Here is a 144,179-nt window from a genome sequence, read left to right as displayed (position 1 = left end):
TGTGTAGCATAACCACGCCCACTCAATTCTACACAGCTATCTCATCCTAAGTAGCTGCTGGTCTGTTCCTTCTCACTGCTGACAAGAGCAGAAAATTCATCCAGAGTGAACCACAGCCCTCTGTAGTAGTAGCTTTTGCCTCTCTCTGTCCTCCTGATCTCCTCCACTATTCCCTGACACTGTCATAAATCCCTCTCTAAGGCCTCATGTCCACGGGAAAATTAACAATTTAAATCCGCAGCGTTTTTCCTGCACGCGGATCCGCGCCCCATAGGGATGCATTAGACACTCGCAGGTAGTTAAAGGGGTTGTCCCGAGGCAGCAAGTGGGTCTATACACTTCTGCATGGCCATAATAATGCACTTTGTAATGTACATTGTGCATTAATTATGAGCCATGCAGAAGTTATAAAAAATTTAATACTTACCTGCTCCGTTGCTGGCGTCCTTCTTTTCTGAATGGGGCTCCGTGTAGCTCCGTGTAGCTCCGCCCCGTCACGTGCCGATTCCAGCCAATCAGGAGGCTGGAATCGGCAATGGACCGCACAGAAGCCCTGCGGTCCATGAAGACAGAGGATCCCGGCGGCCATCTTCAGCAGGTGAGTATGAAGACGCCGGACCGCCGGGATTCAGGTAAGCGCTGTGCGGGTGGTTTTTTTAACCCCTGCATCGGGGTTGTCTCGCGCCGAACGGGGGGGGGGTTTAAAAAAAAAAAAACCCGTTTCGGCGCGGGACAACCCCTTTAAATACCTGCGGATGTCATTTTTCCCAGCAGGCGCGGGTCCCGCGTGCAGGAAAAAATCCGGACATGCTCCATTTAGGTGCGGGTCTCCCGCAGGGACGGCTCCCGCATGCTTCTATTAAAGCCTATGGAAGCCGTCGAGATCCGCAGGAGACCCGCGCCTGAATTAAACTCACCTGCTCCGGGCGATGCAGGTCTTCCTTCCTTCGCGGCCGGAAACTTCTTTCTTCGGCCCGGCGGATGTGCCCGGTGCATGCGCGCGACACGCAGCCGACGTGCCGAAGAAAGAAGATCCGGCCACGACGGAGAGAAGATCAGGCCGCGAAGAAGGGAAGATCCGGAGCGTGCGGAGAGGTGAGTAATTCTTATTTTCAGCCCTCATGTCTGCGGGGCAGGAGGGACCCGCTACGCCTGATTTTCCCCGTGGACATGAGGCCTAATAGCCTAGGGGAAAGGCAGTGAATGCATGTTCACAACAGGGAAGCAGGCTACGGGAGGAGCTGTCAGTTTACACTGACTGACAGAATTGGCTTCGATTTCAGTCCTACAGTCCGCAGTGCCTTGGAAAACAATACAAGCAGAGAAATCAAACAATAGGAAGTTTTTAATGAAAAGCAGTTACATTAAGCAATTACAAAAGCGCACTGATTAAAAAGACTGCGCAGCAATTAATAGGTGGAGTGTGTTATTCTTTATAAGCCTTCCAAATGTATCTATGACAAAAAATGGTATTATCCTTCATTTTTCAGCATCCATTCTAGCATTTTTTTTTCACTTCGTTTTACTCAAAAATATTGGAAAAATTGGTACAAGAAGCATAATTATGCATAGTTTGTACAGAAATTTCTTTTTCTTATGTAAAAGAAGAACAATTTCAAAGAAAACCAGAGAAGTGAAAAAAGGATTTTCTCCCCCCTTTCTGTAAACAAGAGTTAAACAAAGTTTCTTAATAGAGATGAGCGAGCACGCTCGGATAAGTCAGTTACTCGAGTGAGCCTCGCTCTTCTCGAGTAACTGCATTCTTGTCCGAGCAGGCTCGGAAGGGCGGCGGGGGTGAGCGAGGGGTAGAGAGAGAAGATCTCTCTCACCCGCTACTCCCCGCTATCCCCAGCCGCCCCCCGAGCACACTCGGACAAGAATGCAGTTACTTGAGAAGTGCGAGGCTCACTCGAGTAACTGACTTATCCGAGCGTGCTCGCTTATCTCTATTTGTTAACATATATTGAAATAAACATATTGGCTTACATGCATTTTACCTCTTCGGTCTGTAGAACATAATGTATCTGTTTCATGTATCGGTTTCCATTACAACATTTCGGACAGTGCGGATAGTAACATTTACATCTTCTCCAATCCAGAACACTGGGAATACCTTCTCAACGAGAATGCAGGAGAAAGAGTGCAGCCGCTGCAGGTAGCCATCCTGCACCCCATAGAAAGTCAGACTGCCAGCTGTCAAGTCAAGATGAATGCCAATCTCCGTGAACATTGGAAACTGAAGTTTAGTTTCTTTGTCATTATGCCAAACTGAATGGCGCATGCTACGCAACTGGAGGCTCCATGAAGAAGTGTTCCGTCCAATAATATTTGCTTGCTCCTTACTACGGTTCAAGGATTCATAGGCTACTCCTAATTCCACAAAATTCTTAGACACACCGACCTCCCAGTAGTGACTTCCTTCAGAAAACCCTTCAGTACACATCACCTGCGTGCTCTTAAATCGCTTTGGAGAGTCAGGCACATCATTCTTCCGGTATTTGTGTGTGGCTTTACAGTTCTCCTCTGATATCTCTATATATTGGTTGGCAGTCTCAGGGTCGAATTTCAGGTTACGATAATCTGGGGATCAAGTCAAATATGTGTCATGTTTTATAAATCCAAGTTTTGTAGATCACTTTTAACTAGTAAAAAGTGGCTGCTTGAATTACAGATTAATTAAAGCAATTCTCTGGTTGTGGGACAAAATTCTGTCCCGGGACATTTGGGTGGTTTATTACCAGCAGTTGTTTTTCTCTGCTGAACCCCGAAACAGCTGTCTGTGTATGGGTTCTGCTCTAAAGACCTGTATAAATTGTCAAGCATTAATTTGAAGGAATGCTACCATCCAATAGGTGGCGCTGCAGAGGTATTGTACCATCTCCCTTATCTGGTAATAGAAGCACACTATTTTTCCAAGCAGATCTAGATAATGTTACATTACCTTTATAGAGTTGTGCTCTGAGGGTGCAGATTCTTGCAGGTGCCGCATGTAGGCATGGGTTCTGTTCAATCAAAGTTATTCTTGGGGTGTCATTTACACTAATATCAGACACAATTCCCGAGGACTCTGTAGAAGAGAGCAAGAATCATGTGTTATGTGATACCAAACTATGCACATAGTTTCCAGTATCCTGACCCTGACACTAACCTCTTGGGTTCTCGGGGTGTAACAAATTAGGAAGTTCCAGCTGGAGTAGTCTGGTGACTTCAGGTAGGATCTTAGTCACTGCTTCCGTTTGCAAATTTCCACACTGCTGAACATTTGGGGATTCGGGAGCGACCAAAACTGGCATAACTTGAGGGAGACTCTGAAAAAGTTAAATGGCGAGTTCAATACATAATGCTTCGCATACAATGATCGTTCGCAGTGCACAAATGTAGTGTTGGATACCATTATACTCCTTAGGTGCTCTCCGCTTTCTCCACGGAGCTCTAATGGACAGCTGTAGCGTCTAACCAGGGGCCCACTACAGCTGTCAATCAGAGCAGCGGAGAGAGGAGTGAGAACATTGGGTAGAGGGCCCACCTCCAGGACACTTGCGGCATCAGTAAGCGGTCAAATAAAAGTTCGTTTTCTCAACAAAAAAAAAAAAAGTTCATTTTCCCAGTGGCGATGATAAAACAATCATTGACAAAGTTATGTTTTTCTCGCTCCACAGAGTGCAGCCAGGCATTCTGCATGGTCCAAACAAAATCTCAAAAGCATGAAGTAGATACCAGGATAAGGCCATTAGAGGAGAGCTGGACAGGATCGTAGAAGAGCATCACGACCGGTATATGCCGCCATTGCCAGAGCCCACAGGACTAGTATCTGCATGTTTCTTACCCGTGTTCACAGCCAGGCACAATGCAGCTTGATTGGCATTCGACCAAAAACACCAGGATTCGCAGGTCCACCATTGGTGTCCTGTAACCTTCAGATGACAGCAGGCTCACATTGAGCACGTCTTTCAGTCATTGAGGTCCAATGTGCGACCTAAGATTTCTCTTTATTTTTGTGAGCCGTTGTCATCACAGTTGAGAGCAGGTTCATGCTGATCACATGTTACAGATGTACAAGAGAAGTCGTGGTGGACATTATGTTGCCTGCAACATCATCCAGCATGGCCAGTTTGATGGTGGGTCAGTGATGGTCTGGGAAGGCGTATCCTTGGAAGGTCACACAAACCTCTACGGCAGGGGTGCACAACTAAAGGGAGCCCAACAAGTCTTGTTTTCTGCATTTCCTGTGTACAGGGGAAGGAGACAACAGGTGAGGGTTGAAAGTGCTCATCTTGAAGTGGCAGCAGGGTTACTGTAGGTTGTAGGGTTGTCTGTAGAGGAGGTTCCTTCTGAAGGTTTCCCAGGTGGTGGAGAGTCTAATGGGTTGGGGTAACAAGTTCCAGAGTTGGAGACGATTATGTGAAGGGCACCTTGTAGATGAGAATGGAAGCAGGTCAACACCTCCGAGAACTTTGCTTGCGCACATCAGGTTTCGAACTTATCACATATGTGTGTAATTGTAAGGAGCGTTGGTGGTTCTGTTTAAAATTCACATTGTCGAACTTCACACTTTCTCAAATTTCAAATAACCCTTAAAAATGGCCTTGCGTTGCTAGAAAGTCAAGCATGCCACCGCCCTTTTATTTGATTCTCTTGATGGCCACATGGTGACTTTAGCAATCGTATGTATCTTTAGAGACACATAATCGTACATATTTTCCATAATTTAATTGGATTTTAAAAAAGGACATAGATAGCCACTATTGAAGTTTGTACACATTTTTTAGACCACCCTATAGTTTCATGGGGAAAGATTCACTAGGATGTGTATGTTATTCTGTCTGGGCTTCGGAGTCCAGTGGGTGGTCCTATCAGTGATTGACAGCTATCTCTATATACACACACTAACGTAGGGAAGCTGTCAACCACTGATAACACCCCCGATGGACTCCCAACCACTAATAACACCCCCGATGGACTCCCAACCACTGATAACACCCCCGATGGACTCCCAACCACTGATAACACCCCCGATGGACTCCCAACCACTGATAACACCCCCGATGGACTCCGAAGCCAAGAATAAAATACGAGTCCCACCTAATCCTTTCCCACAAAACTACGTCAACATGACGGGTTCCCTTTAAATAAATTAGTGTGAAACACAACATAAATGACCATTTTTCAACCCCAAATTTCAAGGCCCGTGGCCTCAACAAATCACTCACCTCGAGAAATGCAACCCCATTATTGTTTAGCAGCATTTCTACCTCCTTCTGATGCTCCTTTAGGTCCTGATGATGGCGCTGTAGCTGCAAAACATGTTCTTCTACTTGCGTCAGCGCTGCATTCTTTTCACAGTTCACAGACTCTACGACGAGGATCTGACATTCTTCCAGTGACTTTTGCACTTGCTCAAATTTAGCGATTATTCCAGACACCATCTTTTCATGAAAATCCTAGAGTCATTGGATTAAAATATATATATATATATATCTTGTGAGAATGTGTAGAGACATTAACAGGCTATTAGAGCTTTACCACTATCGTTTTATAGACGTAACAACCATTCCAGCATATCTCCGGCACTTTACCAGACAAAATTCCCAGTCATTGGTACAAGGCTTGCATAAAGAGTCTAACATTGACTTGCAGGAAAGCTGCCTTCCAACAGGTGGCGCTGCAGAGGTATTATTCCATCTCCCTTATTTGCATATTTCCCAGAGAAGCATGAATGACCTTACAAGTCTTTTCACTCACCTTCTAGGTGCTCTCCCTATGGAGAAAAGATAGCGTTCCTGACCCGACAAAATGGTACACCATGCTGTGCTACTGTGTCTGGCAGTTTTCTGATGGATCTGCGCCAGCAGCCGAGATGGGAACATAACCTAAGTTTGCTTATGCACCAGAATTCTGATGTGTAATCTTCTTTGATTCTCACTAATGCACTAAGATGATATGTAAAGTGATCTATCAATATCATAATAGGGATTCGCCCTCGATGAGCCAGAGTAGACACCAGCTACATGTCAGCCGCTCTAGCTTTGAAGGACTGCTGCGCTTGAGTATACAGTCTACACAGGCGGAGTGCGAGGTTTTCTTTCATTGCTGTACCCTACAGCAAGTTTGAGCCCCTTCATGTCCCAGGATAAGTTTATGTCCTGGCTGGGAAAGGGTTTCACATACACCTTAGGTTCCTTTTACACGGAGCAAGAAATCGTTCACGTGAGCGAATGAGCAAACAAAGACTCTTCCGTCGGCAGACACTTTCCGCAGATAAATGGCTGAAATCTGTTCGCTAGATGGTTCAGTCATTCACTGTACTAGGGAATACTCATGTTCTCCCTGGGTCAGGAAGGGTATCACTGCTCCTTAAGGAGAGCACCTAGAAGGTGTGAGAAGACTTATGAGGCCATCCATGCTCCTCTGGGAAATATGCAAATGAGAAGATGGAACAATACCTCTGCAGCACCACCTATTGGAAGGCAGCATTCCTGCAAGCCAATGCCAGGCCTTTAAACAAACCTTGTAACAATGACTTGGAATTGTGAGCCAAAGCCAGAATCTTCTTCAGAAGAAGATAACCATACACAGACAGCTGTTTCGGGGTGTTTGCCCCTCATCAGTGTGCAGCTGGTTTCTGGCTTGGCTGGTGAGAGGCCTATAGTTGAGGGTCAGGAAGGGTATCATTTCTCCTTAAGGAGAGCACCTAGAAGATGTGAGAAGACTTATGAGGCCATCCATGCTCCTCTGGGTAATATGCAAATGAGAAGATGGAACAATACGTCTGCAGCGCCACCTATTGGAAGGCAGCATTCCTGCAAGTCAATGCCAGGCCTTTAAACAAGCCTTGTAACAATGACTTGGAATTGTGAGCCAAAACCAGAATATTCTTCAGAAGAAGATAACTATACACAGACAGCTGTTTCGGGGTGTTTGCCCTTCATCAGTGTGCAGCTAGTTTCTGGCTTGGCTGGTGAGAGGCCTATAGTTGAGGGTCAGGAAGGGTATCATTTCTCCTTAAGGAGAGCACCTAGAAGATGTGAGAAGACTTATGAGGCCATCCATGCTCCTCTGGGTAATATGCAAATGAGAAGATGGAACAATACGTCTGCAGCGCCACCTATTGGAAGGCAGCATTCCTGCAAGTCAATGCCAGGCCTTTAAACAAGCCTTGTAACAATGACTTGGAATTGTGAGCCAAAACTAGAATATTCTTCAGAAGAATATAACTATACACAGACAGCTGTTTCCGGGTGTTTGCCCCTCATCAGTGTGCAGCTAGTTTCTGGCTTGGCTGGTGAGAGGCCTATAGTTGAGGGTCAGGAAAGGTATCTTTTCTCCTTAAGGAGAGCACCTAGAAGATGTGAGGAGACTTATTATTGTCATCCCCTTCCCTAACACATGCATGTTCTGGATAGGGAATGGAGAATAAGCTATAGCTAGTCCCATCGGGTGGTGGCTAAACTTGTGTGAGAAGATCTGCCATCAGGGGAGAGCTGGAACATCCCAGACACATTAGATGGACAGCGCATCCTACTGAAGTTGGCAGGTTCAGCCAACATCCCCGCTCATGTGCATGGCCAACTTCAAACAGATAGCCACTATGAACAAATGTTTTCTAATAGGTCATACAGGAGACAATGGGATAACTGTTTGTGAGCACAGACCCCCACAGATTCCCAAAGCAAAAGCTGCTGAGTCTACAAAGCCCTGACCCCCTACTCAGACAACTTTATGCATACATTACCTTAATGTTCTTGATTTTACTCTTCCACTCTTCGATCTTTTCTTCCGCTTGCTTCTGTTGACATTCGCTGGCTAACAAGTCAGCCGAGAGTTTCTTCTGTTGTATGGAAAGAAGAAGAAGTAAAGAATAAGGTTTATAAAGGAAGTGCACATTATTATGGACAGCGAGAGATCGGAGAATCCATTATTTGTAATACGTCTAGCAGTAGTCTGCAATATTCTTTATCAGATTGGAGATCCCCTAAAAAACAAACCATACAACCTCTTTAACCCCTTCAGGACCAGATTTTTGTTTTTCGTATCCACCATAAAAGAGCCTTAACTTAACTTAACATCACTGGTCTTCTGAAATGTAATCATGGAGGGCTAGTTACATGTGTATTTGCTGCGTACGCATGTAAAAAAATACGAGTGGAATAGGCAGGCTAAATACACTCGTCTGAGTAAGGCCTCAGTCTGTCTGGTACTCCCCAGTAGTAGTAGGCTACATTATTCCATCCCTCTGACTCCTGGAAAAAATGTATCAGTAAAGTCTACGAGTGACTAATGAATCTACACAGGCTGCAGCTATACAGAGACTTGTTATAGTGTGACTTTCCAATTTTAAAGGGATCCTCTGGGCCTGGAGGAACAGAGATGGCCGAAACGCCTCTCTGACTCCCCAATGCACACTGTGTACTAGTATGTGTTAGTAGTCTTAGACATACACGTGGCTCTGACTGGTCAGCACTGCTCACGTTGACCGCACTGGTCAAACAGGTGTAGTGTATGAGAGTTAGGCTGCATACTGATACACAGTGTACATCCGGTAGTCAGAGAAGCCGGTGTGGCCATCTTTGATTCTCTAGGCCCGGAGGGTCGCTTTAACTATCAAGCAACAGCTGCAGTCCCAAGGAATAATCTGAGTTGCATACAACTGAGTGCTGTCTTCAGAAGTGCAGCTGTTGTTCTCTGACGTCATTGGCCCTCCGCCATGTATTCAATAAAGGCCGATGGGTTGCCATAGCATGTTCATTTTGCCTCCCAAAAGATGCAATAAAAGTGATAAAAAAGCCACAGGTACTCCAAAATTGTACCAATAAAAAACTACAGCTTGTCACACAGGACATACAGTTAAGCCTTTCCAATCCAATTATTTTTTCTCAGCCATTCTCCCCGGGGGGGGGGGGGGGGGGGCTGCTTACCTGTCCGGCGTCTTCCGCATTCTCCCTTCTGCCTCCCGGCTCGGCGATCATGTGACCGCTGGGGTCAGGTGGCACCCAGCGGTCACATGATCGCTGAGTCGGGAGACAGAAGGGAGAATGCAGAAAACGCCGGAAAGGTAAGCAGCCCCCCCCCCCCCCCACGGTGCAGGCTCCCGACTCGGCGTTCATGTGACCGCTGGGGGTCAGGTGACACCGGCGGTCACATGATCGCCGGCCGGAATCTCCTGCATTACATAGCGCTAATTGAGCGCTATGTTATGTGTAAAGGAGAAGGCAGAAAGGGTTAAAAACCCTTTCTGCCTTCTCCTCAGGGCTCCTCAATGAGGACCAGTGCAGGAGTGCATCTGCACCCGATGTGTCTGATGATTGGGTGCAGATGCACTCCTGCACTGCAGTGTTGGGCCTGCCCCGACATCGAAGCTGTGGAGGGAAATTATGATGTCGGGGCAGGCCCGACATTGGACTGGAAAGGGTTAAGACCTGTGTGTTCGTGGTTTGTATGGAGGAGGATCGGGAGCGAATCCCGTACCATACAATGCGGGTGTCGGCTGTTTCTAAAATGCCCTCCACCGCTGCCATAGCCCACTGTCTATCACGCCATGCCTGTCAGATCAAGGTATAATGTTATACTATGGCATTACATTATACTGCAGGAGCCATCAAACAATCGCAAGTTCAAGTCCCCTATGGAGACTAAAAAAGAAAGCATGGGGAAAAAAAAGTTTTTATTAATTATTAGAAAAAATAGATGATAATAAAAGTAAAAAAAACAAACCGTTTCTCATATTAAAAATAAAAAATCATTCAGTATTGTTGCGTCCATAAAAGTCAGATCTATCGAAGTACCACATCATTTATCCCGCATGTTGACCGTTGCCTGGGAAAAAAAAACATTACGCCAGAACTGCGCTTTTTTGGTTACTCCAAAACAAAAATTAATAAAAAGCGGCCAAATAATTGTATGCGCTCTGAAATAGTACTACAGGACGTCCCGCAAAAAGAACGAGCCCTCGCACAACGAGGACGATAAAAAATAAAGATATGGCTGTTGGAAGATGGGGGCAGAAAATAATTTTGTTTTTCCGAAGATGTATATTTTTTTAAAAATAGTACAGAAACAAACAAAAAAAATCTATAAACATTTCGTATTGTCGTAATCGTACCGGCCCATGGAATTAAGTTATCGTTACATATCTGCTGCAGAGTATATCCCATAAAAAAAGGATTCCTCCCCCTTTCCCAGAATTTTGTGGGTTTTTTCCCCCATTTCACTCCACTTCGAAATTGTAAAAGTTTTCAAAGTTTTGCAAAACATTATATGTTAATTGAAAAATACAAAAAACAAGCTGTCAGGCTGCTGGATAAATAAGAGAGTTGTCAATTGTCATGTTTTGAAAGTGAGGAGAAGAAAGAAAAAAAAAAGGAGGGGGGGGAGTAAAAGTAGTTGTGCTTTCTACAAACTTTTGATATGTCAAAAGTTTTGAGTTATGGAGGGTCCTGGTTGCTGAGACCCCACTTGATCTCTAGCGGACCAGCCTATATAGATGGGCTACACTGGCATCTAACAGGTGAGTAAGCTCAGGGCAGGTAAGGTATTGTGGCCAGGCATGTTTACCAGAGGGTCCTAGAGCTAGGATCCGCTCTCACCTTCTCCTGCTGGCTCAGCTCCTCCATGTCCTGCCAGTCATGGTCCCGGCAGCCGTTCTGCAGGCACTTGTAGCAGATGCAGCGGCTGTCGGTGCAGCAGTAGAAGGACAGTGCTCGGTGATGGCGCTGGCACAGAGTGGGCGCAGTACTGTGGGCACCGGCGTCTGCCTGCACAGGGGGCAGCGGAGCTCGGCTCTTCTTCATCTCCTGCACCATCTTTTCCAGGCTCACGTTCTTCTTGGGCTCCGGCCGCTTGTCGAAGCGAGCCCGGCAATCGGGGCAGGAGAAGGAGGTCGCGGCTTCCTCCTGGTCCCAGTGCCGACGGATGCAGTCCTGGCAGAAGCTGTGGCCGCACTCCAACGTCAGGGGGTTCTTGAACACCTCCAGGCAGATGCTGCATTCCATGCTGCGGCCTGCGGGTGCTGGACGAGCCGGCTGCGGAAGAGAAGTGCCCTGCCTGCAGCTGGGGAGGAGGAGGACACTGGGAGCGCAGCTCTTTTTTATCTTCCACTTTCGTTTTTTCCTCCCCCCCTTTAAAAAATGGTAACTCCTTAATTTATCCATCGCCATCGCTGTCTGCGGGCTTGTTTTTTCAGGACGATGTGTATTTTTCAATGGTACTATGTCATGTACCGTATAATGTACTGAAAAACTTTAAAAAAATTCTAAGTGGAGCGAAATGGAAAAAAAAAAGAATTCCGCCATCTTTCGGTGCGTCTTGTTCCTACGGCACGTAAACTGCAACAAAACCGACATGATAAGTTTATTGTATGGGTCAGTACGATTACTACGATAGCAAACTTTATAAGTTTTTGTTTTTTTTTTGCTGTACTACTTTTATTTTTTTTCAGATATTTCATTTTTCAAAATTACTTTCCGCCGCCATCTTCTGACAACTATAACTCTTTTTATTTTTCCGTCGACATGGTTGTGCCAAATCTTATTTTGTGCGGGACGTCCTGTAGTTTCTGTTGGTACCATTCTGAAATACGTACGACTTTTTGATAGCTTTTTATTACTTTTTTTCTTGGAGACGGGGTGACCAAAAAAAAAGCGCAGTTTTGGTGTTCTTTATTTATTTTTCTGACGATGTTCATCGTGCGGGGTAAATAATGCGCTACTTTGATAGATCAGACTTTAACGGACGCAGCGATACCAAATATGTATTTTTGTTTTATGATTTTATTATAAATAGGTCAAGTGTGTTTTTTTAAATTTTTATTATCTTTTTATTTTTTTAATAATTAGTAAATCTTTTTTACTCTTCTTTTTGGTCTAATGCTTTGATCGCTCCTACAGTATAATGTAATACCATAGCATTACATTATATCGTGACCTCAAAGGCATTCTATCAAGCCATGGCTTGATAGGCATTCTGTTATGACAGCTCTGGGGTCTTTCAGAAGGCCCCTGGCTGCCATGACAGCCACAAGGCAAACCCGTGATCTCAACGTGGGGGGCCATATGGGATCCCGAAACATCGGCCAGGGGATTTAAAAGGTTAACAGCTCCGATGAGCCACGCGGCTTATCGAAGCCGTTGCGGGCGGGAGCTGGCTGTAAAGAACAGCCGGCGCATGTGTTTGTATGAAAAGAGATCGCCCCGCGATCTCTCTTCATACATAGCTTGACGCTGCAGGACATAACTGGATGTCCCATGGCGTTAAGGGGTTAATGGCTAACAAAAATTCATGATGTTATAGCAAGCTTTTAAACCTACGCAGGGTTCTTCCTCAGGCTTAAATGAACCCATCCGAAAAAATGTGTGTGTATATATATATATATGAAAAGGCACAGACATGATGTGATTAATTTGCACTTAAAACAAGACGAGAACAGGATGAGTGGAGGAGTAAATACTTAATTTGTACACTGATAAGAGATGTTAAAGTTCTATGGTCTCTAAAATGGTGTAAGGGTCACCAGGCATGTGTGTTATTCTCCACTGATGCACAAAGCCCCCTCCGAGGTTCATTCCATTTTTGAGAGTATCAAAATGGTTATAAACTTGTGCTCCAAAATTCTTCTATGACGTTGAGACTTAAAATTGCCTTTTAGCATGGTAACTTTCATATCTTGTATGTTGTGTCCGTGACTAGAGAAATGCTCGACCACATGTAATTCCGTCTTTCTCTCCTTAATTGTGTGGCGATGAGACCTCATTCTCGCTTTCAGTTTTTGTCCTGTTTCACCAACATAAAGGCCCCCAACAGGACATTTACTACAGCATCGGACGTGGAACACATGAATGTCCCCGAGATCTTATAGTCCTGCTGTGTGTTGGGGATTTGTATCCTGTCTGCGGTCCGTATATGTCAGCAGGTCTTACAGCTCCTTACCTTACAGGGATAAGTTCCTTTTTGTGTGTCAGAGGGCAATGCACTCCTGATTATAAGGTTCCTCAAATTTGGAGGTTGCCTGTAACACAGAAGGGGAGGGTCTGTGAATATGGTTTTCAGATGGTCATCCTTGTGTATGATGGAGTTTCTTTGCGGTTTTCCTTTCTTCTGAGGTATGTGGGCCGATCAATAGGATTTTGCTACAGGAATGTCTGTCGAATGCATTGAATCTCTCATGGAATCTTATCAGTGCTCGTTCGGTGTTGGTCCAGATGATTATGATGTCATCAATGTAGCGGAAGTAGGCCAATGGTTTGTTGGGGCAGGAGGCTAGAAAGTCACTCTCCGGTTTTACCATGAAAAGGTTGGCATATTGCGGTGCCATTTTACTGCCCATGGTGAGTTGCAGGAATATCTTTTTGCCAAAGGAGAAGTAATTGTGTGTGAGGATGAATCTTGTGAGTTGTAACACCGATTCAGAGGCAATCCCATTGGCCTCAAGGTGTGTCTTTATCAGTGGACTAATTAGGTATTTACTCCTCTACTCATCCTGTTCTGGTATTTTTTAAGTGCAAATTAATCACATCATGTCTGTGCCTTTTCATATATATTTGTATGTCTCTTCGGATCTATTTCATTTAAGCCTGAGGAAGAACCCTGAGTAGGTTCGAATGCTTGCTATAACATCATGTATTTTGTTGACCATCTACAAGTTTACTTGGTTTCTCTTGCTGAGAACAATCATATTGAGGAGAATGCCACACACAGGAAGCTCATGCATCACCCACCCAGACCATCACCCCAGCAGGGGGCAGCAGAATGCAGCATATTACATTGCATATGGTTTGCGGGTATATGCATCATATGAAAATCTAAACAAAACAAAAAAGATGTACTGCGCATGACCGCCTGCATGTGTACGCGGTCATGCGTAGTACAATTTTGCCGCCATACGCAGTGTCACGGCCGATTTCACAGCTGTAAAACGCTGTGGAAGCTCCTCAGCGATGGCCATATTAACCCGCCCTAATAGTCTGCTCAGAACAGCCAGGTGATGAGCAATTTGTCGATACGATCATGCGGCTTCTCGCATTCCAATAATGCTCCCCTCTCAGACTCTGGTAACGGGGCAAAATCTCTTCTCTGCGTCGTAGAGGCGTCTAGTGGTCAACAAGCTCTACACAAGCGGAAGAAGAGGTCACTACACACAAGGAGCCTCTGAGAGCCTTATTGTAGGCCAAGGGGGGAACCACTTTTCAGGGCCTCAGGTGGCAAGACTGTTCATCTAATCACCCCACAACTCTTATCATTTGTATATCATGTATCAGCTTGAGATGGAACTGCATGCTGAGTTTTGCAGCAAAACAAAAAATCTTTCTAAGGCCTCTTTCCCACGAGTGTATATCGGCCCGCCGTTTTCACGGTCGGCTGATATACGCTGTGTTCTGAGGCATTGAATTCAAATGCATGAGATCACATAGCCGTATTCCCGTGACGTAAAAGCGCCCAGCCGGCCAATATAGCGCCAGGCGTTTTTATGTCGGGCCCAAAAAAATAGTCCTGGAACTATCTTTTGGTCTGTAATACGTCGGCCGCTGCATGGGCTCCTATGGGAGCCATTGACAGCGGCCGGAGGTGGGAGGGAGTTTAGCAGCGTGACTGCTAAACTCCCTCCCTCTTCTCTCCTCCCCTCCATCTGATTGCAATGGGAGGGGGCGGAGCTAAGTGGCATCCGTCCCGCCCTCTCCCATTGCTGGCTGTAGGTAAGGGATGGGGGCGGAGCTAAGCTCCTGCCTCTTATCCGCAGCCAACAATAGGAAGAGACAGGGCGGCGCTTAGCTCTGCCACCGTCCCAACCCTCCCATTGCAATCAGCTGGAGGAGGGGGGGGGCAATGGCATGACAGCCTCGGCGTATATGCACCGTGCCCCATGCCATCTGAACGGGCACACAAACATTAGATTTGTGCGCCCGTCCACGAGCTTTTACGCCACAGATGGTAGCGTAAAACGGCAGCCTATATATGCTCGTGGGAATAAAGCCTTAGGGAAACATTTTTTTGATAAAGATTGTATATCACATTTTCTCAAAAACTCCTTTTTGGTTTTTTTTGTTATCCTAGGTTTTCAAGAGCTACAACTTTATTTTTCCGTCGACATGACCGTAGGATGGCTTGTTTTTTTGCAGGATGTTCTGTATTTTTAATAGTACTATTTAATATACCATATAATGTATTGAAAAAATGTTAAACATTTTTAAGTGAGTGCAAATAGGAAAAAAATCACAATTGCTCCATTGTTTTTTGGGTTTTGTTTTTAGTGTCCACAGTGCAGCAGAAATTACATGTTAAAGGAGTATTCCAGCTATTGGATGAAATTACAAGTTCTCACCCATCAAGTGAAGTGGGGGTGAGAACAGCAAGGACCCCACTGATTTAGACACAGGGGGACCTGTTCCCTCCCCCCACCCAATCTCGCGATGTAGGATCACTTCTTTCTATTTCCTTAGTGTAACTGCAAATAGGCCACAAGCTTAACATCCCCAGATCCTTTAACCGTTCCTCATAGGACATGATTTGCAGACCGCTCACAATCTTGGTAACTCTTCTCTGAACTTGCTCCAGTTTGTCTTTTTTTCAAATTGGGGTGCCCAGAACTGGACACAGTATTCCAGATGAGGTCTGACTAAGGAAGAGTAGAGATGGGATAATTACTCACCTGATCTAGAAAACAGACTCTATCCTTCTCTTAATAAACCCTAATATTGTGTTTGCCTTTTTTGGTGCTGCATCACACTGTAGACTCATGTTCAGTCTGTGATCTATTAGTATACCCAAGTCTTTCTCACATGTGCTGCTTAGCCCAATTCCTCCCATTCTGTATGTGCTTTTTTCATTTTTCTTGCCCAGCTGATGACTAGCTGATAGCAAAGGTGTGGCCTGAAATTCCCCAGTAAACAGCATAAAAAAAGTTACTGAAGAAGATGGCAAAAACTCTTTCAGGACACATTTAGCTAGTGCAAGACCTTTTTGTATATATGTAAAGCTAATATATGGTATACCAACAACTTCAAAAATAGCTTGTCTGTTTATATTCACTTTTTTGTCTAGAAAAAGGCCACGCACGGCCGAAATGTCACATCACGGTATTTTCAGAAGTTAATAAATGCTAATATTTTAATACAACTGCTGCCTCTGACTTTTGGCATATTGGAAATATTTACCAACTCGATGGAAGGTTGTACCAAGGAAAGCATGGCAGCATAGTTGGTGCACGCATCACTATGTATAAATTGTAATAGGCAACCAAAGTTTAAAGCATACATGGAAGCAGTTACATGACCATATTTATAGCCAGAATGTGCAGTACAAGGGTCCTTTCGCTCATCCATATGTAGTTTTGCATGTATATGTGCGTGTTTAATGCATAGTTGTTGCCTATGCATTTTTTTTGCTTATCCACCGTTTTTCAAGCGCAAAAAAAACAACAGCCACGATAAGGACCAAGTGATGTCACTTTTTTTTACATTGTCTCCTGGCTTCATGTATAAAAACATAGTGAATGCACATTTAACATACATATTCACTCCCATAGACTTCAATGGGTGTTTTTGGTCCATAATACGGACCAAAACCTGGCATGCTCCAATTTTTCTCACCCGTGTAAAACCCAATACACCAGTGGAAACCAATGGAGTTCTGTGCTGCCCATATTATGCTCATAAAAAATACCATTGCAGTACAGATGCAAAATACGTCCATGTGAATGAGCCCTTAGAAAAACATGACTGTTTTCTTCCTTGCTGCTTAAGATTTGGTTTTGGCCTCTTGTCTCGTAACACATGACATGGTTTATATTTAGAGATGAACGAACGTACTCGTTTAGGACAATTACTCGATCAAGCATCGCTTTTTTCAAGTAACTTCCTACTCGGGCGAAAAGATTCGGGGGGCGCCGGGGTGGAGCGGGGGGGTAGCAGGGGGAGCTCTCTCTCTCCCTCCATCTCCCCCCACTCCCCACAGCAACCCCCCGCCCACCCCCGGCGCCCCCCGAATCTTTTCCCCCGATTAGGCAGTTACTCGAAAAAAAGCGATGCTCGATCGAGTAATTGTCCTAAACGAGCACGTTCGCTCATCTCTATTTATATTCTATTTTGTGCTACTATTGCACCTTTTGTTCATTGTTTGTTTAGTGTTGATTTTAGTTTAGAAAAGAGCGTAAAAACAATTGATGGCGGCGAGCTTCCCGGAATCTGCAAGTGACATTCGCGGCACATGATTTAGTCTCATTGAGTTTCTTTTCTTCTGATCGGCTATGTTTCAGTTCTCCACAATCATTTCGTAACCACTTAATTTCCTCTTTTAGCATGGAATACTGTTTGTTTGCATTCAGAAAGCAGCATTGTAGCTGTAGGCAGTGTGTGATCAGCTGAGCAAAACCACTGCTTCCTTATTCCACCACCATGAGAAGAAGCCGGTCAAGAGGGGTGTCGTCTCTACTTAAGGAGAACACTCAAAAAGTGTGTGGAGACACCTAGGGGGTGCAGGGTTCGGGCGATGGCATTGTCTCTCCCCAAGGAGATCACCCAGAAGGGGTATGAGAAGACATCTGAAAAGAGAGTGAGGAGACTTATAAGTCCATGCATGCTCCTCTGGGTTATTTATGCAAATAAGGAGGATGGAACAATACCTCTGCAGCACCACCTATTGGATGGCAGCATTCCTTCAAATCAATGTACAACTCTTTTACAAGTCTGTAAAACAATTCCTATTCCCAATCATTGTTTTACAGACTTGTTAAAAAGTCGTACATTGATTTGCAGGAATGCTGCCATCCAATAGGTGGCGCTGCAGAGGTATTGTTCCATCTTCCTTATTTGCATGAGAAGTTCCCTGAAAATAAGACACTGCTGAGTTGCAGGAGTGATGCAGCAGGCTGCAGTGTCCTCGGCGTTCACACAGAACTCTCCTTCTGGTAATGGGGCTTTGAATAGCCCGCCTCCAGCAAGCAAGTGCTGTGATTGGCTCATGAGCGCCGTGGCTCAGCCAATCAGAGCTGGCGCTCGATGAGCCAATCACAGCCATTCAGTGATGTCATTCACTGAATGGCTGTGAATGATTGAGCGCTGGCTCTGATTGGCTGGCACTCGATTCAATCGCTGCATTCTCTTGCTGGACGCGGGGTATTCAAAGCCCCGTCACCAGGAGGAGAGTTCTGTGTCAGTGCAGAGGACACGGCAGCCTGCTGCAGCACCGGGGACCAGTGTGAGAGACTCAGACGCCACCGGCTAGGTGAGTATTGATCTTTTGGGGGTTTTTTTCAATTTGCTAGGGCTTATTTTTGGGGGAGGACTTATATTTCAACTCCCCACTCCACCAAAAATAGGGATAGTTCTTATTTTTTAGGGGAATTGGTAGCAGCACATGCATGGAAGGAAAGCTTGGTAGTCTATATATGTCCTGTAATTTCATTCCATAGTTAGCAGTGATCTTCTCTCTTCTGTGCTATCTAGGCTTCACTTGAACTCCCTCTATCTAAGGGCTTAGTCAGACGGGCGTTTTTTGCCGCGATTTGCGCATGCGCATGCGTCCGGCGATTTTTTTAAAACCATTGCTTCGCAATGGTATCGGACACATGAGCGCTTTTTATGCGCTCGTCCGAAAAATTATAGAACAAAAAATCGCAGATCGCACCTATCTGCGATCTGCGATTCCTGTTTGCTTCTGTATATGCGCTCAATGGGGCCAGCGGCAGCAGCGCCGACCCCATTGAGAACATATAGAAGACAAATCATTCTTCTCTGCCACAGCTGTAACAGCTGTGGCAGAGAAGAACGATGTTTGCCCATTGAATTCAATGGAGCGGCAATACAGCCGCTCCATTGAAAGCAATGGGCTGCCGGCGTGCGCGGGGTTAATTGTCGGGAAGGGGTTAAATATATAAACCCTTCCCTGCAATTCATGCTAAAATGTGTTAAAATAAAATAAAATTGTATACTCACCTTTCCGCTGCAGCCGGAGTCCAGCCGCGGCTGCTGTCAGTTCTCCTGAACTGCTTCTCGGCACTATTCAGCCGGCGGGGCTTTAAAATCCCCGCCTGCTGAATGATCTGCTCTGATTGGTCACAGCCTGACCAATCAGAGGCCGGTTTCACTCACACACCCAGAACATATAATACAATTCAGGGCAGCACTACTCCACTCAACCCACAGGGTGGGACCAACCTTGTGCACGCCACAAAAGGGATCCGGATCCTGAGACCCCAAAGTAGTGCAAGCAGAAGAGAAGAATTTGTGGCAGCAAGCAGCGATGCAGTAAAAAACTTCTTCCTTTATTACTCCATACACATACGACGTTTCGATCAACACAGTGATCTTTGACAAAGATCACTGTGTTGATCGAAACGTCGTATGTGTATGGAGTAATAAAGGAAGAAGTTTTTTACTGCATCGCTGCTTGCTGCCACAAATTCTTCTCTTCTGCTCACTCACACACCCATTCATGAATTCATGAATGGGTGAGTGACTGCTGCCTCTCAGCGCTGAGCCAATCAGGGGCAGGTCTGACTCACATCCATTCATGAATTCATGAATGGGTGTGAGTGAGGCATGCCTCTGATTGGCTCAGCGCTGAGCCAATCAGGGGGCAGGTCTGACTCACACCCCCTTCACACCCACTGCAGGACGGCTGCCCGGAGCTGCAGGCAGAAGGTGAGAATGCAATTTTTTTTTATTTTAACACATTTTAGGATGAATTGCAGGGAAGGGCTTATATATTTAAGCCCTTACCGACAATTCATCCCACACTCGCCCGCAGCGCATTGCTTTCAATGGAGACGGCTGTATTGCCGTCTCCATTGAATGCAATGCGCTGGACAGCTCCGGCCCGTTTCTAATGAAACGCGGCTAGGAGCAGATTTTTGGGCGATTTGCGGGCGACTTGCGCGCACCGGTCACGCGATTTGCGGATGCGCATCCGTCATGCGATCCGCAAATCGCGGCAAAAAACGCCCGTCTGACTAAGGCCTAAGGCCCTTTTACATGGAACGATTGTAGTTCAAAAATATGTTTTTAAACGAGCGGAAAAGAACGATAACCGTTCAGTGTGAATGCAGCCAACGATGAGCAATAATTTGTTTTCCTTATCGTTCATTTCATGCAAGCTTAAAAACCTTCGTTAGCTCATTCGCTAATTGTTCTGTTTAAACGCCGATCATTCAGTCGTTCTCATTCACTTGTACAGTCACTTGAACGATCCTGTTAAAAAAAAACAAAAAAAACCTTTTTATCTTTGTGTCTAAACTGACTGCCTGAGTGAATGAGCAAAATGTAATATAGTTCGCTCGGGTGAACGATAATCATTCCATGTCAAAGTACCCTAATGTTACTTTTTTCAGTTGGTGAATCTTGGAGATCATAAACCAGAGGAACTCAGCAAAAACCAAAATCAGCGCCATTGTGCTGTTTTACCGGAAATCGGTGCTTTTTTGGAAGGCTTGTCTATGTCTAGGTTTTTTTAGGTTTTTGCCTGGAAGAAAAACTCATTGACATAAACAGCTTTTCAAAATCCATGTCCTTTATTGTTAAACAGAGACGTGAATATTCATACATGTAAGTATTTGACAGAATGCAGACCCTTCTTTTCATTCATACAATATTATATTTGGAAATGTGATAGTAAGAAGTCTGAAGAAGGCTCAGCTGTTCATGACGTCACTAGTGGAGCACTGTGACATCACAGCTGGCTGTAGTGTTCTGCTTATAGGCTGATGTTCAGCTCCAACTGTTCGGTAAATGGAGGAAGGAGCATGGAGGCAATCCGTCTGTCTGACCTGGCCGATTTGGCCCTCGGGACCCCAGTGGTCGGAACAGTGAACTTCTCTGCTCTGCACACTCTTCTTCATGCCATCATCCAACACTTAAACATCCAGGATGTCAGCGTAGTGCTGCTGGGAGATACCCAATCATGCCCACCATCAAGAAGTATCGTGATGAAGGAAGAGGTAGATGGTCAGGAGGACAGGATGGAGCCCAGGATCCTGCACATAGAGAAGCAGCTGGAGGTGCTCAACAACATTCCCTCTAGATTAGATATCCTTGAAAAGGCCAAAGTTGGAGAGCAGGCAGACAGCAGCAGTGCTATGGAAGACATGCAGGAGATGATGCAGCTATCGGAGAAACTGGAGGTGACTGAGGAAGGAGTCTGTAAGGTAATGATCAGTCACTGTCACCCTACCGATCAGGGCCTGGGGATTCTATGGGGAGATGACAAGTGACAATACAGTACATCTCCATGGAGTCACCAGTGCCTCCATCACTATAATAGACCACATGTCACTCATCTCAGAGTTTAGTCAGGCAGGTCTGTTTGTGTAATGCTGAAAAATGCTACAATCTATAACAAAACCGATGAGAATGGGACATGCCACAATTAGTTTTCACAAAGACCAACTACAACTATGCATAGTCTTTTTTGTTTTGCTCCTTTTTTCATTAATAAAACCTTGTATAAAAGAAAAAAAAGTTTGTTTGTTTTTTCCATAAAACCACTTCTGTGTCACGGTCAGCATTGACTGCAGCGTCTGAGTGGTTAAACAGCTGGGTTGTAGAGTCAATAAAGAGCTTTATAGAGATGGAGTGATGAGGTAAGGGCTAGAGATGAGCGAGCGTACTCGGCCACGCCCCTTTTTCACTCGAGTACCGCGATTTTCGAGTACTTCCGTACTCGGGCGAAAAGATTCGGGGGGCGCCGTGGGTGAGTGGGGGGTTGCAGCGGGGAGTGGGGGGGGGAGGGAGAGAGAGAGGGCTCCCCCCTGTTCCCCGCTGCTACCCCCCGCGCCGCCACGCCTCCCCCCACCCCCCGGCGCCCCCCGAATCTTTTCACCCGAGTACTGAAGTACTCGAAAATCGCGGTGCTCGATCGAGTAATTACTTGAAACGAGTATATTCACTCATCTCTAGTAAGGGCCCATTTACACAAGGCGACTATCAGGTGCTAAAGGGCCAGACAGTCATCCCAGCGATAATTGCTCAGCGAATGGAGGCGGTGCAGGATGGAGATAGCTGCGACTGTCCGCCTCTATTCACAGTAAACAGTCATTCATAGATGAACAACAGCCTGTTTACATGGGCAGATTGTCATTTGATTTTTATGCTTGCTAAAGCTGAATGACAAATGATACGTGAAGGAATTAACGTTTATCGTTCATTCACAGGCAGTGTTTACACTGAACAGTTATTGTTAAGATTCCTGTGATCCAACAAAAATCTGAATGTTAATTGTTTAGTGTAAAAGGGCTCATCTAATCACTAATTTTCTGGAAAAAATTAAACCCCCATATGTGATTATCAGAAAGCAAATATACTTCTGGATTGATTGGGGGTGATAATATGGTCGAAAGTCCATGTTACCTAAAGAGTAACTTTACTTTCTGCCAACTTTTGACGTCATAAAGACATGTCAAAAGTTTTCATCACTGGGGATCTCACTGCTGAGACCCCCGCTAAACTCCAAAATGGGGGGCTACAGTGCTCACTTGAGTGCTGTGTTTCCCCCGGCTGAACATAGTATGTTAGGCTGAATGAAGACAATGTCCATCTAGGTCAGCCTGCTACTGTTAGGACCGTCAGCTCTCGGGGTCTCCGCACCACCGGTCCTATCACCCGCGCTGATCGGGTGCGGCGCAGGGGAGCTCCGGTCTTGGTGACCTCCCCGGGCCGTCAGGGTCCCGGACACTGGCTCCGGGCGCGTGCTCCTGGGTTCAGGGAGCGGCGCCTGGGTGGTCAGTTGCTGGAGATATGGCGATGCAGTCCACGTTGCCATGACATCCTGACTAGCAGCATCTGCACTTGCTGCTGGATGTCTGGGATCTGCACTCGCTGCCTTTTGCCTGGGTCTGGCTGCTGGCAGGCTCCCCGCCCCAATCAGCTGCTGGGGCGGGAGTTCTGACAGCATTTAAACGTGCCTGTTTCTCTCCAGCATTGCCAATGTATGTTTGTCTCCAGGCTACACCTGCATTGTTCTCATCTGAGTTCCCGTTGTGACCCTCTGCTTTGGAACCTGACTTTGACCTCACCTGATCCCTGGTCCGCGTATTCTCCTGTTGCTGACCCGGACTTCCTGACTTGCCTCTCTGTCTGTTTGTCTCTGTATTTGTTTGTAAGTCTGACCCCCTGCCCCGCTTCCCTAGTGAGTATAGGGACCGTCGTCCAGTTGTCGCCCTGGGGCCTAGCCCAGGGGGGCAAGTGGGTGGGGACAGGGGTTGCGGGTAGCTTTTGGGGACTTCCAGTACCCGGACCCCAGTTCCCTGACAGTTACTGTAGCCTGGGACATTCAGCAGACTGGCAGTTGAAAATGGTGACTGATCCATTGGTTCAAGGAATATTGGCAAAGCTGCTTATATTCCCATATTTTAACTATGTCGCTGGTGGTGGTTCAGGATGGCGCAGCAGGTGACAGATGGAGAACAAGGACAGATTCATTAATAAAAATGAACTTTACTGAACTGTAAAACAATATTTTCACTCCATGCACTGTGTACTTTAATGTTAATCAGGTCCAACTGGACTTCCACAATAACAATATGTTACAATTTGGGTACGGCAGGGCACTTCCATTCCTCTAGTAACTGTCCGTCTTCATCAAAATACTGCAAACTTTATTTCCAGAGATTCGCAAGATTACACAATCATTCACCGTAGGTGCCAGAGTAATCAAATACAACCGCATTGAATGCAGTACACCAATTCCTTCTACCATGACTTCTCCTTAGCATGTCAAGCCTCTGTCAAGTGCCTTGCCACGCCGGTACATACATTTTACATCGCACTTAACTCTCCCATAACCAGTACAACATGGCAAGTAATAGACAGCCCCCACCTCTCAGTAATTAGAAGCCCCTCCCCCTGTAATAAGCAGCCCCCCCCAGTAATAGGCAGCCCCCCCCCCAAGTAATAGGCAGCGCCCCCCCAAGTAATAGGCAGCCCCCCCAGTAATAAACAGCCCCTTCCCCTGTAATAAGTACCCCCCCAGTAATAAGCAGGTCCCCCCAGTAATAGGCAGCTCCTTCCCCTGTAATAAGTAGCCCCCCCCCAGTAGTAAGTAGCCCCTTTCCCTGTAATAAGTAGCCCCCACCCCCCAGTAATAACCAGCTCCCCCCAGTAATAAGTAGCCCCCATCCCCCCAGTAATAAGCAGGTCCCCCCCTCAGTAATAAGCAGCCCCCCCCAGTAATAACCAGCCCCTCCCCCCAGTAATAGGCAGCCCCCCCCCAGTAATAGGCAGCCCCTTCCCCTGTAATAAGTAGCCCCCACCCCCCCAGTAATAGGCAGCCCCTTCCCCTGTAATAACCAGCCCCCCCATAATATGCAGCCCCCCCAGTAATAGGCAGTCCCCCAACCCATATACTTTCCTCCTCCCTGCTGTCGCTCTCTGTCTGCTTGCCCTGACGTCAGTGTGTAGCCCAGAACGCTTTCTCCCCGAGTCCTCTCCTGCGCAACTAATTAGCAGGGGACTCGGGGAGGGGGATCCTGGCTGCACACTGAAGTCAGTGTGCGCCGGGATCAGCGCGATTACCAGCGGGGAGCTGCGGCGCCCCCGCTGGTAATCGCTTCAGTGGTCAGCGGCGTCGGCACGCCGCGGGCCACATAGCACAAGGCAGCGGGCCGGATTCGGCCCGCGGGCCTTGTGTTTAGAGCAAAAGTTCCCGGCGGTGCCGCGGACCGTCGCTAAGCACCTAACGGCCCGGCCCTGGTCCGCGGCCCGGTGGTTGGGGACCCCTGGTATAGATAGTCAGTATTTAATGTTACGTTATGTTGTTTTGTTTAAGTGTTCTGTCTCTATAATAGGGAGCAGGAACGGGACTTTGAGTGGGATTTTGGCTAGAAGTCAAGTTGAGGAGCAGCAGTAATTGTCCTATGGACAAGGTCTCCTCTGTCCCCCTTCGCCTCCCTTCCAAAAAGCATCAGCTCGTTTGAAAACAATGACCACCCTCAGCAACCGGGTATGACTGTTGCTGACCCCAGCAAGCGTGTACGAACTTTAATTATCTCACCGCTAATGTGGAAAACCATAACTGCCTCTATTGATCGCATCTTACGTTATTCTGTATAAAAACCAAAGCTAACCCAAAATCTGGGACTCCGTTCATTCACTTGTTTGCAGTTTTATTAAAGTTTTTTGGTTGAAGTACTAATGACGGCTCCTGAGGCCTGAGTTAGTTTCCCGCAAAGCCTCCATGCTACAGCAGCCGAAAGGGCCTACTTCAAGTCTCAGCCCTCTCCCAAACCAGTATGGCCAGAACCAAGTCATGGGTCTCTGCTGTCCCAACTGCCTACGTGGGAGGACAAGGGGACCATGACTTTGCTTATGGAGATCTGCGTGACGCTCCCTGCTCCAGAGCTAAAGTCACTTGTCACCCGCCAAGCCAATACCTACCTGGACAACTGGGGGAACTCCGAGCTTGCCACCCAACCCCTTTTACACACAGCCTGAAATTCTGTAATATGGTGTTCCATAACATAATCCAACATACCAATTTAAACTTGTTTTCAGTCCTTGCTGTAAATTGACAAATTAAGGGATACTGGCCCGTGAATCATAAAAGCTAAGGGACATTTTCCTCTTTTGTCCTCCCTAGAATCCATGACTGGTAGAATGTAGGGCGCACGTCTAAATTATCTGCTTGTCTATGAGTAAATGTTCAGTTTGACTTTATTCTGATGTCTGTTCATAGGAGAACCTGCAGCAGCCGACTCAGGAGGAGCCAAAAGAGTTGGAATTGTTGAAGACTCGTGTGGTAAGTAGGCGATTGACACTCATATAACATACCTACCTACATACAGTAACGTCTGTACTGATTACTCATTAAACTCATTTACACATTGTATACTGTAATTAATGTGATGGGCAAATACTCCCAACCTACCTGAGACACTTATCTTCTTGGAAAGCCTTGTACCCGTTATGTAGCTACAGAGTCATGGGCCCAGGTGCAAAAATTTAGCTTGGGCCACCCCAACATCGCCCTTTCTGCAGCTACTTGATTTGAACCATGGTAGTAATAGAGCTTTTCCTGTGCCCCTACATCATGAAAGGGGTCCCCTGTGCAATAATAGAGACCCCTTGAGTAGTTTTAGAGCCCCCCATGCCCTCTTGTAGTAAAAGAGCCCTGCTTTGCAATTGATTCCCCCGTGCGCCTTTGCAGTAATAGCAGCACATACTGAACAGAAGGAGGGGAAGGAGTTGTTCTCCACTCTGGCAGCATAACAGGCAAGGTGAGCGCAGCGCTCCTGTGTGATGGAGCAGGAAGAAAGTGTTAATGTGCATAGGGTTCAGATGGGTGCGGTAAGTGGGACAAGCCCAGCAATGTCAGTCACTATGGGGGCCTGGTTGTAGATGTGACCCATATTGCTACACCATTGCAATTATGGTATGAACCCAGTAGTGCATAAAAATAAGCAGGATTAGTCAGTTATGCTGCTGAGCCACAGATTGGAACATCCAGAGAAAAGCCTGTGCTGCATATAATCACTATTGTAAAAAAATGCAATAATTAAGGAGCGCCTTAAGGCCCATTTAGACTGGACAAGTGTTGGACAAACGATGGCCGACACTCCTCTCCGCTCATGCTAGCTCCTGTGCACATGCAGGGGAGCTCGTATTGCTGGCTCACAGCAGGGAGGCTGCAGGAGATTTCTCTCCTCGCTGTCCCGCGCCCCTCTTCATTGACATAACCTAGCGGCCGTTCAGCACGGCTGCTATTTACACTCAGCGCATCGTCAATCGTTTAAGCTACTAGTGGGACCAAACTCAGAGTTTGAGAAGCACTGTTGTACACCATTCTTCAGGCCTCATGAGGCACTTACCCCGAGCCATGGGCTTCTCCTCCATCAGCAGTGCACCCACCCTTCCTTGCTAAACAGATGAATCGTTTACTCTCTTTAACCGAATTCTACTTTATCACAACCTTCTCACTGCTCTGTTTAAATATCTAAGCCCATTTTTCTCCAACCTTCTACTTAATTTAAGGATCCAGGCCTTTCTGATCAATGGAGTAGCATTATCTTAATTATTCTCAATTAAGATTGACTCCTTTGGGACTTTCTCCTACACAACAACCAAATATTGGAACCCTGGCTTTTACTTGACTTTGCTTGGACAGTGACTTCTTTTATTTGCTTTTTTACAACCTTTTCACAATATTTCACCCCTCCCACAAAGAATATTTAATCTTCTCTTCTGGCAAATGACTAACCTTAATAGGGCTCATTGATGGATGCATTTTTCCCCTTATGCAACTTTATCCTTTGTACCACTAGTTTGATCACTTCCCTTTTGTTTCTCACCGCTTTTGGTTTGTAAGGGTGACTACCCACTACAGTTTTTTTCACTGCGAAATTCGCAGCGGGTTTTTTTCTGCAGGGGTCTATGGGACTTGTAATGTTAAAATCGCGATCACGCAAAATCGCAATTTTGCGGTAAATTGCGATTTTGTGCAATCGCGATTTTAACATTACAAGTCCCATAGACCCCTGCAGGAAAAAAAAAAAAAACGCTGCGAATTTCACAGTGAAAAAAAACTGTAGTGGGTAGTCACCCTTACAGAGGAAATGAGTTTTATAGGTAAAACGTTTCTTTTTTCTTTGCATTTCACTGTAGAAAACTCTAGAAGACAAGATGGAAGTATTGTGTGAGACAAGTCGTCCAGAAACTCAGGTAACCAATCTAGATAGGAAAATGAACGCGCTGTTCTCTGTGACAGGGTGTATTGTAAAATAGTTGGCTTAGTTTACTGTAAATTTTGCACCAAAATTTTAGGGCAATTTTAGATGCATAATGCTGCATTTAGGCTTGTCCCCTTTTCATCCCATTATTTTAACCTGTGGTGAAAAAAGAACGAGAATGAAAATATCTAAAACTCGTCATAAATGTGGTGCAAAGAACGTAAGACAGTTTTCTGGCACAATTTTCACCCGAAAACTGTTGAATGTTCAATAGTAAATATGTCCCAGTGGATTTACTTGAGCATTTACTCAGATCCTCATCTATGATTTGACACTGGATTATATAACAGAGTTTGAAAAGTGGAGTCATTAAAGGGGTTGTCCCGCGGCAGCAAGTGGGTCTATACACTTCTGTATGGCCATATTAATGCACTTTGTAATGTACATTGTGCATTAATTATGAGCCATACAGAAGTTATCAAAAGTTTTATACTTACCTGCTCCGTTGCTAGCGTCCTCGTCTCCATGGTGCCGACTAATTTTCGGCCTCCGATGGCCAAATTAGCCACGCTTGCGCAGTCCGGGTCTTCTGCTGTCTTCAATGGGGCCGCTCGTGCAGAATGCCGGCTCCGTGTAGCTCCGCCCCGTCACGTGCCGATTCCAGCCAATCAGGAGGCTGGAATCGGCAATGGACTGCACAGAAGAGCTGCGGTCCACGGAGGGAGCAGACCCCGGCGGCCATCTTCAGCAGGTGAGTATGAAGACGCCGGACCGCCGGGATTCAGGTAAGCACTCTCTGGTTTGTTTTTTTAACCCCTGCATCGGGGTTGTCTCGCGCCGAACGGGGGGGGGGGGGGGGGGGGGGTTAAAAAAAAACAAAAAAAAACGTTTCGGCGCGGGACAACCCCTTTAACGTTAGAGTAGTCAGTCAAGAATTAGTTGTCTTCATATTGTCTAATTTGACCTTTACATTTTTTTTTTAAGTTAAAATCAATCCCCCTTGCTGCCCACCACAGCCTGATCTCATTGCTTTGAACTTTCCTTATGTCCACAGGAAGCCCAGACTACACATTCTTCAGAACCTAGTGACAGTGACACCAGTCGTATGTCTGGACCTACCCACGTTGCTGAGATCTTAGTTTCTGATGGACCCATATTGGACACTTCTCACACTTTACTGCCTCAGACACCAGGATCCAGTAAGGCTGAAGACTCTGCTCACCCTGTGGAGACCCCACATGTTACTGAGGATGGTTTAACAGCAAGTAGATTGACTATGACTGGCATGGGTACTACGGCTGCTCCTGGGTTGCCTGGAGTGACCTTTTCTCTTCCAACTGGAGTCACAGCTAAGGATCATTCAATGCTTTATACAAGAGTGGATGTACTGGAGAGAGACAAGGCGGACCGCTCAGAACTTGGACTTTTGCTGAAAAATACAGGTAATGCTTTGTGACATCTTAAAATAAAAAGTGAAGTGTTTGCTGAGTTTTTGCACAAAAAATGGTTTTGGGAGCTCTGGCAGAACTTCACCAGTTAAGTAGATTTTTTTCCGAATCACAGTTGTAGCACTTTAAGTATACCCTACTCATGTATACATCTGACATCCTTCCTTTTAGATGACCTACAGGAGAAACTTATCTCCATGAATAAAGAAATGCAAGATCTTAGAGAAGATAGAGATAAGGTGAGAGAGTGGGTAATTTAGGTGTTTTGAAACATAGCTGTTTTGTAGATTTTTGTTCTATGAGCGAGCATCACCGGGACAAGTGTCAGGTATCGTTTGCCCGACACTCGTCCCGTGTAAATGAATAGAGGTAGATTGATGGTTGAAAAAATGTTGAGTGAACAAATGTCTGGTGAACAGAAGTTGGTCAAACTGGACTTTTATGACATCGGGAGATGGAAAGATAATCTTTTTAAGCCCATACACATTCAACAATTGTCAGATGAATGACTGTTTTCCCCTGCTGCTCCATACACATGAATGTTCGGATCGGTCAAATGTTTTTGTGTTTAGGGAGGTAAACTAAAGCAGTCAGTTCTTGTGCTGGTTTATCTCATGGGGAACAAAAGGATCGTACTTTAAAAGTCAACATTCCCCACCCTTCCAACCCCAACATCATCTGCTGTGGGAAAGTTGAGCCAACAAAAGTCTAATGTGTATGGGGACCCTAAATCCAACGGTTGGATGAAAAAGTCAATCATCTTCTTTCCAGAGATTGACTGTCTGTAATTGGGCAACTGAAACTACAGAGCAAGAAGATAGAGAAACACCTACAAAACCTGATAGCTGTCAGCAAGGCAGCAATCCCAGAACCGCCGCAACAGTACCTTCCCTTTTAGAAGGGGCCCCAGGACCCTTAGGACCAGGTTGATTCAGATTCAGTCTGTAAAAATTTTTCACAAATCGATCTGCATGGAAATCTGCAGCTGGTACCCATGTCCTCTCCTCAAGACCATAACTATGTCAATGTATGAAATACTGTAGGGATCTCCTAACTTAACAAGAGTCCACTAAGCAACTTATCTCAAATTGAATATCTCCATCAATCAGAACCAGGGCTGGCAGAGATGAACCATTTCTTGAATCAACAAACTTCTTTAAAAAAAAATTTATGAAACACATTAGTTAATCTTATAGAAGTAGGAATCTCCAAACGAAATGATACAGGATTAATTTTTTCAAAGATTTTGAAAGGGCCGATAAACCATGGACCTAACTTGAAGGACATTTGCTTGAGTTTTATGTTCTTAGTTGACAATCACACCAAGTCTCCCACCAAGAAATCAGTCCCCTCAGAACGCCTATTCCGCCACCCACGTGAAATTTTAAACCGTCCTCTGAAGGTTCTTCTAAATAACCTCCCACACCGTGTTGATATTAGAGGAGAACTCATTCTCCTCTGGTACCTCCGACACCTTTTTGGAAAAGGGACCAAAGCATGGTTGGGACCCATAATTCCAAAAAAAAGGCAATGTCCTTGTAGATTCCAACAAGCTATTGTTAAAGGGGTTGTCCCGCGAAAGCAAGTGGGGGTATACACTTCTGTATGGCCATATTAATGCACTTTGTAATGTACATTGTGCATTAATTATGAGCCATACAGAAGTTATTCACTTACCTGTTCCGTTGCTAGCGTCCTCGTCTCCATGGAGCCGTCTAATTTCAGCATCTAATCGCCCGATTAGACGCGCTTGCGCAGTCCGGTCTTCTCCCTTCTGAATGGGGCCGCTCGTGCCGGAGAGCTGCTCTTCGTAGCTCCGCCCCGTCACGTGTGCCGTTCCAGCCAATCAGGAGGCTGGAATCGACAATGGAACGCACAGAGCCCACGGTGCACCATGGGAGAAGACCTGCGGTCCACCGTGGGTGAAGATCCCGGCGGCCATCTTCGCAAGGTAAGTAAGAAGTCACCGGAGTGCGGGGATTCGGGTAAGTACTATCCGTTTGTTTTTTTTAAACCCCTGCATCGGGTTTGTCTCGCGCCGAACGGGGGGGCTATTGAAAAAAAAAACAACCCGTTTCGGCGCGGGACAACCCCTTTAAGCGCAAATTTAGCTAAAGGCAAAAATCCCAACCAATCCTCCTGATTCTTTGAGACATAATACCGCAAGTATTGTTCCAGACTCTGGTTACTTCTCTCAATTTGTCCATTAGTCTCCAGATGATATGCCGAGGAAAAAGAGGGCTGAATAAACAACCAAGAGCAAACAAAACGTCAGAATCTGGAAGCAAACTGGACCCCACAATCAGAGACTATATTCGCTGGCAGAGAGGAGCGAGCATGTTCGGATAAGCCAGTTACTTGAGCGAGCCTCGCTCTTCTCGAGTAACTGCATTCTTGTCCCAGCATGCTCGGAGAAGGGGGTGGCAGGGGGGTTAGCGGGGGAGAGAGTGAAAGAGATCTCTCTCTCTGCCCCCGGCTACTCCCTGCCGCCCGCTGCTCACCCCCCCCCCCCCCCGAGCACGCTCGGACAAGAATGCAGTTACTTGAGAAGAGCGAGGCTCACTCCAGTAACTGGCTTATCCGAGCGTGCTCACTCATCCCTATTTGCTGGTAACTCATTTAATCTCACAATATGAGTAATGAATGATTTAGACAAGACTTTAGCATTGGGAAGACCGGGAAGAGACCCAAAATTACACATCTTGCTAAAACGATCAACCACAACCCAAATGAGAGTATTACCCTCAGAAAGCAGCAAATCCGAAATAAAGTCCATAGACAAATGAGTCCAAGGTTTTATGGGTATTGGCAAAGGCATCAACCTCCCGGCAGTGGCTTTATGAGGCGATTTTGTTCTGGCACAAATCTCACAAGCAAAAAAGAAACTGAATACATCTCATTGTAATGACGGCCACCGAAAAACTCTTGTGAGTAATTTTTGGGTATTTTTAATTCCTGGATGACCAGCTAACACAGAACTATATACTTCAGAAAGCACCTGCAGCCTCAAATGAACAGGGACTAAGAACTTTCCTGCCAGAAGGCTTGATGGGGCTAAATCCGTTGCCTTAAGGACCTGCTCTTCTTCTAAATCCAGTGAAATTTCTGACACCATAACCCCCTCAGAAAGAATGGGTGCAGCGGGTTTGTCCGAAATCACTGGGACAAAACTCCTGCAAAGAGCATCGGCCTTAACATTTTTACTGCCAGTAGGATATGTAACCATAAAGTCGAAATTTGAAAAAAATAGTGACCACCACGCCTGTCTTGGGTTATGTCTTTTGACTGACTTTAAGTAAATCAGGTTTTTGTGGTCCATAAAAACCATCACCTTATACCGAGCCCCTTTGAGGAGATGCCACTCCTCAAGCACCCATTTAATTACCAACTGCTCTCTGTCACCAATATCAAAATTTTGCTCAGCAGTAGAAAATTATATGAAATAAATGCACAAGGATGAAGATTTTGCTATGTAGTAGTTCCTTGAGAAAGCACTGCCCCAATCCCAACTTCTGAGGCCTCAACCTCCTCTACGAAAGGTCTGGAGGAGTCTGGTTGCAGTAGAACCAAAGCCGTCGCAAAACATCTCTTCAAGGCATGAAAAGATTGTAATGCCTTTGGGGACCATTTAAAAGGGAAGCCTTTCTTTGTCATATCTGTCAAAGGTTTGACCACCACAAAAAATCCCCTAATAAATTTCCGATAGTAATTGGTGAACCCCAAAAACCTTTGAAGCCCCTTCACATTTTCTGGTAGCACCCAGACCCACACCTTCTCCGGATCCATCTTAAAACCTTTTGGGGTAATAATGTGTCCCAGAAATGTGATCTCTTGTATGGAAAAAACATGCTTTTCATTTTTTTGAAAACTAATTCTTGGAGGACCTGACGAACATGAGAAATGTGTGAATTTTCCCTGTCCCATGTAGGGTAAACTAGTGTCTGAGGTACAGGTTCGTCCTTGTCAGGACAGGTTGCCTGCATTTAGGCAGGTCCTTTTTCAATGTTAGTTTATTTAGGGATAGTGTTTCCAATGTTTTGGTTCTGTATTGTTTTGATACAGAGGGCGTGGATTTGTGTGAGATCTGCAGGTAACAAACCCAGCATGTCCTGGGTGGACGAGACAGGAGTTTTTAGAAACCACTAACATATGTAAAAATAATTTTTTACATGTCAAAGGTTTCGATAGCTTTTAACTGCCCATCTTACGTGGGTACCATAAGATGCATCTACCCAATTTTATTGGCAGACTCTACTAACTGTGGGTGATACTTCAAGATGTATTATACACTTGGCACAGAATCATAAAACATTTATGGAATTCTGCAAACGAGGATAACTGGATTTTTAATAATGCAACTTGTCAAAAATTGTATTTTTACTAATAGGTAAATAGCAGGGCAGGATGACCATTTTGTCATATTCTTAAACTGTGTTTATCTGTTTCTTTTTACACAGTTCAACACGCTTCATGGGATACTGACAACTGCGGCATCTTCCTCAGCCACCCTTCCAGCCATGATAATCCCCAAACCATCTGACAGCTACAGCCCAGTATTAACTGGGGCAACAGAGACTGAACTACTAGCTCAGGATACTATGCAGACTAAGTCTCCTCTTACCACAACATCTAAGGACCATCTTACTAGTCCATCTTACACCACTGATGAAGGGAAGAAAGTGAGTGACGTAGTCAATCAGTATGAAGATCTGCAGAAAGTGGTGACAGATGGAGAGGCCGCCGGTAAAGATCTACAGGAAGGCAAGAAGACAACTGGCACTTACGTTCAGGTAACTAAGTGGTTGTCCCATTAGGACAATTCCTGTCCATATGTTCCGGTGGGGCATATAAATATCAATAGAGAGAGGGTCCTTGGCTGATATGCACAAAGGATATTTTTACTCACATAAAGTGGTATTATATCATCTCCATACATCTGGTTAGACCTTGCCGTTTTAAGGCACATGTCTTTCTTATATTCTCATAATACTTTTACCATTTCACTTTCTACTTATAGGACTCAGAAGTAACTGACTATATCAAGAACCCCATGGTCCAGGAGGAATGTGAGCACGTGAACAAGACCTGCACATCTCTAATTCAGAACCTTGATGAAAAACAGCAACACATTGATGTGAGAAAGTCTTGACGGCTCTTATGATTCCTCTAGATTTTCTTGCACTTTTCATTTATCCTCATCTTTTTATCTCACGGTCATCTTTCCACCTTCCTTTCTCTCCCCTACTGGTTTATTCTAATTTTTCTCCCATGTACAACCATTCTTTATGCTTGCCATTTTCTTACCATGCTGTTGTGGTTCTTCTGGCAGATCCTTTACCAGGCAGTTGGCCAACTAGAGGAGAAGACCGACAAAGAGCTGATTGGGCTGGATATTGATGTAGTGAGTTGGAAGTTGCTGTAACTCCAGATATTTACTTTTTTATACTCCATTATCTCCTGACAGTTTTTCAGACTTGAATTTTAATAAACCTTGCCCAAGATAATAGCTGAAAGTAATAGTCTTTTTCCATAGTCCGAGAAATGGACCCAAGATTTCTTGTGTAAAGGGACCAATGATCAGCCGATGAGCAACAAATGCACGTTTGCCAGCTTTTCGGCTCATGTATGGCCCTTTTACATGGACAAATAATCTACCTGTGCTGTTGACATAGGCAAAAAAATCTGCCCGTGCCAACAACCACTGACTGACAATGAGCATGACTGTCAGTGATCGTCCCCTTTATATGTACCCGGGCAGATTTTTTTGTCCATGTAAAAGGCCAACTGGGAAAAGTAATGGGGGACATTATTCTGGGTGCTATTAGACATCACACATCACTAAGAAGTTGGGATAAGTGGCCTGTTGGGTTCAGAGTATTTAAAATTATAGCTCTCGCTCACGACCTGAAGGTTGTGAGTTCAATACCCGCATGGTTCAGGTAGCCGGCTCAAGGTTGACCCAGCCTTCCATCCTTCGGAGGTCGGTAAAATGAGGACCCAGCTTGGTGGGGGGTAATTACCTGAAAGCACTGCGGAATAAGTTGGCGCTATACAAATAACAAGTCCCCTTTCCCTTACATTGAAAAACTGATGCTGCCCAAAACTGTCAACTAACAGGACATCTATAAATATGTATCCACTTCTCCTGTACCCGTACATGTAAAAGATGCAACTTTTCTCCTCTTCTACTTACGTCTTTTGGTCTCTAACTTTTTACTTTTATGTTGACAGAACAAGCGTATATTGGAAAGTAAAGTAAGCCGAACACATTTTGATGCCACCACAGAACACCTAAGTAGAATGGTACAAGAGCTGCTTGGCAAAGTGAATGCCCAGGAGCAAGACTGGCAAAGACTACTGGAGAAAATCAATGTGGAGATGCAGAACAAAGTGAGTACGTTTATATAAACATTAGATTCGTTCCAACGCGGTCCTCATCATCCCGATTCACTATTACTGTTTAGCATTGCAATATGGAGATGAGGAGGGGTATTCCAAATATTGCTATGTAGCCTCTAAATGAAGATTAAGACCAAGTCACTTTAATAGCTGTGACTCTTGTCTGTGACGCGTTTGCTATGTGGAATAGGCCAAAATGGTGAAATACATTCTTTATCCTGATTGGGTCTTTCCTTCATATGAAAGCACAAGGATTGGAGCTCAGGTCTGTAATACTGGAGTTTCTGATATGTTTCCACTCTACAGTCAGACCGAATGGAAGTTGATTCACTGAAGAACATCATGGAGAAGCTCTGGCAAGACCTTCGCCAAAAGCTACAAGAGCATCCATCGCAGCATGAAGCTGCTGGTATTCGCAAGTAAGTGATAGCCATAGGTGGAAGGGTAGTTCTGCAAATCAGCAGCAAAACCCGCATGTTCTATGCAGATTATGCTGTGAACTGACCACTGTTTTCCCCCTACTACCTTAAAAAAGGCAAAATCCACAACACAATGAGCATGCTGGGGATCTTAAAATCGCCCAAAAGCTTCTTTTTTATGCAAGAAAATGTCCTCAGTAATTGGATGATATTTGTTAAGCCTCATCCATTAGCTTTTTACTTTGTGCTGAAAAATCATTCTAAAGCGCTGGCCACTAGGGGTCTTATTTCCTTCTAATTGGCTATCCACTTTTGTTGTCAAGTTAAATCTGTTTCTAGCAACTGAGTTAACAAGACGGAACACAGAATGTGTAGGAAAGTGATGGCTGAACCTGCTTTTGAAGTATATAGAGAGCAGGGGGGAGGAGGGGGTAGTGGCTCACATGGACATGCTACCAGAGAGAACTTCAAATTAGATATACAGCCTGCAGAGAGGAATATTGAGGAAAATTTCAGGAAACAACTCTTAGAATTGCCAGAAATAGGGCTGCTCCTCATGTATATAGTTGGCAACTTTTTTTTGAAAAGTCATCGGAGGGTATGGGTACATGTTAATCTTTTTGAACTAGAACAAACTTTTATAGAGTTAACCCAGAGGCGTAACTTGAAGCTCCCGGGCCCCGATGCAAAACTTGCAACAGGGCCACCAACTATAATGCTTTACTCATAGTACTGGGTTCCCTATATGGAGAAGAGAAGGCTCCTGGGCCCGGGTGCAACCGCATCCCTTGCATCCTCTATAGTTACGCCCCTGAGTTAACAATTTGCAATCCAATTTTGGATTCAGGGTTTCCTAGGGGGCTTTCTCTTTCTGCGATTATACAATGGCGCCATCTGCTTGCTAGAGCCAGTACTGCGGTATGGAACATGCTGAAGAGGCCCCCTAACAACAGAGCGGCCAGTAATATACAGTAAGAATACCCTGCCGGACGTCTTCCTACATTGGAGCTGTACAGCCTTCAATCAGAGTGTCTTCAGATGTCAGACAGTGGATTGGAAAGGGTCAAAGCTCAAACACTGTAGGGTTGCAAAATTAAACTAAGTACTGTAGATGTTTCCTTGTACAATAGATGCTCCTATTACAGGGAGGCAGAATCATGATTATCTATAATTATCTTTGACATCCAGAAAGCTGACGAGATTTCGGTGTCTCTCCTGTGACCGTCCCGTGGATATGGCGGTGCCCGGCTCGTAAGTCTTTTTGTGTTTTTATGTATTTATTTTTCATAATTCACATAAATTACACTAAAAGGCGATTTTATTATTTATTTTATTGAATTTCATCCATTGTTTTTCTTTGTCAGGGAAATATTAACCATCCCAAAGTTTCCTGGGCTTCCAGCACATTATTCCAACCAGCCATACTCTGTGTTTGAACTCAATCAAGTCCGTGAGCAGAGCCGCAGGTGGGTGAGGCAGACTATGACATGGTCTGGCTTTAAACTCAGTTTCATCTTTGGCACCGCAGGACTTCACAGCCATTCTGTCCTTCCTGGTTGCTGCTGACCAGGACATGTGACTGCTGCAGCCAATCAATAACCACAGCAGTGACCTTCTATAACCAGTGATTGGCTGCAACAGTCACATGACCTGGTCAGGAACAATCAAGAAGGACAGAGTGTCTGGGCAGCAATTTTATGTCATGGGAAACCCCTTTAAGCATTACATGGCATGGGAGATGTTTTTTCCAACTGCTTTTCCAAATGAACGACTTGACATAAAATGATCTAAGAGAGCAGTGACCCACAAACTGGCTCTCTCAACTGTTTGGCAACTACAATTCCTAGCATGTGGCTGCCAGGACATGTTAGGATTTGTAGTTTTGCAACACCTGGAGAGCCATAGGTTTAAAGGGGTTTTGCAAGATTAAGATATCAATGATCTATCTTCAGGATCGGTTGGGTCTTGCTGCTTAAAATCCCTGCCAATCAACTGTGTAGAACCTTGTATCAATCCCATTCACTTAAATGGGACTGAGCTGTGTTAAAGCCATGAGACCAGTGAACATTACATCACATACCTGAGAAGAGGCTACAGCCTCTTCAAACAGCTGATCGTTAGGAGTCCCAAGCGGTAGACCCTCAGTATTTGATATTGATGACCTATCCTATGGATGTTGGTTAGTCGGTTAGTGCCAATTGGATAACTCCATGGGAGAAAGTTAGTGCTAGTGTAGAAAATATTGAGTTGTCATTTTCTGGGATAAGCACCAAGATTTTCATCCTTGGAGGTGAAAGCATCTGAGTGCAATTGAGTCACTTTATGACAACTTATGTTATAAAGGAGGTAGTCACTGGCTGTTAGTATAAGATTGTATAAAGTGAATGGACCCGACAGATCCTACATATGTCTCTTTTCATTAGCAATCACTTGCCAAAGCTTAGTAATGTTGAATATTTGTCCATCTCTTGCAGCTGTGGAGGAAGACACACATTGACCTTTTCACAGGGTAATTATGCAAAGTTACCGGCCAACAGCCCATGTTCTGTGCAGAAGAAAGATACTACTGGTGCTGGCAGAAAGGTAAGACAAAGAGGAATGTTACATAAATCAAGGGAGACCTGAACTACTGTAACTGTAGTCCTTTCTTAGATGCCTCAAGAATCATTCCAGTCTCTCCTAAACTATGGAATGCCAAGAGATGGTAATGGCAGATACTAGGACAACATTTAGGAAAGGACTAGATATTTAATTACAAATTACATTGACATTAATTAGAGAAATATTCAGAGGCAGCACTCCAGGGTAAGGAGAGATATTCAGGATAAACCATTATATGTGGTAGAGAGAATAAATTAATATTAACTCACCCTGACATACCCGGGTTTCCCTAGGGAATACCGGTACGTCGAAGATCCAGGTAGGCAGTGAATAATTCTGTATGTAGATACAATCTCTGGGGTGTTGGAGTATCCCTTGGGGACAGGGAGCGTGGATGCATCCAAAATAAGGTCTGGTGTGATGGACAATTCAGGGATCACCAGTTCTTAGGACATCCACATGAGGGAGAGCATCATTGAAGACTCCGAGTATACATATATATCGGATGGGGAAAGGATACAAAAGCATGAGCTGAAAAACCCCAGCGCTCCAGTGAACACAGATTTCCCCAGAAAAATAGTGAAAAGCTTACTTCACAGGGGTGCCTCTGATGAGCGCACCCATAATCCAAGTTAAGGTTGTAGATAGAGAAATGGGTGGATGATGGAAGAATGGAGGACCAGTCCTGATGGTGTCCTTAAAGTTAATTTATTAGATGTACAATGTGCAACGCGTTTCAGCTATTAACTAACCTTTCTCAAGCATAAGAGAATTACAAACAAATATATATATATATATATATATATATATATATATATATACACACACACACATCCCCAAAAAATGATTCTTACCCGCCACTTAACTCATAATGTCTCATGCCTGCTGATTACGCTAAGGGGCTGCTAAGAATCATTTTATGGGAGTCAAAGCCATCTATTACATTTTGAGCCCTGACCACCAATGCGGATGACCAGCCCCGTTACACTGACAGCAGACAGGAGGATCCCGAAAAAATAGACCTGACGGTACGTCTTTTTTACCCACACTGGAGGAATTTCGTTTTTAAAACATTGCATTGCCCCATAGTAAGCAGCAAATCCGCCAAATGCATACATACACTTACATTTTCTCTACTCTGCCTTCCAATCAGAAGGAAGAAGTATTCATATCAGGCAAGGATAGCCATCTATATCGTGGCAAGAGGGACAATCATTTACCAACATTTAAGCTTGAAGAAAGCAAGAGAGTACCTTCTAATCAGAGAGCAAGTGAATATAATCTGAAGGAGAAGGAAAACACTTCCGTCTTGTCTTCTGCAGCATCTTCAGATAATTATTCCGGTAAGAAAACAGCTAAGTTGTTCTTAAAGGAATTGGGCTGGGTGGTAGAGCTGACATTGGCTCTTAGGCTTTGAGTGCATGACAAGAGGTATGGGCGCGACTTGCATCGGACAGCACATAGACACCGGTCCATGTGTTGTCCGATTCACATGAACTCAGCGCATAGACATGTATTGTGTGATTGTTCTCAGTAAGAGAAACCAAGTAATGTTGTAGATATGATACCTTTTAATGGCTAACAAAAATACATCATGTTAATGCGAGCTTTCAGACCTCACAGGGTCCTTCATCAAAGCATAATAAAATGGATCCGAAGAGGCATGCATATATATATATATATATATATATATATATATATATATATATACATATATATATATATATATATATATACACACATACTAATGACAAGGCACAGACCTGGTGGGATTAATTTGCACTTAAAAGAATACCACAACCGAAATACAAACATAGATGTGAAGCTTTTATGGTCCCTGAATTAGTGTTAAGAGGTCATCAGGTCAGCAGTGTTCTCTGTGCTATAGGTTTCTCATAGTTCCCAGTCACACATGAATCCTTTTGAAGGATTTAACCATCTGTGTCAAAATTTATTATAAATTTGTATTTCCAAATTCTTCTATGGCTATGTGATTTGAAATTGCCTTTCAATATAATAACTTTCATGTCTTCCAAGTTATGTCCATGACTAGAGAAGTGCTCCGCCACAGGGAATTTGCAATTTAATCACGATTTTCCATTGGCAGAGGAGAAATCGCAGCATGCTCTACTTTTGCGCAGATTCCGCACGGACTGCTTCCATTGAAGTCAATGGAAGGCGTTCGACCCACGGCCCTTCCGCAATCGGCTAGCGATGACGCGGGAAAAGCAGGGGTTTTAAAAAAAATAATTGTATAGCGCATGTCTAATGGCAAGCTGTGCGGACCATACACAGTACAGAAGAGAAGAAGTAATGATAGGTATGTGCGGACGCCGGACGGACACACGGTTGGATTCCGCTGCAGCTTCAGTGTATTAACAAATTACAGGGTAAATAATAAGCAAACTTTTTTATTTGGGTCGCCACAAAAGCAATAATAATAATCACCTTTATTTAATGGCGCATACATATGACGTAGCACTTTACATCACTTGATATTATGGATTCTAACCCCACTGCAGCTCACAGTTTCTAATTTCATCTATTAGCATGTTTTTGGAGTGTTGGTGGAAACCGGCGTACACAGAGGAAACTCACACAATCACAGGGAGAACAAACAAACTCCATGCATATTATACAGGTTTTTATGGCTTTTTTTCTTTTAACATGGTAAGGCTAAAGTTGGGAGGATTTTTTGCAATTTTTATTACACTTTTTCACTTTTTACTTTAGTCCCACTAGGAGACTAGAACTTCATTAGAAACACTGAAGATGGCATTGTTAGGCCTCCGTGTACCATAGCCACCCATTGGCACCTCACAATCATGTCGCGTGTGGTCAGTGGGTCACAGAAGGAGTCCTTTCCCTTTTTCATCTGCTTGCATGCCATGGTCGCAGTCAGATAACTGAGCTCCTCCTAGAACGGGACACCCATGCTGGGCTTCCAGTACCGCTCTGTAAAAAGGCTCTTGTATCGGAAGGAGAACCGTTAGTTACAACTAGAGATGAGCGAGTATACTCGCTAAGGCACATTACTCGAGCGAGTAGTACCTTAGCCGAGTATCTCCCCGCTCGTCTCTAAAGATTCGGGGGCCGACAACGAGCGGGGAGGAACAGAGGGGGAGAGCGGGGAGGACCGGAGGAGAGATCTCTCTCTCTCCCTCTCTTCCCCCGCTCCCCGCCGCAACTTGCCTGTCACCGGCACCGCCCCCCGAATCTTTGTATACATATATATACAATGTGTTTTTTCATTTATAGTAAAATCTGTTTTCTTAAAGGAGTTTCCGGCTCCCATGTAAAATCTACTAATGGACCGGAACAGCCTTTGCCTTCCATTAAAGGTTCTACCACACCCACTTACTCTACCATTGAGAATTCTGCACAAAGAGCACCAGGTATCTTGTGGTATCCATACTCAAATGTTGTATATAGATGATTGTTTAATAAGTTGAGGTTAAAGTATTAACAGAAATCTTATTGATCTGAAGCCTAATTTGATACCACCGATATAAAGCCAGTGACGAAAGATTTTCCATTAGATGCAGATTGCCTGAACATATCAGTAATCCTGTGGGGAAACAACGCTCTTCTTTAGGCTCAGGACTGGGTTATGATTTATGGTCCTTTTAGACGGGAGGAGCCGTTGGGCAAACGATGCCCGACACTCGTCCCAGTGATGCTCCCTCCTGAGCTGTTACACAAAAGCGAGTATCGCTGGCATCACTCACAGTGCTGCCAGAATGAAGTTGTAGAGATGGTTGGGATCCAGAGAGTTCTGGGAACCATGGAGAACAGGGACCCTGACCCAGTGCTCTTAGGACATGGATACAATGGAATGACCAGGCACCTACTTGCAAGTGCAAAGGAGTCTTCGCTCTCTGTCTTGCCATTTATCGCTTTTCTGGTAATGCTAGTGGCGTGATTACATCATCATGCCCGCTATGTCCTTCCTCAGTAGCCATGCATGGCTGGAAGAGGCCAGACATCTCTAGGTGACAGTATGGGAATTGGGACAGGTGGATATCGTTTACTTGGGAAGGGGTATTCTCATTTTCAAGTAGTGTATAGACTTTTTTCTGTAAGGGGTTAAGACTATTTGACTAAGTTTGTACTGTCTAACTTTTAAACATTATTAGTAAATGAGCTCCACTGTATAGAATTAATTATTTCAGGGTGCTCAGTTTATAGAATTATTTATTTTAATGGGCGCAATGTCTGGTATTTTTTATTTCAGGGAGGACAGTCTGTAAAATTATTCATTTTAGGGGGCACAGTGTATAAAAATACCATATGCACTTTGATGATGTTTCTCTCTTCTACCTCTTTAGCACCAAGCTTTCTATCTTGGAGAGTGGCTATTGTGCCCGGGTAGGGCTATCAGAGCTGTGCCAACACCTGTGAGTTGCTGAACAGAGCAATGTAGAGGTGCGTGGCGGAGCTCAGAATCCAAGACGGCACGTTCTCCCTGTGCTTGGCACCGCTCCCTCTGCCAAGCGCTGGCTGTATGCCCCGGAAGAAAGTGGAGAGCCACTCCTTCTACGTCTCGACCTCGTTGCAGGCCACATAAAATGATGTGGAGGGCCGCAATTGACTCTAAGGCCTTGAATTTGGAGTAGATGATTATTCAGGGAGGCACAATGCAAAGAATTATTTACTTCAAGGGCACAGCGGATACAAATATTTATTTCAGGGGGAGCAGTGGATAAATATTTATTTCAGGGGCACAGTGTGTGGGACAATTTCTAGTGGCATTGTATTCAGGTGGCATAGTGTCTCACCATTCAGAGGCCACATTTTGCGGCAGTACCCTACGCAGAAGGGACAGTGTGCAGCACTTTTATTGTTGGAGGCACAGGTTGTGGCAACCTTGTTTTCAGGGGGCACAGTGTGTGGCAATACTCGAATCAGGGAGCACTGTGTGCAGGATGATGAAGACTTTGTCTTAGGAGAGAGGATTAAAAGCTGCTGCAGGAGTGGGCAGCCAAAGACATCTAGGTGGCAAACTGCAGAAGTAAGATGGAACTGGGCGAAGTTGTCATGGCGGTCTAGGGCCGAGTGGAGAAAACAAGGAAAGAGAATAACAAAAATCAGAGATGTCACTTGCGAGTTACTGAATGTAAATGGTTATTCCACCTCTAATTGAGTTGTGGATGCTCTTGTATGAACTGCAGCACGATGGTGGATGGCACCATTCTTGTTGTGCAACGACAGTTCCCAGCACACCATTGCTATTGTTCAGGTTGTACTGGGAGCAGTACTCTCATGCAGTCCAATGGGTTTACGTGATTTGGCAATTAGTTTATTTGACTTGAACTAGTTCTTCACAGCATACTACTCTGTGGGTGTCCAACATGCCAAGTGGGAAACCCGTTAACAATTTGTATTCACCCGTCTTATTTGATAAACATTGTAGATGTCTACATGCCCATTTTACAGATGTAAGGACTGGCGACGTGGCATATTGTTGTAGTCTGTGGGCTTATCTGCTATATGTAATGAATGAGTACAGGGTTGGCGGGACTAGCCCGAGAAGGGCTGCAGAGATGGCAAGTAATAGGTTTCCTGTAGCTGACTGCATTACAGTCATGCTTCTCCAGGCAAATAGATTAGTTGCATGTGATAAAACAAATGTGAAAAGTTAATTTTATATACTTTTTTTTTCAGCAAAGTGTTTGACTCTCATTACAGTATAAAATCCACTTGTTCTTCACTTTACTAAACATCCCAACATCTTCTTTTATCCCAGCACTGCCAAGAATATCTCAGGAGCTTCCATTCTCAGCTTCCGATGGAAATCTGCACCAACAGAGCGATTAACTGAACTACTGTCCAGAAGCTACAATAAACATAGGTTACTTGAAATGTCAAAATGTGGGACTTATCTATTGATGACCTCAATTGGGATCCCTGGTAAGCAGCTGCGTCTGCGGTCATGCAGATAGAGCAGGAAACAGACAGCTCCATCTGCACTGCAGTGACCCGGTTTAGTAATTGCAGGCACAGCTCCCATTCAATTTAGTACAGTGCCTACAATTTCCAAAGTGGGCTGCTACAATGCAGATAAAGCTGTCAGTTTCCAAGCAGCAGATTGATATGGAATGGTTGGTACTGACTGCACTGGAGAGTCACTGCAGTAAGCATTGTACACCGGACCCAGTGGAGGCAGACGTGATAAATGTCTGAAGTGGGGTGCAACATATCCTTAACTGCTAGTGTAATCTCTTCCCTGCTTCTTCCGGGTTCCGTGTGGTGGGCACCAGTGCTGCAGCTCTGGATGAGGGGCCGTCGGGATAAGTATTCAATTTTTCTTTAATTTTAAAGGCTGTATAACCTCTTTTTTAAGGTTCTTAGAAGACCCCTTTTACATAGACGTAAACCTCTTCTTTAAAATGTGTGCAATCCACATACAGCACTCTATTCCAGGTCTGTTCCATAAAGAGCAGGGTTGTCTGTCCATGGAAGGTCATTGACAGTATTATTACAACCATGTCCCCCCAATAGCAGGGGCTCACCATTCTAGGAACCCTGTCACCCGAATCTGAAAAAGCTTTCGACAGCATGCGCTTAGAGTTCCTGGAGGCGACTTCCAGAAAATTGGTCTAGGCCTAGGCCTACGTGTGCCGAAATGAATAATGGCCCTGTATACAGTCCCTACAGCGCAACTGAGAATTAATGGTTCTCCTTCTGAACCATTCAGCATCCATAACAGGACAAGACAGGGGTTCCCTCCGTCTCCATTCTTGTATGTCTTGGTTATCAAAGCCCTTAGCCAATAGCATTAGACAGAATAGTTGCGGTTGACTTATATGAGCACAGGATGTTTCTCTTTGAAGACGATTTACTATTATTTATCCTATGCCCCAGGTCAGTCTGACGATGATACTCTGCATTTGACCACTTTGGCAAGGTCAGTAACTTTATTGTTACTACCCAGAAAGCAGAGATCCTACATGTTACTTTTTCACAGGCTGAGATCTGCCATATGACAAGCATTTTGCCTTGTTGTTGGTGAGATTGCGCACTTAAGTATCTGGAAATACATATTCCGTTTTATGCTGCCAAAGCCTTCCCTCTTAACTATAAACCCCTTGGAAGCTAGTCTGAAGAGGCAACTGGAATCCCTTTAATCTCTCTAGAAAAAAGGCAGAATTAACATGATAAAAATGGACATGCTTCCCAAGTTCCTCCCCTGGTACTACATGAATCTTACTTACCACAGCTCCAAAAACTTGTGACTAAGTTTATTTGGGGGAGTAACCAGCACTGAATGAAATATTGCCTTCTCACTCATTCTAAGTTGTCTTGAGAAGTGGGACTTCCCAATTTTGCCTTGTACTACAAGATTACCATTTACAATTGTATCTTGGACCTGATGCATTACTGCTCCACAACACTGTGGGTGGAGATGGAACATGTCTGGGCACGGCGAGTGGAGCAGGCTTTGGCTTGGCTTCAGAGGGTGGGGTTGGGTTTCTCGCCCTTTCTCTCTCATCAAAGAAGTCTTGGATGGCTTTGCTACATGAGCAGATTTGGTATCTTCCCGTAGACCATTTACCCTGTTAGTGGATAACCACAGTTTTCTCTTCTGGGCGATCTCATTCCCTGTCTGCGGCGCTACCCCTACTGTCGTATTTTGTCTCTATTTTACATACAGATTATGAAAGTGTGTCCCGGCCTGCCCACAGGTCTGCTGACCTGAACTCCAAGTATCATAGCAGTGTATGACAGTTTGAGGTAGGGTCAGGATACCTGTGGGCAGGTTACAACACACTTACATTTTCTGTATGTAAAAAGAGTCAAAATAAGACAATGTGGTTACCTCCTCAGGGATGTTATGGCAGTTGAAACTAAAGCCCTTCAACGTTATAGTTGGAGACAAGAGTACTCCTGCAGGGTCCTGGGTACAATTATATGCAATTAAAACGTTTTGCTAAATTCTTGACAGCTTCGATGGACTCCTCCCTTCAGCTTACACCATTTGAGGAACTCTTTCTCAGCTAACCAGGCCCTATAACACACATTTGGTGGAATTGTCCTCTTGTCTTTTTTTTTTTTTTTTTAAATAAAAAGGTGTTATGCCCTTCTTTGTATTAACAGTGAGACAGACCATCCTTAGGTTATGGAAATCAAACGTTGCACCCTTCTAGATTAATGTGGGTTGAAGCACTTAAAAAATGTAATATGCTTTGCCACAGAGAAAAAAAACCTCTTTTTAAAAGGTAGGTCTTCCATGCCACACAGTAGCCGTGAATCTTTAGAGATCCATGCAATTGCTCTATTCTCATATTACATATGCAATATATTTGTTCTTCAGATGACTAATAGAATCTTTTTGAATATAAAATGACATTTCTCTGTTAGATCACAGAACTTTTCAATTATTTTCCTCTGGCAGTTTAGTTGCTTGTAGTTTATGCTAATTCTGTCCCCCTACAATACATATCAGCCAGTCTATACAGAGTACTTGTGGGTAACCTAACTAAAGGACCATTTAGACACAACTACTATCGCTCAAAAATCACTCAAAGCAGTCTTTTGAGCGATAATCGTTGTGTCTAACTACACTGACCATGCAGTTTTAGTTAAGCCGTTGCTCGTTGTCTTTCAGCATGCTGAAAGACAACGATGAGCCTTATCAGGGATTCACAGTGGGATACAGCTGATACTATTGTTTCAGCTGTATCCTGCTCGCTGATGACAGGTGGCGTATGAAGAACGCAGCTGTCCAGCTGTTCTCCGGAGGGCTCGGCTATTTAACAGCCAGGGGTGCCCCGTGCAGAAAACAGCTGGCTGCAGAAAACAAGCAGGGCCACCCTGCTTATCTTCTGCATCCTCCACTTAGAGCAGGGGTCCCTAACTCCAGTCCTCAGGGACCACCAACAGGTCATGTTTTCAGGATATCCTATGGTAAGAACACCTGTGGCAATGTCTGAGGCACCAACAATAATTACATCTCCTGTGCAACACTGAGAAAATCCTGAAAACATGACCTGCTGGCAGTCCCTGAGGACTGGAGTTGGGGGAACACTGGCTTCGAGCACTCAGCTGTACAAGAGCCGGGCATAGCTGAATGCAGAGACCACGCGGCTCCTCTACATCATCCGCTTGGAGCGCTCAGCTGTATGATAGCTGGGCGCTCCCAGTGGGGAACAGCTGGATGCAGAAGTGACCCCTCTTGTCCTCTGCATCCTCCACTGGGAGCGCTCGGCTGTATGACAGCCAGGCACTCCCAGTGGGGAACAGCTGGATACAGAGAACAAACGGCCCTCCGCTTGTTCTCTGCATCCTCCCCAGCGCAAGGTGATCGCTCAACATTTGAGCGATCATCTTGCGATGTAAATGATAATCACTCAAAAGATGTGTCTAAACGGGCCTTAAGAGGCTGCCACTATTCCTAGTGCAAATTTGTGCACTTTTTTTTTTTTTAAACTTTTCTCCGCATTTCAACACGCGTAGAAGTAATTTTTTTTCCCTGTTAGAAAGATCAAAATGCACTAAAGTTTATTAAGAGGCATATCTTTTAATTTAACCTCTCCACTTTGACTGGTATAAAATTCACCAGCCTTAGTAAGAGTCAGCAAATGTCTTTGGAATTCTTACCTCTTAATAATGATTTCCTCATAAGATACAGTCGAGCGCTCAGCCACCCATCCAATGCAATAAAGAGACCAGACAAATAAGAAATTAAATCTCTTGTTACAGTAGGTACATTATATTAATTACATGTTTCTTATATCACTTGTTTCCAATCCGGTGAGCTGACAAGCTTCTCCTTTATTAGCCCTGCTGCTTATCTGTACTGCCTGTTAATATTACAGGAATTAGTATTGGTCTAGAACATTCGACAATATTTTACAGTTCACGGAAAGGGAAACTGTATTAAAATATACATTATGTCCAGATGATGGAGGCTTCATAAGCTCTGGCTGGCATCATGGAATGTGATGGGGAATGTTAAAATCAGGTACATTTTAGACAAGATATAGGTAGGTCATTGTGATTCAGAAGTTAATAGTGACAACCGGCGGAGGACTCAGTACTGGCCAATGAAGGACAGCTGAAAACGGAAAATGGTGCTAGGAATGCAAGCAAGAAATTACAGAAAACTGCTGTTCCTATAGATGAACCCCTCATACCGAACACTATCTGGAAATCAATGGGAGAAGAGAACTTTGCATTGTTTTTCTTTACAAACTTTCATTGCAATGAGTCGTGCTGGTCCCGTTTCCACTCTTTAAGTAGAAGACGAATTACAACTTGGACTGAAGAGGTTTCAGATATTTGTAGAAGGATTCATGAACCTTCAAAAAAAGGCAAAAAAAAATTAATTACTCCTATTATTAAGCTTATTAATAAATAACTATTGTTCCGTAACAAACTCTTTGTAAGGCAGATTTCACATCTGTGCTGGAACAAGTGACCAGAGGTTCAGTTAAGGTCTAGCTGGAAGACAGTTACTTACCTGCGTCTTATTCAGAGGCGATTTCTTTGCCCATTCAAACATATTTTCATACACGTTCCCATCAAATCTGCCGAGAACCGAGCCCAGATGAGTGTCTGTATAATCAAATGCGTCCACCAGGGCTACTGCATTAGGCCGGATTACCCCCAACAGATCTTTAATCCGCTGGTCTACCTGCTCCAACTGAGAAGTGGCCAGGAGGCCGGCCTTAGAGGAAGAAAAATGCTATTAAACACCTATTATCTGGTATGCCATTTCATAGGCACGCATGATACTTAGAAAGAAAGAAGGGTCTTAGAAGCCATGTACACTTCTGCAAACATATTTCTCCAAGACAATCAAAAAAAGAAAAAGAAAAAAAGTAAGCAACTTTGCAAATAGTCTTGATTTTTTTAAATCCTACAATTGTGTGTTCAGCACTACAGATGAGCGAGTACCGCCTTAGCCGAGTATCTCCCCGCTCGTCTCTAAAGATTCAGGGAGCGGCGGGGGAGAGCAGAGAGGAACGGAGGGGAGATCTCCCTCTCCCGCTCCCCCCCGCAACTCGCCTGTCACTAGCGCCGGCCCCCAAATCTTTAGAGACGAGCGGGGAGATGCTCGGCTAAGGCACTACTCGCTTGAGTAATATGCCTAAGGGTGCATTCACACGAATGTATATCGGCTTGGTTTTCACGCCAAGCCGATATACGTTGTCTCTCTGCAGGGGGGGGGGGGATCATGAAAGATTTACACTTTTTCACTATTAGGGCATCTGAAATTGGAGTTTTCTAAACCAGACAACCCCTTTAACACTTTGCTATCCAATTTTGGATTCAGGGTTTCCTAGGGGGCTTTCCCTTTCTGCCATTATACAATGGCGCCATCTGCTGGCTAGAGCCAGTACTGTGGTATCGGACACGCTGGAGAGGCCCCTGACAACAGAGCGGCCTGTAATCTACAGTAAGAATACCCTGCCGGATGTCTTCCGACATCAGAGCTATACAGTCTTCAATCAGAATGTCTTTAGACGTCAGACAGTGGATTGGAAAGGGTTAAATGCATAGTGCACATATAGAATGAATGCCAGCCCTGAACTGGAAGTTCTCCCACAACCCACATCCCCGACTGATCTGCCAGAGTATTTTCTTATACACATACCTGAAGAAAGTCTCCAGTATTTCTGCTGATTCCATGCAGAGCGTAAAGGAGACAAAGCGAGCTTAAAATACGGTGAGCGGCCATATCCAGGAGCTCCGATAGCTTGTCCACAAAAAGCCTGACTACCACATAGTGACAATGTGCCTACAAATCGGAAGAAAGTAGATTACTATATGGAGAAAACCAATCACGGCTTTAGAATAGTTAACTATTCTAGTCCTGGTCTTACATCGCTGGCCCGGACCAAATCAATTGAGTTTTTGTTCCAAGCATCCTCTTTTCGTTTTCCACGCTTCAGATCAGCTTGGACATTTCTGGATGCAGCCACGACTAGCCTAGAATACAGGCAAAGAAATGACTGACCACTCATAACAGGTAACAGTCTGATAGAAGAGACTTTTAACCCTAAATGCATTGTCCGAAAACAGCTAAGAATACACGGCACTTCTCATCCTTGATGAGAGCTAAAGTCCGAAGTACTAGGACGACGGGGAGGGAGGCGCTCCGAGCGGGGAACAGCTGGATGCAGAAGACAAGCAGCTCCGCTTGTCTTCTGCATCCCCTGCTTGGAGGGCAAAGTGATCGCTCAACGTTTGAGCGATCACCTTGCCCTGTAAAGGCACCCAATGATTATCACTCAAAAGACATCATGTTAGCTAGTAAATGCGTGGACCTTCTCCGTAGTAAAGCAATACAGGTCATCTCCCATCTTACATACCAAGCTGCCCGTTGTTTATAGGCTTCCACTAGACTTCCCAGGTCATTGATGTCGGTCACCACAGACCGGCCAGCCAGGGGCCGAGCCTGCACACGCTGCAAGGCTACATCGTTGAGGTAGGAGACCATTCCTTCAAGGCGCTCTCCAGACATAACGGCAGTATAACTTTTGAACAGGAACCTGCATAGGAAACAGAGACATAAGATGGGGAAGCAAGTTTGACAACTCCTATATGAACAAAATTTGGAATTGCCGTTGCAACATTCGGAACCCGAAGACAAGTGCCTATCATCTACCTTGCGGTCTGCAGCATCATCACAGTGTTCTCCCCTTCATAGGTACAAGCTGGAGTAAACGTCACATAGATGTCAGGGATTCCACTGCTGCAAGAGTATCCATGCCCGCCACATGCCATCCTGCACTCTTCTATGCCACTGCTTGCAACCCATGTAGTAAAGGCTTTCAAGCCGGCAGAGAGGGCATGGAGCTGTGAAAAGATATTACAAGTAATGGGATATTGGTTCTACATTATACATGTCATGTGCAGGACAGAATGCGACACTTGTGCAGCAGCCATAAATCACCTCCGGAAGTTCACTCAGGTTGCCTTGGTGGATGTCTCCTGTTATTCTATGGTAGGTTTGGTTCATGTAGGACCCCACAAACTGGAATGCATATGCTGTGGCCAACAGCGGGAACAGCTTGTATTGCTGGGTCTGGAACTCCAGGATCTGAGGCTCAGGCTCCCTGCAGGAAGAAAGGGCGTATATGGCGGAAACTAGGTCAGTTGTGTGATCAGTGTATTCATAGAATTTAGTACAGAAAATAAATCTTGATCAATGAAGAATATAGAATTTAACCCTCAAAATGTTGACCGGTTTTATTGGAAGTCTACCTGCTGATGCCTTCAGAAAAAAAAATACAGGGGATGATCTGGGACTACTCATGACCCACTATAGTCAGGGGCTTTCATGAAACTCAGGAGCCCTGTAGCAAAATGGGGAATTGGGCCAGCCAAAAATGGATAACACACACACTATAATATATTAGTGTGTATATATCTGTTACACAGCTTGTATAACACGGTGGCTTAGATGCAGCAGCTCAACCTTAGTATACCTGAAAAGAATACAGTCACTATCTACTAGGTTTCCCTGAAAATAAGCCCTAGCCCGATTTTTCTGGATTTTCAGGGATACTTGAAATATAAGACCCAGCCCCAAAAATAAGCTCTAGCTGCATTGCATTAAAAAAAAAAACCAAAAAACAAACAACCCACCACAATAGCTGTGATTGGCTGAGCAGTGCCTAAAGAACAAATGCGGCCATCACATGGGTTCATCAAGCGCTGCTTTGTTTGGCTGAGCAGCACCCGAAGAACCAATCACAGCCATTGCTTCGTGGAGGTGGGATTTATGAATCCTGTAACCAGAAAGTGATTCTTTAGGAGTGTCAGAGGATTGCAGGAATCGCGGTGGATCTCTGAAGAGCAGCGGGAGGGGACATAAATAAGTCCTAGTACATCTTTTGGGGCAAAAATTAATATAAGACAGTATCTTTTATTTTTTATTTTTTTTAAGAGAAACCCTGTAATAGTCAGATTCCAGTTCTACATAGTGATTACTCTGCAGTTACCTCTAATGATCACATATCTCATGTCTGCAACATTAGTTTTCACTTGTCTTCTCTATCTGGGTCTATGAAGACTTCTTCCAGCTACGACTCCATCCTGCCACTACCCCTAATTAACTTCTCAGTAACCCCCTCCCCACCACCCCCATAGTACTAGTGCTTCCCTCTAGTGTAATCATTTTTTAATAGGTCTCCCCTTTGGTACCAAAGAATGAGCATTTTCTTTCTCCGCATAAATGATTTGATCAGGTGACAAGCGACTAAATGCTCGCTGGCATATTCACACGGGTTGGTGATCGGACAAACAAATGTTGATACGAATGTTCCTGACCAATGTAAAAAAAAATGGGTTTTTGCCCTTTATTCAACTAATGAGCCCTTCTCTAGATAGGTAATCGGTAGCTGATAGACAGGGGTCTGCCGCTCAGGATTCCCTATGCATCAGCTGATTGTCCAGCCCGCTGTCCAGTATAGTGGGGCTGGACGATGTTAGCAGCAAACAGAGATGGAAGTGGGAGCGCCGGCTTCACTCCCATTGAAATCAGTGGGAGCGCTGCTATTCCACTTCCTGCCCAGGAAAGGCTGTAAGTGACAGGAGCAGGAAGTGTAATAGCAGTGCGGCACTCCCGGTGATTTCAATGGGAGTGCCGCTGGTGCTCCCACTTCCTCCTCTGTCCGCTAACTACGATGTCTAGCCTGCTACAGCAACTACAGGCCGGAAGATCATTTGATCGATGGGGATCCCGTGCAGCGGACTCTGTCCAACTACTGACGACTGATAGGCCATCAGTTGAAGAAAAAAAAAAAAGGAAGGAGAGCAGAAAACCCTTTTAAAGGCTTTTGGAAAACATTTTAATGTCTCTCTTACACAGGTCAATGATCAGACATGAATGTTCATATACCCAATCAGAGGCCCGTGTGAATATGACCCCAATCAGCCGACAAATGCTCAATTATCATTATCATCTTCACTTTTCTGGCTTCCTGCAAGGCAGCTTTTCCCTTCCATCTAAAAGCCAGGCAGCTGAGCAGAAACCAAATGGACATTATAGTCAATGGGGTCCGTCCGGCGCGGTTTGATTCCATCCTAAGATGGAACCATCCCGCCACGAGAATTCCCTCTTTCACGCTCCCCGAACGGAGCAGGCCAGCGGAATCCAACGCACACCTTACAATGCTAGATATGTCATCTCTTATTTGTGCACCATTACCTAGACAGATACTTTTTGAAGGTATTTCAGTAGATTTTGTACAAATCCGTTTACCTACCCAACGATGAGGGATACACAATGTTTGATAGAATATAGGGCGCAGCTCAGCGCAGCTAATTACGCATAACAATAAGCAAGAATTTGTGCTATCCTAGTCATAGCCGGTTAACACTCACCCGGGTCTGATCTCGGATTGATGTCGGACAGCGCTGTAGCGAACGGCGATAGTGCAAGCCCTAGAAAGACTGTGTGCAGCTTCCCCCACAATCATGGAGCGGATAAATACCATGGTGCCATAGGTCAGCTTATCACTAAGTGGCTTTACGTATGTTCCATCTGGTTCCACCTGAAGAGAAATATGGATGTATGTAAAAAAAAAAAATAAAATAAAAAACACAAAAAAACGGAAGGCGATATTTAAAAATGAAGATTCGCTGAAACATTAAAGCCAGCATCCAACCAGCGAGGGAAGGAGAATTTCATAAGCATGTACATTCCTAGTGATCACAGGCAGGCTGTGCGTTAACGATTAGTTATGCAAAAGTTAGGAGAAGTTAATCATAGAACTTATCTTACACTGTAAACACAAACACTTTAGTGTCATTTTGCGAGCTACATTATTGTTTACACCGTATAACATGGCGTAACACCTTCCCACCATGCGCTGTACATCACAGCGAGCAGCCTGCTTACCCCGAACTGCCATCCTACTACAGCCTAGTGGTGGCGCAGGCACAGGATTAGTGTAAAGCTGTAATAAATAGACACCATGTGCCAACTCTTAGGCCTCCCTCACACAGGGTGTTTTATACAGCGTTTAGCGCTGCCTTTTCAGCCCAGCGCTAAACGCTGTACAACATTCCCATTCATTTCAATGGGGCTGCTCACACAGGGCTGAAAACGCAGCGCCTCCCAACGCTGCGCTTTGACAGCAATGCATGCTCTATTTTTGGCCGTTTTCAGCCCTGCGTCGCCCATCGAAATGAATGGGCAGCGGTTTTAGCACTGCTAAAAACACGGCAACACTTGGCGTTAACCGCTCGCCGATTTTCGGGGTGAGGGCTTGCAATAGAAGCCCTACCCTGAAAAACAGTCCCAGCGGGCTAGGTAGAAAAAAAGAAAGTAATACTCACCTAGCCACTGCAGTCCGGGTCGCGGCCGCTGATCTCTGCCACTGATCCGGGCTTCCTCGGCACTCCCAAGTCTATTGCCGGAGGCCAGGTTTGGGATCCCCGCCTCCGGCAATAGAGTGCTGTGATTGGTTATCGGCACGCTCGATGCCCAATCACAGCCCTTCATTGACTGTCTCAGCCAATTAACGCCGGAAAGCACTGATTGGCTGAAACAGTCAATGAAGGGCTGTGATTGGGCATCGAGCAAGCACCGACAACCAATCACAGCACTCTATTGCCGGAGCCGGGGTTCTCAAACCTGGCCTCCGGCAATAGACTTAGGAGTGCCGAGGAAGCCCGGATCAGCGGCAGGGACCAGCGGCAGCAACCCGGACTGCAGCAGCTAGGTGAGTATTACTTTTTTTTTTTTTCTTTTCAGCATTCTTGGCTGCGTTTTCAGCCGAGCTGAAAACGCAGCCAAAACGCTGGCATAAAGAATGCCAGCGCTGCTGAAACGGGGCGGAATCTGCAGTAACGCAGCGTTGAAAAACGTTGCGTTTCTGAAAATGCCCTGTGTGAGGGAGGCCTGATCCTGGTCATTTAACCCCTTAGATACCATGGTACAATGTGACAACAGTACCTGAATGGTTTTACAGAGGGTGGGGGCTCCCTCTGTAAGCCCACTGGATCATTCCAGGACAAATCACCCAAGGAGTAACACATGACCATTTTGGACTTTTATGAATCTTTGCACATTTATTCATCACTAAAAGGTATATAAAAATCTTGAAGTTTCAGACCCATCGGGTCATGGAGGTCAAGGAAAACAGTGGGATCAATTTTCTAAAGGTCACTTAGAATCATACTTTTTCATAATTCTTATCTCAGATACTATTGGGTCTAGAATGATGGGCCAGTTGGCATTTTCTTCATAATAATATGTAGATTTATAACATATGAAAGTAAATTGGAACACAAATTTCCAAATTTTTTTGGGAATTAAGCCACTCCAGAGCTGGTTGACCACTAGACGCCTCTACGACGTGGCACCATCGTTACACTGTGTCTGCTGGAACCATTTTTGCTTCGATTGGTTCAAGGACTTTGGGTCTCATAGCGCCCATTACATGTACGGCCTTTGACAGACACCCACAGTTAACTCCATTTGCAGTGGTGTCATGAACAATAAAACTGGACCCTTAGGCCTCCTGTCCACGGGGAAAATCAGGCCCGTCGCAGATTCTCCATGCAGAATCCCGCAGCGGGTCCCTCCTTTCCCACGGACATGAGGCCTAAAAAGAAGATTTTACTTACCTATCCAGATGCTGCAGATCTTCCCTCCGTCGCGGCCGGATCTTCTTTCTTCGGCCCGGCGGATGTGCTCGGCACTCCGGCAGCGCGCATGCGCCGGGCACTCCATTTTTTTTTTTTTTTAAACTTCTGCTCTCCCGCGCTGGAGAGCAGAAATTCAGGTGCGGGTGTGCCGCGGATCTGGACGGCTTCCATAGAAGCCTGCGGTAGTAGTCCGCGCGGGAGACCTGCACTTAAAATGCAGCATGCTGCGGGTGTTTTCCCGCACACGCAGTCCACGCCTCAGGGGAAAATGACATTCGCAGTACCTGCGGGTGTCCAATGCATTCCTATGAGGCACGGAACACGCGTGCGGGACACCCGCTGTGGATCTGTCCCCGTTGACATGAGGCCTTACAGGGTGGAACCAGGTTGTCTTCAGTGTCCATGGTATGTGTGGCATGCCGAACAAATGACACTGCGCACAAACACTCCATGTTGGAGAAGAAGAAAGAAAAGGAAGAGTTTCTTACTTGTGCATATTTCATCAGCATGTTCTCCCGTGGGATGCGGACTTTGTCGAGTTTCAAGAATCCATTGTCTGTTTCATCAAATCCAAACTTGGGCCCGATATCTCCAACTATAACACCTGTAGTGATAAGAGAAAAAGTCATGAGAAAACACATAAGACCAGTAACATTTCTTTAAGTGTCTTGCAAAATACTTTTAGTGAAACCTACCTGGCAAAGGCTCATGCGTACCCATTCGACGAATAGGAACAATGAACGCATGTAGACCCTTGCATTCCCCTTGAGTGTAGAGTTGTGCCAGTACTACAGCATGGTTTGAGGTCTTTCCCACTGCGTATAAGAGATACACAGTTATTATTTCCACATAATACTCACTCATCAACGGTGTTCTCCAGGACTACGGGGACTTATATTCTTAGGAAAGGTGATCAAAATTGATCACTGGAGTTTTGTCCTCCAAGGCCTAGCGGATTAGCCGAACGAAGAGGCAGTGACTTCACAGCCCCTTCATTGTCCTAATCTGCAGAATCTCCCAGAGGTCAGACCCTCACCGATTAAACATGGATAGCTTATCGCTAACAGACCATTAATTTTTAAGTCCTAGAAAACCTCTAATGGCCTTCAATGCTTCAGTTACAACAGACAAACCCACAATCTCCAACCCAATAAGGTCTTACACCCTCCAGGCCACCACTTGATGGAAGACACAGTGGGGCTGTTCAGAATAAACTCCTGCGTAGATGGGTCATAGGTGGCTGTTGTCTCCAACCCTCTCAGATGAGTTCCTGCAATGAAGAAATGATAGGGGGTATTAAACCAAATTCAGATGAAACATCCTATAGTACCTCCCAAATAAATGATAAAAGGGCATGGTGGCAGTGTTAACCCTCCCCGAGAAACCTGCAGAATATCTAAATTACATACTTAAAATCTAATGGGAAACCTAATTGTTACGATAAACCCATGATGAGGCCAATAGTGGCAAAAGTTTTCGTTACCATGTCCCATTTCAGTCTGAGCGTATGTTCCAATGATCTCCAGGTTCCAGGCAGCCATGAAGAAGCGATCCTGCTGCTCGGGAGTAGCCTGGTTCAGCAGAGTGGGCAAGAACATGCCTAAGTGCAGGTCAAGGGGCTCAGGACGGCCCCGGTGTACAAAGCTGCAGAGGAACGAGGATGGAGTAGGAAGGGTTGGGAAAGTTGGGCAATCAACAGATAGAAGGAACAAATAAGATGCGTGTAGAAATGTGAAAATGGAATAGTGAATTGATTTTACAAGAAAGTGCAGAAAGAAGAGAGGGAGAGAGAGAATAATATGGTAAGTGAATTGATTTCTGTGGAGAAACTGAAGACTAAAATTGGTGTGCAACCCCAATCATTTACCCCGTGGCCAGATGTCATCCATAAAAGACAAGATGGGCCACTTACCCAATATCAATGATAGGAGGAGGATGGACGCTTATTACCAACAAGAAATATACACATTTGCAAGAAAATAAGGGAATCCTTTGGAATTCCCTAGAGGTTTGCATTGATTACTAATAAAATGTGCTCAGATTGAGTTGGTCTATAAATCGTGGCTTAGAAAACAAATCTAACTAAATTAATGTTATTGTACCGGCCAGGTCTTTTACTAAAAACATTGAGAAAATCTCCACATAGCAGAAAAAAAGTTAACCTTTGCATTAACATCTCCAAAAGCTAATCAATAAAGGTGTTCAAATTAAGCAGATGAGGTTGGAAGCATGGCTTTCCAATGTGCTTTGCCCATTAAATGAAAGCACACAAATCCTGGTTACTGACCGATGTGTTTCTTTTGCAGCAACATTAGTCAGTGTGGATCATGCCTTGATGCAAACATTTTTTAGAAGGCTGACAAGACTTGTTAGAGAGACACAAGAGGCTTAAAAAATGCTACAAAAGCATTGCTGAAAACAGTAATTCATAGACAAATTATCTACAAAGTAGAGAAAATTCAAAATGGTTATAACTCGCCATAGGACTGGGTGTCCTGGAAGAGGTAAGAAAGTACCCACGGGTAATAGCAAGAAACCTACAGAGGACTTAATAAAAATTGGAAAAAAACATTTATCTGTTTAGATGTCCACCATTATTAAACAAAAAAACAAAAAAAACACTGAGCAAAAATGGTTTTAATGGAAGGACACCACAAAAGGAAGCTATTGCCATCTAAAGAATATTACACTGAATTTTGCCCAAGATCACCTGGAAGTTCCACAATGCTTCTGGGGAAATGTTTTATGGGATGAGACAAAAATATAACTTTTTATCACAAATGCACAACACTATGTTTGGAGGAAATAGAATAGTGCACAATAGCACCAAAACCTCATCCCAACTGTGAAGCATGGTGGAGGGAGCACCACTATTTGGAGCTGCTTTGCTGCCTTGGGAACAATGAAATCTAAAAGGTGGACCAAAAGATTTTACAAGGAAAAATAAGGGTAGCAGCCCTTGACCTGTAGCTGAAGAGACAATGGATGACAAGACAAGAGAATGACCCAAAGCACACAAGTAATTCAACTAACAAATGGTGGAAAAAGTCAAAGTCCTAATGTTAACCCTACTGCAATGCTGTGCATACAAGGCATCCCAGAAATATTGATGAACTGAAACACATTTGCATGGAGGCATGGTCTAAAATCCCCCCTCAAAATTGAGTCCATGCTATTTGCAGCTACAGGAAATATTTGGTGGAGGAGACTGCTGCTAAAGGGACAATCTACAGTCTAATAATTTGCAGGACTCACTTCACTGTGGAGGTTTACTTCAATGCACCCAGTAAAAGACATGATCGATAAAACAGTTTGTATGTTGTAGGCCCAATGTCCACGGAGAGATTCCACCATTGCACGCCATTAGTTTATGCAATCCTATGCTGACTGCCAGGATTTGACTGCGTGAAAACTGGTGCGGTATTAAAAATCGCAGCATGTTCCATTTCTGTGCGGGCCTCGCAGAAGCTCACACAGAAACATCACGGTCGACGTGCCGGCTCTGCGCATGCGCCGCTGTGCGCCAGCCAGCACATCACTGAGAGAAGACACTGGACAGGTAAGCAGGAGGTCAATGCTGGGGCATAGGTCGCATCCCACTGCGTGAATCTTGCAGTCGGACCTGGCCGTGGGCATGAGGCCTTAAAGGGGTTGTCTCGCGGCAGCAAGTGGGGTTATACACTTCTGTATGGCCATATTAATGCACTTTGTAATGTACATCGTGCATTAACTATGAGCCATACAGAAGTTATTCACTTACCTGCTCCGTTGCTAGCGTCCCCGTCGCCATGGTGCCGTCTAATCTTCAGCGTCTAATCTGATGTCTTCTGGCGTTTTTAGACGCGCTTGCGCTGTGCGGTCTTCTGCTTCGTTTGGCCCGGGCACGAGCGGCGTTCTGGCTCCGCCCCCCTCTACGCGTCATGGTGTAGCTCCACCCCGTCACGTTTGCCGATTCCAGCCAATCAGGAGGCTGGAATTGGCAATGGAACGCACAGAGCCCATGGTGCACCATGGGAGAAGACCCGCAGTGCACCATGGGAGAAAACCGCAGTGCATCCCCGGGAAAGAACCGGCGGCCATCTTAGGGAGAAGATTTTTTAAAGTCCTTATTTCGTCGGATCGGCGAGTAGCAAGCGGTTTAAAAACCGCTTTAAATTGCTATTTTAGGCCAGGGGGGTGACAGGGGGAATGGGGTAATGTAAAATTTTGAGGTTTGCCGCGAGACAACCCCTTTAAGTGGAGGTAAGTTGTGTTTGTCTAGAATTGTGATTTTGATAATAATCAGACCACATTCTATTAGTAATCAGTGCAGAAATCCAGGTAATTCCAACTTCTTGCAATGTTAACCCTCTCCAATCCACTGTCTGACCTGTGAAGACATTATGATTTAAGGCTGTACAGCTGATGTTGGAAGACATCCATCGGGGGTTCTCTTACTGTATATTGCCAGCCTCTCTGCTGTCAGAGCCTATCCAACGTGTCACCTCATGCAGTATTGGCTTTAGCCAGCAGATAGCGCTGTTGTATAAAGGCAGAAAAAGAGTACGCCCCTAGGAAAACCAGGATACAAATTGGATTGGAAAGGGTTAAAGGGGTTGTCCCGCGCCGAAACGGGTTTTTTTTTTTTTCAACCCCCCCCCCCGTTCGGCGCGAGACAACCCCGATGCAGGGAGGTAAAGAAAGCTCACCGGAGCGCTTACCTGAATCCCCGCGCTCCGGTGACTTCTCTACTCACCGCTGAAGATGGCCTCTTCCTCCGTGGACCGCAGGGCTTCTGTGCGGTCCACTGCCGATTCCAGCCTCCTGATTGGCTGGAATCGGCACGTGACGGGGCGGAGCTACACGGAGCTACACGGAGCCCCATAGAAGACTGCAGAAGACCCGGACTGCGCAAGCGCGGCTAATTTGGCCATCGGAGGGCGAAAATTAGTCGGCACCATGGAGACGAGGACGCCAGCAACGGAACAGGTAAGTATAAAACTTTTTATAACTTCTGCATGGCTCATAATTAATGCACAATGTACATTACAAAGTGCATTATTATGGCCATGCAGAAGTGTACAGACCCACTTGCTGCCTCGGGACAACCCCTTTAAGCTACATTAGTGAAACATTACCAGGATAGAAAGATAAAGGATTATCTCAGAAAAACACTATATGCAACGTGAGATATAATTCAATATTGATCTACCATCTATGAGATAAACTTTTGTCCTTCAGGAATCCAACATTTATCTAGGATATTTCATGAATTTAAAGATATTAGACTCAATCACAGTTATATAATGTGTCGATTCTCTAGGCTCCAAGCTATTGGTTCAGCAAAACTGCCTTCACATGGGATTAGCAAATCTGCACCTTACCTACTTTGTAGCCACATCTTTGAGTGTCCACCCAGGAGAATCCCCTGTACAGAAAGATGTGGCCAAGAGCTGCCTGTATACTATGTATACATTGAACTCAGTGATGACTGTATGCAGTAAGCTCTGAAACTCCCCCTACTGGTGGCAGAATTTTATCATTTAACTGTCCATAGAGTTCTGTATTGGAAAAAGCATTGTTTGAAAAAATATTTTAAAGGGATGGCCATAACTTTTTGTATTTTTTCATTGATAATCGGCAGAGGTCTGCCACTTGGGATCCCTGGTGATCAGCCGATTTCCAGTGCCACTATTAGCACAGACCCTGCAGGAAGCATATTGCGCTGACCATAAGCGCAGAGTCTTGCATTGGTATAGCAGGCACAGCTCCCAATGAGTTCACTGAACTCATGAGGATAGGCCATCAATAGAAAAAAAAATCCAAAGAGTCCCGGACAACCCCTTTAAGCTATCAAACCGCATAGAATGCCAGACCAAAAAAGAAAATGAAATGGTGTTAAAAGACGGACACGCACAACAGGAAAATTCATCCAAAAATGAAGTTCTCTCCTCCATGAATTGGGAGCTCCTGCTCTCTATTCTGGTAAAGAGAATTCTTACTCGTGTGGCGCAGAGTGTTAAGGCAGCAGAAATGCAGTCCTAAGCTCTCGCTCATGACCTGAAGGTTGTGAGTTCAATCCCCACGTGGTTCAGGTAGCCGGCTCAAGGTTGACTCAGCCTTTCATCCTTTCGAGGTCCACCAGAAGAACGGTCGATATATACCTCCAACTAAAGACTCCTACATAACTCCGATCCCTGTCCTCTTGATGCACGAAGCAGAGAAGCAAACCAATCACCGTCCTAACCTAACTTACTGTATAGAGCAACTGTCCATACATTGCCAATTATGACAGGTGGTTTCCTGCCTAGGACACATACTTCTAATAGTGCCCTGTAACAGATGCCATATTGTGGCATCTATCACTCCTAGGCCATTATAGCATCCATTAAACTATGCTTTTTTTACTGCTTATCCTGGTATGAAATAACAGTCTACTACGCTATTCTATTTTTATTACACTGTACCTTATGTATACATGCCAGGCGAAAGCCAAAAGGTGAAACCTTTCAGCCTCCGCTTGTCCATGACATGGCATGTATGTTGGGAGTGGATGTGCAAATACATGTAAAGGGGGAAAAGAAGGGTGTAAACAGAACTTATTTTTCTTTCACACGTAAGAAAATAAGATCAGAATTTCTAGTTGTTTCCGTATGACAACACTTCCTAATGGCTTAATAAAAAATAAAAAAATTCTGACTCCTTATTTTCCTATTCGTGCCAGTAAAGAAGAGATCCGATTGGCTACCATTGTGCCAGTTACACAGTGATATAACCGATGTAAGTAGGAAGATTTGTCATGGGAACATTCTTCCCGGAAAATAAATAAAATAATATTTTTTTTCTCAAAAAAATTCACATTTTTCAAAAACACACTAAAAAAGGTTTTTAAATTAGATTTTCAAGTCGTTCTAAGTTAAGGAGAACGGACATTTGGCTTTTCGGCAGCGACATGCACTCAACCTTTTTTTTGAATCCAGCATTTGCAGACAAAAACTAGATTGAATTTCTTTTCACTTCAAGTAGGTCAAGATTGTGCCAGGCACAATGAATGCGCTGCTGTGTCTGGGCTCATCGGCTATAATTTCACATTCTTCCTAATGGCATTCTCCGAAGCAAATATCGCCTCCTGTCTGTGCTACAGTCTTCATGGTACTAAGACGGCCTTGACATTAACGTCAGCCAAACCTTGCGATTTTGGCGCAATTGTCCAACCATTTAATATGACCGACTCTCCCTTGATAACAGATGTCAAGAAGACAGAATTCAGGCAGTTGGTTTGCACCATGCCAATCCTTTTGTTCTCCTCGGGGAGGTAAGCCACTGCAACCAGAGGAGCGATAAGCCAATACTAAAATGGGATGGCCAGCTTTAAAAAGGCTTGTCCAACTTTGAATTATTGATGACACCTCAATAATTGATTGAATCCACTGCTTAGGACCCCCGCCGATCAGCTGTTCACCGCACAACTGTCTGCTCCCACCTCCGTACACAGTGAACCGCTGATTGGCAGAGGTCTTGGGCTCCAGATAGGTCATCAATGGTTCCAATCTGGACAAGACCTTTAAGATCTTCCCATTATTATGTTGAAGAGGGTTGTGCATCTCATATAAGGCACACATATCCAGCACAATAGATACTGTATACTTATATTGTGGCCATCGTCCATGTAAATGATAAACGACTTTTTATTAAGTCGTCCAATGAAGGCAATGCTGTCCGGGCTCAGAAGCAATAGGAGAATGAACACAGCTGAAATATTAGATTGAGGTTTTTCTTCATTCACATTAATTGAAACGGTGACTAGTAAGAAAGTAATCATTGTACAGTTAGGTCAGACGGATGCCATGCTAAAGTAAGACAAACGTAAAGATGAAAGCCTTGTAAATGGGGACTAAGGCTCTGGTGTGACCTGGTGGTCATCAAAGAAGAGTGGCGCTGACCGCGTACAGAAAAAAAAAAAAAAGGCTAAAAACAGAGCCATGTATAGATATATGTAAGGAATAGGTCTCCGTAAAAGAATAATTGTCCGTTCACAAAGAAAATTTTCTATTTCACTCAACTTTGTTCTTGGGTTTGCCTGAGAATCTACAATGTGGTTGAAAAACATGCTAAAAAAACTCAGCGTTTTAGCAAATGAAGATGATGTAGAAAATAGAAAGGTGTCGTGCACATAGCAAGAAGTACAGGTACACTAGGATTCATTGATTTTGTGGGGGGGAATGTCAAACTATATAACCCCTTGCATTGCAACAATATAACAGAAGAGCTTTGAAACATCACTTGAGTGTTTCTCATTCTACTCTTCTCCAATGCACTGTCTATATAGAATTAGACATACCTGATTTCTAAGGCTACGATACCTCCTGACTATCGCCTAAAGTAAGGGATTACTTTAATAGAACTGATGCACTGTCAGGGTCTCAGTGCATTGGGTTGTGAAATACAGTACTATATACCCGATGTACGGAGACCCTGACAGTGCATCAGGTCCGGCGGGAAACTAGAGAGCAGTGCAGGATAAGTTGGAGCTCCCTCTTCTGAAGACAGATTTATTAGAACCATTTTCACCTAGCTGCAAAAGCAGGAAAAAAAACTGCTGTGTATACAGCTCCTATGCAAGACTAAGTGTTTCCATGGATACTGACAAACAGAAATGTGTGGTCTTATCCAACAGTTGTGATTTTACATATTTTTTAATTTACTGTCTATAGATTACCAAAATGAACGACAGGTACATCTTTCTGCAAAGACTATACACGGAGCTGGTTTATACCCATTTAGATACACTGTTCAATTTAAAAAAAATTTTTTTTTTTTTTAAACAAACACATATCCTTTAACCCTTTCCAATCCACTGGCTGACATCTTCCTACATTCTGATTGAAGCTTGTACAGCTCCAATGTCAGAAGACGTCCGACAGGGTATTTTTACCGTCTACTGACAACCACTCCACTGTCAGAGCCTCTCTGGCACGCACACACACTGGCTTTAGCCAGCAGATGGCACCGTTGTATAACAGCAAAAAGAAAAAGCCCTTTAGGAAACCCTGAATCCAAAATTGGATTGGAAAGGGGTAAATCCATGATGGACATACTACAGCTCACGGTATGATGAACGGGCAGCAATCTGATAGTTGGGGTTACTAACTCGTGATTTTACATTGCCAGTGTGCACCAACATCCCCCTAACTAACCCAATCACTATGTACTACACTGCATTACAAAATCCTAGGACCCTCTCTGCCACGACTGCAGGTCTCTCCTTGCCCTGCCCGTATGCCTACCACTTGCCACTCTGCCCTGTTTAAGACTAACCATGCCCCAGCTCGGTCTGTGCATAGGTGCCAATGACTTGTAGCCTGCTGGCAAGAGGCAGCCACGTCTTGCGCTGTGATTCATTGCACTGAGTTGTCAGCATGTTGGAGAACATACTGAAATGTAAGCTCATGGGATCCGTCAGAGAAGCCCGATATTCTCTATAGGAGAGAGAAACAAAAGGTCAGAAGATGAAACTCATCGGGAAAGGAATGGAAACAAGATGCTATTGTGAAGCATACTGCGGATTAGAAAATGGTCCAGCTCCTGTGGATGATGTTTTAAGACCCCCATCAATTTGAACTGTATTGTAAATTGCTGCAGATTTGTAATGCAGAATCAACACCGCAAATCTGTAGCAAATGCATCACGGCTGTATCCACCCTAATTACATAAATAACTCAAGTTTGGGGGGGAAAAAAAAGGGCTAAAAATGCAAGACACTTCAAAATCAATGAATTCATGCCTAATGTGCAATACAACTGCTAGATGCAGGGAGAATTCTCCCTGCACCCATTAGGTCCATGATACCCTCCACAGTTATGTATTGTTGTCCCGCAACCCAATAAAGGTGTTATGTCACTATAGTAATTCAGAACCAATTCACAAACTAGGTGATAAATGTCTGGTAGCTGGGACCATCACTGATTACTAGAACATGGGGGGGGGGTCACAGGCTCCAAGTTCCTACATGATGAATGTAGTGAAAAACAGTTTGAATGGAGTGAACCATGGAATTCAAAGTATTTGGGGAAAGTCGGATGGTTCTCATTAAGAAAAACCAAGTAATCTTGTAGATATGATACCTTTTAATGGCTAACAAAAATACATTATGTTATAGTGAGCTTTTGAACCTCTCAGGATCTTTCCTCAGGCATAATGGAACAAATCTAAAGAAGTCTTTATATTAAAACATATATACATGATCACATGGGAGGGTAAAGACACGGTGAACTTAACTTGCACTAGATATATACCAAAACCAGGATAAGAGGGCACAGACATGCTGGGATTAATAGCATTTAAATAAATATCAGGGAGGGATGAGCATAACAGTAAATAGCCCAGTGACAAGGAATGTGAACGTTTATAGTCTCTTGCTGTTAGGGGGTCAACACCAGGCCAACCCGTTAACTCTACTCTGGGTTTCTCATAATCTCCACTGGTGTAAACTTTCCCCCCTCTGAGATTCATACCATTCCCCACCACACAGCAGGACTATAAGATCCCAGAGCCATTCACATGTTCCACGGCAGATGTTGTGTACCTGGTCCTGTGCAGTGAACATCCAGTTGGGGCAGCTTAGGTTGGAGGAACAGGACAAAAACCGAAACAGAAGATGAGATCGTATCGCCACACAATTAAAGAGCGAAAGACAGAATTACCTGTGGCAAAGCATTTTTCTAGTCACTGACACAACATATGAGAGTTATCATTCTTAAAGGCAATTATAAGTCTCAACGTCACAGAAGAATTTTAGAATATAAGTTTATAACGATCTTTGATACTATAATAAATGGTATGAATCTCGGAGAGGGGTTTTTACACCAGTGGAGATTAGGACGTTGGGACTTAAAATTCCCCTTAAGTATAATAACTCTCATATGTTGTGTCTGTGACTAGAAAAATGCTTTGCCACAGGTAATTCTGTCTTCCTCTCTTTAATCGTGTGGTGATGCAATCTCATCCTAGCTTTCAGTTTTTGTCCTGTTCCCCCAACCTAAAGGGCCCCAACCAGATATTCACTGCACAGGATCAGGTACACAACATCTGACGTGGAACATGTGAATTTCCCAGGGATCTTATAGTTCTGCAGTGTGTTGGGGAATGGTATGAATCTTTGGGTGGGTGGGTGGGGGTGGGGGGGGGGGGGGGACTGCTTCATTAAAATTCCTTCTTGCTGCGGTTGTGCAGTGAGGAGAAATGGGGTCTTGGAACGCCGTCCTAACGATCCCAGCAACCAGATATTTTTCACATACCCCGTGGACAAGTGATAGATGCCCACTGTGGCACCAACTTTTAAATTCTCCCCACTTATTACCCCAATAGGTAAATACATAGCAAAGATTCTGGATATTTCCCATTACATAGATATGACTAAACCTTCTATTTGGAGAGTGTATAAACCGTACAACCATTCCACTCCGTGTAATCTCTACATATTTGTACTTTGATACCGGGAGGGACAATTAATAACGCAGCACTTTGGTCAATGTGAAGTAGTTACGGGGCGGGCAGATGGCAGCACGCCTTCTACAGTACTAGGACACAGGTAGAGGTTCAAGGTATCTGCCTGACCTAGAAGGGGAGTGTGTACAGAGGTGACCGGCGCGGCGCACATCCCTCTCATCAGCCTACGTGACACCAGGGAACAGGGAAGCTAATAAGTGACAAGAGAATTGGTAACATGGTATAATATAGGGTTAGAAACCAATAAAAGGAAAAACACAACAATTAAACTCATGGAGTTCAGCGAAGTGTTAGGGTGCACAACTATCTCCTTAATAGTCACTCCAGAAAGGCGCTGAAGTGTGCGAATGACTGCGCGCTTTTACATTCAGCGATTGTTCTTCAATTTTGCGATCACTGAACCAATTATTAGGAGCATTTACACAAGCCAAAGTATCGGTCGGCGACTAGTTTGGGGACTTGAAGTTCTTCGGCAGGCGCGTATTTGACATTTCGACCACCTTCCCAGCGCACACATAGGTCGCAGAGTCCACTGAATGAAGTGACTCTGCAAAAATCTCGTCCACACACTGCAAACAGTTTGTTGTGGCCAAGCTGCGCTGAAACTGACATGCCGCATGGGATTCAAAGCCGCAGCATGTCAATTGTATCGCTATTTCCACTGCTGACTCTTCTCTCTCTCCGTGGGGACAGATGGCCGCAGCGGAGCAAGCCGTTTTAAAACCCCCCGTCAAAGGTCTCAGGACTTCAGCAGCGGAACTCTTGCAGAATTTCTAAGCAGTCCTCCTGCGGACATTCCACAAGATTTACGTGGGGTTTACGTCCCGTGTGAACCCGGCCTTTAGGCTTCTTTCAGATGGGTATAAGTGTATCTTTCTTGTGCGAGTACGCAGCAAGTATGCAATAACGCGCACTTGCTGTGTGTCAATAACCCCCCTGTACTTTTTCTTGACTTGTATACCGTACTTTTTCTTGACTTGTATACCGTACTTTTTCTTGACTTGTATACTAGCATGAGAGAGGCCTTAAGTTGGGAAGCAAAACGCTAAAAAACCCCCAAAAAAGCGGGGGGGGGGGGGGGGGTGTATGAACACGCGCACCCCTCGCTGCAAAGTTGCTGGCAAGTTGTTGACAGATGACGATTACCTGTTTACACCAGATGATAATTAATCAACTAGCGATTACTTTTAGATGAGCGCAAGAGACTGGCGAATGAATTCTCGCTGGTCCCCCAGTTGGTGGTCATGTTTACACGCAAACAACTCTCACTTGCATTCGCTCTTTTGAGTGACTATCCCGTGTAAAGCCAACTTTGGCGCTTTATACAATTAGGACTTCTTTATAGACTTTTTTTTTACCTAGAGTTACGCTAAATTGTAAAACAAAACTCTCATATTTGGTTCAAAGTCCGATTACTGTAGTAGCTAGAGATATATAAAGTACGGTTTGGTACTGCCAAGTGACCTCCGTCCTCAGCACCGTGCCAAATCTATCGTAAGGTCATTTCTCTCTACAGCTGGCATGAACGGACCCCTACATAAAAGGGTATGTGAGATATCAATATATTAACCCTACTGAAGCCTGCACTATTAAATATCAGCTCCCAAAGGACAGTTAGGCCTCATTTATCAAAACTGTCTAGCAGTACGACCGTCCCAGTTCCCCAGAGCAGCCAATCACAGCGCGGCTTTCAATTCTTAAACCGCTGTGGGAAACTGAAAGCTGCGCTGTGATTGGCTGCTACGGGGAACAGTCTTACTGCTAGAGTTTTGATGAATGAGCGGTGATATGTTAGGAAGGAGGAGAGTCTATAAGCTTCCTCAGATCACGGATAGAGCCGCATGTTTTTCTTGCGGAGTCACTGGGAACCGGGTACAGTGTACAGAGGGGAATTTTATTTTGGATTCGTGTAATGGGAGTAAAGTACAATCTGGTGCTACGTGACCGGATTCATAAATACTGTTTATAGGACTTATCTGTCTAGATTAGACTTTACAGTCCGCACAAACTCCAAACTCCAATGATTTAGCATCACACGGGGTCGATAAAACTCGTATAAAGATATGGACAGTCTTCAAATATTCTAAGGGTCCTTTTAGACGAGCCAATTATCGCTTGAACGAGCGAGGGACGTCACCGCTAACTCCTCGCTCTACTGCAGCCCGTTATCAGGCAGATACCGTATATCGTTGCCCATTCAAATAAGAATTGTTCAGTCCCCGTATAAGTGAATGAGAAGGGCTGAATGATCGCTTTACCCGATAATTTTCATGCTTGCATAAAATGAATGACAGGGGGGGGGGGGGGAATACGAACGATCCTCATTCCCCGTTGACCAAACAAATTATCATTCACTTTAAGTGATTTTTTGAATGATGATTGTTCCATCTAAAAGCTCCCTGACATTGTACATCTGCGATTGGGAGGACAGATCATCCCCACACAGGATGCTACTATCCTCTATCTGTCTACAAACTAGGAATAATTAGGGAAATTAGCCCTGCAATATTTCCTGTTTTTTTTTCTTAAAGGGTTTTTTAAATCTTTTGGACACCCCTGTAATAACTACCATTCAAACTCCCTGATCTGCAACGTTTCGCAGGCAGCAGCAATGTCACTTCATACTGGACAAGGGACGGCCGCAGCTGATTAATAGCCACGGAGGTAACGTGCGGTGCATACGGACATAACCTCTGTGGTCAGTGACTGGCTGCTAGGCTCATGTGTCGCGTAGGACAGGTCACGGCTGTGGGCAAGGGCCCTTTTAGACGAGGTGATTTATCACATGAATGAGCGAATTACATCATTCTTCGCTCTCGGGCAGCCAGTTTATACAGGCAGATATACCACTGGTTCAAATGAGAATCGTTCACATTCACCGTATGAGTGACTCGTTCACATTCACCGTATGAGTGACTCGTTCACATTCACCGTATGAGTGACTCGTTCACATTCACCGTATGAGTGACTCGTTCACATTCACCGTATGAGTGACTCGTTCACATTCACCGTATGAGTGACTCGTTCACATTCACCGTATGAGTGACTCGTTCACATTCACCGTATGAGTGACTCGTTCACATTCACCGTATGAGTGACTCGTTCACATTCACCGTATGAGTGACTCGTTCACATTCACCGTATGAGTGACTCGTTCACATTCACCGTATGAGTGACTCGTTCACATTCACCGTATGAGTGACTCGTTCACATTCACCGTATGAGTGAATCGTTCACATTCACCGTATGAGTGAATCGTTCACATTCACCGTATGAGTGAATCGTTCACATTCACCGTATGAGTGAATCGTTCACATTCACCGTATGAGTGAATCGTTCACATTCACCGTATGAGTGAATCGTTCACATTCACCGTATGAGTGAATCGTTCACATTCACCGTATGAGTGAATCGTTCACATTCACCGTATGAGTGAATGAGAAGGACTGAATGAGCGCGGTTTAAAGCGACCGAGTCAATGATGATTTTTTTTTTATGCCTGCATGAAATAAACGACAAACGAAAAGTTTATCGTTCTGCGTTTAGACAGAATGATTATCTTTTTTGCTTGTTTGAATGATTTTTGGAATGATAATCGTTCCGTTTCCAAAAGTGGTTTTAAAGTGGTTGTACCAACATAGTGTCTTATGACCCGTCCACAGGATCACTGATCAGCCAGCAGACCCAAAAGCACAGGGGGTCTCAGGCCCCCCATTTGAATGAAGCAGCGGTCAGATGTGAGCACTATTACTCTCACTCATCTCTATGGGACTTTCGGAGACAACCAAGTACAGCAGTCAGCCATTTCTGGCGGTCCTATTGACAGCGTCCATATGTGACTGCGCTTCATTCCAATAGGGACCCCGCACTCCTGGTCGGCTCTGGACCCCCACAATAAGATACTCATCACCTATCTTGTGGACAGGTGATAGAGCACTAGGGTGGGACACCCTGTAAACTCAGCAATTAGAACATGACAGACATACTGAACATTTAAAGATGTTCTCTAGGCTAACATGATCACTGAAATAAAAGATGATGTCTAGTACCCCCACCCCCCGATACATCATACTGAATGTTAACATTTGGCCCTTGGATGCAGCTCCAATGGTTGCTAATGACGATAGGAGGCTATGTTTGCTGATATATGCACGCCCCATGTATTGCCCCCCTAAGGTAGACTATACACAAATGCATATATCAGGAAATAGCTGCAATTGCATACATAGCAATTGCCCAATACAGCCTTTATTGGCATGCTGGGAACTGTAGATTAGGAACAGGCTCTGCACCACAGCTCACTAATATCATACAGCTATTGGAAAAGTACTATTAAAGAGCAGTACAGATCTGATAGTGGACTTTAAAGCTTCCTGCATGCCCCCACTGGGTACAGCACATCCCAGGAGTCTTACCTCTTAAACCAGTAGATTTCCTCGGGGTCGGATATTCCGTGTTCCCGCATCTTCTGGACCATCATAGCACTTTTCTTGATGGCCACTTCATAGCGTTCACTGCGGGACAAGAAGTTGGGGTCTTCATGCTGGAAGTCGGGGTCATTGATCACTAGGCTTTCTGCAACAGTAACACATTGCAATGATCAGAAGGGAGTGCATTCCATAATAATACATCTATGCAGAATGCAATATTTGGGTTTTGGACTTCCCCTTTAATTATTAAACAATGTCTATGCAGCAATGAGAAGAATGGCATTGATCATGCAGCCCTTTAAATGACAGAAGTCCTAAGAGCCAGAAGTCCTCACCGATCTCTCTCCTCCGGCGGGTCCTCTCGGGGCTCCCATCCAGGATATGTGTGATGGTCTCCGGGTTGAAGGAGGCGGTGGCCCTCTCCCTGCTCAGGTCGGGATTCATCTCTCCGCTGTCGCCTGTATAACTAACCGCACCGGCCTCTGCCCTGGATTTACATGTGACAGTTCCGCGGCGCCTCCTGGGTCACATGACTAGAGTGGGCGGATAAGAGCAGAAAAACTACAACTCCCGAAGTGCACCAGGCATGACGTCATGACGTAGTGGTAGTAGTAGTAGTAGTGGAGGTTCAGGTGGTTGCACAAGGTGGCGGAGGAAATTGGTGCAGGACGTGTCCGTGGTCTTCAAGAAAATGGCAGGCACGACCAGTGCATGACGGGTAGAGGAATGCAGAGTCAGTGCTGGTTCTCTTACCTACAGTAAGTGTAGTAGGTCGGTCCATTACATTCCCAAATCCAGAGCTGCTTCCCTATACCAGGAGGGTTACACAGTGCTGGCTGTGCTACTAATGCAAGTGAATAGCTCAGGTTGTTTCCATTCAGGGGAGCTATCACAGTGCTGTTTTCAGCGGTTGTTATGGAAACGCAATCAGAATCACACAGTGTGTTAAAGGAGATGTCCCGCGCCGAAGCGGGTTTTTTTTTTTTTAAACCCCCCCCCCGTTCGGCGCGAGACAACCCCGATGCAGGGGTTAAAAAAACCACCCGCACAGCGCTTACCTGAATCCCGGCGGTCCGGTGACTTCAATACTTACCGCTGAAGATGGCCGCCGGGATCTTCTACCTTCGTGGACCGCAGCTCTTCTGTGCGGTCCACTGCCGATTCCAGCCTCCTGATTGGCTGGAATCGGCACGTGACGGGGCGGAGCTACACGGAGCCGCTCTCTGGCACGAGCGGCTCCATAGAAGACTGCTGAAGACCCGGACTGCGCAAGCGCGGCTAATTTGGCCATCGGAGGCCAAAAATTAGTCGGCTCCATGGGAACGAGGACGCTAGCAACGGAGCAGGTAAGTAAAAAACTTTTTATAACTTCTGTATGGCTCATAATTAATGCACAATGTACATTACAAAGTGCATTATTATGGCCATACAGAAGTGTATAGACCCACTTGCTGCCTCGGGACAACCCCTTTAAATGCTGTTTGAACGCTCCCTAAGGATACGTTCATGTATAAAAAACTGCGCCAAAATCTGTGCCGTCGGGTGACGCCGCTTCTAAATCACCTGACCTTGGCGCTCACTAGAAGCTGCCAGGTGATGTGGGACAGGGTGCCATGAATTGTGACGGGAGGGGAGGGGGGGCTGTAGCTGCTAAAATCACATGTGGAAATGCAACTCAAAATCTGCAGCGGCGGTGTGATATATATATATTTTTTTGCGTAAATACTGCGAAATTTCAGCTGCCGAAAATCTGTATCATTGGCGCAGATTTTGGTGCGGATCCGCATCAGACTTTTATTGAAAGCTGCAGATCCGCACCAAAATCTGTGTAAAAATCCGCCCCAATGTTGCGATTTATGATGTAGATTTTCCTCTGCAGAAAATCTGCGCCATTTCTGCTACATATGAACGTCCCTCAACCCTAAATAATGCGGAACCCATGCAATAGACCCGGGCTCCATACGGTGATATTCACCCCTCTCTGTGGTCGCTAAAGATAATAGGGTCCCCTCCGTGGCCCAAGGAGTAGCATTGACCCCCTTACCCTGAATGTCCGGCCGGCGGCACAAGAGTTTCAGTAACTAAGGGCTCACTCGCATTGGCGTATGTCGCACATATTTTTCTCGCACTTAATACGCGGTGCTAAAATCCCATTGGTTTCTATTGGGCGGCTCACACCTGGGGTTTTTTCGTGAAAAAAAAACAGGCAGCATGTCATATTTTGGGGCGTACCTGACGTACGCAGCAGATACATGTGTACATACGTATTTGGTTGTTTATCGCTGACCTTCAGTCAGAGAAAAAACGATCGCTGGTCGCTGGCTTCTTATTGTGTGTCAACACTCAGCGCTTCACATAGGGGGTGAAGCGCTGCATGTCCTTTAGTCTAAACGCCCTGCAGCTGCGCTGACGACCTGAGCGGTGACATCAGCGCTCGTGGAGCCATTTAAACAATTGTCGGCCTGTGTAAAAGGGCCATTAATGAAACTCCTGTCCTGATGGCCAGATGTTCATGATAATCGGGAGGGCAGTCAGCGGTGGGACAGGGGGCAGGGCCATTTGGCCCTAAGCCCCATAGCGGTTGTATGTCCCAAAATATAAACTTCTCCCCTATTCACAGGAAAGGGGATAATTGTCTGATCGGTGGGGGTCTGACCGTTGAGCACCACATAAACCCTGAGAACAGGGGAACCCTCGTATAAAAATGGAGTGTAAGTCGAGCTAGGCTGGGCTTCTCTACACTGACAGTCATAATGCACTGCAGTACAGAAGAATCACAGTGTATTATATCAATGGAAAAGCACATAAAATTGGTATTACCGCAACAGTAAGGCTATGTTCACACGACAGAACCAACATACCCTGTTTCCCCCATAATAAGCCCTACCCTCATTTTTCAGGATTTTCAGGGAGACTTGAAATATAAGCCCTACCCCCAAAATAAGCCCTAGCTGCATTACATTAAAAAAAGGAATACATTACCTAGCAGACTCAATCCGTGTCCTCCCCCTGCTCTCCAGAGCTCCCGACGCACTTCTTGCAGTCCTCGGTTGCCCACAGAAGATCACTTCCTCGTTACGGAATTCATAAATTCCGCCTCCAGGAAGTGGTGGCTCTGATTGGTTCTCGAACACTGCTCAGCCAATCAATGAGGCGCTCAATGAACCAATACGATGGCTGTGATTGGTTCATTGAGTGCTGCATTGATTAGCTGAGCAACGGGATTTCTGAATTGACCAATCAATGCCGCGGCTCAGACAATTTATAAATCCCGCCTCCACAACACGATGGCTGTGATTGGTTCTATGACCGCTGCTTAGCAGCGCTCAAAAACCAATCGTAGCCATTGTTTCCTGAAGACAGGATTTATGAATCCTGTAACCAGGAAGTGATCTTCTGTGGGCGGCCGAGGACTGCAAGAAGAGCGTCGGAGCTCCAGAGAGCAGCCGGAGGGACCTGGACCAAGCCTGCTAGGTAAATATACATCCCCAAAAATAAGACCTTGTGCCTCTTTTAGGGTAAAAAATATTATAAGACAGGGTCTTATTTTCGTGGAAACACGGAGAGTTATTCAGCATTAATTTCACCTCAAAATTAGTGGCTGAGACTTAGATTTCACACTTCAGTTTGCCGTAGATACGTACATAGATTTAGCCCTTTTTAACCCCTTCCTGACATGTGCCATACATGTATAGTGCACATCGGGTGTCATCATATAGAACGTTTTTGGGGAACCAAGCCTACTCCTTCCACATCGGGTGTCGACCATCTTTAACTATGGAGATCGGAGATAACTCTGATTGCGGCTGTAACCTTTTTAAACGCTGCTGTCAATTCTGACAGCGACATAAAAAAGAACTTTAATCTTGCATTATACTGTACTAGTGGACAAACAATCGCAAGTTCAAGTCCCATATGGGCACTAAAAAAAGTGAAAATAAATAAAATGAAGATTATATTTTTTAATTATTAGAAATGGAAAATATTAAGCGTTTATAAAAACCCTTTTCTCAGTCGTCCCATCAAAATCTAAAAATTGTTATCGCAGCACCTGAAAAAGTCATGTTTATTAAAATATTGCATTATTACTCCTGCATGATGAATCAGCAATGCCAGAATTGCCCTTTTGTTGTCACAGGCTAATAAAGCCCCGTAACGCCTGCATTATCTTGTCTGACTCCTGCTTTTCATTTCTATATCTTTGTAATTCCTGATCATGTATAGGGAGACATTTGTCAATCTTACATATCCAGGGAGGGAGAAGTGGCCGGTTTCCTTTAGGTGGTTACTGACCTTTCAACAATCATGAGCTTACGTGATAGTCAATGTGAAAACTAGCAAAAATGCAAATGATTTAATTGACCTAAAATGATCTTTTTATGCTGAAAAATCCCTCTAAGGTATTGGCCACTAGAGGTTTTTCTTCCTTCTAACTTGCTGTCCACTGCCTGTTGTCAAGTGAAGTATGTCTCTAATAACAAAGACACAGGATAGATTACAGTAAGTTGAGGTTGGTGTTGTCTCATGCTTAGAAGCCTATGGGAAGGTGGAGTCTGCTGCAAGGGGAGACAGAAGCAGAGAGACTCATGCAAACTGCAGGAAAAGCGGGACTTTCAACACTCCTAAGGCCCATTTACACGAGCAGATAATCCCTCAAAGATCACTCAAAGGACAGTTTAAGTGACAGCTTTGAGCAATTATTTTGCATAAAAATTAATTGGTATTTAAGTAGCTACCCAGCTACTTAAATACCAATTAGTTATGTAAATGAAGCCTTCCCTGAACACAGCTAATAGCCCAAGGCTATTACCTGAGCTCAGATCCTTTGTTCTCCACGGGGAAACAATGCTATCAGCACTCCCCGTGGAGAACTAAGATAAAAGTGAGCAAAGATTTTTATGTTTGACTGAATTTAACGATCAGCCGAAAAGCAGACGATGGGCGCACATTTACACGCACCGATTATCGCTAAAACGATCGCCGATTAACGATAATCGACTGGTGTGAATGGGCCTTTATAAATAAAATGTATTACGTTAATGTAACGATAATCTTTGTTTTTTCTTTTGACCTCTACCTCATAATATTCTGAATTAGATCACCAATTCCTGTTTAGGTTGTTGTATTCATTGTTAGTTTGTTACATGGACTTCTGTTCTACAATTCTATACACCCCTTCGCAGATCATCTGCAGCAGATTAGTGCTCATTTTTTATGGTTTACAATTCAATAAATTCCTTTTGAGACATAAAAAAAATGTAGCTTTTATAGCATTTTCTAAAAGGCAATTCAGTGGGAAGCAGACAATATGTATAATTTTCTTCATGATTTTTTTATTTGAGTGTGTGTTACAAAGAGGTTGGAGAGCAGAATATCTTGTACTCTGTATGTAGTGTATGAGAGCCATCATAGCAGAAGTCTTCACCCACCAGCTCATGGAAGACTGAGAATTACAAAAAGAGAAATGCATGATATAGGTCATATAATGCCTGGAAATTGTGTTATTCCTCATGTACATACAGAAGCCCTTTTTCTGAAAAGTCACCTGAAATTATAGGTACGCTTAACTATTTTCTTTCCTTATATGGTATTATGAAGCAGTGTTAATGAGACCTGGTAGATTCCTACCTTACTGCAAATAATGGTAGCTGATATATAAACTCCTGATTTGCTGGATGTAATGGAAGTCTTGTTGATTTGTAGGTTTAATGATCACTGTGTACATGACGAGGATGCTCCCAGCTCCAGCGCAGTATCAATATCTGTGGGAAATCAGCTCAGGAGACGTGCCAGCTGGATCCACTGTGAGGACTTTTGGAAGGTTGCATTTCATCTTACTTTTGTTATATAAGCTGTGTTCTGCATAAGATTACATCAGATGGTTTACTCTGCACACAGTTTCACCCTCACTATGGTCAAAATAGTATTATTTATATATGTATGTATATATATATAGTGTGTGTGAGACATATATATGAGGGTGAAATCTTACACAAAGTAAACTATCTGATCTAATCATATACAAAAATATATACAGTGTTTTCCTGAAAATAAGACCCTGTCTTATATTAATTTTTGCAGCAAAAGGGGTACAGGGTCTTGTTTTTTGGGGGTGTCTTATACTCACCTAGCAGGCACCATCTGGGCCCCTCCTGCTGGCCTCTGGCACTCCGGCAGGCTTCTGCGTAGTCCTCAACGCTGACGGAGCATCTCTTGGTGATGGCGGGGCTTGAATATCCCACCTCCAGCAATCGATTGCTCAGAAGTCAATTTACACACACAGATATCTTTCAAAAGATTGAAAGATCAGCGATCGTATTGCATCAATGTACTAATAGGCACTGATTGCTATTAGTACTTATCAGCTTTATTTGCATGCAAATGAGCTTCTGGCAGACACTACAGAACTCAGCAGGAGGTCTGAGCTCTGTAATTAGCTGTATTGTTCAACCACAGGCTTCCCTTGGAGAATTCAGCACCATGGACAGCAGACACAGTCTGTGCCTGCCTGCTGTCCTGCTAATCAGCTGTTCTGCTGGTGAGGATGAGAACTGAGAATAGCTGTAACAATTTTATCAGCTGTTATCAAATTTCTGCTGACAGAACACAGCCTGCGGTCCTGCTTATTAGCTGTTCTGCTAAATGAGGGGTTTCAAGAAGAACTGAAAACCATTGTTCGGTAAAAAACTGAAAGATGGGCACATACAGACACAAAGATTATTGCTCAAAAGATGGCTTTTGAGCGATAATTGTTGTGTCTAAACGGGGCTTAATACTGCATTTGTAGCTAGTGTGATGGGTGCAGATTCCCCTGGTATAGTCTGATTGCCAAGATTTCACCTGGCACATGACGATCAGCTGATTGCTAGGGTAGATTCTTGTGGTTGTCTGATTGATGGATCTCCTTTTAAATACTTGGATAGAGGGCTGCTCTGATGAAATACTAGGCAATGAGTTTCTGAAGGACCGGTTGGACCTGTCATGAGTTAAGTTGAAACAGGTTAACTCAAGGCTTTGGATGTTTAAAGGGGTTATTCCATGAGTCATTTACATACCAGAAGTCCTGAAAGGCAGTTAGATATTTATGGCAAATCAACAGGAAATGCCATAAATATCTGATAGGTGCTGGTCCCAGAGTTAGGATCCATATCTGTCTCTTTAATGAGTGCACCCAACCCCGTCCTGCCTCATCACATCCACATCTAGACTCCGACTGGTGGTCGCGATTTATGGAAGCAGGTGAGTACATTGCGCAACCCCTTTGATGTGCAATCCAGGCTTCCAAAACGCATACTGAGGCTTTTCATTCAACTTATCGGAGTATAAGGTTGATAGATCCTACTAATGTCAATAGGGATATCTGTAACGTTGCAAAGGGGCTTGTGCACACATTTGGATGACCGGTTCAGAACCCATAGAGATATGGAGACTGTATCCATAGAGCTCCATATGGTTTGCAGTACTTGCTGCTAGCTAAAGTGACCGAGTTGTTACAGGTTTTAGGGTAACCTCAGGGTTTTAGGCCTCATGTCCACACACGGATCCGCGCCCCATGGGAATGCATTGGACACCCGCAGGTAGTTAAATACCTGCAGATGTCATTTTTCCTGTCAGGCGTGGATCCGCGTCCGGGAAAATAAATGGACATGCTCCATTTTCGCGCGGGTCTCCCGCGGGGACGGCTCCCGCAGGCTTCTATTGGAGCCTATGGAAGATGTCCGGATCCGCGGGAGACCCATACCAGAATTAAACTCACCTGCTCCAGACGATGCGGTTCTTCCCTTCTTCGCAGCCGGATCTTCTTTCTTCGGCCCGGCGGATGTGCGCGACACGCTTCCGGCGTACCGAGCACATCCGCCGGGCCGAAGAAAGAAGATCTGTCCGCAAAGAAAGATCCGCATCGTCCAGAGCAGGTGAGTTTATTCTGATTTTTAGGCCTCATGTCCGCGGGGCAGGAGGGACCCGCTGCGGATTCTACATGAAGAATCCGCGGCGGGCCTGATTTTCCCCATGGACATGAGGCCTTACTGTGTCTTTCTCTACACAGACTTAGCAGCTATGACTCGGCTCGGTCAGAGGCATTACTCACGGCACATCACTCTGCGGCTCAGCATAAGCTTCGCTTGAACACTCGGTTTGTAGAGCCTTTTCATGCTCAACTTGGATCATACTACCTAGCTCTGGGAGAGCTGGACTCCGTGAATGGTGAGTTTGCATGATATGACCATAAATTCACTTTTACCCCATTTTATACCTAATCTTCGTCTTGTCACTTTTGTCTTCCAGAGGCCAGTCTTGTGCTGTGTGCCCGCTTACTGAGCTGCATTGAGGGTGTAGACCTTTCCCTTTTACAGAATGCAGTAGAAGAACAGAGAAGATACTTTCACGAGAGAGAAGCAGCCCAGGCAAACCGCTAAACTCAATTTTTTGCTAGGACCTTCAGTCGTTGTTGCTTTCCATCAGTGTGTAGACCGTGATCTAATACTCGCTGGTGTTGAATATCATCACCACAAAAGAGCCAGATGGAGACAGAGGAAATGTTGTGTAGAAGTCTGGAAAGTAGTGACCTAGGTAGATCACGTGTCACGTCTGTTTCTGAAGGTTTCTGTATATACTTGTACAAGGTGTGCCGCATATTTCAGCAGCTATTTGGCTTTAGGGAACGGATTCCTTCCAAATTATTTTATTACAAGAACTAATGAGTAGATGAATAAATGTGTGAAATCCTGAAGCCAACTTATGTAACTAGACTTGTCTGGAAGCAAAGAGACATGCCCCATGTAACATCAAAGGGAAGGAGGGGGGAGTCTTCCCCGTAGCAAATCAGTGTTACAGCTCCAATATTCAATTTTACATTCCATTAAATTCCCTAATTAGTTTAACCCTCTCCAATCCACTATCTGACGTCTGAAGACATTATGATTTTTAAGGCTGTAGAGCTCCGATGTTGGTAGACGTCCGTCGGGGTTCTCTTACTGTAAATTGCCAGCCTCTCTGCTGTCGGAGATTATCCAATGTGTCACCTTATGCAGTACTGGCTTTAGCCAGCAGATAGCGCTGTTGTATAACAGCAGAAAAAGAGTAAGCCCCCTAGGAAAACCAGAATACAAATTGGATTGGAAAGGGTTTATATACTTGAACCATTGCTTAGCAGCAGTCGCTACAGGTGGTCAATGACACCCGCACACTACTCAGGCTGGTAGCAGAGGACTGGCCAAGTATATTGATGGGTGCCACCTTAGGACATCGCCATTCCGAAGCTGCCGTATGGATTTTCTAGGCAATTTGTTTCATTTTTTGAGAAGCGAGAAAAGGGCACTCCCTAAGGGGTATTGGCAATGGATTTAATGGACTTGCATTCTCACTGCCAGAATGTTTTCTAATAAAGATATTTGGTTTAACAACATGTTGATTTATTTACTTCTCAAAGGCAAATAATGTCTAATGTAAGTAAGGGTGATTTCACATCTGCGGTAGGGATTCCGCTTTCCTGCTCCAGTCGGGGAGCAAGAAAGGGGAACCCCCATGGCTAAACGTCTCCGTCTCTGGATGGAACTGAACAATGTCGGCTGGACCCCATTGATTATAATGGGATCTACACACTTTCCACCCAGCTGCCCAGCTTTCGGACAGAAGAAAAAGTGTTGCATGGGGTGCTTTTTCTTCTGGTATTTTCAGCCAGATCTGCAAAGGAACCTCCGGCCGAAGGTTCCGACACAGATCCGAAATCGGCCTTACCTCATACAGCTATGTCAATGGAAAAATAAACTTATGGCTCTGTGAATATAGCAGCCCGAAAATGCCAAGTAGGCTCGGTACTGAAGTGATTAAGAAGCCCTGCTGGATACCAAAATCGGAGGAATTTTTGGTCCTGTTTAGTTCTCCTCACCTCAACGTAATTGTATGCCTAATTATAATTGGTCTAAGTATAAAGTTGCAGCAGTAACCAACCAGTAATTGTAAAATACACACACTAATAATAAAGATAAGTTCCAGTTTATTGAGAGACACAGGACATGCAATGTAAACCACAGGCATAATCTTTCCCCCAGAGGAACAAGCTCATATTAAACAGGGTACACTTACATAGTAGGAAAAAAAACAAAGTTGGATATAACAGCAACCATCACCACTAGTACTTGTAGGTAGTCAAGGAGGGTATGACATTCACAGGGCGGTATACGGCATGTTGAAAGCTCTCTGAGGCTCCTTGAAGTAGAAGCAAGCCACTTACTGGGTCTTTCCTGCAACGTGCTATGGCCTCCTTGTAGTTTATCTTCGCTTTAGTGGAAGGATCTGTGAGGTTCTTTTCATATGCTGATTCATCTTCGATCTGAGCAGCCAGTTCTTTGGTGACCAAACCTTGCTCTATTGCTTCTGATAGTGGAATTCTTCCTGTCTTTTTGGGATCAATCAAGCCGCCTGTAAGATGCTGAACCTCCAGATATGGCAAGCCTGTCTCCAGGGACATTAGTCCCTTCTGTATCGCCTCTCCTACTGACAGGCGCTTCTTAGTGCTTGGGTCCTCAACACCTGTGAAAGCTTTCTGGGCCGTAAATAAGCACTGTGTGTTGCTGCCATCTAACAACCCTCTGTCTACTGCTTTATTAACTGAATACCTCTCCTTGCTAATGATGTCGATTATACCACCAGTAGCTGCCTGCGCTTCCAGAAGCTTTTGAGCAGTCACGGGATCTAACAATTTTCTGGTCATTGCACTCTTAACTGAACACTTGCTGTCTGTGTTGGTATCATAGACACCAGCAATGGGAAAGCTATCATCATGGAAAACTTTTGGTGCACTTTGACTGAAAAAGCTCCGAGTTTGGCTGTGGCTTGACGGGGAGGTCAATGGAGACTTTGACCCAATTATAGATCCAATTGACAACGTCTGGGCCTTGTTCTCTCCAGCCACAAGCAAGGCAAATTCTGAAATTGGTATTTTTCCATCCCGGTACATTTCAAGCTCGTCTTTGGTGATTTTTTTGGATCTTAGAGCATCTTCAATTGAATATTGTTTACCACTTTTTTTATCTAGAAGAACAGATATTTCACCACTAGTACCCATAGTGGAAATTTCCTCCCAGTCACACTCTAGCTCTTGCAACTGGATATACTGATGGCGGTCTATTATGCCTCTCTTGTATGCTTCATAGGGTGACATTTCCTTCCCAGTGTCAGGATCTAAGATGGATATTTTTGTGGAGACGTTGGTTTCCCTCATTTGAGTCTCTTGATTACGCTCCTCGCGGTTTACACGGGACTGCCACTCTCTAATGTTTCTTTCCTTTTCATAAATGCAGTCTTTTTCGGTTAGAATTTTGGACTCTAGAAGCGAGAGCTCTTGTCCCATCTGCATCTTCTTCTGACGCTCATTCTCTGCCTTTTGTGTGAGCAACTCTGATTCTTTGTTCAAGAACACACTTTTTTGTTGTTGTTGCCTCCTCAGTTCCAATAACTCCTTTTCTATAGCTGACTTTTCTTGCTGTGCCTGAGCTCTGGCCCTTTGGAGATCAGCTTCTTCTTTTGACCATGTCTTTTTCGTTGCATCCACCCTTTCGATCTTTTCTTTCAGTCTTCTGCACTCATCTTCTAAGTCTTGCTTTGCATTCCGCTCCTTATTACACAACTCTCTTAATCTCGCCTTCTCATTCTCCATCACTTTATCCTTCTCCACTCGAATCACTTCTTTGTAAATAGTTTTTTCCAAAGACTTCTCCCTCTGTAAGATATCAACCCTCACCTGCAGATTTTTGCATTCCCTTTCAATGTTGAGCATCTGTGTCCTTTCCTTATCCAGCTCACTGCGAAGGGCATTGGCTGATTGTTCTAATATAGGGTCTTTTTCTACTTTAACTACTTCTTCCATTACAATCTTCTCCTGTACTGGTGGAGGACTCTCTTCAATCTCCTTAATTTTGAGAGTGATCTGCCGCAACTCCTTCTCTGCAGCCAACTTCTTATCTCTTTCTTCCTGGAAGTTCAGGAGCTTCTCCTTCTCTTCCACTTGAGAACGTAATTGTTGTACCTCACGTTCCAAGCGACGCCTGTTACCAACCTCTTCATCTAGTGTTCTACTTAACCTGTGGTGGTCTTCTGCTACCTTAGGATCTTTCTGTACATGAACTACCTCTTGAACTACCACCCTCTCTTCTGGTTTCCGCCTTTCTAGCAACATGTACTTGTTTTGTAAGTCATAAACAAAGTCTTCCACTTCCCTTCTTCTCTGGGATTCGTTGCGCACTTCCTGGCGCAGTTGCTCTGCTTCTTTTATTAGGACAGGGTCATCTTCATACTTAACAACCTCTTTGTTCACTGTTTTTGTTTCTACCTTTGACCTTTCTTGTTTCCAGTCATCTCTTTCCCTAGTTAACTTAGATTTTTGATCTTGATACCTATTGTGTGTCGACTCCAGCTCTTTTATTTGTGACTTCACCCTTTCAATTTCTTTCATCACTTCTGGGGTTTTCTCTAACTTAATAATTTCTTGGACAATCTCTTTATACTCCACCACAGGCTTTTGTGACTTCAGCACAAACACTTCTTTTTGAGTTGTATCAAGTTCTTTTTCATATGTGGATTTTTTGGAATGGGTATCTTGCAAAGCACTTCTCAGCCTAGCAATCTCCTTTTCCGTCTCTGGCTGTACAACAAACACTTCATTGACCCTTTCCTTTATCTCTACCCTGGGTTTCTGCTTCTCCATCTTCGCATGTTTCGATTTCAGTTCTGTTAACTCCCGGGTTACTGTCACACTTTTGTCACGTTCTTCTTGTATTAATGTTTTGAGTCTAGCTGCCTCCTTCAGGATTTCTGGATCTTGCTCTACTTTCTTTACTTCCTTCACAATAACCTTGGGTTCTACAGACTCAATGAGTCTCTCCAGTTCTTCCGTCTTATTTCTAAGCTTCACAATGTTTTCTTGAAGAGACTTTCTACGGAAGTTTTCATCATCAATGTGCATTTGTAATGCCCGTGTAGCCTTCAACATCTCAGGATTCCTCTCAAGTTTAACTACTTCTTTCAGAACCACTTTTTCTTTTACATTAGGTTGTTTCTGCTCTAGTACCTTTACTTCCATTCTCAGCCGCTCTAACTCTTGTGTGATTGAATTATTCTCATCCTTTTGTTGTTTTATCTGTTTTCTGAGGGTTTGACCCTGAGCGTCTAGATTGGGATCTCTCTCTATCTCTGTCACCTCTTTGGTCAATAGCTGTGGTTTGATGCTTTTCCTTTGGTTTTCGAGAGTAACGAGCTTCTTGTTAAGCCCCTCTATCTCAGACTGTGTGTTTTCCCTATTCCTGTAGGCATTGTCTGCTTGGCTCTTTAGAGATACTAGTTCACTCTCCAGCCTAGGTTCTCTGTAGTATTGCACCATTTCCTTCTCTTCCAGTCTTTCCACTGGTTTTTGAGTCTTCAGTAGAAGTATCTTCTTTCTGTTTTCCTCCAGTGTCTGTTGTACCTGAGATACCTTCCTTTTTTCTTCCTCTAGTTCCTTTGACAAGTTTTCGGATTCCTTAGCTGATTGCAACGTGTTCTCTGAGCGCAGGTTGTTCTGCCTTGACAACTGGACTCCATCTTGCGTATCTGACTAAAGAAACAAAAAGCACAACAAAGATTATATATTTTATAATTAACAGAAAAATGTTATATTCATTCGCATTAGTATTGTTAGATGAAATTCCAAGATTGCCAACTTTAGCATCCTTTTTCGCTCGGGACCCCGACTGATCAGCTGAGCGGATGCATACTGTCAGCGCCGAAAATACACAGAGGTAGGAGCAAAAGCCTCCTCGCCGATATCTATGTGGTGGCCGGCGCTTGTAACTGCAGGCGCAGCTCTTGCTGAGGCTTTCTCTCCGACCTCTGTGTATTTGGTGCATCTGATTGGTCGGAGTCCCGAGCAAAGGAGCCTGGCCGATCAACTATTGATGACCTATCCTGATAATAGGTCATCGAGAGTATTTCCCTGGAAAACCTTGTTAACTATGGAAATTAATACTATCCCGCTAGCTCAACTGTAAAAGAGAGGGTTACACAAAGAAAAATGAGAAACGTGAAGCAGTGAGTATAACAATACCTTATCTAGAACCTTCTTGGCAAATTCCATTTGATTGAACTGTTGCTTACTCTCCACTGCTGCCTTTGTATAGCGCTTTACCAAATCCTTTTCCTATACAGGAAATACAAATGTTAACATTTAAGTTAGTGTTCATACTAAATATCCCTTCTTGATGTAAGTTTATAAAAAAAGCAAAAAATTCTCACCCGGCTATCAATGTTTTCCTGAAGGGTGTTAATCCTGGGTATACCAGCAGCAGATTCGGCAATAGAGGGTTCTAAGGTAGAGCGATATCGATCAGCCTGAGTCTCGTAGTCCTATGAGAAATTATACAGTATTAGACCTTGTCAGTTATATAACCATATATTTATAAAGGTTGAGTTGTGAAAATTATAAAGCGAAACTGAATTTTCTTTTCGCCATATACCCTTTTTCCATAATTTTTGCCTTTTTTGCTTTATTTTTGCTGTAAGAATATCCACAATGGCTCAGTCCTGCTTTGCCCGCACTTACCTGAATGTGCTGAGCAGCATTACCAAGTACAACTACACCGGCCCTGAAGATATATAATACTCCATTATTACTCATTTCGTTTTTCCAAGAGGACACATATGGCATGAGATCCAGGAAGGAGAAGGTGTTTATTTCAACACATTTCCTGTTTTTTCTTGCTTTTAGATGGCATTGGCTTCAAAGAGAAAACTGATCTAAACAAAACTAAAATTGCACATAGCGCAGTTTCTTATTTGGCACACTTTGTTAGAGACACCCGTCTAGTAGTGCATTACACCTCCTGTGGCCTTCAGATCCGCAGAAATTCATTATGGCATCCATCCACAGGTATTGGAGGATCCAGGATGTGCCGAACTGGTGACACCTGACAGGAAGGGTTCATCGATTGCTGCTGCTTGTGCCAAATTCTGACTTTCCCATCAGCATGGTGCAACAGCAATCTGGAAACAGCTGACCAGGAGATGATGTTTTTCCACTGCTCAAGGATCCAGTTTGTGAACTCTTTTAACCACTGGAGTATTGCCTCTCTGTTTCTCTTTCACCCAATAGCACTCAAACTGGTCATCTGCTATTATAGCCAATATGTGCTCAACATCGATGAGTTGTGCATCGAGACAGATTAGTCGGATTACCGGCGTTATACTTGGCTGTAATTTGCTTGACTGTGCACCGCCTGTTCATAAGTGTGATTTTCGACATACTGCTTCGATCCCTTTTGTCAATGATTCGTTTACATCCATAAGATCCCCTTTTGCTGGATGTCTTTTCTCAATCACACCATTCTCTGTATACTCTCAACATTGCACAAGGAAACCCAACAAGGTTGGAGTTTTAGAACTACTCGGCTTGGCTTAGTCTAGCACCGATGAAGAGGGCTCATTTGAAGTCACTCCAATTGCTCAATTTTCCCACTTTAATGTGGATTCATATTGAAACTGATATGTGGAAAACTTGCTCATTTGATTTTATGCCTCACTTCGGGGTCCCGTGTAAAATTTCTTACCAGGGAAGCTCCAATCATGAAAGGACTGGTGTCTGGAATAAAGTGGCCATTCAGTAGATGTACACCGCAAACATTTACTGTGTTCATCAAGTTAGCCGCATCATAAGAGACTATACATTTGTTAATATATTGGATCAGAGGCATAACTTGAATGCCTGAACGGGGCCCCCAACTATAATGCTTTATTCATAGTACTGGGCATAGTACTCCCCATATGGAGAAGAGAGGCCTTATGGGCCCCCTAAGGCTCCTGGGCCCGGGTGCAACTGCATCTCCTGCACCCTCTATAGTTACGCCCCTGTATTGGATCCCTCTAGTACGCTGATTCAGTGACATTGTATCTAATTTAGCATAACCTAAAAGGTTAGCGGTATTGCAAGTCAATGTCGAGTGATCAGAAGTTGAGTGCTTTGTGGTTATAGGCTGATGTCTACGTTATAGAAGCCATCGAACAATATGCAAGAAGGAACTCACACTGAGATAATTTGTCAAGTCTTTGGAAAGCTTCGCTATGTTGTTCTTTTCTGATTCCTTCCTTTGGATCTCATCTATTAGCCTCTGCAATGATACAATAACACAACATTTATCAGGTCACATGTAATACAATGTTGCTAGGTTCTAATTCAGAGTGACTGATCTCTGCTGTGCAGTTAAGTGCTATCTGTTGTCCTTTTCATATGTCTAATCCACAGATCCTTGAGAAAAACATACATATGTGTAAATGATTTTTGAAGGGACCTTCCAACTTGTCATTAGCACACAGTTTAAAAGCCTACATCTCTGATGATACGGAGTTGCATTAGTGCCTATGGCCTCCTGCAGACGAGCGGAAATTCCGCAGCGGGATTTCCCGCAGAATTTCCGCCCGTGCCCGCTGCCATAGCATTGCATTACATAATGCAATCCTATGCACACGGCCGCGATTTGTCTGCGTGAAAACACGCGGAAAACAAATCGCAGCATGTTCTATTTCTGTGCGGGTCTTGCAGAGGCCTGCACAGAAAAGTCACTAGTGTCGTGCCAGCTCCGCTCTGCGCATGCGCCGGCTGGGCGGCAGCTGGCACATAGAAGAGCTGGGAGACGCGGGAGCAGGTGAGCCGCAGTGGTCATTGCAGGGGCACGGGTCAGATATGAATATGTTTATGTGAGATTTCCAAATTATTGCACTCTTTTTTTCCCCCATTTATATAGTATATATTTACATGTAACACAGCATCCAAACTTTTTTGGAACTGGGTTGTATTTATGGGTTGCTAGGCAATTTCAACCAGCTGCAAACTGAGTGCATTAGTTCCTTCTGAAGCATGGAACCTTTTTCCTGAAAGGACATGTCTCATTTGTCCTGACAGGGAAGCACTTCAGTAGCTTTTGATGCATGTGATGCGCTCTTGATACTAATGGCTCTAGCCTGAGCTGGAGCAGAATGAAGACGGAGCTGGAGCAGCTCTCATTATGGCCTGTGAAAAGAAGTAGAGGGGTGAAGGAATAGACGGTGGATTTGTGTTCCTCCGTCTGTCCCTGTATAACTATAGATGACCCAAGAGGGGAGGCTAACATGAACTTTTGTATGTTTTATGACCCCACCACCATTTATCCATCAGAGGGCATATTTGCTCTTCGTTACATATAACAGGTGTTTTTTTTTTCTCTAAAAAAGGAGTAAAAAGAGGGAAAATCACTTATTTAATTACTCCCCTCAGCCTAATTAAACTACCTATTAACTCCACAACCCAAGCGTTTACCAGCATCCAGCTTTCAGCATCAAATAGGTTGTACCAAATACTCGTTTTATGTTCTCCTATACTAAGCATCAATAAGGTTCAGATATTTTGCCCCTGTCCTCTCAATATCTGATCTTGATCAGAAATTATATTTTCATCCACTAACGGAGGCCTCTTTCACATTGCCGTGGGCGTCTTTACGTGCACCCACCGGCGCCATAAGAACACGTAAACGGGTGCACAAATCTAACATTTGTGCGCCCGTTCAGATAGCACAGGCCCCGGCGCATATACGCCAAGGCCGCAATGCCATTGCGTCTCCTTCCCTCCCCCTCGCCAGCTCACCTTTTCTCTCCTTCCCTTCGACTATTTGCAATGAGAGTGGGTGGGAAAGGGGTGGAGCCACTTGTCCACAGCCAGCAATTGGGGAGGGCAGAGCTTAGCTCCACCCCCTCCCATTGCAAACAGCCGGAGGGGAGGAAAGAAGAGGGAGGGAGTTTAGCAGTCACGCTGCTAAATTCCCTCCCACCTCCCTTTTCCAGCCACTGTCATTGACTCCCATAGGAGCCCATTCAGTGACCGACGTATTCTGGCTGGACGGATAGTTCCAGGACTACCTTTTCGGCCCGGCGTAAAAGCGCTTGGCCGAGCGCTTTTACGCCACGGGAATACGGCTGTGTGATCTGATGCATTGGAATGCAACTAGTTGCACAAAAAAATATAATTTGGCACATTAGTTTAGGTTTAGGAATTGTCAATTTGCATATGGGGATGGCAAATTACATATATATAATCCCCAATTTAAATTGCATGTAAAAAATTGTTGGCGCATTCCTGTAGTTTTGGTGTTTTTTTTAACATACTCAACAGAAAATGTAGATGTGTGATATATATGAGCGCCTCACATTTTATAAGGTTCTGCCTAATGCACCATAAACTAACTTAGGATATGTTTACATGTAGCGAAAAGCCTGCGGATTTGCCGCAGCGGAAAATTCCGCAGCATTTTTGCAAGAGAGAGAGTCAAAATCCATACCATCCGTGTGGATTGTGATTCAAAATCAGCCGCTGATTGCAGAAGATACCGCGCTCTCTCTCACCTCCGAAGTCTTTGTGTTCTCGGAGCCTTCTTCACCGGACACCCGGCAGCCTCTAGTAAGCATAGCACTGCTGTTCGCTTCCGCTTCACCTGACCAGCAGTGCTGCGCTCAGTCTGTGCACCAGCTAAAAATCGAACTCTTGTCAGAGTCCCGTGTACACACTTGTAGACTTGTATAGGAAAGTGTGCGCACTTTTTGGCAGGCGTGTGGACTTCAGCAGTGGGCACCGCAGTACATCAAGGCAACAGCAATACTTGGGTGGTCTGCTTTTTTGGTTTAGAGATTATTAATAAAACTACACAGACATACAATAGATGTGACATATGGACTACTACTGTGTAGGGATACTTGTATGAAGAGTTTCACACTGTACTTATTTATGACCTCTCCAGACACCCTTACCTTCTGGCTTTGGAGTTTGTAGTTGACCTGACTTGGAGAATCTGTTGATGTGATCTGGTTACGTGGGAGACCTTTCAGCCAGGAATCCAGGCCATCGCTGGAGGATTTAAACTGCTGGTAGGGCAAATTGGTATCTCTGAGCAGCCTCTCTCTGCAGGAAAGAGTATTAGGATGTGTTTGCTTAGTCGGTAAACATGGAAGAGTAGTCAGATACAGAATAGGATCTCCAAGGTAACAGAATTCAAGACCTAATTCTGTAAATGGATGTTATTGTATATTGATAGCCCTATCCTAAGGATAAGTCATCAATATATAAGTCTCAGTAACTCCTTTAAAAATAAGTTGTCCAAGCTGTTTTGAGCTTAAAGTGGCTGTCAAGTGTGACATTCGCTTTCCATACGATAACATATTTAAACGCAAGGCAACAACGTTGATGAATTCGCTGCATATTCATGGACCAAAATGTGACTGCACCCTAAGGGTGAAGTCCCACGAACGTATATCGGCTCGGTTTTTACGCCGAGCCGATATACGTTGTCCTCGTGTGCAGGGGGGGAGGATGGAAGAGCCAGCAGCAGGAACTGAGCTCCCGCACCCTCACCACCTCCTCTCCGCCCCTCTGCACTATTTGTAATGGGAAGAGGCGGGGCAAGGCTAAGTTTTGAGAATTAGCCCCGCCCCCGTCCCACCTTTCCCCATTGTAAATAGTGCAGAGGGGCGGAGAGGAGGCAGAGAGGGGGGCGGGAGCTCAGTTCCTGCACTTGGCTCTTCCATCCTCCCCCCCTGCACACGAGGACAACGTATATCGGCTTGGCGTGAAAACCGAGCCGATATACGTTCGTGTGACTTCACCCTAAAGGGGCTGAACTTCAATACCAGACATAGGGCAAGGACAAGACAGAGCCATGGTGCTTAATCTCAAGATCAGTGGGGATCCCAGCAGTTGGACCCTTTCCAATCCAAAATGATGCCAAATATTAGGCATATTCCATTGAAACGTAAAGGCTATGCACACCTATGGAGAGCTATTTTTGGGCTTACAATCATTTTTGCCGTAGGGCTTGATTAAAAGTTTTGCACACAGTTTGTATTCTGCAGCTTCTGCTATCACTATATATAGACACTGCAGTGTAAATCTCCGCAGGGGATCAGTCATTGAAGCTGGACTGATAGACTAATGTCTCAACTCTCCTGCATATTTTCTCAGCTAACCTATGGACACAGCAGAGATAAACTTTGTTAAGGTCATAAATTAGCTGATTAGAACATGCAGGAGAGGAGAGAGCAGAGGGAAACTAAAGCGTCAGTCCAGTTTAAATTACAGTCTCCTACAGAGACTAAGGGGATATTCAAACAGGCATAAAATATTTTCAGTCCGTATTATGCACGTAATATGGACATCATAAACCCCATTGATTTACATTGGGTTCTTCAGAATTTAGGTTTTTTACATATGTCCTATTCTGGTCCACATCACAGACTAAAAGTCTATTACGTAAAATGCAGCAAATATGCAGTTGCGTGCGTATTCACTGTGTTTTTTATGCATGTTGGCGGGATACAGTGGTTAAAAATGATTGACTTTCTTCCGGGTTTTTTTGCATTTGTGAAAAAAACACACTGAATATACGCAAAAAGAAATGCATATGCACCAAATACGCATATATACATTCAGTAAAAACGCAGACATATTTCTTGGACCGAAATTGCTTACGCCCGTGTGAATGAGCCCAAGCGTGCATTCAGACGATCGTATATCGGCTCGGTTTTCACACCGAGCCGATATACGGTGTCCTTATCTGCAGGGGGGGAGGATGGAAGAGCCAGGAGCAGGAACTGAGCTACCGCCCCCTCTCCACCCCCTCTCTACCCCCTCTCCGCCCCTCTGCACTGTTTGCAATGAAAGAAGGCAGGACGGGGTGGGGCTAAGTGTCGAGAATTAGCCCCACCCCATCCCGCCTCTCCTCATTGAAAATAGTGCAGGTGGGTGGAGAGCAGGCAGAGAGGGGGCGGGAGCTCAGTTTCTGCTCCTGGCTCTTCCATCTTCCACCCCCCCTGCAGAGAGGGATGCCGTATATCGGCTCGGCGTGAAAACCCAGCCGATATATGGTCGTCTGAATGCAGCCTAAGACTGCAGTGTCTATATAAAGTGATATGTAGAAGGTGCGGAAGACAAGCAGTGCAACATTTTTAATTAATCCTATAACAAAAGTGATTGTCAGCTCAAAATACATGCATTTAAGTGAAAAACAATTGACCCCCAAAAGGTATCTATAGCCTTTAAAGGGACGGAACCCTTTTCATTTCATTTCCATTATGAGACCATTATTAATGACATTTACAAATCTAAGGCCTAATGTCCGCAGGCGGATCTGATTTGCAGAATCCGTGCGGGTCACCCGCGCAAAAGATCCACAAATCAAGCTACCCATGGGGATACAGGGGCATCCACAAATGAAATAAAGAATGCAGATTTGATTTGCAGACGTATCGGTCTGGAAAAAAAGTCACAGCAGGCTCCATTTCAGTGCGGATCCTGCACGGACGGCTTCCATTGAAGTCAACTGAAGCCGTCTAATCAACAGCCCGTCCCCAATTGAATTGCAGACGGGCACAGATTGAGTGGGAAAGCAGGAGTTTAAAAAAAACAAAAAACTCAAAACACTCTTTCGTATACATCCGCAATGAAGACCCGGACGGGGAAGCAGAAGACCCGCAGTGTCCTCAGCCATGGGCAGGGTCGGTTTCCGCTGTGGACTCCCATGGATCCGCCCGTGGACATAAGGCCTTATGCTAGTAAGAGAAGGAAGGACAGAGGCTGGTTTGTCATCTATGGTACCTTTGGTCCAGCTGGTCAGCTACGGCATGGTATCTATCATTAAGTTTTTGGACCTGGATGCGTTGACGTGGGAGGTCTGGACTGTGCTCTTGAGTATTACTCTGAAGAGAGTTACATGCCAATTCTGTGTCCTTCAAGCTCCGGTTCAGTTTCAGAAGATTGTCCTGTTTGTCCACAAGGTCTCTCTTCATTTTCTGAAGGAAACAAAATAATTATTCAAAAATAAATTCAAGTCCGTTGAACAAAAAAGTGGAGTTATCTCCATTTTCTGAAAATGTTCATTTCATTGTGAGGTGTCTGAAGACACGGTGATGATGTCTTACCTGAATCTGGCTTGCATGTTCTTGGATGCCACTAGGTGAATACGTTATAACCCCATCCTCTGCCAAGGAATTCTCAAAATCTCTGATCATATCATCAGTCTTGGTAATCTGATGTTCTAAGTTCAGTGAAGCTTTAGCTCTGGAAAGGGGAGCATTGAACATATCATGAATATTAATATGCAAATGAGAGGTGGTACATTGCCTCAGCAGTGCCACCTATTACAAGGCAGCTTTCCTACACATCAATGGCCAACTTTTTAACAGGCTTTGTAACATGACTGGGAATATAAGCCAAAACCAGAGTCTTCTCCGGAAGGATAAGCCAGCCATTAACCTACTACACACTGACAAGGGGCAAGAACTTTGAAATAGTCTATTTGTACATGGTTATCTTTGGTTTGTATCCCCAGTTATGTTACAAGGCCTGTCAAAAGTTTGGACGTGGAATTGTAAGAAAGCTAGCCTCTTATAGATTGTGCTGCCAACGCATTGTAACATCTGCAATTTGCATACCAAATTTCCCAGAGGGGCATTACAAGGCCCTTTAAGTCTCCTCATGCCTACTAGGCAGTGTCCACAAGAAGAAACTTTTTTCACCCCCCAACCTAGCAGTACTATTGTAATTGCATCTATGAAGCTTTTATTATATATTCTATGCTTATCCATAGGTATGTCTCCAGAATATTCCATGAGTGTTAAATGAAAATTCTGAATATTTCCCTGGCTGTATATTATATGGGCAGCTCAGTGGTTAGCATGGTTGCCTGGCAACACTGGGGTCTTGAGTTGCAATCTGACAAAGGACATCATTTTCTGTATTTTTATGGGTTTCCCCCAGGTGATCTGATTACCTTCCACATTCTAAAAACATACCGAGCGTATTGCCATATGTAGTGAATAGAGATGAGCGAGCATACTCGCTAAGGGCAATTACTCGATCGAGCATTGCTCTTAGCGAGTACCTGCCCGCTTGGAAGAAAAGGTTCGGCTGCCCGCAGCGGGCAGGGAGCGGCGGGGGAGAGCGGGGAGATCTCTCTCTCCCTCTCTCCCCCCGCTCCCCCCTGCTCACTGCCGCAACTCACCTCTCACCCGCGCCGGCACCCGAACCTTTTCTTCCGAGCGGGCAGGTACTCGCTAAGGACAATGCTCGATCGAGTAATTGCCCTTAGCGAGTATGCTCGTTCATCTCTAGTAGTGAACCCACTGTGCAGTTTTTGCAGATTTTAGTGCAAACATGCTGCAGATTTCTTCCTATGCATTGCAAAGGGTAAAATCCATGCTGAGGATCCACAATGTTAGTTGACATGCTGCAGATTTAAAATCTATGTTAAGTTATTTAACATAAGGAAATTGGAGACCGGGACTGATATGCTGTGACTACTACAAGCACCCTGACACCGTAAACCCCCACTTACTCTTCTCCGTAGAGTGATGACAGGGTCTTGACATCGTTGTATTTGTTGCTCACGTTGGCCAGTGTTGTAGGGAGCTGTGTGGCTGATGGTCCTGATACTTTCTTGGTCAGGAAGTTTTCACATTCTCTTTTAGCCGCATCCTTGTCGGATGCTATCAGTTCGAGGTGCTGGGAAGTTGCCTGAGACAACAGGTAAATTGCTGTAATTGTGACTGCTCTAGTGGGTTATATATTTTTAGTCTATTTGCTTTATTTTCTACTTATATACAGGCAAGTTATGTTACAACAGCTTAATCCTACATTCTTGTCATGTCACTGGATTATGTGTACAATTCCAGTTGGGTGGGTGGCAAGGAAATTGGATTGTAAAGGGTTAACCCTTTCCAATCCCCTGTCTGATGTTTTCCTACATTTTGATTGAAGCTTGTACAGCTCCAATGTCAGAAGACGTCCGACGGGGTATTCTTACCATCTATTGCCAGCCACTCTGCTGTCGGAGCCTCTCTGGTGCACACACACTGGCTTTAGCCAGCAGGTGGCACTGTTGTATAACAGTGAAAAGTGAAAGCCTTTTAGGAAACCCTGAATCCAAAATTGTATTGGAAAGGGTTAATACAAATTGTGTTCGATTTTGTTATGAAAATGAAAAACTTAATAGAACACTATAGAAACAAAAAAAACATCAATATAAACAAGATGCAAATTGCACTAAACTATCTGTCAGCACTGAAGCTTTCCAATCACTCACCTCCTGCATCTTTAACCTTCCAGTTAGATCCTGGCTTGGTGAAGTTTTGTTCGTTGGGGTGCGTACCCTTGTCAGTACCTCCTGCTCAGTGTCTTGCAAGTCTCCATAGAGTTTGTTTAGCTTGTTAAGAAGCTGTGTTCCCTGAGGGTCCTCACTGGGGATACTTGATGTCCGAGCTGGCGGTACCGGAGGTCCACCCAATGGAGCTGTTGTGAAATATGACCACTGACACATTAGAAATCAGCAGCAGTATGCCCTTTCCCATAAATTGTATCATCAAAATCCCAGGCTCAATCTACCGACATGATTTGACTTTTTACATTGGGCATGTATTAGCTTGCATAGCATATTACCTGACTGATTGGGTTTTTGAGACTCCCGGGTACTTGACTTCAAAGCATTTTGCACCGCTACCTTTTTCTTCTTCAAATCATTTAATTCACCTTCCAACCTGAAAAACATTTGGGCCAGGGTCAGACAATAGGTCTGTAAAAGACATCATAGGAGAAATAATAGGTGAGCTTAGGAAGTTGTTGTACCACTATAGGCTAATGATTTTCATTCCCTGTGGACATGCCCAGTTCTTAGAAAACTCTGGGTATTAATTATTGATTACGATCAAGGGTAGGGTATGTTTTGAACCCAAAATGTGTATTTTTGGGGTTATTAATGAGACATTGAACAAATGTGTGCAATTGCTATGGGAATTTTTTTTCTATGCAAGGAATGTATTGTAAAAAGCAAGAGATTACAAATGACGTCTTTACAGCTGATTTATCTTGTAAAGTGATGACCAAATTGAATTAAAACAGGTTTCATAGTAGCCTGAGGACATTTGTGGACATTAGCCCCTAAGTGGTCAACTTCCGTTCACATTTTCCATCCTGCCCAGCAATGAACCTCTTGGTTTCCAGGACAAAATATCCTTTAAATTGGTCATTTTGCTCCCATTCATCTTGTAATACTCACCTCTTAACCCTTTCAGCAGAGTCCGAGTCTGGGCAAGAGATGACAAAACAAGCGGCTGGAGCATCCTTGGTTCCTCCATCACCAGAACCCTGCACAACCCAATTCTCTTTCTTACTGTTGTCCATCAGTGTGAATATATCTCCTTTGTTTATCTGGACCTAAAGGAGAGAGAGGTGGCTTATTATAGTGTTTCTCAACTCCAGTCCTCAAGTCCCCCATAGGTCGTGACTGATAATTATGTCATATGTGCAATACTATGGAAATCCTGAAAACTTGACCTATTTGGGGGACTTGAGGTAGTTGAGAAATTGTTCTGTAGACTATCTTCATTCATTCCAATCTGGACCTATATCTGCTTGATTTCACATATATTAGTATTATGTTATTAATATCTTGGCTTCATCTACCTTTATTCACTGTATGAGTCAGACTTATACTGCAGTTTCTATATTCAGTGATATATAAAAACTGCAGAAGACAGTGCAAAACTGTAACTAAACCCTACTGCAATAATGATTATCAGCAGAAAATGTATGCATTCAAGTGGAAAAAAATTGTCGCCTAAATGTGTCCATAGTCTTTAAAATTGATGGCCTGTCGTTGAGATAGGCCGTGACTCTTAGATAGGTTGGCAATCCAGCTCTTGGTACCCCAACTGATCAGTTGTTTGAAGGTCTCCTTCGTTGCTTACAAGACACAAGTCCCTACTTTTAGCAGTGACTGTGCCTGATAATGCACCCCACTACAGCTTAATCCCATTCACTCGAATGGGACAAAGCTGTGGGAAACTGTAATACCAGGCAAAGCCTCTACTAAAAATATGCAGCTCATAGGCGAACTCATCGGCTTCTTTAAACAGTTGACTGTGGGTGTGCCATGTGTCTGACCCCCATGATCTAATCTTGACGGCCAAGGATAGGACATCAGTTTTAACCCTTTCCAATCCACTGCCTGACCTCTGAAGACATGATGATTTAAGGCTGTACAGCTCCGATGTTGGAAGACATCCGTCGGGGTTCTCTTACTGTATATTGCCAGCCTCTCTGCTGTCGGAGCCTATCCAACGTGTCACCTCATGCAGTACTGGCTTTAGCCAGCAGATAGCGCCGTTGTATAACGGCAGAAAAAGAATAAGCCCCCTAGGAAAACCAGGATACAAATTGGATTGGAAAGGGTTAAAGAACTGGATAACCTCTTTAACAGTAGGGTAAGAGTCATATTAACCTACAAATAGTTAGTGACTTCTGTTCTGGCACAACATAACTGACATGTAAGTATTTTTCAATTCTCACAAAACTAAAGAATAAGATAGGAAACCTACATCTCCTGAGTCCCAGTCACAGATAGTCTCCAAAGTAATTGTCTCCTTTACTTTCATCCTCCTCTGTTTGATGGGAATGATTTCCGGTGCTCTTTGCTTGAGATCAGACAAGGCCTTCTCAGTCTGGACCAGCTGCTTGTCCTCCTTCTCCAGCTGTAGGAGGAGGTCACTTACTGCCCCCGGGACCTGTGTGTTTGGCTGGGAGTATTTGGTGTCCAGGGTTTCCCTCACAGTACCCAGGGTTTCAGCCACCGCGTCTGCATCATCGTGAAACTTTACAAAGAAGGTGGAGACAATTTGTTAGTTTTCTTTATATACAGGATACTACTGCATTGATAGTACATCTACTGTATCTGTTGTATATGTTCAGCTTTACACTTTGTTTCATTCATTTTATTGGCCCTTCACATTTTTCCTATACATAGAGTATATTTATTCCGCAAATTCAAGTCAAGTCAAATACAACATTTTTACTTGGTTGTGTCAGGTGCTTACATCTTTCCAAATACAGGTAAGTCTATGGCCAAACAGAGAGCAGATCACAACGACTATGTGAACGAAGCATAAAACTTTTAGATTGTTTCAAAACAAACTTTTTTGGCTAAAGTGCAGTACAAATCTCAGTAGCATTGACACTTTTTACCTTCTTGTAGTCTTCGGCATTCTTTAGATGGTTCTCTTGACAGATACACAAGTTCAAAAAGTTCTGCCACTCTCCTTTCAGCGCTTCATCATGGGCCTGAGACACAAATATTAATGATATATAGTTAATGACTAGATTTTTCCACAGTGAAATGTGAAGGTGAAGCCTGCATATACAACACTGGACCATTGAGGCCAGCAATTAGCTACTGTGGTCATGTGGATGTATGACAGGTCATGGCTGCAGCAAACAAAGACCGGAGAGGAATTTAGTTTTTATTCTATTCCCTGCTATTGGGTATTTTTTTTTATTTTTCCTAAACAGGTCCTTTAAGTCCTGCACTATCCTAGACTTCTAGAGTCAGTGACATTAGCCCCTTTACTGCCTTAGACCACCAGGGACTCATTTTATCTAAACTTGGATGTGTCTTCTAGTCCAAAGAATGCACTTTGTACAATATCTATAGTAAACTGCAATACCATATAGAGAACCTTTCTCCTCTTAAATTAAAGGGTTTTTCACAGAATATACTTTTGTTGCCTATCCGTTGGATAGGCGATAAAAGTCTGATCAGTCGGGGTCTCACTACTGAAACCCACATCGATCCCGAGAACCATGTCCCCCTCTTCATTTCACTGCAAGCTCTCTTCACCCATCCACGGTAAAGTAGAAATTGAATGAGCAATGGTTGAGCATGCATGGTGACACTCTATTCATTTCAGGGGAGTGATGGAAATAGCTTGGTACAAGTATCTACTTTCTCCGGCAATGCCATTGAAGATCAACAGATTGGCACCGTGCATGTGCGACTGTCACTCCATTCAATCTCTACATCACTGAGCTAGGTGAAAAGAACCCGCAGGGATATGAAGAGCGGTACACAAGACTTTGGTTCTCAGTGTAAGTGGGGTTCTCAGCGTTGAGACCCCCACTGATGAGACTTTCATCACCTATTCTATGGTTAGGTGATAAAACATAATTCTGGTACAACCCCTTTAAATTGTTCTAATGACAATTTTGCTTACAATATTGTATCAAATGTTTGCTAAAAGGCCAGATGGGATTATACCTGTAACCATGGCAAGGGAACATCCACTATGCCCAGAGGGAAGAAGGCTCCTTCATAAATAAAGAAGGGGATTCTTTACTGTAAGAGCAGTAAGACTATGGAACTATTGCTGTATGCGAATGATATGGCATATACTATACAATGCACCTGGTTGGAAGGGTTCTGTCAATCTCGCAATACAGATCAGTACAGTATGACTGCAGTGCTGTGACCCTCACATTGCCTGAATGTGCCTTGCTGGTTCTGCAAGGTGGTAACAAATTTGTTGAACATGTACAAGGAGTCACATTGTACCATATCCAGAAGTTTATCCAGCATGACAAATCACTGAGCTACTGTACAATGAATATAATCCTGACCCAAACCACATTGGAGGGTTTTTAGCCATTAATTGTAATGTACTCCTATATCTAAGACTTCAACGGTGCCAAATATTCTCCTGGTGGCAACAATTGGTATTATTTTTTTTCTTCGAGAAATCTAAACCCCCTAACCCACTGACTATATACACACCAACTTTTATTTGGTTCTGCCCCATTGTTTTCTCACTAGAGACCTCTGAACACCTCCAGTTTAATTATGATTACCCCGTACCTGAGAGTTTGGAAACAAGAAAAAACTTTTGTGCTCTTGCACTTTAGGACTTGCAGAGCTGCCATTGATCTGGGCGGTGATTGTTTAGTGGCTTACCTGGATGCAGCTGGCAGCTGGGTGCTTGAGCTCTATCATTCTGTCTCCATCATCTAGCAGGTTGTTCACCGTCTCCTCCTGGGGCAGCAGGTCTTCTCCCTTAAAGCGCTGCAAAGATTAGATAAATTCCACTTTATTTATTGTCCTATTGCAAAAAATTGCCCGCACTTCTAGAATTCTTTAACTTAAAAAGCCCCATATTTAAATATTATAGTTTTCAGTAGAAGCTGGACTGATATAAGTGGGACTTACTGTGTGCATGTAGCATCCACTATGCCATGTGTCATAGACTTGCACTAAGTTGTAGGTGTTCCTGTAGTTTGATATGTAAAATCGGACATTCGCACTACCAAAACTATGTGTGAAGTCTCAGCCGCCTTGTGCTTCGGTCCTTCTTGGGGACATATATGCCTATCATGGAGGGTCAACTTGAACTTGCAAACCATCATTTTTCATTTTTTGAGGGCAGGTGCAATACTGTCAGATCCTCGTTGGGTTTTTCCAATGTGGATCTGAGGGTTTTATCCACAGCAGAAGTGGGGATTTTTATGCAGATCTGCATAGAGATGTAGGCAAATCCACATATGGCCACCCAACATGGTTTACACACCAAGAATTGACATGTCAGTTCTTTTTTATCCAAAATCTCCATGTGCAAAAATCCACGACGTCTGAATATACTGATTTTTATAACATTTAATAAAATCCTAAAATAGTGCAGAATTGGGTGCAGGAAAATCCTTTACTGCAGTGAAATTCCAGCATGTGAACGAGGCCGTACATTTCCTTAACAGATTTAATAAGCATTTCATGATATATCCTGAGTGCTAAGCATGTAGACTGAGAGATGCTCACCTCATATTGTCGGCGGGTGCCGGACACATCAGGGATTTGATCACTCCAGTCCTGTTTAATAATCTTGTTCTGTTCATCACTCAGGTAGAGCAGCTCCTTGGTGCATCCGTGTAGGTGGTTGTACAAGCTGCCCAGGTGCCTGCCCCGCCATGCTGATTCTTCCTGTAATCGGTAATAAAGCTAAAGGTCATTCCAGATACTTCAAATCTAATAACAGTGAATGTTCGACCTTCTATACCGTAAATAAGTACAACATTCTGTGCTGATTAATTTCCTTATATATCTTTGTAACAGTGGAACTCTGATTACACTTTTTCCTATAGAGCCCCATATCCCCTGAATAGACATAGATTTGGACATAGGCATAATCACTACCTTCAGCCACCACTAGATGGAGCTTACAGCATGGTGTTATAGCGCAGTATACAGTAAGCTCCCATACTCCCTCTAGTGGTGACTGCAGGTAGCCAGTATATTATCTATTTGAGATTTCAAACTGTGTTGCTGGAAAACTGACCTCCACTTGCTATAAAGTTATAATAAAAATGTATCTGCACAGAAATTTAGACCTAAAAACAAAACTGTATTTTAAAAAAATGGATAATTACTTGAAACCTAAAATAAGTTTCTCTTTTGTGCTCCAAGACCATGAAGTAGATTAAGGGTGTGGCTAAGACTTGAGAGTGATTAATAAGTGTGTCTCATTGTCAAATTATTCATAATTTCAGCATTATGGTAACTGTATATATGTTTTTATTCTGCTCACATTACAAATGTTGGGATTTTTGGACTGTCTGGGAAATGTGCGCCAACATATAGGACAGTTAGTTGCTATAAGGATATTTGTAGCCTATGCAGGTAATCTCTGCCGTAGGCAGATGGTTCTCTTTTTACGTGTATGGATAAATACATGAAAAATTGTAGATAAATCTGTAGAAACTTTTTTAGATATTAGTTAAAATTATGTGAGATATTTAGCATTATTTGCTTGTCGGGTTCCTTGTCAGTGTCAACGTGTAGTGATGATACAGCAATCCCTTCCTTACCTGTAGGCTGCGGTACTGGTTCTTAACGGTATTTTGATCCTGAAAAATCAATTAACATAAAGTGCACATCAATGCATAGCATCAAAAAAAGTACATACACTGTGCATGGTGGGTCTTCAGTCTTTTATGTTATATAGGTGATAAGCTCATATCTGCTATCAGTGCATTATCAATGGAGATCCAGCCTGATAACACTTCAGCGCTATTACGACTTTAGATTTAATTAGACAGTAACTTTTCAAACACCCTGCGCTTATATGATAATAATTAGAAAAACTGCTATTCACTTTATTTACCTAAAACAATGTTTTTGTCCCGAAGAGTCCCTCTAAAGTGGTACCTCCCCTCCCCCTATGCTGTTGTCCTTTGTCTGTCACATGATTGACAGGGTACACTAGCACCTAAAGCAGGGGATGAGTCATAATGCTTATTGAACTGTCTAAAGAGAGGAGTTGGAAAGAGAGACAATCACATTGGGCATGGATGCTGGAGCTAATGCTGAGATATCTGCTGCTGTTTATATACATGTATACTATTACATTTTGTTGTACACTCCTACATAATCGGGATATGTCTGTGTGTGTTACAGACAGTTACAGAGCAGGATCTGCAGTTCTCTGTGTACAGTCTATAGAACACAACACACATATTACAGCAGCTCCTCCCACCAGTCCCGAGAGGATTGAGAATCAGATGTATACCCTACAGAGGGAAAAACTAGTGAATAATCCAGGATGCTAGTTATACAATAGGCAAAAAGAGTGTTGTTCCTCATGTATGTATATTACAGCTTGTTCTGCAAAGGTATGCTTTAAGCTGTAACCCTGCACCAACTTCAGAACTTCTGTTACTGTGAGCTTAAAACTGAAGTAATATTCCATAGTCTGCAATAACTAGAAATAACTACCTGAGGCAGGTTGCGTATTTCTGTCCCATACTCGTCAATTTCTCTCTGCAGAACATTGTGTTCTGCAATTTGACATTCCACATCTGCTAGGCTGGGTCCGTATGCAGCGCTGTCTATTGCTGACTGGAAAAAGGATAAAATGGACATGAAGAAAGCCGTAATAGAGTATGGTTATGTATAATTTACACACCTTTCCCCATATTGCATTTACTATGCCATATCTGGTACCTAACATGTACAAGAACAAAGCATTCTGGTAATTCTGCAATAGGTAAATGGTTCTCTGATAAATACATGAAAATCATAGATAAATCCGCAGAAAGCTTTTTAGATATTAGTTAAAATTCTGTGAGATATTTTGCATTATTTGCTTGTCAGGCTCCTGGTCAGTGTCAACATGCAGTGATGATACAGCAATACTTCTCCATATATTTCCTAGACTCACAAGTTAGTTGTCTAAGGATAACCTTCAATTTTACCCTGTCCTTCAGGCCACAAACCCAAGCCCTTACTGCCTTGACTCTCACCATTCTTCTTTCGTCAATGTCGAATCAACTTAAATATTCCTCCATGCCCTAATCACATCCCACCTAAACTACTACAACATCTTTTTCCATGGCCTTCAATCCATCCTCAACTTTGCTGCCTGGTTAATCCTCCTCTTCCCTGGTTCTTCTGCCTCTCCTGTCTGACATTCCCTTGACTGGCTACCCATTGCACAGTAAATTAATTTCAGAATACTGACAATGACATACATACAGTATAAAGCTTTCCACAGCCTTCCCCTCCATATATCTCTGCTCTTATTGCCTGATACCTCCGCACATCTCAGGTTCTCACAAGGCCTCCTTCTCTGCTCTCCTCTTGTCTGCTCTTCACACAACTGACCCCAAGATTTCTCCCAAGCATCCCCCATACACTGGAACTTACTTCCCCAAATGACCAAACTCTTTCTCACCTTCCAAACCCCAAAAGCAACCCAACTCTTCAGAAAAACCTACAACCTGCAATAACTCTGTCTCCATGACACAACTGTACAAGCAGCTCATACCCTCATATTCTCCTTCTGTCACTCGGTAAAGGTGATTTCACACCTACGCCCGTGGTTCCGCTTGCCTACTGCGCTTGGGGAGCATAGAAGGGGACTCCCCATGGCCAAACGGCTCCATATTAGAACAGAGCCGGATGGACCGCGTTGACTATAATGGGGTCTGTTCACTTTCTGCTCAGCTGCCCGGATCTGCGACAGGACCTCCGACCAATGCAGATGTGAAGCTCATATTTATTGTTCTTGCTTGTTTTTGCTTGTTATATATGTATTTAAACTCCTCTGTATTTCATGCGCAGCTCACGTGAATCTGTCTAAAATATACAATATATAATCATTTCCAGTTGTACCTTTTTACTACTTAGGATCTGTGGCCAGTTGACTTTTGGTTCAGCGGGTACAAGATTAAATTGCTCGTACACCTCTCTGTATTCTGCACACTCAGCTGTAAGTCGCTCATGGAGTTGGCGGATGCTGGAGATAAGGTGTAAGGAATAAAAATAACCAAAAATATCTACAAACAGCACAAGCTTCATAAACCAATGTTTTCTTATAAATTATGGACACTTTCCACCCTTTCCCAAATTGTTCTCATGCTTTTCTATCTATATTTCTAGCATGCATCACCAATATAGTTCTCTATCTGAACCTCAACAATCAGATGACGTCACTTTTGTCTTACTCCTTGTCTATCTCATGGGCTTGTGGATGTCCATATCTTTTTGCTTTGTCCACATCAAGGAAAAGATCTTTAAGCAGGAGCTCGGAGTCCTTCAGGTTCTTTGCGTTCTCATGCTGATGTTCAAATGACTTCTTCAGAGTGTAATTACTAGCATCCTATCAAGAAAGAAGAGAAGAAATGTTGGAAGACGTCATTGGAGTAATCCATGACCAATGTTTTGGCAAGATGGAAAGTTATTCTCCATCCACAGGATAAGAAATAACTTTCTGATTAGTGGTTCTGACCAATGAGACCTCCAACAATCACAAGATAATGGGATGGTCAAGCATGCGCATTACCAGACTATTCATTTAGATCATATTCCTACCTGCTTCAGTTTTTGGTGAGTCTCCAAGATATATTTTTCCACTAGGTCTGCATTGGTCTGCATGCGAGAGATCAACATGGAAAGTTCATTGGCAGTTGCCCTAGAGAAGTGGGAGAGGTCGCAGTTAAATATGAAACATATAAAGAAGAGGGTATCAGGGTAAATACATAAATAAAACCAACTTAGATTTAAAGGGGTATTCGCATCATACACACTTATGGCATCTCTAAATGATCAGTGCCTGATAGATGCAAGTGTCACCACTGGGACTATTACCTATAGGGAGCAGTGCTTGGCTCTTTCCTTAAAGGGGTTCTGTCATTAGAAAAAAAATCAATGCTTAGCTATTCCTCCCCTGGCAGCCTTCCTACCACATCTTCTCCTTGCCGATCTTCTCCTGGCTCGTCCAGTCCCCAGGTCAGCTCACCTGCAGCTGGCCGGATCCTCTTTTTCCTATAACATTACGTGCATTCTCTGCATTCTCCTTCCTGCAGGTCAATGTACGCTACGTCACTAGTGACATAGCGTTCACTGCCTAGTAGGGAATGCCGAATCCTATGCCGGCCACGGCAATAGTATATGAACACCCGCGGCGAGAATAGCCCGGCATAGGATTCGGCATTCCCTACTAGGCAGTGAACGCTATGTCATTAGTGATGTAGAAATACATTGACCTGCAGGAAGGAGAATGCCGAGACTGGACGCTACATAACAAGAAGCGGATCCGGCCGGCTGGAGGTGATGTGACCCGTGGGACTGGAGGAGCCAGGAGAAGATGCGGTAAGAAGACTGACGGGGAGGAATAGATAGGTATTGAGTTTTTTTCTAATGACAGAACCCCTTTAACTCTTATAGACTATAATGGAGAGAGCAGCGTGGAAAAAAAGTACATACAATTAAAATGACATGACTTAAAAGAAAATGACTGTGATTAAGCCAGCTTCACAACACAAGCTGAAGGATGTAGTGCTATAGATCACTTGATGCACTGTCACATATAACAATGAACCATCACACCTAATTCATATTGTGCAGCATTATTGATGGAAGATGGCTGCTGACTCATGGGACAATGCTCGTAGGCAGCGGCTTTGGAAAGGAAAACAGAGAACAGTAATTATGCACCTGATAATGATGAAAGAGATGTCTTGTTCCTTCATCTAGCCTCTAATTTTTTACTACTTTTGCACAATAAAAACACATTTTTAAAGAAAAACAATTAACCCTTTCCAATCCACTGTCTGACGTCTGAAGACATTCTGATTAAAGGCTGTACAGCTTCGATGTTAGAAGACGTCCGGCAGGGTATTCTTACTGTATATTACTGGCCGCTCTGTTGTCGGGGGCCTCTCCAACATGTCCCATACCGCAGTACTGGCTCTAGGCAGCAGATGGTGCTATTGTATAATGGCAGAAAGAAAAAGCCCCCTAGGAAACCCTGAGTCCCAAATTGGATTGCAAAGCGTTAAATCTAAATTCTAGGCCCCAGAACATTTTTCCGGCAATGGAATTATGTGATGACTTGTTTATCAAAGGAAGAGTCACGTTTTTTATTGGTACCATTTAGAGATACAGATGACTTTTGGATTGATTTTTATTATGGTTTTTTAGGAGGCGAACTAAAGGAAAATAGTAATTTTGGCGTAACTTTTTAAAAAATCATTTTTATAGCTGTCACCATGTGCAATAAATAACAAAATAATTTAATTGGGTTGTTATAATTGTGGTAACACCTATTATGTGTTGCTTTCTAAAAAGATTTTGGGGTATATTATCCATTTAAAATGTTGGGTTTTTTTAGTGGGGAAAATATATATTTTTTAAACTGGATTTTTGTTCTTTAAACAAACTTTCTTGAACTTTTTTGACACTAATTTTAGTCCCTCAAGGGTACTTGAAGATGTGATCGTTCGATCGCTAGGATAGTACACTGCAATACTTATGTAGTGGATTCTACTAAGCCTAAGACAGCAGTTTATTAGACTCTGCAGGAGGCGGGATTTAATAGACTGAGTTACATGTTAAACATGGAGGCTTTCGGCTGCCAGAGTAACCCATTAGTACCTTGTGATCGCATTACAGGGTGTTGATTAGTGACAGAAAGAGCCCCTCCCCCTGTCATCTGCTTATGGCACCATAACTTAAGTTTATAGTGCTGTGGGGATGTAACGGGTTCCCTATAAATAGAGAATAACTCCACACAAGTAAGCGTGATACGGGGTGGGGCCATGAATCCCACCCCTATATTGCGCTCCCCACCATGTGAATTTCCTTCAGGGATCCCATCACTTCAGTGATGAAGGGAACGCTGTCAGGCGCGGAGGAGGTTCACTGAGTTTCAATGAGAGACCATGCATCGCATTGCGTGCCCCTAGCATATTGAAAACAATGGCCGATGCCAGTGCACGCCCAAAGATAGCGAATTTGGGTGCAGATCCGCACCAACTATTGATGACCTATCTTATCATTAGTCCTATAAATCCCCTTTAACAAGAATCATAGATAGTTTAAAGGCATCATGTCATCTAGATTCTCTTGTTAATGTGAACCAAATACTGATACATACTCTTTTTTTAATCTGTTTATATTGTCTGCCTGTACCTTTTGTATGTTATCTTCTGTAGGTGATTATGGCGCAGCCATCTCTCCTGAACTCAATGTGCAGAGAGGAGGAGGAGGTTAGCTGTGACCATCACCTATAGTGAATAGTGGCTCCTGTGTTATATTGCATTCTAACCCTGCCTGTGATGATAATAAAATTATTACCAAGAAGTAATCTGCAGAACAAGAAGATTTCAAACTATTATTAGGCTTAGGGTTTCTCTACACGGAGTGAGTAATCGCTTGTCCGAGTGACTGATAGCAAAGCCGTTTACTTTAACCCTTTCCAATCCAATTTGTATCCTGGTTTTCCTAGGGGGCTTACTCTTTTTCTGCTGTTATACAACAGCGCTATCTGCTGGCTAAAGCCAGTACTGCATGAGGTAACACATTGGCTAGGCTCCGACAGCAGAGAGGCTGGCAATATACAGTAAGAGAACCCCGACGAATGTCTTCCAACATCAGAGCTGTACAGCCTTAAATCATAATGTCTTCAGAGGTCAGACAGTGGATTGGAAAGGGTTAAAATACAACCAGTTTCCACATACAGATAACTCATTTACATTTTTTGTTTGCTTGATCGTTCAGTCGTTTAGGGCTCTGCACCAGTGAATGGGAACGATTGAACGATCGCTGTTTAAACGCAAAAAATTGCGAATGAGCGAACGGTTATTTTTATGCCTGCATAAAATCAACGACAGGTGACAAGCGAACAAATTATTTTTCGCCGTTCAATCCGGAGGCCAGTGTGAAAACTGGAGGCTTATTTTTAAATTTCGATAGGGACATTGAGAATTAAAAATAAAATCGCCAAAAATTGAAAAATAAATTGTGATTTATACAATACATGATACTGTATTTTACGGATACGTTTCCTTTACGGAAAGGAAGATGTGGGGATCTGGGGAAATGTGCGCACATAACAGATTCTGACGGTGCTACCATCTCCTTCCACAAACATGGATATATTGTATATACATGGCTGTCACCCCTTGGCATCCAACATGTCCAGTCTTCGTATTTTCAACTGCGAGCCAACAACAAACAAGAATTGTGCGCTTCTCGCTCGTCGCTTGGTTTCAGACGGCATAAAAATCATCATCGGCTCGTTGGCTTGTCGTTGCCTTTTAAACACTGATCATTCAGTCTTTCACATGGGAATGTGAAACATGTCTATACCGCGAACAAGATGGTGAAGACGTCATCATTTTATTCGCTCGTGGAAGCGAGAATCGTGATGTTCTCATTTGGTGTTAAGGGGTCATGGCCTAAGTAGTGTAAATAAGCACTTCTCCTTTAGTAATATCATTGTCTGGCTTTGGCGCACAGCGGTAGTATCACATGTGGATCAATAGTTTCATGAAGCCGCGGTCCGCTGGGGAAGATTCATTATAATGGAATTCAGAGTAGATACATGGGGCCTCATTTATCAAAACTGTCCATAAGGCCTCTCTTCTCCATATAGGGAGCCCAGTACTATGAATAAACCATTATATTTGGGGGCCCCGTTCCAGGTTTTGCATTGGGACCCAGGAGCTTCAAGTCACGCCTCTGAATGAGGTCTATAGTGAGGAATTAATAACCCCTAAGTGATGTGGCCTATATTGAACCTAAGGGCTCGATGATTTTGGGGGGGTTTTCATCTCCGCTTTTCATAATTTTTTTTTATTTTTCAGTTGACATGGCCATATGAGGGCTTGTTTTTTACGTGGTGAGCTGTAGTTTTCATTCGTAGCATTTTTGGGGACATATAATATATAGCATAAGTTTTATTAATTTTTTTGAGGACATCGAAGAAAAAGCATCAATTCTGCTGTAGTTTTTTTTTATACAGCGTTAATTATGTGGCTTAAAAGACACCAGAAATTTCTCTGCAGGTTGGTATGGCTATGAAGATACCAAAAGTATATAATTTAGAAAATTTTTCTACATTTGCGCAAAAAAAAATTTTTTTATTCATTTATTTTTATATATTTTTTCGCAGCACTGCATTCAAAGTCCCATAACATTGCTATTTTTCCATTGACAAAGCTGTGTGAGGGTTTGTTTTTTGTGTGACTAGCTGTAGTTTTTCTTGGGACCGTTTTGGAGAACCTATAGATTTTTTATCAACTTTATTGTACTTTTGGTGGAGGTGAAATGACGCAAAAAGCATTTTGACTCCGTTTTCATCTTTCTTTTTTTATTGTAGCATTTGCCATGCAGGATAATAAGTGTGTTCAATTTATTGTACAGATCGTTATGCATGCAATAATACCAAAAGTGTTTGTTTTTTTTTAAAGGGAAAATTGCACAAAATGGTTTTCTTATTTTACAGTTTTTTATTTAACATTTTTCTTTATAATATTTTTAAAGGGACTTGAACCTGCAATGCTATGATCACACTGATAATGCATTGCAGTACTTTTGTACTGCAATGCATTAACGCTAATTAGAGCAATCACAGGCGCTTCTCGTTTGACCCAGATGCCATTGTAATTGCAGAGGGCCAATGACATCACAGAAGGCACCCCTTCCTCTTTGAACCGTTTACATGCTGCAATCAATTGATTAATAGCAGGGATCAGTATTCGCATTAATCCACGCTGTTAAAGGGATTGTCTAGTTGTGAACTATTGATACTTAGGACAGGTCATCAATAGTATATAATCATAAGTCAGCTGCCAGAGAACCCTGCTGATCAGCTGTTCATCAGGCCAGTATGCTGGTGCATTGATCTTATGTCAATGGGAGGCAAACAGCTCCCTTTCCACTGCTGTGGCCAGGTTTGGTATTGCAGGCCAAGTTCCCATAGAAGTGAATACGAGCTTTGCCTTACCAAGCCTGTCCACTGCAGTGGGAACGGAGCTGTCTGCTTCCATCACCAATTAGCTCAGTGCCTGAAAGCAGTAGACTGGGGAACAAATGATAAGCATGGATCTCTGATGGTAGACTCCAATCGATCTGCTATTGAGGACCCGTCCTAAGGAAAGGCCATCAATACTTCACAACTGGACACCCCCCTTTAAGGATAACTTCACAGGGGTGAGCACAATATGGGGATATGAAAGATAATGGACAGTGCGATGCGAGAGCACGCAGAAAGATAGAACATGCCACGATTTGTTTCGCACATAGTATCACATCGCGGTGCCATGCAGGAAAAAATGTGTATGATTCCATTCAAAAGAATAGGATTCATATTTGTGTAAGATTTGTGCGTCTCACAATGTACAAATTTCGTGCAATTTTCTCAGCAGCGTGAAGCCGGCCTAAGAATCGCATGTTTCTTAATACATTTGGTGTACCTCGGGCCATCCATGCGCCAAAAAAATAAGTCTACGGTAGTTATGAGCTGGAGTGGATTGTTAGCATAATTTACATCTTAAATTATAATTAAATCTACTGGGCCAGGCTCCCACGCGTCCTCTTGCAAAAACACACCCATTGTGGGCGAAGTTTAATTCAAAAAGTTGCAACAGTCTGAAAAAGTTGCAAAAGTTTGATCCACAGTCTGCAACTTTGTTGCACCATTTTTTCTTTTAAAGATTCACACCATACTTTATGAAAACCAGTATAAAATCAGTTCCTTTCAGATAATCTTAATTTACTTATGCTTTACTAATTATGGCTGTCAATGACTTGTTAGCATCTGTTCAGATGATGAATTTTGTATCGAATTTCAATGGAAAAATCGAAGCTGAGATCCACATGTTTAGCCCTTTGGAATCCAATTTTGGATTCAGGGTTTCCTAGGGGGCTTTCTCTTTCTACCATTAAACAATGGCACCATCTGCTGGCTAGAACCAGTACTGCGATATGTGACATGCTGGAGAGGCCCCAGACCACAGAATGGCTAGTAATTTACAGTAAGAATACCCTGCCGGATGTCTTTCGACATTGAAGCTGTACAGCCTTCACTCAGAATGTCTTTAGACGTCAGACAGCGGATTGGAAAGGGTTAAGCATGGATTTGTACTGCAGATTGCATGCAGATTAGCCTGAATTCAAGAGGGTTAAACCACGTGCTGAAAATCCACTATATTGAGAGACACCTCACCCATATATAGTCTTGTTCATATCCAGGTATAGGAAGCCCAATACAAGGAGCCTTCAAAGTCTGTTCCAGCTCCACTACATGTCTAGGGAAAACTATCAAAGGATCCAGCACTGGAATGTCCATAAAACTGCATTTTTTATTTAAACATGATTAAAAACCATTCAGAAACATGTCTAGGAAAAAGCTACACGTTTCAGGCTGACTCCAAACAGCCCTTCATTATGGCCACTATAAAGGGCTGTATGGAGTCAGCCTGAAACGACTAGCATTTTCCTAGATTTATCCTGAATAGTTTTTAATCGTGTTGAAATAAAAATTGCAGTTTTAATGGACATTCCAGTGCTGGATCCTTTAATTGTTTTCTCCTACTGGAAACCCAATGTAGATTTTGGGCACATTTTGTATCAAGAACTAAGATGCCATCTCTTCTTTTGAAAAGTTTGTAGACAATGGTATAGATTTCCACCAGAATGCGTTAAAGACTTCCTGATACGGAATGGTCGCGGATTCCACATCAGATCCACAGCATAATCTGACCTAAAAGTGTGTTTAGATGGAACGACTATCCAAAAACCGTTCAAATGAACCGTTCAGTTTAAACGTAAACAAATGACTGAACGACGAATGAGAACTGTGCGCTTCCCTTTATCGTTCAGCTTCAGCCAGCATAAAAATCATTGTAGGCTCGTTAGCTTCTCATTGCGTTTAAACTGTTCAGTGTTTCAATGGGAGTGTGTGATTGTTCCCAGTAAGAGAAACCATGTAATCTTGTAGATATGATACCTTTTAATGGCGAACAAAAATATATGATGTTACAGCAAGCTTTCGAGCCTCTCAGGGTCCTTCCTTCGGCCTCAGAAAGGACTCTGAGAGGCTCAAAAGCTTGCTATAACATCATGTATTTTTGTTCACCATTAAAAGGTATCATATCTACAAGATTACTTGGTTTCTCTTGCTGGGAACAATCACATTTTGCTCTACTGGCTAACACGGTACCCAAACCTTTTTCATTATATATGGATATGTAAAAAAAAAACTGAAGGAGATGTTCATGATTCCCAACGATGATTTGCCTGTCTAAATATACTGCACAAGCACAAACGAGCTTGTGATGATTTCACCAGCTTGTTCATTCGGGCAAACGAGAATCGTGAGGTTCTCGTTTGGTGTAGAAGGGCCATTAGTGCAATCGGTCCTAAATGAGAATAGAATCAAGTGAAGAAAAAGGGGGGCACTGTAGTACCCCAGAGCTCCACCTGCTTTCAGAGAGAAGAGCAATGTAATTCCTAAAATACAAGAATGAAAGTAACAAAGCTCTCAGCAAATATATAGTGTACACAAGAGTGCTGAAAGGTAACCAGCTCTTGGGAAACGTGAAGCTGCTACATGTTTATTGTGGCCAGCAGTGCAAAAGGGTGTGATCACAGGCTGGGTGACTGGATGTCAAACTGGATGATACATATTTAGTGGTTCAAAGGAACAACCCTTGAAGCCGCACCTTACCCTGAACTATGCAACACTGTGTGCATTTCCTAAGCCAAGCTTATTTCGCGCATATTGCTATAATGATCTTATAATTAATCAGGGCTATAGTTACTGTTGGCGATGCCCTAGAAGATATGTCTAATATATGCAAAGTGTGAACCTCCTCCGCAAAGTGAGAACTACCCAACAACTCCATTATTTTTCTAACGTGATTGAGGTGAAATGTGAATTGTCTAAATGTAGATGTCTCATGTATTAATATGTAAACTGATATAAATGGGTAAGCATGCAATACAGGATTGTGCCAAGTCCGCTTGAGTAGGAGCCACTCTTTCCAGCACCCATTGACTAAGGGTGGCCATACACATTAGATAGCTGTCGGGTGAACGCTTGTTAGGCTATAAGCTATCCTACCTCACACCCTCATACACTTGTACACTCAACATGGTTGAGAGTGCAGGTGATCTAAATGTAAAGAGGGGAGAAAGTCACTTCTAGACTCCCTTGGCAGCAGCTTATCTCCCCAAGAATAAAAAAATGGAGCCATTGAAATCGAACTATGCAATTTTTAAGCTCTCTTGACATCTGCTATCTGGGAAGTGTCTGAAGGCCACCATACAATTTGGATATTTGCTCCGACCGGCGGGTTTGGTTGCTAGGACCTGAAGGGTTGGCTGATAATACATTTAATGTTTTTGGCAGGGGAATAGCTAAAGGCTGATGGGCTCTGGTGCAAATGTTTATCTTGGGGTGCCCCAACTTCTCTTAACCCCTTGACGCAGAGGAATAACTTGAAGCTCCTGGGCCCCAGTGCAAAACCTGTAACAGGGCCCCCAACTATAATGCTTTATTCATAGTACTAGGCGCCCTATATGGAGAAGAGAGGTCTTATGGGCCCCCTAAGGCTCCTGGGCCCCCTAAGGCTCCATGGAACTGAATGGAGGTTTACTGCTTGGATCGCATATTTAGATACAAGTCTAAAACTCTCATCTAGGTAAATTACAGCAATGTGTATATCCTGGGCAGCAAGATGAATCCAAAAGAGACGTGATAGTAAAGAAGCTGTAAACTTATAGAAATAAAGTTTTAAAAGGAGCTACTAGAACCAAGTATGGTGGCCCAGATTTATTCAGACAAGTGTTTCCACATATCCACAGAATTGGGGATAAGTGCCTGACTGGTGGGGGTCTGACCAGTGATACCCCCATGAATCATGAGGAGTCCCATACCTTCCCGTATGATTTAGGTTGAGGGTTGCTGGGGCTAGTTGGGGCCCTAACCCAAGATAGGTGCAGATCCCAGAGATAGGGACCCAGACATATTTGGATATGCCATACAGGTCTGAGGTGGGAATACCCCTTTAAGGATAGGGCTCCACAACATGCAAAAACTTGACGATTTACCACGATCACATAATGCAAAAAGTCGCAATGCACATAAGGTCACCATGGAGCCCTGATCAAAGATGTCATGCACACTACTGTATTACAGCTCCATACAACCTCTAACTGTAATGTAGGAGTCTATGGTGTCCTACTGTATCTCCTAACAGGGGCATATGGAGATTTTCCTGTTGAGGAACCCATCATTCCCTGTGATTTAAAGGGGTTTTCCCAGTACTTACAATTGCTCCATAGCCACACTGTACTTCCTGGTTGCGGCTGCCCAGGACATGTGACTGCTGCAAAAGTGAACATGATAAAATACTGGTGGTGAAGGCGCAACACTCTAAGCTAGTTGAAAGCTGAAGCACCTCTTTCCTCCCTGTCACATACAGTGCTTAACCCTTTCCAATCCAATTTTGGATTCAGGGTTTCTTTAAAGGCTTTCTCTTTTTGCTGTTATACAACGGTGCCATCTGCTGGCTAAAGCCAGTGTGTGTGTACCAGAGAGGCTCCGACAGCGGAGTGGCTGGCAATAGACGGTAAGAATACCCTGCCGGACATCTTCTGATATTGCTTTAATCAGAATGTAGGAAGACGTCAGACAGTGGATTGGAAAGGATTTACTGTGGCCAGCAGTGCAAAAGGGTGTGATCACAGGCTGGGTGACTGAATGTCAAACTGGATGATACATATTTAGTGGTTCAAAGGAACAACCCTTGAAGCCGCACCTTACCCTGAACTGCGCAACACTGTGTGCATCTCCTAAGCCAAGCTTATTTCACGCATATTGCTATAATGATCTTATAATTAATCAGGGCTATAGTTACTGTTGGCGATGCCCTAGAAGATATGTCTAATATATGCAAAGTGTGAACCTCCTCCGCAAAGTGAGAACTACCCAACAACTCCATTATTTTTTCAAGGTGATTGTGGAGAAATGTGAATTGTCTAAATGTAGATGTCTGATGTATTCTCGTGTTCTGCTTGGAGAAGATGAAGGCAGCCACACATTTTGCTGTGGGGAAAATAGTACTACATGAAAGGAATACAAATAAATGGGTAAGCATGCAATACAGGATTGTGCCAAGTCCGCTTGAGTAGGAGCCACTCTTTCCAGCATCCATTGACTAAGGGTGGCCATACACATTAGATAGCTGTCGGGTGAACGCTTGTTAGGCTATAAGCTATCCTACCTCCCACCCTCATACACTTGTACACTCAACATGGTTGAGCGTGCAGGTGATCTAAATGTAAAAAGGGGAGAAAGTCACTTCTAGACTCCCTTGGCAGCAGCTTATCTCCCCAAGAATAAAAAAATGGAGCCATTGAAATCGAACTATGCAATTTTTTATCTCTCTTGACATCTGCTATCTGGGAAGTGTCTGAAGGCCACCATACAATTTGGCTATTTGCTCCGACCTGTGGGTTTTGGTTGCTAGGACCTGAAGGGTTGGCTGATAATACATTTAATGTTTTTGACAGGGGAGTAGCTAAAGGCTGATGGGCTCTGGTGCAAATGTTTACCTTGGGACCCCCCAACTTCTCTTAACCCCTTGACGCAGAGGAATAACTTGAAGCTCCTGGGCCCCAGTACAAAACCTGTAACGGGGCCCCCAACTATAATGCTTTATTCATAGTACTGGGCTCCCTATATGGAGAAGAGAGGTCTTATGGGCCCCCTAAGGCTCCTGGGCCCGGGTGCAACCGCATCCCTTGCATCCCCTATAGTTACGCCAGTGGTTTTTGGCCACCTTTAGGCCAGTGTTCTGGTCGGGGGAACTTCCCTATGATCTTCAAATGTCATAATATGACATAGTTGTCCTTTTGAGAAGACAATTCTATTTAGACTAAATAGCATAAAAGAATATTTACGGAGGAGAAAACTAAATGAGAATGATACAGCTCTTTTAATGAATAGAAGGACAACTGGTAACAATAAAACCAATGGAATTCTATTACTCCAAAAGTCAAATGAATCAAGTAACAATGGAAACCAAAGTTATCAAACAAGAGACCCTCAACTAAAAACCGTCTAGCAGTCACTGAATGCAAAGACCAGAGAAGTACAGTAAAAAGTAAGCATTAAACATTATAGTTTCCTTTAATTATAGAGATGTTGCTGCATGGAGGGTCACTGCTTGGATCACATATTTAGATACAAGTCTAAAGCTCTCATCTAGGCAAACTACAGTAATGTGTATATCCTGGGCAGCAAGATGAATCCAAAAGAGACGTGATAGTAAAGAAGCTCTAAACTTATAGAAGTAAAGTTTTAAAAGGAGCTACTAGAACCAGGTATGGTGGCCCAGATTTATTCAGACAAGTGTTTCCACATATCCACAGACTTGGGGATAAGTGCCTGACTGGTGGGGGTCTGACCAGTGATACCCCCATGAATCATGAGGAGTCGCATACCTTCCTGTATGAATGAAGTTGAGGCTTGCTGGGGCTAGTTGGGGCCCTAACCCAAGATAGGTGCAGATGCCAGAGATAGGGACCCAGACATATTTGGATATGCCATACAGGTCTGAGGTGGGAATACCCCTTTAAGGATAGGGCTCCACAACATGCAAAAACTTGACGATTTACCACGATCACATAATGCAAAAAGTCGCAATGCACATAAGGTCACCATGGAGCCCTGATCAAAGATGTCATGCACACTACTGTATTACAGCTCCATACAACCTCTAACTGTAATGTAGGAGTCTATGGTGTCCTACTGTACCTCCTAAAAGGGGCATATGGAGATTTTCCTGTTGAGGAACCCGTCATTCCCTGTGATTTAAAGGGGTTTTCCCAGTACTTACAATTGCTCCATAGCCACTCCGTACTTCCTGGTTGCGGCTGCCCAGGACATGTGACTGCTGCAAAAGTGAACGTGATAAAATACTGGTGGTGAAGGTGCAACACTCTAAGCTAGTTGAAAGCTGAAGCACCTCTTTCCTCCCTGTCACATACAGTATTTAACCGTTTCCAATTCAATTTTGGATTCAGGGTTTCTTTAAAGGCTTTCTCCTTTTGCTGTTATACAACGGTGCCATCTGCTGGCTAAAGCTAGTGTGTGTGTGCCAGAGAGGCTCCGACAGTTAAGTGGCTGGCAATAGACGGTAAGAACACCCTGTCGGACGTCTTCTGACATTGCTTCAATCAGAATGTAGGAAGACGTCAGACAGGGGATTGGAAAGGTTTAAAGGCTGTACAAGCTTCAATCAGAATGTAGAAAGACATCAGACAATGGATTAGAAAGGGTTAATCAAGGCGAACTGACAAAGGAGCTCTACCCTGAAATGTGTATTCACTTGCTGGTTCTCTATGCTGTTAAATAAAAAAGAAGTGCTTTTACTGTCGCGTCTTGAACCTTTAACTTTCAACTAGCTTAGAGTGTTGCTCCTTCATATTCTCTTACACTATCCTTATGCCCACCTTGGTGGGGCGTTATCTGGTTGGCCGCACCCCCATCATTCGAAACACTTTTGCTCCAGAATCATTTCATTGGGTCTTACTCTGCCCTCCTTTTCTATCTTTGCTACTACCATATGACCTCCTATAGCCAGCGATTGGCTGCAGCAGTCACATGTTGTGGTCAGCAGCAACCAGAAAAGGCAGAGTAGCTGGGCAGCGATTTTAAGTAATGGGAAAACCCTTTTAAGGTACCTTTACACTGGATGACCAAGCCAAACAATCGCTTGGAAGAGCCAATTTCAAAGTAGAGTCATTGAGTGTAACCACGGACACCAACAGGGTGACAAGTAAAAATTTGCTCCCCAGTCACTAGTTGCTTTGTTTCAGCTCACCTAAAAATAGTCGCTAGCTGAACAAAAGTAATTTGGTGTAAAGTCACAACTTGCGAACACATGTGCATGGAGATCCCCTCTACCAACGTCATCTTGGCGAACAACTAATGATCAATAAGCGCTCCATGTAAAAGCAAACACACGACTATCTTTTGTACACTTCGGTGAGTCGCTTTCTGAGCGACTATCTGAAGGGCAGTTGCTCTGTGTAAAGGTACCCATAGTTGAGCAACTCCTGAATCCCTTGTAAGCAACGGAATCGGTTCATACTAGTGAAGACGTCAATATTGATGGCATGCATTGATCCGAATATGCTAATATGTAGTTTAATAATCAGGAGTGGTCACATGACACATTTTGTCCAACAGCCAAAGAGCACAAAATACTCGGAATTCCTGACTGGTTTCTAGCTAGAGGGCTTCTTGAGCAAACTCGTTCACGAGAAGTATCTAGAGCGAAGGAATGCAAATGTGATGCAAATATTATATTTCTCTTCCGAAAGACAAAAAAATGCAAAGCCAATAGTGTAATATTGATCTGACCCGTGACTGCATTAACCCTCATCTTCCATATACTGATAAGACGTAAACCTGCTTATATTCTTCACTTTATTGCCCCAACCTTCCTCAGGAATCTGCAGCACACAAACACACCCTAATGAAAAAACCTTCCATTGAGGAATAAAGTGCAACATTCACATGTTCTCTGCAGATACCGCCCAAGGACGTCCGTGGCAGAAACTGCTCTCCGCTTGTTGAGGAACTGAAAATCCCAGCATATCCAATGAGGAGAAGTTCTATCACAAATCAAAGTAGACAACCAGCCTAAATAAGCAGCACCCCCCTACACAACCACAGGTGACACCCATCAACAGTTGGCTGCTATTAGAGAGGTTGGTTTCCTTTCCTATAAGGGCATATGTGCGTCATCGGGGGTTCCCTGCTTAGGACCACCCTTCATGTACAATTCTGATGGACCATTGAGTCCTAGTGTAATGTTATTTTCCCTGTGGCAGCTGATGTAGGATAATCTATGACTTGCCGCAACGTCCAAAAATTGGTGGTCATATTGAGATGGTTATTTAATAGAAATTGTCCCATAGTCCTCCCGGGTTTATACGAAGGTCATGTTAGGCAGATCTTTATGTATGTATATGTCCTGTATATAGATTCTATACAGTCTATTATTTTATACAATGGCAAGTGACATCATTGGTATTTGGGTGAAGGGTCCAGGTATTGCTCTTGCATCAATGGCTGTGTGGAAGGAGCTTTGTCAATGCAGAGCTGTTCTATAGGGTCCGGGGACAAACCTGAGTGCAAAGTGTTGCTGTCATCAGTTGTAAGAAAATCAACTTTGCTGCTGTAAATGCTGCTCATCTCTATGGAGCTGCTGCACAGATCTGATTGACAGCTGTCCATCCAGAAGAATGTCACAGCTGTCAGTCAGCTGCCATGTGGCAGCCCAATGGACAGAGTAGAAGAGCCCTTATAGAGGAGGATCGCCCTCCGGGCATTTGCAGCAGCGTACACCACAGAATAGAAGTTGGTTTTACTACTCCTTATTACAGTAACGCTCTGCATATAGTATGTCTAATCTCTACTCCCCGGACCTTGTCTAGGACTGTCAGCAGTTTTGCACTGCCAAGACTGCTGACAGACTACCGTAAATCCCCTTTCACATGGGCATATTTGCAGCGCAATACACAGATTTCATCGGGTTCGTTCACATGTATTTTCACGGCACATTTTGGTGCCGCAAAAAAAAATACAGGATGCTCTATTTTCCTGCACATTTGCACACCAAAAGACCCCGTAGAAGTCAATGGGGGTGCGCATACGCACGTGCAACACTGTAGGAGATGCGTAAAGCACTGTATAACTGCACAGGGAAAAGAAAACACCTGGAACTTCTTAGGCTAATTAACCATTTTAATTGATTTGTCATAATATGCCGAGCGCAAATGAACATGTCTTGCGGGCGCAGGAAGTGCAAAAAAATACGCGGATGCACGCTCAAAAAAAAAATTCCAAACCCCAAATATGCAGCGCTCAGGCACGTGTAAATACGCATACGCTCGTGTGAAGGGGGCCCTAATGAGTAACTACACTTTTCAGAAACTTTTTACGTGTCCGAGAGACACGTCAAAAGTTTGGATCAGTGGTGACCCCACTGCTGTGACCCCCGCTGATTGCTGGAATGAGGGGGCTGAAGCGCTTAATTAAGTGCTGTTCCCCTTTGGGTGTCTGCGCTGTTTTTGAGCTCCTCCCAGCAGCTGAAGACGGCAAACATAGAGGTATAAAGCGGCGCTACAGACCTCTACGAGGCAATCTTCAGCTGTCGGGAGTAGCTAAAAAGGGGCACAGCACTCTAGTCAGCACTGGAGCCAAAAAGCAGCGCAGGCAGCCAAAGGGGCTCAGCACCCTAGTCAGCGCTGCAGCCATCTTGTTCTAGTAATCGTCAGGGGTCTCAGCAGTGGGACCCCCGCTGATCAAAACTTTTGAGATGTCAAAAGTTTTTGAAAAGTGTAGTTACTCTTTAAGTGTAATTATTGAAGTATGAAAACTTCTCCAACTTTCTAATATGCTTTGCGTTTCAGTTCCTCACCATTATCAAGATCTCTGCTTGCTGTCCGAAGCATTCTTGTTTACATGCAGCTGCCGAAAGCCTCTTGAGATTGCATACATCTCAAACCTGAGAGTTTGCCACAGTTGTATCCTGTCTAGACAATGCTCAGTGAATACCCTGGACTGTAGACTGATACATTTTGCCTCCACTGATACATTGTAGCAGATTTTCTGGGCAGGAGACTTATGATGTCAACTTAGCTCATAGCAGATTGTTTAGACTAGATATGATTGTTCAGGTGTGAACAGGATTAGATCTGTACAGGATGCAAATAGTGAAGAATGGTAAAATCAGCCCTTTACTATATATACTATGTAACTGTCTCATTTAAAGGTCTGTGAAGCATCTACAGAAAGGGGGCTTTACGGAAGATCAGGGTCCTCGCCCCTTGAACAGGTTGGGTGGTGTTACTGCCTTTGATTTAGTGTCTACCTGTTCATCTGGTTCTTCATGGCATTGTGTCATCGCCTAATTTCAGTGTCACCTTTACCATTCAATTCCGACAACACCCCAATACTGTCCTGAATGACAGCAGCCCAGTGAAATTAACCCTTCTGCTTCCGACAATTGCACAAGCTGTATAAACTGTATTTCCCATCTGACATTCAGGATAAACAACATTTGAATATTTTTGGAAGGTTTTTAGTTTTGGCAGAATTTTTTTTCCTGAAGATTTGACATCATAGGAATGATGATAAGGGGCGTACCAGTTTTTTGTAGTTCATTTTTGCTTCTTGCAATATCTAATATATATGATTACGTTTTATTTAGTGAGAGATCTAAAAAGATGTAGCAGAGCTGAATTTGTCATTGGCTGTATCGCTTAAGTACTAGGATAAAGATAATATAGTAGGTTTATCTGTAGTCCTATATAAAACCCCATTATGATGTCACAGCCAGTCATATTGCAAACTCAGTGCCGCTACATACATGAAAATCTCACGCATGCGAGAGATTCCCGGGTGCAACTCACATCGGACAGCACACGGACACAGATCTGTGCGCTGTCTAACCCCCGTAGACATTGCATGTCCTATTCACATCTGTAATATGAGCCGTGGGTCCATGTAAGGAGATCATATACAAGTCCAGTTAAAGTGAATCGGTCCATGTCCTGTCTGTGCAGCTTGTTGCAAACACAGGCGGCACACAAACAAAGAACACACATGCGCAAATAAGTCTTAGCGTGTATTCACATGGGCAATTTTTCAGGGTACGTTCTGTCCGATTCTGAGATGAGCAGAACTCGCACGGGAAAAGAAACCATTGATTTGGATTGGTCAATTCACATTATAGTCCGAGTTAGAAAAATCGCTGCATGTCCTATTTTGGGGCGATACTTGCTCAAGAATCGCCAATTGTTTTTTATCAAAGCGTGAAATAAACGCATCGTTTTCGCAAGACAAGTTGAATGCGGCTGCAATCAATTTTTAAAGCATGCAATTTATTTTTTCACGTTTGAGAAAATCTTGTGAAAAACTGATGGAAATCTGATGCTAATTTTTTTTGCGCAAAAAAGCATCACAGACAATCGGTCCGTTTTTCACCGCCCTACTTTGCACTTGCCCGTGTGAATACAGCATCTCAAATATGTCCGGCTCATTCAAAATAAAGTTACATAACTTTGCAAAACTTTGCTTCCTAAATTGAATATTGGGATTAGATACCCTTTAACCAATATCAATAACACAGCAGAAGACAGAAGATGACTAGTTGTGTACAAGAAGATAATCAGGACCCTCACAGTCCCATAATCAGTACCCTCACAGGTCCAAAGCCTGTAGACAAGTCCCCTCCCAGCCATCACTATAGAGAACTACCCTGGACCCCAGACTCACTTGCTATACTTTGTAGGCGACTTGGTCGGAGACTTGGTGGGCGACTTGGTGGGTGACTTGCTTTGTCCCTTGAACATGGTTGTGCTTTGCCCCCTTGGCTGTCCCTCCCTGCGGTCCTGGAGACTCTGTTCTAGTGTTCGCTGCACCTGAGAACCTGACAGTGACAAGAGAAGTAGTATGTGAGACAGGACAGTGCAGACTGCAGGCTCCTCCCAAACCTTCTAGCCTGGGCGATGGGAGCTGAAGGTGTATGCAACTTGCTAAACCAGTTGTGTAGGACACCGAGATGTCCCCACCCAGGGAGACTGTCCCATTTTTAGTGCATACTTGTCAATATGCTTTATGACATGTTTAGGAGGAGGATTGCATCTGCTTTGGAAGTGAAGGTGTCAAAGGGGCTTATGTAAAAGTTTTAGACTATAGCTTCATGCTGCACACTTGATTTTTTGCACTTACATCTGACAGCTTTACTGAACAGAATCCCCCCCGGCTTTTGTTTATGGGGTTTTTGACAGCTTTCTAAAAATAACAGTCAAGGTTCTTTATGGACAACGTCAAGAATTAATCATAAAGGAGTTGTCTCATCAAAGGATATTGCTAAATATGTTTCCATTGTCGAATCGGCAGAAGTCTGACTGCTTTAACCCTCAGTGATCACTAGAATGAAGTAGCAGTGGCTGCATGAAGGGTCATTGACTATTATGACAGTCCATACAACAAGTAGAGCCAACAGCAGATGAAGTGGCTTTTTTTCAACTTTTGCTGCCACAGTATTTTGCAGGACCCCCGCTGATTGGGCCTTAGTGATATAGCTTAGCGATATGTCAGCAATATATACCATGAGACATACAATATAAAACAGTTATGTGGTTTGGCAGTCCTTGTTGAGATAAAGGTCCCCAGTTCCTCAAAAGGGTGGAGAGGTTCATTTTGAAGCAACTCGGCACTCTATTACATGGAGGGGGTCCTTGAGATGGACTGCAGTCGCTGCATGTGCAAAAAGATTATCTCTGGTAGACACTTCCTTAAAGATTCTTGATAACATTAAATATGAATTGTGAAAAATGTCATAGTTACCTAATAATAAGTCAACAAGTCTCCATTCCTCTTAACGTGGCATAGTTCCATTAATGATACCAACCATAGTGCCCATAAACTATAGTTTCATGCATGGTACCAACCATAGTGCCCATACACTATAGTTCCATGAATGTACCAACCATAGTGCCCATAAACTATAGTTTCATGCATGGTACCAACCATAGTGCCCATACACTATAATTCCATGAATGGTACCAACCATAGTGCCCATACACTATAATTCCATGAATGGTACCAACCATAGTGCCCATAAGCTATAGTTCCATGAATGGTACCAACCATAGTGCCCATAAGCTATAGTTTCATGAACAGTACCAACCATAGTGCCCATAAAATGCTAGCACAATGCCACCAAAATGGTAACACCTCTCCTCTATCTCTGTATTGGAAAGAACCTGCTATCACTGTAGTCACCAAGAGCTGCAGTGCAGGGAAAATTCTCTCTAAAACCAACCCAGTGTGTGTAGATGAGCAAGTCGAGTAGAGTACAGTTTCTCCTTGTGGAGATCACCTAGTAAACGTGAAGAGATGTATAGGCCATGTAATGCTGCTCTGGGAAATTTGATATGCAAATTAGAGATGTTACAGTGCTTCTGCAGCGCCACCTATTGGAAGGCAGCTTCCCTATAATACAATATCAGACATTCTAATTAGCCTTGTAACATGACTTTAGCATATAAGCCAAAGCAGGATTTCCCCCAGAAGGAAAAAATAACCATATATAGACAGCTGTTTAGGGGTTTTTGCCCCAGTGTACAGTAGGTTCCTGGCAGGCTGGATTAGAGGTCTGCGATGTGGGTTGGGAGGGGTAGATTTTCCCCTTTCCTTGTAATAGGTGGCACTGCAGAGGCATTGTACCATCTCCTATTTGCATACCAAGTTTTCCGGAGGACCATGGCATGGCTTATAAGTCTCCTCAAGTCTACTAGGTGGTCTCTACAATGGAAAATTGTACTCCTCCCGACTCCCATTGTTGGCCTCTCGCCAAGCCAAAAGCCTACTGCACACTGATCGGGGGCAAAAAAACCCAAAACAGTCCATCTGTAGATGGTTATCTTTTCCTTCTGGAGAAGACTTTAATTTTGGCTTATATTTCCAGTCATGTTACAAGGTCTGTTAGAAGATCGGAGATTGACTAATGGAGAAGCTGCTTGCCGATAGGTGAGACATTGTGCCATCTCCCATTGGGATATAAAAGAACTCCCCTGGCTTCTGTAAAACTTAAATGTCATCCTTTTATTCTGAAAACCATGGACATTGGACAATACATCAACAACTTTCATGAATTTAGAGATAATTGGTAACAGTGACCATGAGCCAGTATCTGGTGTTCATCCAAATGAGTGTCTGTAGTATGGGAAAAGCCTCCACTGACGTATTGGAGAGTTACATATAGGAAGGAGTTATATAATGTTATTATAGTTTAATGGCACATAACGTGATATTTAGTGATAGGCTGTTATAAAACATTCTTTATTCTTCTCTCTCGGGGAAGGATGACGTAGTTTATAAGGCCACAAACAAGTAGATGCTCGGTTTAGACACTCATGGAAGGAACCACCTTTTTACTAGAAGAGATTCTTCCAGGCCTCCATAATGGGGCTTGCATTGGAGAATGCCACGATTATACTATATTTATAGGGTCCATGAGAGAACGACCTCCATATGCCTCAGGCGCACAGATATTGAGCTTGTTCACACAAGTGTATTTATGCAGTATATTAAGCACTTAATTCTCAGTGAATAGAACCCGTTTAGAACATATTACGCACCGAAATAAGCCACTGAAGTGAACAGGCCAGTGGATATACGCAGTGAATACACAGTAAACCTGTGTATTGGCACAGCAAAGCAATGGGTCCTTCTGCGGGATTTTTTTGCATGCATAAATGCGCGGTATATTTACTTGTACAAAAACCTGCAGGAACGGCTAAAAAAACGCAGGTAATTGCGATTTCTGGTCACGAAAATATGTAGCGTGTTTACCCAACCAATATGCCTGCGTAAACAAGCCCATACAGTGTCTGCCCAAAGCATTGTATAAGCACCATTTTGCAGATCTGCACAACTTAAATTCATAGTATAGTTAGTTATAGGCATACACTTTAAGGGGCTGTCAAAATGTAAACTACTGATGGTCTATCCTAAGGATGGGCCGTCAATAGTAGATCAACGAGAGTCCACCATCCCTGCTGATCAGTTGTTTGCCAGCCTATGCACCTATGAACTGAGCTGTTTTCTGCAGGAAGCAGACAGCTCTGTTTTCACTGCAGTGGCCAGACATGGTATTACAGGCAAAGTTCTCACTGAAGTGAATGAGAACTTAGCATGTAATACCAAATCTGACCACTGCAGTGGGAACAGAGCTGTCTGCTTCCAGAAGAAATCAGCTCAGTGCATGAGCACATCGAACCAGCGATCCTTGGTGGCAGACCCTGGCTAATCTACTATTGATGGCTTATCCTGAGTGGTTTAAGGCTATGTTCATAATGGAAGCCAACTTCCAAACTGTTACCAATGGACAGTATTCTTTCTAATCAGTTTCTTTTAGGTTCTTTAAGGGTTTTCAGAATTTTAACAGCAAGAATAATGCTATATGTTGTAATATTAGCATTAATACCCAACAAGGCTCTGAACAGTAGTATGAGCAGCGCCAAAACCTGCCAAAAATATGTCCCTTTGGCATAGGTTCAGGCGGTCTGTATCAGCATTCATTGACTAATTGACATGCCTTTGTAATAGCTGACTATGGTTGAAACTGTAATTAGAGTAGGAATGGAAGCTCTGAAGCACTAACTGCGACTTTCAAAAGTGTCAACTAAACTTTGGGTGGAGCGGCACTTTTAATGAGAGTAAATGGAAACCTTTACATTGTTTTACTGCATTCTTATTAGTCTTATTCATTCCGGAAATTATTTCCCTCCTCTGGATATGTTGAAATATTTATGAGGAAGGTAATACCAGTGACACGATAGAAATGATAGTTCAAGCTTCAGTGTATTGTAGTTCATTTCTGGGAAGTTTGTGGTTTGGTCTTTTCCAATGATATAGTGAATATATTGGGCAATACTTTGTGTAATACCTTGTCTCACCTTTGGTATCAGCTGCATCCGCTGTAGACTGAATGTCACTTCATGAAATCATAGTACAAGGTTCAGTGAAGTATAAGAAGATCAGACTGGCAGAACACGACTGAGCAAACATTTATAGGCAAGACGGATCTTGAAGTCTGTATTTTCACTTGTCAGATCTCCTTGTATGTATTCTAATCCAGTGCAAATTACCACTTATCACAGATGACTGGTGGAGCATCACTGGGAGGATCCGTGTGTGAGAATGATCTTCCATCTGCCAACATACTAAATGTATAGTATGTGATATCTACTATAGTTAACTACTAATGTTCACGAGTTTGGCCGTTATTAATCCAATGGATGGCCACCTATGCTGGATACTTGCGTGTGGGACTCGAAAAGGTGTTGTTATGTCTATGTAGCTAAACCCTGTCACATCCTTGGGTTAGTTTCACAGTTTTGCAGTCATGGCCCCGCTGATTCTATTGCAGCTTTTCTTATGCTCCTACTCTCCCAAGTTCACTAATACCGAGCCCTATTAGATTCAGCTCCCAGCATATTGATATCTGTGAAGTGGGTGGTCTTCACTAATCAATGTCAATGGATATGGCTTGATTTGAATGACAGCAAGCGGTGGAGATCGCCCACTTGACAGATTCAAAATGTTGTGAGACCATTTTAATGGGACTTGGTATGGTGGGACTGGGGGGAGTATACTTCCACTTTCACTTTTCAGTACATAGTGCTCATTGAGCGCTATGAACTAAAGGAAGGAGAAGGCAGAAGGGGTTAAAAAACACTCCTTTCTTCTTCTTCTTCTTCGGGTTCTCAGCTGTGACTAACAGCTAACAACCCGATCTGCTTCTCATAGATTGCAGAACAGGGGCTTTAATCCCCCGCTGTATTTTTTGCTGTCAGCTGCCATTAAAGCCCAGGACAAAGCGCCATGAATTTGCAGTGCTTGGTCCTTAATGGGTTAAAGACATTGTCCACTTTTTAGGCTGCTTTCACACTTGCAGTGTGGGTTCCATTTTTCTGCTCCATTTGGGGAGCAGGAAAGGGGAGTACCCTAACCGAACGGAGTAGGAAAACAGAACTCACACCGCAAATGTGAAAGCAGACTATGATGGAACCGAACAGCGCTGAACGGACCCCATTGACTATAATTGGCTGCATTCAGTTTCCGCTTAGCTACCCGGCATCTTACCGTCAAGAAAATGACTGCATGCAACAATATTTTTTCCGGCATTTTGTAGAAGATCTGAGATGGAACGATCATAAAGTGTTCCCCTGCTGGAAACTCCAATGATCAGCTGTACTGTGTTGGGAAACACGGCAATAAAGCTGATCCGATCTTGGAGGCTAAAAGGCTGATTTAGACCATTTTCTACCAACTATCTGTGCTCCTTTGTGATATGAATGGTCACAACCATTGCCAACCAATGGCACAAATTTGTTGTCAAGTTGTCCGCCATTTTGGAATTGTTTTGGTTCTTGTCGGCTGCTGTAATTGAATGATTGCTCATGCTGAACAACATACTGTATCTGCATCCAGTCAATGGGAGCCCGGGATACAGCAGAGTTGTATCACGGTTAGTTATTTGTCATTTCAACAAATGCTATTGTCATCCAAGATGACAACCCTTACAAGATAACTGTCAACTAATCGTTCAGAAAATGGCCATCTGAGATCTCTAATGAATAACCAGCTTAAGTGTTCAGTTTTGCTTTAGCGCCACCATAGGGGAAATGAAGCATTACACAGTGTGTAATGCTAGACAGTGCCGGTACTCCGGAGTGAGAGGACTGCTCTCCAATTTAGCCGAGATACAAGGGTATTACTGGAATCTATTACATCAAAATTCTCTAACAGAGTATATGAAATGGTTTTTCTAAACTAGCCAACCTCTTGATCAATGTATAATGACAACTTTTGCAAATTTCCATATTTAAAGCCTGAAAAGCTAAACAGGTCCTGATTGTTTCAGAGCTATGGACAATAGCAGCCCGAATCTGTCCTCGTTGCAAGGGTGCCAGTACACCATAGCATTTCTCCCCCCCAGAACCCAAGTGGAGTTGGCCGGCACCTAGACTCCTCATATTATTTGAGTTGACGAATCACGGTGCCAGCTGCAATCAGCGGTTCTCTGTCTGTGTTTTGCAGGGGAGAAGCACAGCAAGTGCTAGCTCCCTAATAGATTTTACCTACACAAATACATTGTAACAAGCCTTTCAGCTGGGTTCCATAATGTTAATAAAAGTTGCAATTTGGGATGCCTGGTGAACAGCTCATTGTCCAGCCCACTGTCAGTCCATCAGTCATAGGGGTCGGAGCAGGAAGTCTCTGAGGCGGCTTCACTAACAATCAATGGGAGCTAAAGCCTCCTATTATACTTATGCGTCGGAGGCGGAAGTGCTGGAAGTGTAGTAGCAAGCTTCAGCTCCCATTGATTTCAATGGGAGTGAAACCACCTTGGAGACTTCCCGCTCTGAACCTGATGACAACGATGTTCGGCCCCACTGCTCTGATCGCCATAGATGCTGAGTGGAAGGAAGTGGTGATTATATACTGATGAACTATCCTTTGGACAGGTCATCAGTAGAATTTGCCCAGAAACCCCCTTTAAGCTTTATTTGCATTAGGACCGGACAGCTCTATTGGACTAAATGTACGCATTAGATAGAAGTAGGTTGATAGTTGAACAGACAAACATCAATCATTTAGCAGTTGCAGCCAAACACATCTTAGTCCATACTGGCTGTATACAGTTGATCGGATTGGCCCTACTCGTTCAATGACACCGGGCGATGGACAAAAGAACTTTCTTGGAACATTCCTTTGAAGAAAGATCATTTGTTCAACTCTAGGATGAAAATTTCAAGCATGGCCACTTCTTTCCAGAAGACAATGCTCTGTCGTTGGCCAGCCGCAAGACCAATTGTTGTTAATTTGATCGTTTGGGTTGAAATTGTCAATTTTCATCACCTTGACTCTGTGTATGGGCACCTTCATTCACTAGGAACAGCTGTCAGGTCTATAACTCTTCACTAATAATTACCCGTATATTACTAATGACCTTGGGTGGTTCTGTAAACTTCTGCTGACTCAGTACTAACCCATATAAAACTTTTAGTTTAGCATTGCACTTTCCAGATCCTGTCAGCCCTGGTTTACACTATGGACATAGGTTCAAATCTGAAATCTCAGCCCTGCGTATACACACAGCATTAGTACTAACACTAGGACTGTAGAGTCCTTGGTGGGACTTTGTAGCCTCATTCATCCTTTATACCTGATTCCAGGTGGGAAGCAGAGTTACTGCCCTGCAAGAATCCTTTCTCTCTTCGCCTTCTTTCTCCAGGCCCAGAAAGGAAATCATACAGGTAAGGCAGAATTTGGAAAGAATGATTGGTATTTCTTGAGAGCACGGAGAATGGAAGGGGGCGGGACAAGGGTGCGGCATCCAGGTGAAGTTCAGGAGGCTGGATAAAAATAGGTGACAGGAACACCCAGTAGCACTGTTAGAGTGTATTACCTGGGAGGAAGTGCTGCTTGTATTATTCCGTAGGGGAAATGGCTGCGGGACCCTCCGTACAGCAGACTGTATAACACCACATTACAGGGCATATAGCGGTCAGTCCAAGCACCAGGACAAGCGTCATATCTGTAACTTTGTGAATTAAAGCTGCCCAAACACACAAATAAGAATCAAAACTTTTTAAGTGTCTTTTTTTTTTTAAAACGCAGCATGCTCTGACTTTTTGGGAGTTTTGACGCTAGTTTTCTATGTAGGACTTGCTAGAAAAAACTCTAAAAAAATGCTTGAATTCATCGTTGTTTTTTTTCCCAATAAACATTTAAAAATGCTGAAAAAATAATCTCGAGGAGGAGCCCTTAAAGCGACCCTTCCGCGGCTGGACAATAAAAGATTGCCGCACCGCTTCTCTGACTACCTGATGTACACTGTGTACTAGTATGCATTGGTAGTCTAAACCACTACGTGCTGCTCTAACTGGTCAACATTGGTCACATGGGCAACACTGGTCAATCAAAGCAGGTGTAGTGTCTTAGACTAATGATGCATACTAATGCACAGTGTGCATCAGGTAGTCAGAGAAGCAGTGCAGCCATCTTTGTTTGTCCAGGCCCAGAGGGTCTTTTTAAGGGCTTCTTCACAGGCTTCCTGATCATTGACGAACTCCTAAAACCCATCTTGAGATGAATTAGCTCACTGAGGAATCAGGTCATATGCTTCCCATAGAAGTGTATGGAGGCAGAAGGATAGAGGAAACAGCTGCAGGGGGAGAAAGTCAAACATAGACACTGCTGCTGAAGGATTGAGTTCATTTTCTACCTCACCACAGTGCTGGTTCCCAGCTACACTGCTCAGTACTGCTGTATAATGTCCTCCATGCTGCTGCTGCATCTAAGGATGTATTAGAGTGAGATAGGGGAGCAGGATCTTTTCTTCTTCATGTGCTCTATATGAGGGCTCGTTCACACAAGGGGGCTTGACCATACGATCATTTCATGGCTGATATACACTGAACGGCCACTTTACTAGAGCTACCTGCCGTTTCACGATTGGAGCTCCCTTGTATGGAAATGAGACACGTGATCCTGGAGTGCAGCATAAAATCAAGTTTTCTGTGGATCTTTTCTAGTGTGAATCCCCATTACAATGGGAAATCAAGTGATCTGAGGATTTGGAATGAGGCCTGATCATCGGTGCTGGGGTCTAACTGCTGAGACTACGGGCCATCTTCAGCTAGTGAGCAGTAACTGCACTCGAATGAACTCTTCAGCTGTTAGTTCTAGTGATTGTTAGGGGTCAAAAGTTTTTGGAAACATAGTTACACTTTAATGTTGCTGTCAGCAAGGTGGTAGCCCATTCCTGACTTCGCATTGATCTTTAGCATTCTTGATATGAACAAGAATGTTCCCATTCACTGCCAACTAAGAAAGATCTTAACAATTGTGAGGAATTTAGGCACACTACAAAGTTGCATAACGTTTCATTATACCAATGACAGTCACTTAAGGTATGAAGTCAAAGTTATAGTCAGCCATGACATCAGATGGTGCTGCGGCTATAAAAGAGGTCAGCACAATCCGAGTGAATGCAGTGGTAAGGTACAGCTGGTTACATAACTCACTAGTGCATGACTGCCCTCTATTCCTATGTAGTTGGCTGGAAGAGGAGCCGTTGGGGAAACGAGGATCAGGGAGTTTGGAGGTTTTTTTTTTTAAGCCTCCATAATGTTATTTACTCTACAGGACTTGACAATCGCTTTATGCTTTATTTACATAAAACGGAATGACTGGCCCTAAAAATAGGGGACCTTTTGGTGTCTGTAATAAAATATAAATGTGGCTGTGTTTCTGTACATGGGTAGCTGTATCTGCCAGAGCGGGAACTGCTACTATGTGGGGGGGCTCTGCTCTGGCTCATAAAGCGGGGTCCCTAGCATCATCTAATATTGAATACTTAGAAAGGAAGCAGTATTCAGAAACCAATCCAATGGGTATGTTATCAGATGTTGCAATACGTATGCTGATCACAAGTGCACAGGGGTGCAGGCACTGGTCTAGTATTATGATACTTGTTCATCAGGTCTGTGCGCTTGTTATTATGTGTCCATAGGGTGACAAACCGCTGAAGAATCTGACTTACTCACAAGTTGAGTCTTAGTGATTCACTCCTGGAATGTGTGTTCCAAACCTAAAAACGCCCATCTGGGCGGGTGAATGCCACATACCTCTCACTAATTAGGCCTTATCGTCCAAAATCTCCCCGACAATCCTCCAAACGGTCAGTTTACACGTATGAAAGCCAATTCACTCTTTCTAAATAGTTAGCATTATGTTTTGCTACCAAGGCAGCTGAATACAGATTGGTTTTTACTAAGTAGGGTAGAGAATGACTGTTCTTGTGCCAGGGACAACGCAGAATGGCAGCACAGGTTGTCTGGGTTTGTTTCCCTGTATGTATGATATGAATAATGCTCATTGATCCCCATTTATTTACTAGGTAGACAAGACCGTGGAGCACTTCTGCTTTCTCCACTCCTGCAGCTCTACATTTCTTATGCAACAGCTTTTCTTTCAAAGTTAGTTATACTTTCATGGGATTGTGCCAAGTTTTATCAGCCATTCCCACAGTGATGAATGGAACAGTAGTATGCATGCAGCTCTATGAATGCAGGGGGACTTAGGAACTCATTCTCGTCATCAGAGGGTGTCCTACAGGTCGGACCCCCACCGATCAGACACTTATAGTTTACATTGTGGATAGGAGACCTTTAAAATTTAGGACAAGCCCTTGAAATCGTTGCATATCCATTGTAATTGGAAATATCATCAGCATGATGGTATTGAGATGCATAGAACACAGGAGGACCATAGCTGGATTCTAAATATGGCCCCTTCTTGGTGCTGGCTAATGCCACTAGACTGTCATCATGAGACACAATGTGCTTTACTATGATGTAGAATCTGCCTTTTCCCCCCAGAAATAGCACCACTATTTTCCATGGGCTTATTCTGATATTCAAGTGAATTGGGTTGTCCTACAATACCAGATACAGCCCATGCATAGGGAAACAAAGTAGACCCTCTTTACTAATCCTGTACAAACCCTTTAAGATAATTCTCCCATAATTCTATTTTACCAACCAATGGTAACATACATGATCAGAGGGGGCCAGCGGACCATCACACCTGTATGAGCTTGTTGGACGTCCCCTTCGAAAACCATGGGTATTAATTTGGAGTTGGCCCCTTTTTGCAGCCTCCACTGTTCTTGCAAGGCTTTCCGTAAGTGCGTGGGAATTTGTACCAACTCAGCTGAAAGAGTATTTGTGAGGTCAGACACTGATGGATGGGAAGGTCTGGCTCACAAACTGTGTTCCAGTTCACATGACAGGTGCTCAGTACGCTTGAGTTCAGAGATCTCTGCAGGCCACTCAAGTTCTTCTACTTCAAACTCATTAAACCATGCCTTTATTGACTTTGCTTAGTGCACAGTTATGCTTCCCCAAAATGTAACCACAGATTTGTTGGAAGCGAACAATTGTGTGAAATGCCTTTGAATGCTCTAGGGCTGAAATCCCATGATTAGTGGGGTCCATGCGGTCAGACGTCCATCGGTTAGTAGATTATTCCCTATCCAAAGGACAGGGGATATGTTGCTGCGTTAGGACAAGCCCTTTAAGTGAAATAAGACCTATCTTAAAGTCGCCCTCTGGGTCTAAAGAAACAAAGGTGTCCACATCCCATGCTGTGCATTAGTATGTATACTCAGCCTAAGGCACTACACCTACTTGGATTGACCAGTGCTGTCCACATGAGCAATGCTGGCCGATCAGAGCCGTATGTAGGGTCTTAGACTACCGGTACATACTAATACAAATATGTAGTCGGAGAAGCCGTGCGGCCATCCTTGTTCTCCAGGCCTGGAAGGTCGTTTAAAGATAGTGGCAGAAAGAACAACTTTCTCTGAAACCTATGAGCAGTGTGCAACAATTTTAGCTTGTGCTCCCGTCCCACCATCTATAGTCTCATGATATTTCAAGCAAGACTTTCGCCTCTCCCAGAAACTAAACAGACAAGGCAGCTCTTTTCAAGTCCTTCTACTCTAAAACAAAGACAGCTTGGTGCCAGCTCACACCCTGTGGAGTCTGACAGACACGTCACTGTCCTTAAATTTATGTGATCATAACCACACCCAGTGATTGGGGTGGAGGGCGGGTAGAACTAATGTCCCACCTACACTCCAGCCAAGATCTTGAAAGTCTTAAAGATGTAGTAGCAGAATTGACTTTTATCAGGTCTTGACTTTTATCTTAGGTGATAAGTCGGATCGGTGCGGGTCTTACAGCTGACACTTCTACTGATCCCGAGCATGCGGGTCCTGTGCCCCTATCTCCTCCTCACTGTACCAACCGAGTGTGATGTGGAGATTGAATGGAGTGGCGGTCGCACATACAAAGCCGTTGCTCCATTTATTTCAATGGGGCTGATGGAAATAGCCAAGTACAAGCACACAGTTATGTCTGGTAGCGCCATTCAAGATGAATGGAGCAGCATCATGCATGTGTGACCACTCCATTTAATCTCCTCCTCAATGCGGGGTTGAGGAGGGCAGTGAGTCCGCAGTGAGTAGGAGACCCTCGTTCTCAGGATCAGTGGAGGTGTACAGCAGCATAGAGGTGGTACAGCTCGGTCGTGTACATAAGGCCAAACACTTTGAGGCTTAGTTTTGGTTGCAAAACATGTTGCCAAGAATGTACCAGTAATCACAGGGCTCCATAGCAAAACGTAGAATACACCCCATTCCTCATCCAGAGCTCAGGGTGCATTGACATGGAGCGAGCGAAATATCCGTACAAGAAAATAGCCATTCTTGATGCAAGATTATGCGTTTTTGCTTAAAAAAAAACACAGAGTATCTATGTACCTGTAATTTTTTTCCCACACATGAAAATTGCAAGTGCTTCTAGTAGCTTTGAATGGCAAAAATTTCAGCGCACTTACATGTGAGTGCAATATAATTTTTTTTTTAAAGGTCCCATAGGAAATAATGGGCCATTCCTTACCAGGGATTGTCCAAAATTAGGACATACGTCGATTTTTCAATCTACGAGAAACATATCGCTCCTGTGAATAAACAGACTGAAATCAATGTGTTATTAACATGCGAGCGGTCCGTCCATATCGCCATCGGATGGAACTCACGCGGGAAGATCGCCTGTGTGACTAGTTAAACTTAACCCTTTCCAACCCCACTGTCTGACGTCTAAAGACATTCTGATTGAAGGCTGTACAGCTCCGATATCGTAAGCATCCGGCAGGGTATTCTTACTGTAGATTACTGGCTGCTGTGTTGTCGGAGGCCTCTCCAGCATGTCCCATACCGCAGTACTGGCTCTAGCCAGCAGATGGTGCCATTATATAATAGCAGAAAGAGAAAGCCCCCTAGGAAACCCTGAATCCAAAATTGGATTGCAAAGGGTTAATATTCGTATGTCTCAGTGGCTCCTTCAGTAAGAGGACAACGCAGGTTGCCGTTCTCCCATACTCAGGCCTAGGGGGTTAGCAGCTAGAACGTTCCTATAGTCAATCACTTCTATTGTTTCCCAACCTTGTGGTTGGTGGGGGGTGGCGTATGGTGACTGCCTGTAGCCACAGAGGTATTGTGAAAGTATGCAGAGTTTTCAGGATTTCTAACCTTCCTTCCAGAACTGCTCATGTACTTCAGTTTACAGCATGCCACCATATTCACATGTTGATGAAGGCCATGCACAAAGGAGACAGACATTTTCCTTTTGGGTAACAGAAATCATTCTGATATTACTATTATTTCGAGGAGTGTTCTTATTATAAACTTTGATGGCATGTTGATAGGACATATTACAGATGCCCAGTTGCTGGGGGCTTCTACTAATTACTAGAACATATTGGCAGCGGTTACCTCCTCAGTCGGCTCCACTCTGACGTTTTAGTTTTTTTAAGGCTTCGTGGTTAGCTCATTATATTTAACGGCTGAACATGTGGCTTCCAATAACTTGCCAAGCCATTAGGAGGCGCGCGCAGTATACAGAGAATAGAACTCGTTGACTTCAATGGGTTCATGCGCATGAAAAATACGGAAACGTGTAGGATTTCAATAGGTTCATACACATTTCCGTATTTTTCATGTGCATTTTGGCATATATTTGTGCACCAAAGGTCCGCAAAGAAATCAATAGGGCTGCGCAACACGCAAGGAGATACGTGAAACACTGAGTAACTCTGCTGGAAAAAATACATCTGGAACCAATTAGACTAATTAGCCTTTTCAATTGGTGCATCTGTGTCCTGTACGCGAATGAACATGCCCGGCGGGCAGAATAGGTACATTAAAAAACACCAAAATGCACAGAGAAAAGCCTCGTACATGGCGCAAAAACGGTGCATTAAAGCGTGCATATTCGTGTGAAGTCAGGCTGAGGGTTTATTCAGACATCCGTATACAGACTGGGTATTCACGCCCGGCCAATATACGTTTTCCCTCTTTGCAGGGGCAGGAGGCTGGAAGAGCTGGGAGTAGTGCACTGAGCCCGCTCCCTCTCCACTATTTGCAATGGGAGGGGGCAGCACGGGGCAGAACTTAGCCCCGCCCGTATCCCCTCCCCCCCAAGTGGTGGTGGGGGGGGGGAAGGGGCAGGAGCTCAGTGCACTCTTCCCAACCCGTCCCGCCGTCCTCCCCCTGCAGAGATGGACAACGTATATTGGCTGGGCGTGAAAACCCGGCCGATATACGGACGTCTAAATAAGCCCTGAGGCTGTATTCATATGGCCAATATTCCCACGCGAGTTGTCCGTGACGAACAAAGTCATTTCAATGGGTTCATTCACATGAATGATTTTTCAGTTGGACCGATGGTCTTATTTTTGTGCAAGAATGGGTCATGTAACGCGCGGTGTCGCACACATCACATGAATGAAGAGTCCGTGTGTGATGCGAGTTGCAACAAGCTCGCGGCCGTGTGAATACAGCCATAGTGGTATGCTGCACTTCATTTTGGCAATTGCCAGGGGGCACCGCAGTCTGAAACACATAAAGATAACCCCGTATAACACTTCTAGCCAAAAATCCAAACTTGTCGGAACACAATGTATTTTTTTAAAAAGATTTTATTGCTTAGATTATTAAGATTAAGTATTTATTAGAATCATATGTAATATTATATATTTCTTATCTATATAATGTATTCTAACTAGATCGTGGTAATATATAAACTATATAATGATATAAAGACATAAACTGCTATGTCGGGTAATATCCCGCTAGCAGACAGATCGTGAAGGGTAATCACTGTCGAAACTGTTGACAAGTAAAGATAAAGTTTTATTGAAAAAAAATTGACACGCATGATGCGAGTCAAAGAGTGAGGTAATCACGTTAACCTGACCCTCCCAGGTAGCGGAATCTCCGCCCAATTCATTCAGAGAACGGCGTGCACCGTCTATTGCACATGGACTGGTAAGCCACTCTTTTTAAAATTATGTATAGTTTGTATTAACTTGTGTTACTTGAGCTTGAAAAAGGCGACAGAATGGTCGCAGAACCGCGTAGCTCAGTATATTGTGTATTAAAATAAATTGATTGTAATTTAAATCCATTTAGTTACTGTTTCTGTGTTCCCGTGAGCGCAAGCATTGTTTTTTCTTTTGATTTTTTCAATGATTGTATGACGACCCCCATACTTTTTGGGTGGATACTCGTATATTTGCTGTGCGGCTCTCCACGGATAAGGGACTCAGCTTTATATTTCTACACGCGATCCAGGATCATGGTGCCGGTGAGACCTGGGCACTAGTCTAGTCTCACCTGAGCACCCGGTGAGTGTTTTTCCTTCATTTCACCACAATTAATTGCTAACTTTTGTTCTTGGCGCTCTCCTCTCACTTATTTCTCTAAAAATCCAGACTTGTTTGAGCCCCTGAATGTTAACATGTAATCACTGTTCTTCTCTTGTAAACTTAAAGGGAAAGTCCAGGATTAGAAAACAGCGCCTCGCCTGGTCATGGATTGTGTCTGCTGCTGAAGTGCATGATTAGGACCTCCAGTAGCGTTTTACACAAATATTCTGGTGCGGCACAAGATTGGCACCATGTAAGCCAATCTCTAACTCCTCTTCCTACTACATGCATTGTACATCCCAAATTCACAACTCGGTGTAACAACGTCCGCAGATCTGATGAGTTGTGCAACGGGAGGGTGTAGCCTCAGAGTAATAAACAGAATTGGGAAAACACTTGACGTTTTGGAGTGGCTTCTGTTTACTTAGGCAGCAGTAGACTCTGAGCCTCAACTGCTCCTTTGTATGCGTGGCTGGGATTACTGGGGATTGCTGGAGTTCCTGCAGCTCTCAGCCTGTCGGCGGCGGACACTCCACAGTCCTGGCGCTCTGGGTGCTCATACAAAATGCTGCTTATTGCAACAAATTGTATAAGCCATCCCCAGCAAAGGGCCGTGCCGGACAAGGAGGATAGAGGCAGAGACAATAAAGGATCATTTTATTGAGCACCATCAATCAGATGAAGAAGTCTTGGCATATACAGATACACACAAGGAGGCAGGTTTTTGTCTAAATTGTTATTGCCCGGTGTGGGCATTTGATGATTTTTAAAAAAAATGTATGCTTTGGATTTCTACCATTTGGAAGGCGCTTCAAGTTGTGTCAACTATTATATAACTAGTAAAAGCATAGATTCACATGTAGTATTTCTATAACCCCCCCCCCCCCCTTTTTTTTTAACACCTTTTACCGCTGATATAAACTGTAAGTGTCTGATCGGTGGGGGTCCGACCTGTAGGACACCCTCTGATGACGAGAATGAGTTCCTAAGTCCCCCTGCATTCATAGAGCTGCATGCATTCTACTGTTCCATTCATCACTGTGGGAATGGCTGATAAAACTTGGCACAATCCCATGAAAGTATAACTAACTTTGAAAGAAAAGCTGTTGCATAAGAAATGTAGAGCTGCAGGAGTGGAGAAAGCAGAAGTGCTCCACGGTCTTGTCTACCTAGTAAATAAATGGGGATCAATGAGCATTATTCATATCATACATACAGGGAAACAAACCCAGACAACCTGTGCTGCCATTCTGCGTTGTCCCTGGCACAAGAACAGTCATTCTCTACCATACTTAGTAAAAACCAATCTGTATTCGGCTGCCTTGGTAGCAAAACATAATGCTAACTATTTAGAAAGAGTGAATTGGCTTTCATACGTGTAAACTGACCGTTTGGAGGATTGTCGAGGAGATTTTGGGCAATAAGGCCTAAATTAGTAAGAGGAACGGGGTTTCGGGTGTTCATACAAAATGCTGCTTATTGCAACAAATTGCAAGCATTACATAACCAATCCCCCGCAAATTACCGGGCCGGACAAGGAGGATATAGGCAAAAATGATAAGAATCATCTTATTGAACACCAATCAGATACAGTCTTGGCAGATACAGATACACACAAGTATTCTTTTTTTAAATTTAGAGAAAGAAAAAAAAATATATATATTTTATAGGCACAAAACCACGTTTTTTTTTGCAAATGTGGTTTTTACCCCATCCAAGCTGCCCCCCTCTAAATTCTTTACCTCATTAGAAGGGTTGTCTGACTTTAATGCTTTTATACAAATTTTGGACATGAGAGGCCTAAAGCTATAATTTTTTTTCTTTTACTCATGGTGCCAAAGCACCGTTTTGGCACCACGGCAACTGACATGTGACGGCCCATGAACCTGTCATGTAATGTGGAAGGTTTACAGGATGTCACCGATGACGTCCCAAGTCATGGCCCCCGTTTAGCTGCAGCAGTCTCATGGGTAAATGGGTAAACAACAGTATAAAGTGACAAATGAGCTTTCAACAGGTAAAGTCCATTCTAAAACACGTTTCCGGGCTGAACAGACCCCTTTGTCAGGCAGCACCACTTAGGCTGGGACCACACGGGGGCAGATTGGCAGCGGAAAGCCTCCATTTCTATCATTTTTCATGAGGAATTAAATACAAAAATACGCCACAGCGAGAGAATGGATGTTTGTTCTTCTGTTGAAAATTCACCCTCAAGTCTGCGGAACCTGTTGATTTTGATATGGATTTTCTTAAGCGAGTTGTCACCAATACGCCTTAAGGATAGCCCGGTAGTCTTATAGGTCCCATAATACAGATTTCTGTGCATCTGCATAAATGACTGAAAATAAGCAAAGTTCCATTACCCTCTGCATAAGGCGTAACTAATACATAAATGTAGAATTCTGCCCACTGGGTGCTCCTCAGGTGTGGCACTTGGCTAAACTAAGATATTGTCACTCTTATTATGGCATTAGCATGAAATTACTTCTAAAGTTCAACCCAGCTGAAACAGTGACTCATTCCGGATGATGAAGGCAGGTTTGGTTACTGTCTCTTCCAACACGGATGGTCTTCCTATAGTAACCCACTTACCAGTAAGGATACCCATTTAGCAGAGCTACAGCACTGTGCAAAAGTTTTAGGCAGGTGTGGAAAAATGCTGCAAAGTAAGAATGCTGTCAGAAACAGAAGTATTAATAGATTGTGTCAATTAACAAAATGCAAAGTGAATGAACAAATGAGAAATCTAAGTCACATCAGTATTTGGTGTGACCGCCCTTTGCCTTCACAACAGCATCAATTCTTCTAGGCACACTTGCACAAAGTCAGGGATTTTGTAGGATTGTAGTCCGGTGTATGATTAACCAATTATACTAAACAGTGATAAAGATCATCATTTTCATCTGAAGATTTTAACAGTCATTAACTGAAAGAGAAACAACAGTGTAGGAGGTTTAAAACTGGGTGAGGAACAGCAAAACTGCTAAAAAAGGTGAGGTTGTGGAAGACAGTTTCATGTCACACACCATGGCAAGACGGAGAACAACAAAACACAAGGTAGTTATACTGTATCAGTAAGGTCTCTCCTTGGTAAAGATTGCAAAACAGACTGGGGTTTTAAGATGTTCTGTTCAAACTCTTCTGTAGCAGCACAAAGAAATGACAGAAGACGCAATGGTTGGCCTAGGAAACTTAGTGCAGTAGAGGAAAGATACATCTATGAGATTTATAAAACGGTCTAAAAGAAAAAAAACTTAGTTGCCCAAAGCAACCAATCACAGTTCAGCATTGAACTTTAACTGTAGCAAGCGTCTCAAAAAACCTAGGAACTGACCAGGTGCCGTGGATAGACGAGTCCAAACATACAATGTCATTAAGAACTATCTTCAGCGTAAAGAACCTAGAAGTGATGATATGGCCCCTACAGAGCCCCGATTTCATCATTGACCCTGTCTGGGATTACATAATTAGAGTAGAAGGATTTGAGCAAGCTACATCCACAGAAGATCTGTAGTTAGCTCTCAGGGATCTTTGGAACAACCTCCCTTCTTCAAAAACTATGTGCAAGCATACCTCAAAAAAAATTGATGCTATTTTGAAGGTAAAGGGCGGTCACACCCAATATTAATGCGATTTAGATTTCTCCTTTGTTCAGTCACTTTGCATTTTGCTAATTGACAGAAGAAAAAAAAAACTATTAACACTTCTATTTTTGAAGGCATTTTTATGTTGCAGCACTTTTCCAACAGCTGCCTGAAACATTTGCACAGTGTTGTAAGTTTAGCGGACATTATGGGCTAGGATATCAGTGTAGTTTTCCATACAACTGCTGGTAAGTCTACAGTGTTCCCTCACAAAGTGAAAAGGTAAAGGCCCCTGGTGCAAGCACAGAGTCATGACTGACCCCTTGGCAGACTGTTTTTGCAGGGTGGTTTGCCATTGCCTTCCCCAGTCATCTTTACCTCCCACCAAGCTGGGTACTCATTTTACCGACCTCGGAAGGATGGAAGGCTGAGTCAACCTTGAGCCGGCTACTTGAACCAAGTGGGGATTGAACCTGCAACTTTCAGGCCGTGAGCGAGAGCTTAGGACTGCATTCTGCTACCTTACCACTCTGCGCCACACGAGGCCCTATTTTCAAAAGCTCAATACCCTGCTGTTTAGCGATGAGACAAAAACTCAAAATTCCTAATTTGCCTGGCAACTTTGTTAAGCATAGACAAAGAACAGCTGCTCACAAAGAGGGGGAAATGTACTAAGGTCCATGTTTCACAAGCCAGTCTTAAAGGGGTTGTCCAATCAATTTTCAAAAGTCATTCCCATACAGTTTTATTTTACTGATGCAAGAACACTCCTAAATACCTTTGTGATGGATGAAGTACATTGCATCACTCTCCCACTGCCCTGGCGTGCGCTAGGTTTGCTTACATCACTTACCGCAGAACTCTGCATTTCCCGTACGCACTAATGCAGGGCTGTCAGCTAGAATTCGATTCGCCTCATTGCATCTGCAAATTCTCTGTCCACCCCTCACTCACCATTGGGGCACACGCAGTGGTTGGGTTGATCTTGCATGCCTTTGTCACAGAGAACGGATAAGAACATCCATTCCTCCTCCTTCACTGATGCAATGGAGGACGTGCCGTTCCGAGCCACGACAAGAAGCCATGTACTCCGAAGGGACAGGCGCCAACCTCCGAAATAGCAAGTGCACTGAAACTTTACGTGTATGGGCACGTGAGAGAGAATGGAAGTAGGTGGTTCTGCAAGCGGCAGACATGTTTAATCCAAAATATGCTGGAGTAAAAGGCGATTCCATGCCAGATATGAATAGGTAGTCAGTTTGCAGGAGGCCCCATCCCTTTCTAAAACCGCACCCACGTTTCCCATCACTTTTGAAAAGTGCTGAGGAAAGCACAAAACAGCAGTCACAAATTTTTGCATAAATTTGGCGCGCAAGAAAATTTGTGACTTTTACCCCAGAAATCTGGCATAACATCAGTTGATTCCCCTAGAGTGTATAATTTACTCATTGTGTAGATCTAGCTTGTTAACACTCATCATTGACATT

The 144,179-nt window shown here is 43.9% G+C and overlaps 4 protein-coding genes across 6 annotated transcripts; 1 reads left to right on the top strand and 3 right to left on the bottom strand.

Moving 5' to 3' along the window:
* Window positions 1–1,932: 1,932 nt before the first annotated feature.
* TRIM65 (tripartite motif containing 65) lies at window positions 1,933–11,054 on the bottom strand. Its single transcript, XM_066586651.1, has 6 exons — window positions 10,584–11,054; window positions 7,733–7,828; window positions 5,211–5,441; window positions 3,149–3,308; window positions 2,942–3,067; window positions 1,933–2,580 (listed from the first exon to the last, which is right to left on the bottom strand). Exons 1-6 carry the CDS (start codon window positions 10,986–10,988, stop codon window positions 2,030–2,032), a joined length of 1,569 nt encoding a protein of 522 aa, XP_066442748.1. The 5' UTR covers window positions 10,989–11,054; the 3' UTR covers window positions 1,933–2,029.
* Window positions 11,055–48,184: 37,130 nt separating this feature from the next.
* ACOX1 (acyl-CoA oxidase 1) lies at window positions 48,185–72,574 on the bottom strand. 2 transcript variants are annotated; one of them, XM_066587479.1, is made up of 14 exons: window positions 72,367–72,574; window positions 72,017–72,176; window positions 65,412–65,572; window positions 57,277–57,384; window positions 56,810–56,929; window positions 56,603–56,718; window positions 53,844–54,013; window positions 51,409–51,571; window positions 51,121–51,311; window positions 50,825–51,004; window positions 50,336–50,441; window positions 50,107–50,250; window positions 48,970–49,176; window positions 48,185–48,808 (listed from the first exon to the last, which is right to left on the bottom strand). In XM_066587479.1, exons 1-14 carry the CDS (start codon window positions 72,473–72,475, stop codon window positions 48,758–48,760), a joined length of 1,986 nt encoding a protein of 661 aa, XP_066443576.1. In that variant the 5' UTR covers window positions 72,476–72,574; the 3' UTR covers window positions 48,185–48,757. The 2 variants fall into 2 exon arrangements, with proteins under 2 accessions (XP_066443576.1, XP_066443575.1); XM_066587478.1 differs by lacking the exon at window positions 65,412–65,572 and adding an exon at window positions 57,598–57,758 and having other exon boundaries at window positions 72,367–72,573.
* Window positions 72,575–72,632: 58 nt separating this feature from the next.
* Window positions 72,633–81,435, top strand: TEN1 (TEN1 subunit of CST complex). Of its 2 annotated transcripts, none has more exons than XM_066587481.1 (4): window positions 72,633–72,789; window positions 77,735–77,852; window positions 80,079–80,236; window positions 80,318–81,435. In XM_066587481.1, the coding sequence occupies exons 2-4, from the start codon at window positions 77,740–77,742 to the stop codon at window positions 80,446–80,448; spliced, it is 402 nt and encodes a 133-aa protein (XP_066443578.1). In that variant the 5' UTR covers window positions 72,633–72,789; window positions 77,735–77,739; the 3' UTR covers window positions 80,449–81,435. The 2 variants fall into 2 exon arrangements, with proteins under 2 accessions (XP_066443578.1, XP_066443579.1); XM_066587482.1 differs by having other exon boundaries at window positions 72,641–72,725.
* A 576-nt stretch (window positions 81,436–82,011) lies between these two features.
* On the bottom strand, window positions 82,012–131,019 carry EVPL (envoplakin). Its single transcript, XM_066588187.1, has 22 exons — window positions 130,995–131,019; window positions 123,527–123,680; window positions 105,754–105,853; window positions 105,387–105,541; window positions 105,055–105,178; window positions 103,657–103,779; window positions 102,750–102,788; window positions 101,704–101,865; window positions 100,849–100,956; window positions 99,090–99,185; window positions 98,447–98,719; window positions 97,126–97,283; window positions 96,510–96,607; window positions 96,157–96,362; window positions 95,410–95,588; window positions 93,995–94,133; window positions 93,672–93,865; window positions 90,833–90,983; window positions 88,084–88,167; window positions 86,300–86,410; window positions 86,112–86,204; window positions 82,012–85,622 (listed from the first exon to the last, which is right to left on the bottom strand). Exons 2-22 carry the CDS (start codon window positions 123,601–123,603, stop codon window positions 82,164–82,166), a joined length of 6,129 nt encoding a protein of 2,042 aa, XP_066444284.1. The 5' UTR covers window positions 123,604–123,680; window positions 130,995–131,019; the 3' UTR covers window positions 82,012–82,163.
* Between the last annotated feature and the right edge of the window lie 13,160 nt (window positions 131,020–144,179).

Source organism: Eleutherodactylus coqui, chromosome 13, assembly GCF_035609145.1.
Source record: "Eleutherodactylus coqui strain aEleCoq1 chromosome 13, aEleCoq1.hap1, whole genome shotgun sequence".
Lineage (NCBI taxonomy): Eukaryota > Metazoa > Chordata > Amphibia > Anura > Eleutherodactylidae > Eleutherodactylus > Eleutherodactylus coqui.
This window is presented reverse-complemented; position numbering and strand designations above follow the sequence as displayed.

What these genes read in the sequence shown, in the direction of transcription:
- TRIM65 (XM_066586651.1), bottom strand. Translation starts at nt 10,988, where the DNA reads ATGGAATGCAGCATCTGCCTGGAGGTGTTCAAGAACCCCCTGACGTTG. An exon ending in ATGGGGTTGCATTTCTCGAG is followed by an intron (nt 3,309 to 5,210) that starts GTGAGTGATTTG and finishes TAACTTTTTCAG; the next exon opens with AGTCTCCCTCAAGTTATGCC. An exon ending in CAGAGCACAACTCTATAAAG is followed by an intron (nt 2,581 to 2,941) that starts GTAATGTAACAT and finishes CTTGATCCCCAG; the next exon opens with ATTATCGTAACCTGAAATTC.
- TEN1 (XM_066587481.1), top strand. Translation starts at nt 77,740, where the DNA reads ATGATCACTGTGTACATGACGAGGATGCTCCCAGCTCCAGCGCAGTAT. An exon ending in ACTGTGAGGACTTTTGGAAG is followed by an intron (nt 77,853 to 80,078) that starts GTTGCATTTCAT and finishes TTCTCTACACAG; the next exon opens with ACTTAGCAGCTATGACTCGG. An exon ending in AGAGCTGGACTCCGTGAATG is followed by an intron (nt 80,237 to 80,317) that starts GTGAGTTTGCAT and finishes TTTGTCTTCCAG; the next exon opens with AGGCCAGTCTTGTGCTGTGT.
- ACOX1 (XM_066587479.1), bottom strand. Translation starts at nt 72,475, where the DNA reads ATGAATCCCGACCTGAGCAGGGAGAGGGCCACCGCCTCCTTCAACCCG. An exon ending in ACCTGAGTGAACTTCCGGAG is followed by an intron (nt 51,312 to 51,408) that starts GTGATTTATGGC and finishes ATCTTTTCACAG; the next exon opens with CTCCATGCCCTCTCTGCCGG. An exon ending in TATAAACAACGGGCAGCTTG is followed by an intron (nt 50,442 to 50,824) that starts GTATGTAAGATG and finishes CCTGTATTCTAG; the next exon opens with GCTAGTCGTGGCTGCATCCA.
- EVPL (XM_066588187.1), bottom strand. Translation starts at nt 123,603, where the DNA reads ATGTTCAAGGGACAAAGCAAGTCACCCACCAAGTCGCCCACCAAGTCT. An exon ending in CAGCTGCCAGCTGCATCCAG is followed by an intron (nt 99,186 to 100,848) that starts GTAAGCCACTAA and finishes TTTGTGTCTCAG; the next exon opens with GCCCATGATGAAGCGCTGAA. An exon ending in AACATGCAAGCCAGATTCAG is followed by an intron (nt 93,866 to 93,994) that starts GTAAGACATCAT and finishes TGTTTCCTTCAG; the next exon opens with AAAATGAAGAGAGACCTTGT.